The 144179-nt window shown below is 35.1% G+C and overlaps 3 protein-coding genes across 4 annotated transcripts in view; 2 read left to right on the top strand and 1 right to left on the bottom strand.

Annotated features, from left to right (window-relative positions):
- Positions 1 to 4078, top strand: part of LOC145665421 (uncharacterized) — a 13380-nt gene extending 9302 nt beyond the window's left edge. The window contains exon 3 of the mRNA XM_081732727.1: positions 4046 to 4078. Within this exon, the coding sequence (XP_081588853.1) occupies positions 4046 to 4078 (33 nt within the window). The remainder of the gene's footprint in view (positions 1 to 4045) is intronic.
- Positions 4079 to 7558: 3480 nt separating this feature from the next.
- Positions 7559 to 33579, top strand: LOC145664672 (transient receptor potential channel pyrexia-like). Of its 2 annotated transcripts, none has more exons than XM_081731520.1 (3): positions 7559 to 7849; positions 8332 to 8519; positions 30691 to 33579. In XM_081731520.1, the coding sequence occupies exons 2-3, from the start codon at positions 8419 to 8421 to the stop codon at positions 32582 to 32584; spliced, it is 1995 nt and encodes a 664-aa protein (XP_081587646.1). In that variant the 5' UTR covers positions 7559 to 7849; positions 8332 to 8418; the 3' UTR covers positions 32585 to 33579. The 2 variants fall into 2 exon arrangements, with proteins under 2 accessions (XP_081587646.1, XP_081587645.1); XM_081731519.1 differs by lacking the exon at positions 30691 to 33579 and adding an exon at positions 26455 to 30128.
- A 6177-nt stretch (positions 33580 to 39756) lies between these two features.
- frj (membrane bound O-acyltransferase domain containing farjavit) lies at positions 39757 to 140314 on the bottom strand. Its single transcript, XM_081731518.1, has 8 exons — positions 140074 to 140314; positions 101540 to 101666; positions 92024 to 92186; positions 86950 to 87101; positions 80516 to 80727; positions 71942 to 72121; positions 56376 to 56514; positions 39757 to 51569 (listed from the first exon to the last, which is right to left on the bottom strand). Exons 1-8 carry the CDS (start codon positions 140283 to 140285, stop codon positions 51309 to 51311), a joined length of 1446 nt encoding a protein of 481 aa, XP_081587644.1. The 5' UTR covers positions 140286 to 140314; the 3' UTR covers positions 39757 to 51308.
- Positions 140315 to 144179: the final 3865 nt, after the last annotated feature.

The following is a 144179-nucleotide window of genomic DNA, read 5'->3' as shown; positions in this document are numbered from 1 at the left end:
TAACTTATATCTTAAGCTCGGAACAGCCGAAGCAAATAAACCCATAAGCTAGAATATTATACTTGATTAATGCAGGGTTGTATACCTGCTTTTGGGCCACCCTGTATTACTTAAAATAAATATTTCTTGTTGGACTAGGATTTAGATTTCTAGGCGTCAGGCATATACGGCCATTTAGCCCGTCACCTATGAGGGATGACGTCTCTCGGCGAGCACACAATCCTCGGAAAGGGGATGAAGAAAGAATGGGAAAGAAAGGAAGCGTCCTGGGACCTATAAGTTAGGTACCACCCCGGCATTTGCCTGGTGTGAATAAGGAAACTCAGGAAAACCTCATTTAGGATGGCTGGCCTGAAAAAGCTTTTTGTACTTTTTCGACCTTGTGCCCCCACCGGGAATCGAACCCGGGACCACTTGCATATTTCTTGTTGGAAACAGACTTCATGATGGTAGTAGTTAAATTTACTAAGCTGACCTTCTATTTGAATTATACATTCAGAAATCATGTTTAGGTCGCATTAATTCAAGGTCACGTGGAAAGTGCTAAAGCAAATGGTCAAACAAATCCCAGCGTGAATTGCTTGATTGTTGTCAAATACAAGAACTCAATTCTCGAACAGTAACGAACACTTGTTCCATTCAGTTAGTTATCACAGTTTTGATATGAAAATTAGTCTTGTATTTGTCATAAAGAAGTTTCTTATCATTGAAGGTGGAAACAAGTTCTTTTATTTTTTTTTTAAACAGGCGTACAAGGAGAATCAAAACAAAAATAAAAGAGCTAGTTACACTGGAATTGCAAATTCATATATTGGGATTGAAGCTTAGTATTGAATTACCATCTTTCCTCTGCAGGTTTGTTTGCTTTATCTTTCACTAACATAACAGATTATAATTTAAAGAAAGAAAACGGACACAACCAAATTGTACTAGTAGTTTTTAGGCCTATCTGAGTGCGAGTGCTCTTTTCTTTTCCTTCGTCGTTCAAGATAGAGTGACATACTCAAAATCTTGGCCTTTAAGATTTGTTCTTTCTAGAGAAAAGGGGCGGCAAATGATGCTGTTGCAAGGGGCCGCAAATTGCCTAGGGCCGACCCTGGTCACAACTGGCCCGCTTTGTTTGCGCATCACTGCCTTGAGTAAAAATGGGTTGTCATGTTTGAAGAACTTGTAGCTGTTATAAAAAAAAAGATCTTGAAACCCTACCATATTTCACCATGTACACAGTCTTGAAAGGGTTATAAAACATTTTTCCCATCTTGCAAGGAGTTGAACGATGCGCAACTTTCTGGGACGTCTTGCTTGCTACCTGCTATCGCCCTCCCGCTGACATAAAAGAAAAACCAGTTTCGCCGCTTCCGAAACAACGGATCCTTTTGGACAGGGAGGAGGTGCGGTGGCTCAGTGGTAGAGCATTCACCTCCGGTGCTTGCGGTTCGATCCCAGCCCCCGCCAAGTGAACTTTGTGGTGGACAAACACCGTGCTCGTGGGTTTTCTCGGAGTTCTCCCGTTTCCTCCCACTTTCTTCATTCCACCATTTCACTCATCTCTCATCATCACCGTCTCCTTTAGCCTAACAGGCATAACCGTGGGACTTAAAACTTAAAGATTTCTTTTTTTTTTTTTTGGACAGGGAGGGGGAGTGCGCCAAAATACACGTTTTTAATGAGGAGGTTCACTGTTTGTCCGCTAGGGTGCAGTGCTGCATGGGTGGTGATACCTTTCTTGCTTACAAGAAGATGTAAAATCTAAACAGTAGACAGAAAGATCGGAAATGAAATGAAATGAAATCTTTGAGTTTTACGTCCCACGGTTATGCCGGTTAGGCTAAAGGAGACGGTGATGATGAGACATGAATGAAATGGTGGAATGAAGAAAGTGGGAGGAAACGGGAGAACCCCGAGAAAACCCACGTACACGGTGTTTGTCCACCACAAAGTTCACTTGGCGGGGGCTGGGATCGAACCCGGGACCCAAAGCACCAGAGGTGAACGCTACAGAAAGATCGGGTAGCAAGGTCTTTTTTATGACAGCTACAAGATTCATGTAAAATGGAAACGTACCATTAAGATCGTTATTGAGCTGATCGAGAGAAGCTCTTATGTGAATTCAATATCCACTTCGTTTTGTATTTATAACCAAAGAAAGGCTATGCTTGCGATCACCAAATTTTGCACAGTAGCTAATTTTGCTAATCCATGGTTAGGATAATGAAATCGCTTATCAATAATGCCCTTGAGGGATGATTACCGAAAAGCAGCTCCATAAATATAACATTGCAACGGCGGCTTTTACTGTTGCACTTCCGTTTCTTTAAATACTTTAGAGTTTGTAAGGTAATGCAAACTCCATACTCATCAGTGACTGCATCATTAGATTAAAATTTGATCCGTTTGTTACACTACTATGTGTGGAAACTACGATTCCAAACATTCTACAAGGTAATCAACAAATGACGTCTTCATTTTTCACTCTCGTTTGTTGCCTGCATAGCTATCCTCACTTTTCAACCTCCTACCCTTCTTACGTTTCTGTATGGGAAATTCACCCCTTTGCTTCACAGAATGTTCTGTACCCGTGATGGGCTAACTTTTTTTTTTTTTTTTTTTTAGGATGGTATGAAAGAAAACATTAAGCATGCAATGTAATTTTATTAAAAATACCTATATCATATTTTACAAAATTCTTGTACGAGAGTAAAGATTGAAAAATGAAAGGGAATTGATGAATGAAATTGTGAAAACATTTCTAAAAGTTTCTCATAATCTAGGTCGAAGTGGAATGCGCTGATTATAAGAAGTCAAGTTAAGTTCGCGGACTCGTCAAAGGCCCGTGGACCGTAGTTTACCCATCACTGCTCTAGATCTATACAGTTGCATGCAGTAGAGTATAACTTTGAAGAAGTTAGCAAGTAAATATTCTAATTTAATTTAACCAAATATGAAATGTTGTCAATAACCTCACGTATCTACTCACATGGTAGCGTTAAATGTGACATTGACCAAGGGCCCACAAATGGGGAATATGACGCAGTGTGCGTCATTGAAATTTTAGGAGATCGAGAGAAATTTAGTTGAAATTAATTAGAAAATTTAATTAAAAATATATTATTATTATTATTATTATTATTATTATTATTATTATTATTATTATTATTATTATTATTATTATTAATACATTTTACGAATGAGCCTGTATCCAGTGTTTTTGGAGCAGGGCATTCGAGTTCAGAATCACTGAATAAGTTTAAAAGTAAGTAATACTTTTTGGAGGGAAGGGGAGGACATTTGAAGTAAATTTATTGGCGATGTGCCGTGGATGACTTGCATGACGAATATTAAGAGTTTTAATACTGCTTCAACACACTCTTCAGAGCTTTCCTTTTCCGTTTCTGACAAGGCTTTGTTTATATCCATGGGCACAATCAACAGTAAGATTAATTTAACCCTCTCGTGCGTTTTAAAACTATAACACATGTGGCGCATCTCTTGCTTTTCTCTTATTACGTGGTAATCAGAAAATAAAAATATAGTATTGCATGTAATTTCAAAGATAAAAGAGGCCCTATCCTAACGTTTACTATTATTATTATTATTATTATTATTATTATTATTATTATTATTATTATTATTATTATTATTATTATAACAGAAACATTGTTATCCGATATTCATAGAGACTACGATTACTTCCCAAATACTTATATCTGTTTTAGAGCCGACAGATTATATTTTAGTAATTACATCTAAGGCCAGGAAAAATTTAGCAATGTTAAAATGGCTTTGCCGTATTTTCGAATATCAACACTTGTAAAATTTTATATATTTGCAACGTGCGTTCTCATTTGGAGTACGGCACGGTAATTTGGAATAATGAAGTTAAGTACTTTATAAATGCCATAGAATTTGTTCAAAACAATTTTTTAGCCTGGTTACGATGGAAATGAGCTTATCCTGCATATCTAAAGAGCTCCATCTGTTACCTTTAACTGATAGGCGATGTATTTTTGATTTGATTTTTTTTTTTTTTCATAATATTCTTCAGGGTGCTGTTTTATTGATGGTTTATGGTCCATAAGAATTCCTTATCCTAATGTCAGAAATTTTGTACCTTTTGTTTCGAATGTTTCTACCTTGAAATGTTCAGTCTATAAAACTATAGATACAGCCAATAAGTATTACAATGTTCTAGATATCTTCCAAAGTGACTTTGCTAAAGTCCGTTCACAATGAATTAAAATACTAAAAGATTTATAATGTTTTTCTAATTAACTTGTAAGGTGCCATTTGAAAGATTTTTTAAATGTTTTTTAGGTTGCTTTTTTTCTCTTTCAGCTTTTATTTTCCTCTCTTCTATCCTTTTTTTCTTCAGATACCACACTTTTTTTAACTTGGTCTAAGTTTTTATTAATATGCCATATGCAATTCTTTTACTTTTTTATATGCTCATTTTATTTTTATTATTATTATTAGTCTTATGAATGAGTGTATTTTACTTAATGTGTTTATTTTCAATCTCTAATAGCAAATACATAGGGTCTTTCTGAAACCTTTTTTTTTTAATATTTTGTAAACTGTTTCAACTATACCGTAAATAATGTTTCATTTTATTTATTTATTTATTTATTGAACAAATTCCCAGATACAGCATAACTTTGCCATTTTACACAGGGACATGCTAACAAAAGAAAGAAAAAAAGACAACAATAACAACAACATAGAAAAAAAAGAGTGTAAAAGTAAAACTATTCCGTCAAAGCTCGTTTAATTGCTCTTTCAAACACTGGGTAGCTCGAAAAAATGTCCACATCAGTTGTTACTTGATTATAACAGTTTGGTATTCTATAAAAAAGAGACCTCTGTATAACAGCCAACCTAGGACGGGAAAGATGGAATAGGTGGGTATTCCGGGTGATGCGGGAAGGGACACGTAAGGATAGTTCCTGAAGTAATATTTCCGATCTTAAGCTTCCATTAACTATTTTCTGTAGATATTTCAGGTCAGAGATAATTCTGCGTACTTCAGGAGTCTGAATATTAAGATGTCGCAAGAGCTCCTTCTTAGATAATATTCGAAGTGCAGGAACACGAAAACGAACTATAGAAATGAAGAAATTGAGAACAGAATCAAGTCTGGAGAGATGTGTAGGTGCTGCCATGGCCCATATGGGAGAGCAGTATTCGATCTTGGGCGCTATCAAAGTCTTATAAAAAGTTGCTAATGAAGAAACAGTGCGTAGTTCGGTTAATCGATAAAGAAGTCCCAACATGCGCATTGAATTCTTTAGTATTGAGGAGATGTGGTCAGAGAAGGTGAGTTTTGAATCAAAGATGACACCAAGGTCGTTATGACTAGCAGAATGTGTGATAGGGGAGTCGTTGATATGGTATGTGGAGGGAACAGGAGACTTTTTCAAAGTAATAGTAATACTGTCACATTTCTTACTGTTGAGTTTCAAGTGCCACATTTCACACCAGCCTGTAAGGTAATTTATGTCTTCCTGTAGAGCAATTGTGTCATGGAGACACGATATTTCTCTGTATAACTTACAATCGTCAGCAAAGAGAAGAAGGCCACTAGGTTGAACTGATAAGTGCGTGTAGAGATCATCCATATACAGGACAAACAGCAGAGGCCCAAGTACACTCCCCTGAGGCACCCCTGAGATCACGGGTTGGGGGTTAGAAGTCGCCCCTGAAAGAACAACTCTCTGTTTACGGTCCTTCAAGTAGCTTGTGATTAGAGAGAGAAATTTGCCATGTACATTAAATCTATTGGAGAGTTTATGAAGAAGATGAATGTGACTGACAGAATCAAAGGCCTTCGAGAGATCAAAGTAGATAACATCTAATTGAGTATTGTTATTCATACATTTGACTGCACGGGAAAGAAGAGTACTTAAGTTTGAGAGACTTGAGCTTTTCGGTAGAAAGCCGTGCTGAGAACTATGGATGTAAGGTGAGGTGAATTTAAGTAGCCTGTCTTTGATTATTTTTTCGCAGATAATTGATATTACAGAAAGAAGAGATATTGGCCTATAGGAGGATACATGATCTTTAGGTCCTGATTTATATATTGGGGTCACGTGAGCTAGTTTCCAACTGGTGGGATAATACCCTTCCTTGAAGCATCTATTGAATAAGATAGATAGAGGAACCGCAATAACTGAAGCAGTTTTGTTGAGAAAGAGAGGACTAATTTTATCAGGTCCAAGTGATCTATGTGGAGATAACGATAGCAAGAGAGCCAGAACTTCGCCCGGGGTGGTAGAGAGAATGGATAAGGTGTCCGAACAGATGGGTTGGAGAGGGGGGAGATGGGTCGTAGAGGGAAGGGAAGTAAATGTTTTGCAGAAGTAGTTATTGAAGAGGTCTGGTCTTTGATCATCACTCGCTTCAGTATTTTCATCTTGAACTGTTGCCGGTATGCCCGGAGATTTTGTTCTAGATTTAATTACAGACCAAAAGACTTTAGGGTTACTAACAGTAAAATCACCAATTGATTCCATATATTCAAAATATTTACGCCGCTGTACCTTCTTGGCGAGACTTCTAATTCTAGCAAAGTTTTTGTAAGTGTAGTCACTCGGATGTGATTTCCATAGAGTCCAGGCAAGCTTTTTGTTTTTAAGAAGTTCACGAAGTTCATTGTCGTACCAGACCGGAAACCTGTTCGATTTTGATGCTTTCACCGGCACAAAGTCCTTTATGGCTGAGTGGACAACAGATGTAAATAAGTCCACAGCGTCGTCAACAGTTCCTACCTCTAACAAACACCAAGGAAACAGTTCAATAGCCCGGCAGATGTCACCCCAGGGGGCTTTCTTCCAAACAAGTTGTGACCTACTTTTGAGGGACTGGTTTGTAGTAGTGGAGGGGAGGAAATCGAAAGAAACATCCAAGGAATCATGATCCGAGGGAAAAAGATTTCTGCATGGGACAACACAACGAGGTTCTAAGTTAGAGAGAATATAGTCAAGATTGCTATTATTGCGGGTATTATGCATATTATGTTGACCTAGACCAAGTCCATGAATAAAATTGTCCATGAAATAACTGTCGTTTCCATCTTTAGCGACGCCATGCTTGCTGTCCTGCCACGTGATGGAAAGGTTGAAATCACCCAATAGGATGACGTCACCGTGTGACAACGCATGTAACAGTGAGTCATGGCAAGCTTCTAAGATGTGCTTGGGGGTGTTCTTGTGCGGCCTATAGAAGCATCCAATAAACACAGAACGACGCTTTGGAATAAATACTTCCACCCAAATAAGTTCACAATCCCGTTCGAGATCCAGTCTTCTCTTGCTCTTCCACTTATTATTTACACAAATCATCACTCCACCTCCACGAGTTATGCGGTCTTTACGATAAATGGTGAAATTATTAGAAAAGCTAATTTCACTGTCGTTCACTGATTCATTCAGCCACGATTCGGTCACTGCGAAACAATCCAGTTCCCTTATCTCACCTAGGTTCAATGAGCACTCAAGTAATTTGTTTTTAATGCTACGAACATGGTGTAATATGGACAGGGTGGGCCAGGGTTTACGTGAATATCACCACAAAGGAGGAGAAAACAAACGAGAATGAGGCACTGTTTTTTTGCTTTCGACTCATACCTTGGCACAAAATCACTTGTAGTTCCTCCGTCACTGTTAGCAGTACCAGAGAGAGCACATGGCGGTCCTCTTGGTATGAAGGCAGCAGCAATAAAATGAAATGATCTTCCACTACACTTCAGACCATGTTTCATTGGCAATGCTTCACTTGGGAAAGTCACAGCACCAACACTACATGAAGACAGTAGAGCACGCACATAAACACTACACACAACCACGAAAAACAGGTAAACAATAAGAGCACCACTTTGCATCGACTTCGAGCCTGACGCCATATTAGCTATGCGAAACGCGATACTTATTCTAAATGCATGATAATTATGCTTATATATATATATATATATATATATATATATATATATATATATATATATATATATATATATATATATATATATATATATATATATATATATTACTACTGCTTTCTTCGTATTTTTCATTTTGTAATAGGCATTGCAAGTTTTTTTTATTTATTTAATTTTTTGAACCAATATTTTATTTCATTTTATCTATTTTTGTATGATCAGTTGTATGTTATGTCTATCTGCATGCGCCCTATGCTTGTATAAACCCTTTTTTCTTTTCGTTTTTGGGGCACTTGTGGCTGTAATGCTGTTTGTTCCATATAAACATTTCAAACATTATTATTATTATTATTATTATTATTATTATTATTATTATTATTATTATTATTATTATTATGTAGATTCTTCCGCTTCCGGATTGTTGGGGTCGAACTCCGTTACATCAGGCTGTAAAAGGAGGGCACCTAGAATGTGTGAAATTACTTTTGATGGCAGGGGCAAATGCTGATGTGGAGGATGAACGATATCTCACCCCTTTGCTTCTTGCCGGGGCTGGAGTAAACCCTGAGGATAAGATCGCTGTTCAGAGGTAAGAATCATTCAACATGAATTTAAAAGTGTTAGAGAAGAACACAGGAATCTCTGCTGCAACACATACATTCATTGACCTACTCTATCTCTTCGTAGTGGGTACCTTATGCACTTACGTTTCTACGCTTGAGGTCCTGTATTCGATTCCCAGTAAAAGAATTTGCCACGGGTACTAACCCGAGTAGTAGTATGGTAACACGGATTTCACATTAAACAGTTAATCCTGTCTTATATAGCCCCAGAGCCGAATTGTGATAAACTCCAATTAGCCAACCAAACTCTCTCTCTCTCACATTCACTGAAATGCACTTGTTGGCAACATTGAAAGACGTAGTATTTTTTCTTCTTTCAATTAGCGTTGTTTCATTTAGTATTTACTACGAAGTGTTGACAACGGTAGCCAGAAATACTGTGTTGAGCACCGATAGGAAAAAAGAAATACGCTTGTGTGTGCTTCAGAACAAACAATTCGGACAACATGAACCGAAAGACAAATTCTTCAGTCTTCAGAAGGACTCTACTTTTGTTTTCTGAATAATGATTCTTTTATATGTCCCGTTGACAACACTTTCTGCCTTCCCCTTGCAGCAGAGATTGTGTGTTTAGACTCTATAGTATCATTTTCAATGAGCTCAAAGATAACAGAAAAGGTGTATTTTAAAGATCGATAACTTTTCAACCTCACCGAGCAAAATCTTGACAAACTGAGTAAAATATTACATTATGCATCTTTAATGCGAATTATTAACACTTTAACCCCGTTTATTCGCTCGTTTTAAAAACATGAAAAAAATGGAGGAGGGAAAAGGAAAGAAAAAGTGTCATAGCACTATGCTGCCTTGAGGACTTTAATTGATCTAATGTTTGTGATTAAGTGTTATAAAAAGATGTGCATATCTAAATATTTCCTGCTATTATATTATATTCACAATTACAGTAGAGCCAGTTTATATCCAACATGGACTACATGAATCCTAGTATGGGTTGCATATGCATAAAATGAGCAATTATGAGTCGACACTTCAGAAAGGACATCTTGCAAGAAGTGTTTTGTTGGATATGTTTAGTCTTCTGTTTTCGAATAGAAAAATGAAATCTTTGAGTTTTACGTCCCACGATTATGCCAGTTAGGCTAAAGGAGACGGTGACGATGAGTAATGAATAAAATGGTGGAATGAAGAAAGTGGGAGGAAACGGGAAATCCCCGAGGAAACCCATGCACACGGTGTTTGTCCACCACAAAGTTCACTTGGCAGGGGCTGGGATCGAACCCGGGACCCCATACACCAGAGGTGAACGCTCTACCACTGTTTTCGAATAGATGTTAAGGTTAAAATTTTACTTATATTCACACTATATTGTAAATTGATTTACAGGTAGGGTTGCCATATGTCCGTATTTTGTACGGGTTGCTTGTATTTTTGGGTCTATGTCCGTGTCCGTATCGTACAAAGCATGAAATAGGAAAATGTCCGTATTTGACAGTTTTTGGAGTTGCCCGAAAAGTTCCGAGTCAGGAATCGTTAAAATCTCGGGTGAAAAGAATCGTGTTTTTCATTTCAGAATTCTTTTGGTAAGATTTAAGGTACGTAATTTAATGGCATGATTTATTATAGTTGTGTTAATGAAAAATATAAAACATGTTAGTTTCCAATAGTGTTTTAAGTATTACAGTAAACAATTGTGTGATAACCTTTAAAGGTTATTTTTAGGCAAGAAATTTCAAAACAGTTGTTTTGTGTTTTGGCACCGTAACTTTGATCGGTGGTCATTTTAAGGCTTGTCCGTATTTTGGATCAAAAAATTATAGCAACTCTATTTACAGGTACCTCTTTGTTTTAATGAAATAGCAATGAAAACAATTTTAGACTATGTTGGAAAGGTTGTTCATTTAATATGTACAGAATATTAAAAAACAAAACTCGAGATAATTATAATCAATGGTTAACATTTCACTTCAATTAGGTCATTCCTATAAGTGAGCGTAATGTTAACGTTTAAAATTCAAACATATCAACAAAAGTTAACTCACACTTTATATATATATATATACTAGCAGCGTTCACCCCGCTTCGCTGCGGTCACCCCGGAACGCAATAAACTTTGTTACTTAGATAATTTTTACTTTTTCGCTTTCAAGTGATATGATAAAAACCATAGAAGATTGCAGTAAATCTTAACATTATATCGCCTGTCATTTATGTTAACCCGCCCCGCTTCGCTGCGGTCATCCCGGTGCTGGCATATTGTAAAAGTGTCTGTAAAAATAAGCAAATCAATTAAAAAATTTTAAACAGAAGATTCAAGCTATTTTCCGCTCTATATCGCCTGTCATTTATGTTAACCCGCCGAGTGACACGGTCATGCGGGTTGCATATAAATACGTTTATTTTTACCTATGATGAACTAATAACAAAGGATTTGTACGTTATGGACACTTGAATGGTCAATTATCTCAAGACACTGGTAATTAAAAATTAAAGTGATATGATAAAAACCATCTAGGGTCCAAATCCTAATAACCCCCCAAAAATGAAAGAAATTGGTTCAGCCGTATTAGCGTGATGAGCGGACAAAGGATTTTGTACGTTCTCTTTATATATATATATATATATATATATATATATATATATATATATATATATATATATATATATATATATATATATATTGTATATGCAGGTGTTAATGAACTATACCGACACACTTTAAGAGGTGATTCCTCATATCAAAATGAGAAAAAAAGTTCACACGGACCTATGGCGAAAAGTGCATAGTTTCAGAGTTAGAGCTGTCCAAAATCGCAAAAAAACCAAATGTCAAGAGACCCTATTTCGAATTCGAGAGACTGTAATGATGGTTCTTATCAGCGTAAAGGAAGTCACGCATACCCAATCCAAAAATGGATATTTCATTAATGTTCAATGGGTGTACAGATTATTCCCTGCAAGGTGAAATTCCCAGACATGCCATCAACCGAATTTTGAGATATGCTCTGACTTTATGATTGGTCCAAAGCAATGAAACGGTAAGTCTTGATAGCAGTGAACACGGAATCCTTTGGCGCGATGTCGGAAGTGTTAAGGGTCGTCAGCAGCACGGTCTCTCGTACTCGGAAGAACGCATGCTGAAATGTTTTCTTTCACGCTTATAAGTGAAGAAAAAATGAAATATACCGTGACGAAATACATATCAACACACGTGATTCCGAACACAAAGAAACATGGAGTTGCCTGTTCCTAACACTTCCGGCTTCCCTCCGAAGAATCGGATATCCATTGTTGTTAAGCTTTACCTCCTGCCTTCTTTGGACCCTTCTTCAAATCAGGGGATATCTGAAAATTCTATTGAGAGCACATCTGAGAATTACACCCTGTAGGGAATAGCCTCTACACCTATTAACAATTGATGAAATATGCAATTTTGGATAGTGTATGCGTGGCTTCCTTTACACTGATAAGAACCACCATCCAAAGTTTCTGGAATTGGAAATAGGGCCTATTGAAATTTAGTTTTTTCGCGATTTTGGATAGTCCTAGCTCTGAAACTATGCATTTTTTGCCAGAGATCCATATGAACTTCTTCTCTTATTTTGAGGTGAGGAATCATCTCTTACAGTTTGTCGGTATAGTTCATTAACACCCTATATACTAAAAGACCTACAGCTCACAAATGAATTATGTGCTAGGAGTGAGTGCGCTTCTACAAAAATTTTCGAAACGTTTCATTTCTGATTCGTAAAGTTTTCTTTGAATTGTTTCAGCATTAAAAGTTTACATGAATTCAAGTACTAGGTAATTTCACGAAGATTATTATTATTATTATTATTATTATTATTATTATTATTATTATTATTATTATTATTATTATTATTATTATTATTATTATTATTAGTGGAATTATTCAATATTGCGAAAAGAGTATGCAAACCAACAAATACTATGCAAATAAAATTCAGTCGACAGATGATAAACAATTTTAAATATCACAAACTCTTGTAATTCGAACTTTAATCAATGAGTAGTCCTTCTCGTTAACCTAGTGGCTATAGCACTCGTGTCTTCGGTGCATGAAATCTAGGTTAGAATTCGGCCCACATCTAGGGAATAGACCCTTCAGCGTCTAGCTTCATCCCTGACACTCTCAATCTTTTGTTTGGATGAACGTGGCAGTGTCACACTGTTCACGTGAAGGAATTTCATTTAGTGTTTGGAAAACCAAACTCCTTACCAAACTAAAATTTACCAAGCATAGTAAAACGCTTGGTAAATGAAGTACAGTTTAAGATGGATAAATATTTGAAAATAGAAAATATTCATTTCTTTGGATTACTCGAATAGAAAGTCATTTAGTTTCATTTTATAAAGGTAACTAAGAAAATTCTATCGCTTTTTGTAGAGGTCTGTGTTCAATTGGCCCTCACACCGTGAGTTGAATATGAATGGAGATAAGGCGAAGGTCAGTTGTTGGTGTGAGTATATCCAACATACTACCTGCTTGTGGCAGTTCAGTTACACCGGTGATTTAACAAGTTCAAGGACGGTAACGAAACACTCGAAGACAGGCCACTTGCCGGAAGACGAACACATGTACAAAATGAAGATCTTCAGTCAGCAATTGGGGCGAACAGTGGCCACACATGTGAGGAACTGGGACTACAATTCAGTGTGAGTGAAGAAACCATTCGGCAGCACCTCCAAAGCTCTACAAGTTGGGTCGATGGGTCCCACATGACTTGACTCCGGACCAGAAGGCAACGCAAGCAGATACCTGTGTTTCTTTACTGTCTCGTCTGAGGAAGGAGCCATTTCTGGACAGGGTGTTGACGTGATGAGAAGTGGTGCCTGTACCAAACTCCACGGCGCTGTCATCATTGGTTAGCATCCCATGAACCGGTTCCAAAACAACTGAAACCAGCACTGCACCAGAAGAAGGTCCTCGTGTGTGTTTGGTGGACTGTTCGCAGCATCGTGCATCGGGAACTGCTACCAGCTTGTCAGAGTATCAATGCAACTGTGTACTGTCAGCAGTTGAGCCATGTTCAAGAAAAAACTCAAAACTCTGAAGCCAATACTTCTAAATCACAAAGGGCTCTCCTGTTACAGGACAACGCTAAGCCCCCACGTGGCTTGGATGACCAAGGATACCATTCTACGCCTTCGATGGGAAACACTATTGCATCCGCCATACTCCCCGGACATTGCACCGTCCGATTATCACCCGTTCCATTCCTTGGATAATCACCTTAGAAAATGCCAGTTGAAATACCTAGTAGAGGGCAAAATGCACTTGATACTTTCTTCGCTTCACGGCCCATCAAGTTCTACCGCGATGAAATCCATGGCCTTCCAGCACGTTGGAAGAAGTTCGTCGATGCTAATGGGAACTATTTTTGATCTTCCAGGTATATCTTAGGTGACATATCGATGTTCGAAAGTGGTGGGTAAAAAAGCGACAGAACTTTCTTGGTTACCTTTATAGCATTCTGTTCCACGAACAGATTAGTATTTTGTATCATGAGCATTATACTAACCCGCTAATATCAACAGTACTGCGAGTAGTGTGTCATGCAACGATGATGTCCATAATTACTCCCATAGTAATGTGTGAGAGACCGATTTTTGATTGTACTGGATGGACCATTTCTATCAAGGGACTCGATCCCTAAATTTTGATCTACATCCTGGCCAAAATTCATAGTGATCCATCAAGAAGTTCTTGACATTTTTGTCTCACGGACAGACAGAGTAAATATGTAAAGGAATAAACCAAAATCCTTAAAAATAAACAGTCAAGAAATTCTTAAGAAACTTTTTTCGCTGCTAGGAAAAAATCTAATTTGGTTGTGGGACTGAATAGAGGGTCCAATTGAAAATTTTAGTATTTCCGTTTTCCTTTGTTTCTTTCTTTAACTTGACCGCTCTGGTATGTTTGTGGTTTCTGCCCTTATTGACTTGAAAACAATTCTTTGCACCGCTAAAACAGGGTTGGATTTAGTAATTTTTTTGTTTCAGAAATTCAAGTGTTTTGTTGGAGGTAACATTTATTTATTGTGTTAATCTAGTTGCACAGGTATTTTTGGATCAAAAGATCCAATGTATTTCAATCAAAAAATTTCTTGTAGGCCTCGTATCTGGAGAACTAAATATAGTGTAGCCAAACCCATGTCTTTATTCCGTAAAAAATACGAAAACTTGATTTAAGGAGCGTTCAAAAATTTTATGGTCCCTGATCCAAATCCCGAAGATCGCAATCTTTCGATGCATTTTTTGAGGGGTGATTCCTAAAATTCTTGGTCAAGATCTTTTGATCCTTTTTGGGGGGTGGGGGGGGCACTCCTAAATTTCTTGTCTTCTTTTCTTTTCATGCAAGTTCCAGATAGTTTTGTCTTTTACAGGCAGGCATTCTTTATGTTCGTTTATTAGAATACGTACCTATTATTTTGTAATCAATTCGATTTTCAGATGTTGAGATAACATTGAACTATGTTAGGCCTAATTGTTTCACACATTTCAAATGCTTTTGTTTCTGTGTACAGCTCATTCAAGAAAACCGTATTTCATAACAATAGCATGTGCTAGAAGAAACTATGAATGTACGGTGAATTCAAGTTATCTCAGCCCCCTTTCTGAATGTTCTGACTGCGAACTTGGTACGAATCCCGAATGGAGAGCATCGAATGCGTTACCTTGGTTCAAATACTAACTTACACCATAGATCTTGTCCTATACAGTTTTGTTGTTGACAAAGGGCGTAAATGCTACCAATCAATCAATAAACAACAAATTAATTGAAACTGAATCTTTTAAAAAAAGTAAGAAAAGAAGAAAAACAGACTGGGTTTGATTCAAATATTTTTCGATTAGTCTTATATCTTAGCAGAAGAAAAATGTTCACTTCTGTTAGTATAATAATATATAAAATGATTATCCTTTCTCACCGGATGACAACAAAACATGTGAAATACCAAAAGGAAAAACAAACTGTACACAGTACGTAGGCCTACTTCCTTCCTCATGTTTGCAACCGCTTCCGTTTGTTTATTCTTTTATATTCGTTATCTCCTCAAAATTCATTTTAAATGTGCTTACATTATACGAAGCCTTACTCAGCTTTTATTTTTGTGATACACAGAATTTCTTACAAAATGTCCCTAGAAAGGGAATTTAATTTGAGTTGAGGATTTTTTTCTTTTTTATGTTGAATGATTTCTAATAGTTAATTGAGCATTCATAAAGCGCTTTTCCGTACTTTTCTCGAGGTCTTTAGCTTCTAAGCGGTTAGCATACGCGCCTTTGGCATGGGAGACCTAGGTTCGATTCCCGGTGAAAGCTCATGTGGTCTTGATCCGACATTAAGCTGTAGGTCCATGTCTCATATAGCCTCGCTGCTGAAAGGAACGTTAAACTCAAAATTAAATCAAACCAAACTCCTCTCCATAGCCACACTTGGTAGGCCCCAGATAACCTCATAGTCAGCATGATTGGAAACTGATAATTCAAAGGTGCACCTTCCAAAACCGCCATATGTAGTTTTTGCTCAATTTTTATTTATATCTGAGCATTTTGGTAAAGAACATATTCCTACCAGGACCCTTATGAGATATCGTTACTATAAGGGATAATTATGTCATAAAAAATTGACGTGTGATACTGTAGCCAAATTCCTCCGATCATCTTCTGCTAAGTGTTCTCAAAGACACTGATTTTGTAGAAAATTGTAACAATAATGCGCCAAAATTAGAAGTTCTGTCGCTGAAATCTTTCCTTGATTTTTTTTTTTTTCATTTAAAACATTTTCTAAATAACTGGTCCGTCCCTCTTTGATCCTGTCTTCATTTGTAAGCACCGATTCTTGATCATCTTTCATTTGTCTAATAGGAATGATATCCTTTGTTACCTTGTCTCTAGTTTTTGTTAACCTGTATAGCTTCTTTACCCCACCTGGTATCACAAGTTCGTCATACGTTTCATTCCATGCTTGGGCTCTAACCACTGCCCTTTTTGCTGCCTTATTACCCGCCTTGAAGCTACACTCACCCTCTTCTATCCAGGAGCATGCCACTTTTTCTTTGCCTTTTCTTCACGTTAGTAGCTCCTTGTACTTCCTAGTTCCACCATAACGTCTCTTTTCCGTCTGGGGGACTCTTTCCTGAAGTTCTACCAAAATCTTCTCTGAGCCCTATCAATACGTGATCCAACCGTTTACGCTCCACCATTTTTGTACATCCTCTTCTTGTAGATTTACTCTTTCCATAACATTTTCTTTGAACGATTCTCTTAATTTCCTCTTTCAATTTCCTCCATCTAATTTTTGGTTCTCTATTTCGCGGTCTCCTAGTGTATTCACTCGCGAACTTTAAGTCTACGCTTACTATTCTATGCTACGGGACCACCCTTTCACTATTGATTACCTTGCAGTTCTTAATTTCCTTGAGTTGCTGTCTTCGGCAAAAACTGTAATTGATTTGACTTTCTTTTCCAGAACTCTTATAGGTCAAAATATGCTTCTTCGAAAATTCGGCCGCCTGCGAGTTCAACCACTTCGTTACCTCTTCTTGCAGCTGTTCGTCGTCATCAAAACGCTGCATAGCCAGCCACTTCTTCATTGCTGGGAATAGGTGGAAGTCGCTCGGTGCCAGGTCGGGACTGTACGGCGGATGAGGAAACAACTCCCACTGAAAAGATTCAAGAACTTCACGCGTGACATTTGCCGTGTGGGGCCGGGCGTTGTCGTGAATCAACAAGATCTTAGAGCTCAACATTCCTCTGCGCTTGTTTTGAATTGCTCTTCTGAGGTTTTGCAGAGTTTGGCAATACCTTTGAGCGTTTATTGTAGTGCCTCTTTCCAGGAAGTCCACCAAAATCACACCTTTTCTGTCCCAAAAAACAGTCGCCATCATCTTCCTTGCCGACATTGTTTGCATGCATTTCTTGGGTTTTTGGGGAGAACCTGTGTGCCCCCACTGCATTGATTGCAATTTCGTTTCACAGTTCACGTGTTTCACCCATGTTTCGTCACCAGTAACGATGTGATCGAGTAAAGAGTCACCATCCTTATTGTAGGCGTCCAAAAAGTGCAACGCTGCAGCCATTCGCTGATTTTTGTGGTCCTCTGTCAAGATTTTTGGAATCCATCTTGCACAAAACTTGTGGTAACCAAGCTTTTCGCTGATGATTTCGTGCAACAAACTTCGCGAAATTTGTGGAAAACTCAAAGAAAGTTCCGTTATTGTGAACTTTCGATTTTCACGGACTTTAACATCGACTTTTTCGACAAGTTCGGCAGTCACTTTGCTGGGTCTCCCACTTCGATCTTCGTCGTGAACATTGGTTCGGCCATTTTTAAATCTTATGACCCACTGTCGCACTCCACCTTCAGTGATAATGTTGTCCCCATACACTTCACACAGCTGCCGATAGATTTCTATCGGTTTACAGTTTTTTGCTGTCAGAAACCTTATTACTGCACGCACCTCGCAGCTCGCGGGATTTTCAATTAACGCAGACATTTCAAACCGTCACAGTATCTTAACGGAGCACAGCACGAACCTTTCACTAGCACGGCTAGATGCCGACTGAGCTGCGCAACGCTCTGACCCCAAGATGGCCGCGCTAGCCCCGCCCCTAGCGGACACAGACGAAAACGTAATCTACTTTCTGGATAGCCCTCGTATATATATATATATATATATATATATATATATATATATATATATATATATATATATCGCCAAATCGAATGCTGTTGCAAAGTCTGTCATTCGTTTTTCCTTTCTCTCACTCCCCAGACACCGAGTATTCTCTTAATCCCTTCTCTACTTCTACCGATATACCCATTCAAGTAACCACCCACAATTACCCTTTCCTCTATGGGGATGCTGCGAAGTTTGTGGTCCAAATACACCCAGAATTCTCTCTTGTCTTCCTCCTCGCAGCCTACTTGCGGAGCATATGCGCACACTACATTGATCACATCTTGATTTCATAACTCTGTTGCTCCTTCTAATCACACTCACCTACCACCTATCTTTCAGATTACCAGAAAGAACAATCTTTCTTCTTCCTAGTTTCTTTCTTTCGACGTTTCTTCCTAGTTGATTTTCTCCACTATACAGTAACTTGTAGCCACCTTATAGCTCTCTTGCCTTATTGCCTTTCCATCTTCTTTCTTACTTTCACAAGTTCCCCAACTTCCTCCTTTCCTTCAAATCTAAATTTATCTTCGTCCTCGATTCATTGTCCCGACATTAAGTGTTCCCACTCTTACTCTCACATGACTTCTTTTTTCAACCAGGCCTGTTCTCGACTCGATAGCTCTTGCACATTTCAAACAGAAGTCGGGCAAAGTCTTTACGCGTCGCCTGCGGGATACGCCCTAGCATTTTCCAAGTCTTTATTTAGATTACTCATCATGGTTTTGTTGTAGGTTTTACGACCGGACGCCCTTTCTAACGTCAAGCCTTCTAATTTTACCAGGCTTGGAACCGTCACCCAATAAATATGAAAGCTAAAAGTCCTAATATTTATTTTGCTTCACACGTTTCTTATTTAAATAATCCTTAAGTTGGAAAACCTAATGCATTTATATACGTTTATGATAGAGTATTCTATTATTATTATTATTATTATTATTATTATTATTATTATTATTATTATTATTATTATTATTATTATTATTATTATTATTATTATTATTATTATTATTATTATTATTATTATTATTATTATTATTATTAGTTGAAAAATCCGTTTTTCACACGAGAAGGATAGGTTTATGGAAAATATTTTAATAACCCCCTCCCTTAGCACACGCATCTCAATGAAAGTGTAATTATAAAAACCCATAAGCTATTCTATTTTTAGTATAAGTTTTGAACTCCCTCCTCCCATAGGATATGCTCTTTAATCCAAGTAACATGGTAGAAATCTAGCTCATATGTTCCAAAATTCATTTTAAACGTGTTAGCCGTTTCCCGTGATTCGACCACAAATAACAGACAACGCCAATTTCAACGGAGAAAAATATTGAAATTGCCCTCTCCTTTAAAAACCTGAATTTTGAAAAACGCTAAGTCACATGTCCTCTTATTTGTGATGAAGAGTTTCTATACCGAGTTTCGTCTTTTTAATTTGAAGGACACTTGTAACATGTTTTACACCAATTTTGAATCCAGTTTTCAGCCTTTTTCCCCATGATGCAATCACAAACAACATACAACATCGCTTTCAATGTTGTAGGAAAATATAGAAAAATCTTTTCCCTTAAAACGGAAATATTCAAAATCCTGGAACACATGTCCGCTTATTTTTAATGATGAGTTTTATGTCGAGTTCCATCTCCTCAACTTTAGACATTCATGTAGTATTCTATTCTGGCTAAAACATTTCAATTCAACCCCTGTTCCGTCGTTTAGCGTATATATTTTTAAAGAAATGCTTCTTATCCACTACTTTTGTAATAAAAAGGAGTCCAAATCTCACACGTCTAGATACGTATATTTATATTTCCAGAGCGTCTATGAGTGAATCGTCATTTTTTTTTTTAATATAATAATACAGATTGGCTCACTTTCATCTTTCAGAAGCAGAATTTTCGAAAACGCTGAAATACATTTTCTTCTTTTTAATTAAGAGTTTGTGTAACGAATTTCAAACTCCCAACTTACACAAATGCTTTACATTAAGCATTTTCTGAATAAATGGCGTAAAATCTTAATATTACAGAAACAACTCCATTAGGAGAGGAATTTTCGCAAATTATTCAATTAAGAGTTTAAGCATGAAAATTTAAACTTTCAATATGACCGAATTTTTACATTAAACATGGGATGTTCAACATGTAGTGTTGAACAACTACTCAATGTTCAACATGTAGTATTGAACAACGGGATTTCAGTACTATAGAAATTGCCCCTTTCCCCCCTTTAGTAGCAGGATTTTCGTAAACGCTGAAATATGTGGTACTTAATTTTTAGTTAAAATTCTAAATACCAAATATCGCACGTATAACTTAAGCAAATCCTTTCATGGGGTATTTTGAGGATAAATAATACAAAATTTTAGTATTATAGAAATTGTTCTCCCTTTTCCCCCTTAAGAGTACAATTTTCCAAAACGGGGAAAAGGGTGAACAATTTCTATATACTAAAATTTTGTATTATTTATCCACAAAATACCCATGAAAGGATTTGTTGAAGTTATATGTGCGATATTTGATATTTAAAATTTACGTTGCCTCTTTTCCCCCTGTTTCCAAAATACTGAAACGTTTTCTCTTATTTTTAATCAAGAGTTTGTATACCGAATTCCGCAACTCCAACTTAAGCGAGTTCTCACATTAGGCCTTTCTTCAATAAAAGAAGCAAAAGTTGGATGTTATTGAAATTATCCCTTTTTCACCTTAGGAGCAAAATTTTTGAAAACGTTGAAATACATATTCACGGGGTTTTTATTTAAGAGTTTATGTGCTGAATTTCATAACTGTAATTTAAGTAAATCCCTGTTTTGGGGATTTTGTAAGCAATGAAAGGGAAATTTGGATATTATACGAAATCTTTATACTCCCCCTTAGGTGCGAAATTTTCGAAGACATTGAAATACGTATTCCATTATTTCTATTTAAGAGTTCATATACCGATTTTCACATCTCCAACTTAAGTGAATTTCCTCATTCGGTACAGGAAATATCTCTACCTACATCATGCAGAAGAAAGTAGGCAGTGTCTTAGGCAGCCAAAGTAAGTGGGGACCGACTGACTCCTGGGATAAGGAGTCAGCCTCTACCATATGCCACGAGCCTCCTCGGAGGGCGAATGAGGGGGTAGAGGTTAGCACCTTCTTGTTCTTAGGAGAGGAAATTGTCCTAAAAGATTGATGAACCACAAGGTGGACAATCGCATGAAGATATTGAAGGAAAATGCGAATACTACCACATTATTTTTTTCCCAGGAGGGACAAAAGAAGAGAATGAACAAAGATAGTTCTTCCTGAGGTAAAACATTCTGGAAGTAAAATAGTCCCTTATCCAGATCTTTGGGTGGGGACTACTCCGAGAAGAATCATCAAAGGAGAAAATAACTTTGATTTCGGCATACGAATTTGGAACGTCCGAACTTTACGACCTGCAGATAAACTTGAAAATTTAAAAGTGGAAATGGATTTATGTAAAATAAACATAGTTGGTTTGAGTGAAGTGCGATGGTCAGAAAAAAGTGGGCGGGGAATTACACAATATTCTATTCGGGTAGCGTTAAGACCGAGAATATTGTTGCGATATCAACGAACAACAAATAGCAACAAGCGTAACCAAAGTGGAATGCTGCAGCGATCGTTTGATGTTCGTAAATGTAAGTGCAAAACCAATGTATATTGTGATAATACAAGTATATATGCAAACCGACTACGATAACAATGAAGTAGAAGTAATATACGATGAGATTAGTGACATACTCTATTAGGAGGGAAGAGGTAAAGTCATCGCCATAGTAATGGAAGACTCCAACAGCATACTAGGAGAAGGAATTGCAAATATGGTGGTGGGACCATTTGGACTAGGTAGAAGAAACGCACAGGGCCAGATGCTGATCGACTTGTCGAAGATATGGTGACGAATACGTGGTTTAAGAAGAGAAAAACTATGCTGTATACGTGAAAACGTTCAATAGATAAGAAACGCTATCAAATCAATTACATTTTTATCAAACAACGTTTCAGAAATAGTCTACGGGACGTGAAGACGCTATCGGGAGCAAACATTGATTCGGTTCAAATCTCTTATTAGCAGAAGTGCAAACCTGGTTAAAGCCAATCAAGAAAACTGGGGGAAAATTTCGAAAATGAAACTTGGAGTGACTTGGAAGTATGGATAGTGATGTGAAAGAAGAGATTGAAGAAAAATACTGTGCGATTCGCGATATGGCAGGCAGCGTAGAAAATAGATGGGAAAAATTAAACAGGCTTAGAAAATAGATGGGGAAACTAGATTCACTCCACAACAGCGTTGGCAGGATGGAAAGAGCACCGAGAAAACCATGAATAACAGAAGTAATTCTTAAAAAAGATGGAGGGACACAGAAGGGTGAAAATCACGGGCATCAAAGAATACAGAAAAAACTGAATAATGAATTGAGAAGAGAGACGGAAAAAGCCAAAGAAAAGTACATGGAGCAGATATGTGAAGAAATAATGGAACTTCAACGGTGCGGCAAATACGATCTGATGTATCAAAAAGTATAACTACTTGTATTACGAAAGAAAGCTAACAAAAGTATACGTACGTTTGGAATATAAGATCAACAAGGTCATGTAGTCACTGACCATCAACAAATCCTTAGAATCTTGGAAGGAATTCATAAAGGATTTGTATGACCAGAAGAATCATTCCAAAGATACTGCGATCGAATCAGAGGAAGAGGTAGATCATGAAGAAAAAGGACCCAATATATTGAAAAGTGAAGTACTGCAAGCTATCAAAGACATGCAAAAGAGGTAAGCCACTGGAAACGACGACATAGCAGATTTGCTCAAGGAATTAGGAGACAATGCAATGAAAGAACTGACTTCCCTTGTTAACAAGATCTATCTAAGTGGAGAATGGCCAAAGGATTTTTTTACGTTACAACAGATGCATTACTTCAGAAAAATCAAACATAAAAGTGCAGTGATCACAGAACCATTAGTCTTGCTTCCCATACTGGAAAGATTATTACGCTCATACTGAGTAGGCGGTTGGAAAGTTAGAGAGAAGAAATGTTGGAAGAAGATAAATTTGGATTTCTGAAAGGAAAAGGCACCAGAGATGCTTTTGGTTGATGAGAATATCAGAACGAGTTCTTGACGTAAAGGAAGAGTTATGTTTGTGCTTCATTGACTGGCAAAAAGCTTTCGAAAGGGTCAATTGGAGCAAACTTCTGAAAATACTTAAAGAAGTCGGGGTCAGCTGAAGAGACCGACCACTCATTCGCAACCTGTACATAGAACAACAAGTGAAATTGTGCTTTAATCAAGGAGAAATCAATAGTGTGGAGATTGGAAGAAGAGGCAGACAAGAATGTAGTATGCCATTCCGATTATTCAACATTTACAAAGGAAGCATTAACAGGAATTGGGGATTTCAAGATTGAAGGAGACATAATTAAGATCAGGTATGCAGATGATACACTTATTATAACTAAAACCGAAGAAAGGCCATAGGAGATGATGGACAAAATAGTTGACAATGGAAAACAATATGGAATCGAAATCAATGTCAAAAAATCGAAATTCGTTAGAATATCCCGTAGAAACACCGAATTTCACCCCCTTAGGAGCAGAAGTTTTGTAAACTCTGAAACATATATTCACCTATTTTTATTTAAGGGTTTGTATACTGAATGTTACATTTCCAATTTAAGCTAATTCCCACATTTGACACTTTGTGAATAAATAAAGGGAAATTTCATTATTATAGAAACTGTACTCCCAAATAACCCTTAGGAGAGTAGTTTTCAAAAACCGTAAAATATACTTCCTTGTTTTCAATTAAAAATCTATATAATGAACTTAAGATCTACAGCTTAAGCATCATCACTTTCGCCATTTTCTGAATAAATAAAAAGGAAATTTGAGAATATTAGAATTGTCCCGTTATCCCTCATCCCTAGGAGCAGAAGTTTTGAAAACACTGATATACGAATTTTCTTATTTTTAATTAAAAGTTTATAGATGAATTTTAGATTTGGAACTTAATAAATTTGAGTATTTTAGAAATATCCTTAACCACTTAAAAGATTTTTTTTTTTTTTTTGAAAATGTTGTTTTGTTTTTAACGAAGAATTTATATGCCGAGTTTAATCTTCCTAACATCAAGAATTCCTAAGATCACTATTGGGGAAAATTTTGAACCCTTTTTTACCCCCTTCCCCCTTAGGATAAGTATTTCCCAAAATTTTTGCCTATCCCTCGCTTTCTCAATGAAAGGAATATTATGTCCAAATTTCACGTTTCTACCTATAGTAGTATTCCTGGGCAATGATGAGGCAGTCTCTTTTACTCTTTTATATGAAATGAAAACTTTAAGTTTTACGTCCCACGATTATGCTAAAAGAGACGATGATGAGAGATGAGTGAAATGGTGGAATAAAGAAAGTGGGAGGAAACGGGAGAAGCCCGAGAAAACACAAGAGCACCGTGTTTGTCCACCACAAAGTCCACACGGCGCGAGCTGGGATCGAACCAGGGACCCCAAGCACCGGAGGTGAACGCTCTACCACTGAGCCACCGCGCCCCTCACTATTTTATAGAATAGTATATTATTATGTGTTTTCACATAGAACCAACTTCGTAGGGCTAATAAATTTAATTGAAAATGAACTGATATAGATACTTCTTAAAACAATGCCTCTTACTCATTTGTCTTCTATCTTTAAAGATATCTAAACATCTGAAATGAAAAGTGTTTGAGAAAGGAAAACGAAAAGAAAGAAAGGTGGGATGATACTCTTTTGCATGCATTCGTAATCTAATAGAGCAAAGAGTATTCTCAAAGATATCTTCTCTAAGTGCGAAAGAACAACACAAATCTTCAAATGCAAGAATTCTTACGTCAAATGTAAGAAATAAAATAAGCATGGGTCAAAAATATCTCCATTCAGAGTTGTAAGCTGTGAGAAGACGAAAACAAAATCAGTTGTTAGAAACATGATCTGGCCCAAGTAATACTGTCAATTATATATGCACTAGTATACATTCTATCTAGCGTATGAGTATTTGCAGACCGTGTCCTACCTACGCAACTGATTTTCCAAAGCTGAAAATCCTGATTCTTTTTTTTTCTTTTTTTTTTTTTTTTATCTAAAATGAGCTGTGAGATTATTTAGATAGAATTTGTGCTGGTTCTTATATAACTGATCGAACAGCTAAATTGTTTCGAACCTTTGGTATATTTTCTCTGGGGAAAAAAATGCGTTTTGCAACTCATTTTTACATTTTTCATATTTGTAGAACATTTTTTTTCTTTTCTTTCATTTAGTGTAAGGAATTGCCTCTTAAAATTTTATTAGTATTTTGCACAATTTTTACATATATACAGCAAGTTATTTCACAGAACAGGTATCTTCTGGTGTTTATGTACAACTGTGGCATTATCCTGTAATCTAGCTATTTTGGGGGAAAATTGTGTGATATTGAAGAGCCTGTTCCATGCGAGGTAATCTTATATGAAGGTCTATCCACGTACCATCTACACTGGATTCAAAATCATCTCGCGTGGTTTGTACTAGCCCTCATCCTTCACAACTTTAGTGTTTGTGTATATATATATATATATATAAGAATATAAAGCAAAATCTATCAATTAATTTCTGAATACAAAAGTCATATATTAGAAGAGCGGGAACAAATTTTTGTACAAGAATGATGGGACGCATTCAGTGTTAGAAATTTAAGATAATATCCACATCATGTTTTTCTCAATATTTATAGGACTTGAAATATCAAATTGAAATTATTAAAAGAATGAGTTTGGAAACTGAAACTAAGGTATTCGAGTTATTTATCATTAAGCAGATCAATATAACATAAACCACGAAGACTATGTTGGATAAAACATGGCGTCTACTACTTCACAACTTCAGTACCTGACAAGAAAAATAACACGTTTTACGGTATAGCCTCCATACTGTACATAGTTTGTGTATATGTATCCTCAAACAGTCTCTTTTTCTTGCTTCTTTCTAAAATGTACATGTCCCTGAAGATAACACATGCATAGCTACGAAAATTCTGGGATGTTTAGATATCGTTAAAATATTGGAAGCAAAGTTATAGTTTGTATAGTGATATTTTCCAGTGCGAATTTGATGCTATTTATTCTATTTTGCGTAAGCTTTTTACCACACCTTAAATTCCCCTACATCTTCCTAGATGTAACACTCTTTCTTCTGTCCTTCCCAGATACGAGGAAATTGTAGCGGTTCTAATAGATGCCGGGGCTTCAGTAAATGCAACAAATATGGACACAGGGACCACCGCACTGCATCATGCTGTTGTTCTATCGTCAGTAAATGCAACCCAATATTTACTTAAAAATGGTGCTGATGTCACAGTGAAAACCAAAGATAACACAACTGTTCTTCATGAAGCAACACAAGCAGGTTGTGACCTTGTGCTAGCCGAGCTTTTGAAAACCGAACAAGGACAAACCCTAGTGAACCATCCAGATAGCGTTGGAAGAACGCCATTACATCGTGCTGCATATAATGGAGATCAGGATTGTCTGAAGATGCTTCTTAACCATGGAGGAAATCTAGCATTGGAAACGCGATCTGGAGTGTCTGTTGTAGATGCAATATTCTCTCATGTTCCAAGACCAGTAAAGTTTTTGAAAGAGACACTTGACTCTTGTATTACAAGCAATAATGTATCTGTCAACCACAGAGCTTTCAAAATAACAATGGATTTTCATGTGTTAGCTCCGAAAGATTCTGAAAATCAAATGTCTGTGATGCAGGCTCTTCTTAGTTCAGGAGAAGAGGATCAGCTTACCGAACTTCTTCAACATCCTCTTATCGAAACATTTCTACGCTTAAAATGGCAAACTCTTAGAGTCTTCTTCTTTTTTGTTGTTGCTATTTACGCATGCTTCGTACTTTCTCTGTCTACCTTTGTAACGCTAATGTTTTGGAAAGTTCAAAACGCAACAAATTCAACTAACATAAATGATACTGAAGATCGAATTCGCTCTGCACTTTACGTGTGCCGTTTAGTACTGTACGTAACATCAGCTGTGAATCTTTTGTATATAACAGGACAGGTATGCAGTCTTCCACGTTATCATCTAAGAGAATATGAAACGTGGCTGAATTTTCTTTGCTCTGCGTTATCGTTAGTAATTGCTCATACTGAAAGAGAGAATAGTCATGCAATTTTATCACATGTAGGCTCAATAGTTGTATTTCTTGCTTGGATAGAGTTAATGCTTTTAGTTGGTAGATTTCCTACTTGGGGATATTATTCTCTCATGTTTTCCACTGTTCTGCATAACGTTGTGAAAGTTTTGCTGACATTTATTTGTTTAGTTATTGGTTTTGCTCTTAGCTTTTATGTACAATTCAATACCGATAAATCATTTCAAGATCCCTGGCAATGGTTTGTTAAAACTATGGTGATGATGATGGGCGAATATGAATATGACACCATATTTGACGATACAAAAGAACGATTAATGGGAACTAGCAGAATAATCTTCCTTATTTTCGTGGTTTTGGCATCCATCTCACTTATGAATCTTTTAGTGGGCTTAGCTGTTAGTGATATTCAGGGTCTACAAATAGTTGGACATGTTCGAAGGTTAATGAAGCAGACTGATTTTATTTCACACTTGGAAAGCCTTACTAGCCATCAATACTTAACCAATATTTTGCCAAGAAAGTTCCGCTTTGTTTTTCGCAAACGTTCATCAATTCCCATCGAAATAACAATTCAACCTAGCATGATGTTGGTTTCGTCCTCTTCGTGTTTATTTCGTTTGCCTTATCCGCTAATTGACAATTGTATTAAAACAGCAATGCAACAAAAGGCTCTCAAGAACAGGCATAATTATTTACAGATGTCGTTTGGTAACGTAGAAGATAACCTCATTATGAATTTCACTGACAGAAAGAGTGCAAGAGACACAATTATTGCTTCTGACTATCTCATGCAAGTATTAAACACTGTTATGCAAGAGATTAGGGAAATAAAAAATACTTTGAACACCAATCCAAGTTTCCAGAAAACACCTGTCATGTCAGCAGTTCCAGATAGACTAAAAAGGAAAACAGAATTCCTTCAAGTTGATGAACAGAATACGCACGGGTTCGTAAGAAGACTTACCAAAGCTAAACCTCGCCAATAATATTTAAACATGGTGTCGAACTCTTTAATTGTAGAACTGATATATTTAGAACAAAACTGATATGTTTAGAACATGTTCTTGGAATAAGAACTTTGGAAAAAGGACCGATTTAAATAGAAACAAATAGCAGGCACTCAAATTGTATCCAAAAAATTAATTAATTTCGATTCATGCTGGAACCTTTTTGAGTAATATTTCTTCTAACTGCCCTTGTTAACTTACATATTCATCTTCGAAAAGGATTTTTCTGGAAGAAAACAGGATCATCCGAAAGCATTATTAAATTGGTATCAATCGTTTCTTCCTCACACTTCTCCACTTATATAATTATGTTCTTAAATATTGAAATTTGAAATTATAAGTATCACTGATAGTGTTCAGAAGACTATTTTATATATGTTTAGAAGATAGTATTTTATATATAAATAAAAAAAATATCTTTCATCCCTGCGACGTGTCGTGAATTTTATTTATCGAAATAAAAATATTTTCACTTTTTTCTCGCCTAATTCGTTAAACACTTACACTTACTTTTCCTGTAATTTTTTTTCAATTTTCAGTAAATTTAAGTTATTCATGTGGAACATTTACAAATTTACACTTTGTGTTTTCACTCTTTCTCCTGGTTAAACCTTTTAACGCCATCTCTGCGAGATAAAACAAGTGTTACTACTAATTTAATAGTGTTTTCAAATGATCCTGTGTTTTTTTAAATCATTCAGAGAAATCTTCTTCCAAGATAAATTTGTAAAGTACAAGGGTAACTGGAAGAAACGTTACTTTGAAAGGTTCTAGTAAGAATCGAAATTGTATAAACTACCCGTATAATTAATTTCTGGATACAAGGTGACTATATCCTATTTAGTTACGATATATATATATATATCCTAAACATCGCACATCGTATATGACATATATATATGAATGAAAGGGAATTTAGTTTTCTTCAAGGCAATGAAAGCAACGGTAACACTGATCAACTTATCAGGAAAAAAAAAGCAGCAACACAGGAATACAATTTGTAAAATGCTGTATCTGTAAATATTAAAGGAAGTGTGATAGGGAGAAATGCAAGGAACAAAAGAAGAAGAATTGAAATCACAGACTCAAAATTATCTTATTATTCTTTTGTTTCTCGAATTATCTAGATTATTTCATAGGTACCTGATAACTCACTTTTAGAAAAGGGATGAAAGGCTTAAATTTTATAATCCGCTTTTCAAGTCAAAATATTCTGGTCTTGGAGAAATTTGGAGGTCTATCCTATTGCTTAAAAGTATAGGAAATACTCTCAGTTTTCCTGAAATATTAGATACATAATGGAGTTTATGGAGTTCTTGACATTTATGTTGTATTTCTCTAGTCATACAAATATATGAGATAAACTGTAAATTGTATAATATCAAGTTTTAGAATAACATAGTCAGTTGCATTGTTACATGATTTACTTATTTGCTTCATTATTATTTATTCGCAATATTTTTATACTTTTTATTCAATATTATTTTTCACATTTATTGAAAGATACGCTCATTTCATACATAATGTACAAAAGGTGTAGAAAATATAATAAACGATTATTGTATTTATTAATTTAGACTGCGAAAATTGTAACAGCTGTTTCAGAAAATACTTTATTCTTAGAATTTTATTAAAATAAGTATCCTAAAATATTTAATGTATATGTATGTAGAAGAATCTAAATGGACAAACATTCTCCATCATATTTGAAATATTTATTTAACATGAAAAGTGATTTTTTGTTGTTATTATTATTATTACTATATACTAAAATGTACAAATGATAATGCTAATTCAAATAAAAATGTAGATACTTATAAACTGTTCTGATTTATTTGAAGGTTCCTGAGTAAATATGTAATTTATTCTGTATTTCCTTCTTCAAGTAAATTATTTTCGAAAAACCCATGCAAGAAACAACACAGCTGTTCGAAAATGGAAGAAAATTTTTTACACACATTATAACTTTTTCAATGTAATGTTATGTATGACACACGCATTAAAACCACCAAACTAACACGACACTTCAACCAAAAGATTTAAAATATTATCACAATATCTCGAATATCATAACCATTCAGAACTAATAATCCTAATTCACTATTGTTAGAAGAAAAATATATAAACTATTATAGATTAATATAAATTATTATAGCTCCTTCTATAAGTAACGCTTATGCTTTAATTATGCTTTCTGGAATTTATTAAGTAAAATAATTCACTAACAATTGTATTTCATTCTGATTCAATTTTATCTCTTTTTAACTTAATAGATACGAAGACATTGTAAAACTTCTTATAAATGCTGGGGCTGATGTCAACGTTTACGATGTAAGTACTGGAATCACAGCTCTCCACCATGCGGCCATCGCGATGTCCATTGAAGCCACTAGGTGCTTGTTAGACGCCGGTGCAGATGTTTCACCTGGACACAACAAAGTTACAGCTCTTCATGAAGCTGCTTCTTTAGATTCAACATCTGTTATCTATGAACTGTTAGGCAGAGGGCATTGGTTGTCTGTGATTAATAGCCCTGACGGGTTCGGAAGAACTCCACTACATAAAGCTGCCTATGGGGGACATAGAGAAGCTCTCAAATTATTGATAAACCACGGTGGAGATGTAGCTGCACAAACTCACTCTGGAATTTCTGTTGTTGATGCCATATTGTCCCATATTCCACGACCCATGAATTATTTGTACAGTATCCTAGATTCAAAAATTACACCAAATGATGAATCTGTCAATAATACAGCATTCAAGGTTAGTTTAGACTTTGAAGTATTTGCGCCTCACGGTCCCGAAAACCAAATGTCCGTAATGGGAACATTGTTAAATTGTGATGAAGAGACCTTAACCGGATTTCTGCAACATCCTCTCGTCGAGTCATTTCTCCGATTCAAATGGAACAAAATTAGATTTTTCTTCTTTTTATTAGTGTCCATTTACGTGTGTTTTGTATTATCGCTATCAAATTTCATAATTTTTGTTCATTGTGATTTTAACACTACTGTATCTGGAAATACTTCTCAGATAATTAGTGAAGAAACAATTGGAGATATTTTAGTTGTGTTAAGAATACTTTTGTATTTCTCATCATCAGTAATATTACTTTATGTTTTGGGTCAATTACTTATTGTTCCTAGGTACTATTTACGCGACTTAGAGACCTGGATGAATTTTACTTGCGGTATTATATCTATCATTGTTGCTTGCACTAGCAAAAGACATGATTTACTAAGTTGGATACCGCATGTAACAGCAATTGCTGTTCTTCTAGCTTGGGCTGAGCTTATGTTTCTTATTGGTAGATTTCCTACATGGGGATACTATGCTCTCATGTTTTCTACAGTGCTGAAGAATGTCATCAAAGTACTACTTACTTTCATTTGTTTGATTATAGGTTTTGCGTTAAGCTTTTTTATTTTGTTCATCAACAATGACTCCTTCAGTGATCCATGGCGAGCATTAGTGAAAACGATTGTAATGACAATGGGAGAATTCGAGTACGATAACACATTTGAAAATGACAATAACCGAGTTAGAGTTACAAGTAGGATTATATTTCTTCTGTTCGTAATTTTGGCATCAATCGCTCTCATGAACCTAATGGTGGGCTTAGCAGTTAGCGACATTCAAGAGCTCCAAGCAGTTGGGCACATTCAAAGACTCAAAAAACAAGCAGATTTCATATCTCACATGGAAAACATTACGTCGCATCGTTATATAAGTGCCATTCTGCCAAGAAAGATGAAAACGATGCTGGATCGGCGTGTGTGTATACCTACAAAAATAATAATTCAACCAGGCCTAGCCAAATCACCATCAGAGTATTTTGTCAAGTTACCTGCAAAGTTAGTTGAGAAAATAGTTATCATAGCAGTAAGAACGAAAGTAGATAAAACTTCAAACCACATCAAAAATGTCAACAAAGATAGATTTGACGCTATAGAAGAGATACTTTCAGAATATGCTACTTCTAACCCAAATACCGACCAACTATTAACTTTGCTCCAGCTATTTGTTCAAGATATGGAAAGAATCAAATATCTTCTTGAATCTAGAACAGAAGACACAAGTATACGCAGTTCAAAATCGGTTAGTAACTCGCACTCTTCAATTGGATCTAAAATACTGCAACTAGCTAAAAGGAAACATATTATGTAGTTTTCAAAAAGCTGTCCGTAGTAAAGACGCAAAAATAGTGGTTTCTAGCATGTTTTATATCTATTTCTTAACTCTGGAATCCGTAAAATAGGGCACACTAATTAAAAATGATCACTAACTAAACAGAGCAATCTACAAATTATGCGACAGCTGTCATGATTAAATGTATGGGACAAGTTCCAAACCATCTTTGGAAGCTCTATGTTGCTCTTTTGAAAAACGACTGTCAAATTAATTTAGAAGTTCTATTGAATCAATCTTACAAGCTTTAATTTACGTTAGATTCTTCGACTTCTCGTTGACAATTCAGCCTTAGCTTTTACCTTACCGTGGAATATACATAATTAATATATCTAGTATGTGTTGTTTTAATTTTCATTAATTATATTGCTATTAGATGAAATTCAGCACCTTTTTCTGTGTTCAAACTATCCAATACATGTATATGAGCAATGCATATAAAACCCATGGCCAACTGTTAGTGCCAGTATCAAGTGCAGGAGATTTTATGAGTGGGATACATTTAAGAGTACTTAATTTTATTTATAATTTTTCAATTTGAAACAGTGAGTGCACTGTTGAGGGTATTTCCTTGTAAATGGGGCAGTCAACTGTGTTCTAATATTTCTTATACCTCTTCTTTCACGCTAATAGTAATATTGTGAGAAATGTGAAAAGAATATACAGTGGTACTTGTATTGTTTAAGATTGTTAACTCGTACTTTTGTTTCTTACTTTCTTCATTGATGAGTAATGTACTTTTGAAAATTTTAGTTTCTTAACTGCTGATAGTATATTTTTTTTCCACGTTGTTTTGGAACTTGTTTTCTCAAAAAGAAAAAAAGTGAATATGTATGTGTATATATATTGAAATTTTGAATGTTTTTTGTTGAGGTGTGATATAGTGTAAATAAAGGAATGCATTATAAACCTGATTACGCATTGATTGTAAACTTAGAAATGAATTAACATTAAAGTATTTAAAATCTATGTCAATTTTAAGTGTGTATGCTTTTATATATATATATATTTTTTTTTTAAGGTAGAACACGATGAAAATATATAGTTATATCTCACATAAAAGATTCAGCGTACTAATTTAATAAATAAGTAATCACATAACCTGAGAACACATTTGTCAGAAATTCCTTTGGTATTAAATCGTACTCTTCGGTCGACTTCATTGGCTCTGAAGATATGGTATTGTGTACCGTAATTATCCACTATATCCCCATTGTTAAATGTTACCAACTTTAATGACGTTATGACGTCAAAAGTCCATAATATAATGAAGTAAATACTGTACACATGTTATTTATTTATTCGGCCAGTGTGGCAAAATCTCTAAATCATGGTATGTATCAGGGAAGTATTTTGACATTATTGCTCAGATAACTCCGATACAACTCGCACATGTGCCAGCATTGTTATATATCATAGTCCTGTGTTCTTTCTTCCTAATTAAGAAATATTTGAGTTGAGTTAAAGATTACATAAATGCATCTTCCACATTTTCCCCTATTTTCAGAATCCTGAAATACTTTAGTTTTCCGTATTTGTGAATCCCTTCTTCATACATAAGTGGATTCTCTTGTGACCTCATCGGCGTTCTGTCTTTCTCAAAAAAGTAAGAACAAAGGACACTTGGGATCATTCATACTCTGATCAACAGTATTCATAGTTCATTCACAAACATATCTGTTGATCAATCATTTATCGAATTATATTCGAGTCTCGCTACAACCAGCTTTCATCTTGGCCAAATCCAGCATGGTAACTATCATTATAGCCAGCTTTCATCTTGGCCAAATCCAGCATGGTAACTATCATTATAGAAGTCTATTCTTGAGTCTCTAACTTAGACTTAATCACAAAGATCTTACAAATTGACTCACAAGTCTTTTACGAGTGTCTACTAACTTCATTCTTTTAAATAATCGTCCCTCACTGCACATGCTCTACCATACATTAGAGTAAGTCTCAACCGCTCTATATCCTCAGTGTTAGGTAGGCTTTCTTAAAGAAAATTTTGTTCACAGGGCGGGAATAAAAACAAAATATAAGGGAGCTGTTCTGGGACACTATTTGTTAAAGAAGTACCCTGCACAAGATTGACATATAAATTATCTTTGCTTCGAGGGTCAGGTTATCGTATCCAGAGGGAACGAAGCCCTCCCGGAAGTATGCCTGGAAAAAACAATTGTGCTTCTCACCCTAACCTATCTTCTTTCTCCTGATAAATAATATATCATTTATAGATCTTTTCCAATTTGGCGAGAACACAGCCAACTCTGAAGATAAGAAATGTTTGACTTCATGTTTATACGCGCCTTTACCTCTGTGGCAGAAAGGAGAAAGAAAAATAAAAACTTTAATGTTCAAATACTTAATTGAGACGTTCGATTCCTTGTCGAAAGGCATTGTATTCGAATTCTGATTAGGAAATACGTGATTTAAATATTACTTTCTTTTCTCCATGCAACGGGAACTAATAATGCATTCTAATTAGGAAAAATGTTTCGTTTTGTGCCATAGAAAGTATTAATTTAGCCGAAGTCGTGTATTGCATAGCAACACTGAAACTAGATTGGAACGATTTTTCCTGGGAATCTACCAGCAAACCTCAGAGAAACAATGATTCGCGAGGACATGTTAAAAACAAGTTTGAGAACAGAGAGAAAAGAACATGAAGAAGGCACATATTATCTGCCGCTTGAAACCTCTTTCATCTGAGCCACTATTACGAGCAGGTTATACGCCAAAAGTTAAAACAAATTCTTGAACTTTTTCTGCGTGAAGAAAATTACGGATGTATTACAGAAAATCCCACACACTACCGTTTTGACGGCAGCTAACAAGATTAATGTAATGAATTATATGATTCCGCGCGTAAACTCAAAATAATAATTGACTCCCTTAAGCGTGCAATTATTTCCCTTAGTTTACTTACTACTTCTATATTCTTACAATTTTCTCATGAAATCCATGTGTTGTATGCAGTAACTTAGTGAAAGCATGTATGCATTCAGCTTTCGAAAATATTCCGTGTATAGTACGCACCCTCCCTACATTTTGTGCCTGAAACTTTGAAGTGAGAGGAAAGTGTAGATTATTTTTCCGTAAATATGATATGCTTATACGAGTACCAGACGTTACTGAAAATGTTACATATCTAGATTATATTTGAATAATTACACAAATATATTTCATTATTATAGTTATTGTAGTTTCTTAGATATCACTGATTGTAACTATAGGCCAATTTTTTGAGTTAAAGATTTTTTTCAAGGTAAGCTCTAACTTTAAAAAAAAAAAAAAAATCTACATTTGAGCTGAATTTGAGCTTTTTTTTTTTTTTTTTTTTTTTTTTAGTGGAGGAATTATTTGTTTTTCATTGATTTTTCCCTTGACATTAATGTTAATATTTCATGCTTTTTGGCTATGTTCCATCTATTTTAGGACAATTTGCTTTTGGAATATAGAATCCACAAAGTCTCTTCTCTGTTTGAGCTGAATTTCAGCCATCTACTCCAAAGTCTGTTCACATAATTTACAACGAGATACTTTGTATTTTGGGCAGAAAGTGCTTCTACGCAAGCACTATGCTTGATATAATGTTAATTTAAAAATAACAAAAGAAGAATGTTTTTAATATATGTAAGAAATATACATTATTGTATAATTGGTTGCTAAGTTTTTGTTTATGGATACCTAATTAACATATATAATTGCAAGACAGTTTATATGAATATACGTTAAAAGGAGAATCAACAAATAAATTATTTACTATCCATCATCGACTTGTAATTTTAGTATAAAAGGTGAGAATAATAGCGGATATAATTACGGAAGTTATTTTAAGGTGTGAACAATTACTGACATTAAAGATTTATTTATGTTATTAGCCGAACCAGGGTTGACGACCACCTTTGGTGAGTCGTTGTAAAATTTTGGTTTACCTCACCCGGGAACTTTGTAAATTCAAATCCTGAAGTACAAAGTAAGGAGTGAATTTACTTCAGTAGTAAGGTTCATGTCTACGAACTTAACTATACTTAGAAGTGGTAAAATAATCACAAGAAAAATTATGATCAGTGAGGCAATGGAGAAAGAAACTGGTGACAGTGGTAACGACGAACAAAATACAGCTTCTGTTGTACCTGAGGTGTTGACATTTGAAGACAAAATCTTAATGGCTTTACAGCGACAAGAACAAAAGTTAGCCCAGATGTCGGAAGAATTAAAGCATACGGTTCAGCAGAAATCCGAGGAATCCAGTAAACAGTACGAGGAATTAAGTAGACGGTTGGAGCAAATTGACCAAAATTCAGAAGATACGAAACAATCTGTGATCCAGGCGGTGAAAGACCTTACATTACAATTTGATGAAAAGTTAAAAAGAGTATCAGAAGATTGCCAGGATAATTATAACCACGTAATCCAAGAAGTCAATTGTGTAAAAAAAGGATTTGGAAGTAATAGAATCTTCTGTACGGCAACAAAAGATTCAGGTTACGAATAATTCTAACCAAATACGTGCGAATAATCAGTTGATATCTACATTACAAGAGGAAATTAGGACGTTGCAGATTAAGGACAACGCATACCACAACAACATGACTAATGATCGTCCGGAGTTCCCTTGTTCTCAAGAGATAACATCGCATTCACCCGTAACAGATCAACGTGGACATCACATTATCTCATCTTCAAGTAATCCATCCGATGAGGACATTATTTTGGAAAGGATACATCCAAGAAATAAAGATGGGCGGAAAAGAGATGGTGGAACCACAGATAATGTAGTAGGTAAAAATTGTCAATCAACACGAACACGAAATGACGAAAGGAAGGTAAAGTTAAGTTTAAAGATGAGTGAAATACGTGCTATGAGTAAATTTAGTGGTAAATGTAATGAAAACGCCACCTCTTTCTTAGAAAAATTTCAAGATGAGTGCAATATAATGTGTATAGATAAATCGCAATATATGAAACTAATTCCTCATTTATTACTCCCACCATGTTCTTTATGGTTTAAAGCAGTACGAGATCACATTAATACATATGAAGAATTCAAAGCAGCGCTGATTGCAAATTACGAAAACGACTTTTTGCTTGCAAACAGAGATGCCACGATTAGAAACTAACCTTTTAATCCTCGTTTGCACAAATCTGTTGTCGATTTTGTCGTGAATACATATAACGAATTAAAAGTCGTAAATCCGTTGCAATCGGAATCCAGAGTAATTGCATCAATTCGAAATTTGCTACCGTTCAAACTACAACAGATTCTGTTTTCTACCCAGTGTATGAGTTTCAATCACCTATTAATGCTTGTCCAATGTTATGAAACTCAATACCACGCTCAGAACCATCAAGCAGGATTAGCCAAAATTAAAAACAATTCAGATCACCTTGTACCTGTTCGGAATCTAAATATCCGTAATGCAGACAATACGGAATATAACCTAAGTCGAGCAAATTTCAACAATCAGAACGGACAAAATAGGCGAAGTTATGTTGGGAATCCACCTAACCTAATTAATCGTGACAATCCGTATGTTAGACCATATAACCAAAATAGGTTTAAAAATAGACGAAACACATGGCGAAATTCCAGGAATATAGTAAACTATATGGATACATATAATCGTAATTCAAGAGATGGCACTTCGCATCCAAATCAAGATAATGACACAATTCCTGTACAGAACAATAATACGGGACATAATCACGATTGTGCAGTACAGTGTACTTTATTAGAATCATATGCAGGTACGAATTTAAATTGACTGCAGTTGATGAAATAAGGGTTAAACCCATATCAGCTATAGATTCTTATGAACATTTATCTTCAAATTTATGTGTTAATGTCAATCAAGGATATAATAACAAACTACTTCGTTGGTCGTTAGAGTTTCAACCCTTATGACTTTTAGATACTTTATCACGTTTGTTTCAACAAACGATAATTTTCAAATGATTTTAATTCTTTCTTGTTAATGTGAAGAATTATAGTTCGATTTATAATTGATTAAAAGCAAAGGTTATTTATATTATATTGATCTGTGTTGAAACTTTGTTGTCAAAGATTATGTTAAATATAAGATTCATTCTATTAAGCTAATTATTCTACGGCTGTCTTTATGAGCTACCTTATATGTTATTCGAATAAGATCCTTTTGTATCATGATATCTTATTGATATAATGTATATTTTAAAATATCATCTAACATAATTACTATATAATGCGCCCTGGAAAGATCAAACATCTTTTTCTTAATAAGATCGTTTTTAATAATGATTGAAACTATTGATTATTGTGATTTATGTTTTAAAATTTAATTGTCTTTTACAATTTTTGACTTCGCACCCTTCAGTAATTAGTTTAATAAGCGACGACGTTTCTATAATAAAAAAAAAATATAAATATTAATGAAATAAAAGATTTATTATAAATGTATTTCCATAAAGGAAGCTTAATAAAGTTATATACGAGGGTCGATCAAAATGTAAAGGACGTAATTAATAGAACATCCTTATTATAAAACGGACCAGTGGTTCTTAAATATAAAAGCTAAGCTCACTTGTAACTTTTATATTCAGTCCCGTCGTCGGGCGACATTTTATACAACGAGATACTTTGTATTTTGGGCAGAAAGTGCTTCTACGCAAGCACTATGCTTGATATAATGTTAATTTAAAAATAACAAAAGAAGAATGTTTTTAATATATGTAAGAAATATACATTATTGTATAATTGGTTGCTAAGTTTTTGTTTATGGATACCTAATTAACATATATAATTGCAAGACAGTTTATATGAATATACGTTAAAAGGAGAATCAACAAATAAATTATTTACTATCCATCATCGACTTGTAATTTTAGTATAAAAGGTGAGAATAATAGCGGATATAATTACGGAAGTTATTTTAAGGTGTGAACAATTACTGACATTAAAGATTTATTTATGTTATTAGCCGAACCAGGGTTGACGACCACCTTTGGTGAGTCGTTGTAAATTGCAACAGGATAAACCCTTATAATTTCTAAAAGTTTGTAAGTTGCATATTACTTGACAACATTTGTGTACACTACATCTGCAAGTCGAAATGTAATGTTTTTTTTTTTTTTTCTTAAGACAAGAAGAGGAAGAAAAAAGAACGACGAATTTTGCAGAAGAATTTTATTAACAAATATTATACATACACTAATGGTACTAACATCACTGAGAAAAAAATGCACTATTATCAACAAGAGACACCACAAAGACATCCGCAGGTCAAGTTTAAAAAAATTTTAATCATTGATAAACGCAATTTTTAATTTACTTAATCTGAAGAAATCATTCAGCCTACATTGGCAGTGTTTGCATTCTTATCACAACTTCTTTTTTCATTCAATTGTATCTCCTAGTATTATATAAAATCTGTTTGACAACCAGAATTATGAATATTAAAAAAAAAAAAATCGCATTAAAAGAAAGTCAGAATCATCCCATATATATAGTTGCTTTGGAGGAATCCCGAAACAGGTATGAAAAACAAGAAACTGCTTGAAACACCACAACAAAACTTAAAAACAAACCAAAACAAAACAAAAAAAAAGTTTAAGCACTTTCGCTCACGCTAAATCAAGCTGGAGAGAAGTACGAAGAAAAGAAATATAAAGATAAGAGTAATACCTGAGAAAGTCAAAGTTAACTTACTCTGCAAGCAAATACGATGCAGTACTTTACGTTTGTCACAATTAATATTTAATTTATTCCTACTTCTAAGTCGTAGTGGCTCACTGGTAGTGTTCACCTCTGGTGCGTGGAGTCCCTGATTCGATCCTAGCTCGCACCAAGTAAGTTTTGTGGTGGACAAACAACGTGTACGTGAGTTCTCTCGGGGTTCCCCCGTTTACCCTACATTTTTTCATCCCACCATTCCATTAATTTCTCATCATCGCCGTCTCCCTTAGCCTCGCGGAACGTTAAACTAAATATTTAATTTCATTTTTTTTTTATTCCTATTCTCCCTCCTAACGGACGAAGAGTTACAGAAGTGCTTAAAGTACAAAATTTCCTTCTTATGTTTTACATTTGAGATTTAATTAATTCCTGGTAAACTGTTATATATACATGCAGAAGGAAAAATATATTCTAAGATTTAATACAAATATTCAACTACACAAAATACTTTCATATATTATCTACATTCTCTCGCTATTCCGAAAATTGTAACACCATGGAATTTAATAAGGAAGACTATTCATGATATGATTAGGAAGATATATTTGGAAGTTGATATAATGAAACTGATTCACAGATTTTAATTCTATGCATCAATTAAATATTGTTTTATTATTTTCAGGATTTATACAGGGTGTTATTGAATATCGTTGAAATAGGTGTACTATGCGCTGGAAGTACTACTTAAGATAAAATAGGAAAAGAAATATGATTTAAAAAAAAAAAAAAAGTACAAACAGAAATCCCCATGTGCACATTACTCTCTGAAGGAGCATAAAGTTTAATTTCACAGTTCAATAATTCGAATACGATTACAGTTAGCTAGCACGGTACAGTGTATCACAGTAAACGTGCTTTAACGACAAAAGGAAAAACACTAGTTTCATGATTCTCAGTAAGATTCCGCAAATGATTGAGCAAGTGATCGTTTAAGAGCTTTACCTTTAGATCCTGGCTCGAACTTCAGGCCTAAGCAGATACCGAAACTATATTTGAAAAGACAGAATTTAAAGTGCGATTTGATCGCTTGGAAAACGATCGGAGATTCCTCAAAATTAGAGTTTCCCCGTCATTTCAATTAAACATACATGAAAAACATGCGTTATAGCATTTCTGATTACTATGCAAAGTTAGTTTGAACAAAGCTACGTGAATTTTAAGATGTTAGTTTGCCTACTCCTAGAAATCTCTCTCTTTAAAACCATCTTTTACCTATGAGAACTCAAATAGGAGCCTTCATAAAAACAAGTTAACATTTCACATATCTGTATTCCATATTTCAAACTTCACTGTTGATTTTTGTCCTTGGTCGAATATTGTAGCGTTAGCAATTGAAATTGTTCGTTAAGATTTGAAATCTGGAAGACGAAAAGAAAAGTTCTCTCTATTCAGTAACGCGTGTTTAATCTTTTATCTGTAGTTTGAAGCCGAGGGACAGAGGTTTTGAAAATCATAAAAGCGAACAATAAGCACTGGAACTAGAACTACTATATGTTTTGCAGACAGAAATAACTAGAAATATTGTTATTCTACATTCCTGAAATGTAAATGTAAGTGCTATAAACGAACATAAGGTGAATTGACGAAGTCACACTACGCGGCACTTCATATTGGGTATGCTCCTCTATGCATTTAAATAACAAATATGGAAGAGTGAATAGAGTTCTGTTGGTCAGCTTCTGAGTAGACCAGGAAGGCCAGGAAGACGTACTAGAAGATATGGTGCAAGGAAAAAGGGAAAGCGGGCGAAACAGGCTGCAGTTAATGGACGGTGCTACAACAAAAAATTCCAACGTAAAGACCAAGAAGCTGAAAAGATAAAATTGAACAGAATCGTAGTAATGGAGTAAAAATATTCATTATGTTACGTCCATTCACGATAGAATCTAATCGAAGGATTTTCTTTCTACAGCCAAGAACCTCAGAGTCTCTTAAAATGATGAAGTTATGTTTTACGTACTATACTATACCTTCAAAGATATATACATGAGCAAGATTTATGAAGGGCATAACAATTCAACAATTATACAAATCTCCAATTTACAGAATTACAATTTGAATCTAATAGCGTAATTTACGATTTAAAATAGCATATACAATAGAAAAGCCTCCCTATTCGTTAAAATTTTCTTCTTATTTGGTTGAATTACGCGTCCCTGTTCAGCGCCATTGCTATGAGATATGAATGTACTGCAAAACGAGATTCACATCGTAAGATCAAACTCGAAATTTAATCTGGTCTGCTGTGCCAAAGGCGAGAACGTTATTTAGCTATTAACAAACCCTGTCATTATTGGAAATACTTAGAGAAAACAATATAGGTATTCGAATTATTTCGGCTCGAAAATTTATTTTCCCTCTACATTTTTACATTGAAAAACTATAATTTTTAGATAAAATTAGGAAGACTCAAAATAAAATCCATAATAGTAGAAATCTACAGGCAAAAAGGGAAGTGACAATATAATTTGTTAACATGGTGTTACACAAGTTAAGATTCAGTTAAAAGTGTCTTCTTGCCAGTGGTAACACAGACTAAAAGAAAATAAGTGTTTTAACTTCTCTCGTGATGGTAACAGAACTTAACAGGCCACTCTTATGTTTTAATTTTATAATAACGCACTATTGTAGTAACAGAAATATTTAAAATAAAATCCTTACAAAGTCAATTATAACACAACACAAGGAAAAAAGTTAAAATTAGCTGTTAACATTCAACATTCTTCAAATAGCACTGCCAAAAAGATACATTGAGCATCGTAACAATCAAGTCACGAGTTTACAAAATGTACAGTCTGCTCAAAAGAAAAAAAATTGGTCTCTGTTTTGAAGAATTCTGTATACAAATCCATTGGTGAAAATTGTACTTTGATGTTCTAAAATATTACAACTATAATCTAAATTTTAATATACAGTTTTAGACTAGATTCTATTATTTAAGAGTTTATAAACATTTTTAACAGACTATGAATAACATTATCATTTTCTTTTTCAAGTTTATATGTATAGGAAGTCCTCAAACTGTAAGCGAGAGCTGTGATATATATATATATAAATGTAATCGTATAAAAAAGGTGACTCTTCTTTTCAACTTTAAAATGTATTAAAACATTTGACCTCGATTAAAAGTACAATTTTTAAAGATATTCTCTTTACAATAAGCTATACATACTTAATTAACTGTAATTTGATTGATACTCAGTGTTTAATATATAGTAGATACCTTTGAGCCCAATGACGGCGAAAAAAAAAAAAAAAAGAAAAATATATTTATACTTTACTGAATATTGGATAACAGTGTATGTGAGTATAATTTGCTATTCTTCTACAGATATGTTAGGTGTCAGGATCTTTTGATCATAACTGTACATGATGTACATTAACATTTTAATGTAATATATAAATTTCAGTGTGTGTGTTTATACGTTATACGAATAAAAAGTATGAATTTATAGTATACTATTTGTGTGTATATATATGAGTTTCTATGAATTTTTGTAGTATTCTAGAGTACAAAATGTATAGTGTAATTTTTTTTACAAGTAGAGAAAAATACATACTATTTATTTCCTTTCAGTATAAAAATAATCTTTGATGTATGTATATGTCCGTTAATGGTACTAAAGTTCTCAACGTTCTTAGTTCAAACACATCTAAATGGTTAATGGAATGACTGTATGTAACAGAAATTCAAAGTAATACCTTGACAAATGAATATTACCTGTAATACTTTAATCTTTATGATATATATATATATATATATATATATATATATATATATATCATAAAGACTTATAAAGTACATACAAATGATCGTAAAACATTTTGGAACAGCAAAATTACCATAAAGCGATTTCTTACTTCCACAAAGAACCAAAAATACATTGTAAAAGATATATATATTTTTACAAAATGCTTCAGTGACGACTTGTATATTCGATACGGGTTTCAATTTATGACTTAATTATTTGTTTGCATGTTGAAGTTTAGCGTCCCTTTCAACATCGAGGCTATATGGGTCTACGGTTTAAAGTGGAACCTGAACTACTATAATGAGTTCAATGTTCCTTTGCTGGAAATCGAATTCAGGAGCATGTATGTGTACCACAAGAGCGCGCTCTAGCAACTACACCAACAGGGAGGATAACTTTTGACTTCTTGACACACGTTGCTATCTTCAATTATTTTGAATAAACTCTTATGGAAATTCATTTAATAGCATTTCTTTTTAAATTTGAAGAAAGCAAGGCATATCAATGCATTAAGAGCCTGACCTACTAAAAATAACAGAAAATATGAATCTGAAAAAATTTCAGTGTTGCCATCTACAGAAATTACAGTGTTGACAGAATAACATTTCCCCCAAAATCTAAGTTAAGGCAGCGATTAGAGGAACAAACTCAACTACATTTGATTACATATCATGTTGTTTTGATATTCTGTGAACTACTTTTTAATAACATTATTATTTAGTTTTAATAACTGTAAGTTAAAACTATTTTGTTTATTACAAACTAAATACAACTATTATTTAAAAAGTAGTTCAAAGGATTCCAAGACAACATGATACGTAATCAAATGCAGTTGAGTTCGTTCCTCTACTCGCTCCCTTAACTTAGATTTTAGGGGAAATGTTATTCTGGCAACACTGTAATTTCTATGGATGTGGCAACACTGTACATTCTTCAGGTTCATATTTTCTGTTGTAGAATGACACTTTTATGATTGTGGTAAGTTGCATTTCATTATCTCCTTTCCTTTGAAAAACAAGCAAAGGAAAAAGGAAAAACAAGCAAAGTTTTGTATCATTTTTAGTATGTCAGGCTCTTAATTGTGTTTTCTCTAGGAGATATGTAAGTATGAGGTACGCAAGTCGTTACAGAAATATTTTGTAGAAACTTCCCTTTGTTTTACTATCACAAAAAATAATAACAACAACAACAACAACAAAACAGAACCTTGTGTTGAAAATAGACTCTCTCCTCTCATAATTCTTAGCCACACACTGCTGACTCTTGAATGTATACTGCAATTTATTAAAGAGACTGCTTTCAGAAACTATTTGTTACATACTTTTCCGATTCCGACTATTATTAACATGTTACAAGAACAAATGGTGAAAGCTAGTAATTAATACTAAAGCTCTGATAATAAATAATACAGTACAACTTCTCTTGTAGGCCGAAATAAATTATTCAAGAATTGATACAAATATCCACAACGTATAACTTTTTCAAAAAGTTTATTTGCTATTTTAACAGTAAATACTCAACTTCTATTCACTGCCATAATAAATGTAATATTTGTTTCCAATGAATGTATGAAGTTCTCCAGAAAGTAAATATTTTGTAGAAGAACATGATATGTGGAAAAGGCTTATTGGATACATGCTACAAACCTCAACCTATTTACCACTTTTCTTTTACCGACGTTGCACAAGGCTGCCATGGTGCCTATATGGCAAAGCAGGTTAAGGTTCGCAGCATATGCCTAATAAATCTTTCTCACTCACCATTTGCTTTACTTGTTTTATAGTATAAAGAATTTTTACTATCTGAGTGATCCTCGTATATTACATAGCGATTTCTAATACAATATTAAGTTTTCTCAGTGCTGAACACCAGCAGTAATGAGTTGTTATTGTGTAATTCACTATTATATTGACACATGTAAATTTAAAACATACACCAAAAAAGCTGTTGCGCACACCTGTGTTCAAGATTTTAATATACATACTAACACAACATATCTAAGCATAAAATAATTCTCTCTTGCCTGCACTCTTACATGTTCATGGAGGTATTCACCTTCAAATAGGATAAAAGTATCGCGTGTTAAGGATACTTTTACTCTGAATCGCCTTATTATCGCTTCTTTTGAACCTGATAAAAATAAATTTATATTAAAAAGAAAGACATAATTAGATCTACACATAGTATCAGCAACAGAAGATAAAATCACTGCTAAAAGTGTGTACTACCTCTACACGTTATTTTATCAGTAACCCTGAACAGATCGTTTCAATCTGAGTACAATCTTTGATAACATACACATAACTTATTTTCTTTATATCGGGTATTCTAAAACTCACCCCACGCTCAAGTGCAGGATGTTACTAAAAGTACAAACAAGAATTTTAGGAATAATCCAAAAACATAGATCATAGATTGTGATCTTGGCCAATAATTATTTTTTGGATCAGGGGCCACAAATTTTGAACGGCCCCTAAACCGAGTTTTCGTATTTTCTATAAAATAAGCACATCATACTGAGTTAAGTGATAGTCTGGGTTTGGCTACACTGTATGTAGTTCTCCAGATATAAAGCGTACAAGAAAATTTTTGCTTGAAATATATTGGATCTTTTGATCCAAAAAGAAGAAAAAAAATGATATTTAACCTCCGGGGGCTTTAGTTTCAGCGGTAAGATCCGGTAAAAATAGGACAATACGGCAACATCGCACGGTATATAGAAATATACATGTCTAACAGAAAAAGGAATGTTATTACTGTTTGGGATGGAGTATGGGTAACGTATGTGACTGGAATTGGAAGATCCGTGTTCAACCCTCTTTGTTTTTCAAAACGTTGTTTCAAAGTAAACATAAACAGCAACAATAAACCAAGGTGGGAATAATCTGCAGAAGCAGAATAAACACACTGATGTATTGTAAATGTTTGAACGTGTCAAATCGGGACTCGAATCACCAGGCTCACGCACACTGAAGCTGAGCCCCTTGGCACGCGACGAATCCTCATACCATGCATATGTATGTAACTCTGTGTGTTTGTCGCCGGGCCTACGTCAAAACAAGGCTTCGGAGGTTAAATGTCATATTATGTATCCGTCTTCTGTTTACCTCTAGCAGCGCCACCCGCTGAACACAGGTGCGAGCTCTAGAACACTCGATATATCATGAGAAAACTGAACCCGAATTAGTATATTACTTTTCGCCAAATTTACTGACAAAAGAAAATGTACGAGGTAGACTGCTGGTTTTAAACAAAAACAGAATTAGCACAATATTTCGTGATACTTTGCACCATCATCACGGGAAGTTTAAATTGATTTGACAATTTTACATGTTCAAACACATCCTATAGAAAAATCAAGTTTTTAAGCTGCTTGATGAAAATTGAAGATGAAACATTGAAAAAATCACAATTAATTTTATTTGTAAGTATTGTAAATAATCAGTATTATGACCAATGCATTTCAGATTATTTTTAAAAAAAATACGTCTTATTCTATACAGCTAGCAGAATTTTCAGCGTGTTCTTATAGTGTAAAAGAGTTACGTTTAGTCGTAAAATTTGTAGTATTGAGTAAGAAGTCGTAGATCTTTAAAAAAAAACTGGAAATACACCATGGAAAATAAATTAAAGTAAATTAAAGCAAAAATTTACAGAAACGAATTTTTAGAGAAAGAGAGGGTACCGTTAAAGTTCACGACGGGAATCCTCACACCTCTAGTTAGTGACAACAACAATGTAACGAAAAACTGTTTAAAACATGCTGTAATATGTTCTATTTTCTCAGATAAAGTGAGCTGGTAAGGCAAAAAATAAAAGAACAATCTTTAATCATCCCTTATAAACACAAAATACTACTCAGCATGATTAGCATTTGGCCCTATACATTTATCTTTACAAATGGAAGTACTCTAGTACATAACCAATAACTATGAAAGGTAAACAAGTCAGTTACAAATGTGTCAAAGTGTATAAAGAAAATAAACCCGTCAAAATAATATCAATTAGAATTATATACAGAACAATACTTTTTTACAAACAAAAAAAAAAAAAAAAAAAAACAATAAACACGATACATCAGTCTAACAACACTGCGGAACAAGCACTAACAAATAAGTAATCAACTGCACATTTATTACAACAATGAAATATACACATATCCCACATAATGAAGAAATTATTTTCTATTTCTTTATATATATATATATATATATATATATACACATTGCTGAATTTTTCATTCTTCCTTTCGGCGTTTATACTGTTGTTTACACCATCACAAATACAGGATAATCTGCGAAATATTCAAGATAGTTTGAAGACAGGTTCTTCATATAGTAATACGAAAAAGTTTACTTAAATTGTTATGTTACATCAGGAAGGGAGTGAAAGCCAGTATCAACAACAGTTGTCTCTATTGGATACTGCAACATGGCACAAAGTGCTTATAAATATGATACAGACCATTATGTAGTTAAGAGAAATAGTTGTTGTTGTTGAGTTGAATTTAACGTCCCGTTCAGCAGCGAGGCTATATGAGACGTGGACCTACTGATTAACGTGGAATCCGAACCACATGAGCTCCCGCCTATGAAGATATAGTACATGAAGATATAGATTATAAAGATAGATAGATTATGAAGATATATATTGATGTGTTCAGATAAGTTTACGCGGGAGATTATGAAAAGATAATTAACGTATGTACGATTAGTAGAGATTTTTTATCCAGTAAAGAATACTTGGACAGTTCATGTGGAAGGTGTATAACATAAGAAAGTAGAGAATAAAAGTTAGCATATGTGCAAAAGTGTGTTAATGATTTAGACAAGACGATAGTAATACAGGGGAAACACTTGGTGTATTTCTTAGATTTTTAATAGTCTCCAGAATACTTCGGAGGACCTTATGAATATACTCATTTCAATGTGATTAAGTCTTGATACAGGAAGTAATAGGTACTGAGTACATTGACATAACACCCGAGATTTATTTTTCTTCTAAATGCTGTTAAATATAGAGGAATGATGAAGAAATAAGTATTAAAAGCATCTCATGGCAGGAAACGAACAGCCTAACAACTACAAAACGCATGGTCGGAAATCAAACTATGACTGCACATTGGAGATCATCCATCTATTATGAACCCCTTTCAATAAAAGCATAATGGAGATTTTTCGTACCTGCTGATTACTATAACTAAAATCTTTACCCATTTGTAAGCAGTCCACTCTAGATTCCTTGGAAATAATTAAACTATTGTCCAAAATATATGACTACCTCTATCAATATTTTATACGATGTTACATTTATTGTTTTTCAAGACGCACATCTCTTGCTGACGTCTTCGTTTGCCATGTAAACTCCGTCTCTCTCAGTAAAATGCAAACTAAACATTCGTTCTAATGCGATGAACCTGTCTACACAATTTCCTGAATATGACGCGTAATATTCTGTGCATAATAAGCTGCGAGCAACTTCTATTAATGATACTTCCACTTCTTTTACAGAAGCCATTAAACATCGCTAGTCATTAGACCTTAAAGAAAACACATTTATATAAAAACCGCCAATAACAACAACACTAACATCAACAACAACGTGACATATAAACATCATATTAAACTTACTACTTTGTTCGCTAATTATATATATAAAAAAAAAAGTAAAAATAATGCATGAATACTATATTCATTTTACATTTTGTTTCATTGTTACACAAAACATCACTCTTTTATACTAATATATAAAAAATCTCAAAAGAATTCTAGCTGCAGTTCACTATTAGCAACTGCACTATTCTGTGTAAAAATACAATCTTATAGTTTCTTTCTCTCTGAAATATAATAGTGATAATTCATCTTATTGTAATTCTGAATCGTCATTATATTCCGAAGAAATTGTTTGTACTATAAAAAAGGTTATTTTAATTTATCGATCTAAACTGTAATATTTCAAATTCATTTCTTTTTCTTTATACAAAATATATCTTATTTTAATAACCACTGTGAAAACTCTTATTAAAAAGACTTTTATATATATACATATCACATAACACACATACATATGATATATAATATTTAATTCAAGTATTTTTACTCCTTCCATAATACAGAACCACAAATTGTTCAGACTGTAGCGTATATACTTTAATTATTAGTTTGTTAATCCTTATTATAACGAAGTAAAATTTCAGAAATTTACTGAACATATACACATTTTAATTTTCCAGACTTTTAATATTGATGTCCTGAGTTTCGTTTATGTTTGCTGATATATTTCTAATAGAAAATAAGCATTAAGAAGGTACACTTAGGTAGTAATATTTCTAAAAACTTGGAAAGCTACTCAAGATACTTTAAAATACATCGTTATTTGAGCATGATATATATATTCATTTCTTGAAATCAGTAAACTTAAAATGAAATTCAATATGGAAGTCTATTTTCCTATATAATTAAAAAAAATGGTAACTATTTTATATATATTTCATTATATATGTAACAAAAGAGGGAAAAACAATAAGCTTATGAGCTTAAATTACGACTTTAAACTCTTTATAACAATTACAAAATCAAGTTATAAACTTACAAAGTCGTTTATTTGGAAGGCTAAACTATGTGTCGCCTTATTTGGAACACTAATCGCATTATGTGCCAGATACAAAATGGTATAATACTTGAGAAAATGATTTGGCATCAAGTTAAAGTGTATTCCTACAATTCGCAAACTAGTACTGTCAGTTTCCAGCATGAAGATTCACTTAAAAAAATTAGCCATGCTACACAAATCTGAACTCCGTGAATTATTCAGTTACAAAACATTCATACTTTATAGTTCAGATTTGGTTTACAACAAACTGAATACACAATCAATCTGGATGAATTGACTATCCTATGAATGAACCTTGAAGTCCTCACCTAGTGAACTAAGGACTTTTAAACTTTATATTAAATTCTCTGTAGTGTAATCCTGCTTACAAATGTTAAGACCTTGTAAGCTTATACAATGATCTTTCCTTAACAATTATACCAAGCCAAAAACTATAATAACAGACAGTCAAGAGGCCTAAACAAGGCTCCTCTTAGACATGTTCCCAGAATCTTGTAAGATGGATATAATGTCATGGTTCTTACAAGATTTACAAGACTCGGTACCTACTTTTCATTATAAAAAATTCAGAACTGCTATGGATTATTTTTATTTATATCTGAGTTATTTGCGGTTCTTTATTTTACTTTTCTTTCTTCTCTTCAACGGCCGTCTTCTCCTCCTCTTTAGCTACTTTCTCTTGCGGCTGTTGCCTTCTCTTCATAGGCTTCAGAACATATATACCGAAAAGATAAGCCACAAGCCAACTTACGTTGTATGAATAATATATCGATCCCCAGTATCGAAGAGTCGAATCAAATCTTAGCAGAAGGAATGGAACTCCCATGTAAGTAAATGCTTGCATTCTAAAAAACCAACAGATCCATTCGTATATGTATCTTCGCTGGAAAGAGAACAATCAGAATAATAAAGATATACACATACACAAGATTGTTTTAATTGAAACCAATCCAGTCCTGTACATTTTCCTAATGAAGTTATACAAGATTAGATTAAGTAATTATTTTATATTAACTCAGTTGAAATACAAGAAAACAGTTTGATAAAACAGAAAACTGGAGTACGTTGAAAAATCTTCACAATGTCTGGAATACTTGTTATCAGATCATATTTGGATCAAATTTTGATCACACTTTCAACGACGTCCTCAGTCACCGTTTTTAAGATTAAAACTTCATTAATAAGATTATTTCTCCCTTGAAAGTGAAGTAGATGGTGGTTTCAAACAGTGCTCTAGTTTAACATGTATCGTCCCTTTTCATGTTGTTGGGTGATATTTCAACTGTTTCTTAAACCCTCCTTGACTTATAGGTCCTGGGCTTATGTAGCAAATTCCAGCTCCCTATCAGTTTAATGCATTTTTAAAAGATATGTATCAGGTAGTAGTAGAAAGATAGGCATGCGAAATACAAGGTCAACAAATCTTTAAACATTCTATTTTACGATACATACAACATTTATTGGTACTGTTGGATGGGACAGCTACAATATTGTCGAGCTTGACTCGGTCTTCGTCCGTTTGCATTAATAAGCTACCCTGAGTGTTCATAAATGTTTCTTTCGTATGACATGAACGAAGTCGAAATCTGTTTTGTGTTCTGTTTCAAATGCATTTTGAGTTAGGCTGATTCCGCATATTGTTCTCAGAACTAGTGTGAGATGTTCATGTTCTTTACATTTTGTTTTGTATGAACAGAGAACTGGTCTATGCATACTTTGCTGCACAAACGCAAGTTCATATTGTAACGAACATTAAGCCAGAACGGACAGTATTATACTTTTTAAGAAAAATGATTTTAATATTAAGAAAGTCTCATTTCATCAGAAAAGGAAAATATCCGGGAAACAGTGTAATTTTAGAAGAGATAGAGTTATTCGTGGAATAAACAGAGTTCACGGATGTTCCACTAACCGAGAACTTTCTCTTGGTGAAAAGCATAAAGAGAACCTAGTAAAAATAGGATCGTATAAAAACTAAGGTTTAGAAAGTTTACTTGTTCATTCAGTTTGGACCACGACGCAACTCCTCTCCACCCATATGTCCGACGAGTTGTAGCAGCGCAAAAAATGAAATGAAATGAATTCTTTGAGTTTTACGTCCCACACTTATGCCGGCTAGGCTAAAGGAGACTGTGATGATGAGAAATGAATGAAATAGTGGAATGAAGAAACTGAGAGGAAACGGGATAACCCCGAGGAAACCCGTGTACACGGTGTTTGTCCACTACAAAGTTCACTTGGAGGGAACTGGGATTGAATCCAGGACCCCAAGCACCAAAAGTGAACGCCCTACCACTGAGCCACCGTGGCCCCTTCAAGCAGCGCAGTAGGCTAGACCTTCAAGTCTACGACGAAGTCACACTACAAGGCGACTGCCAAGAAGGACGATGAACTGTTTATGTCTGATTCCAGTCCCAGAGAAGGTCCCTAAAACGGCCACGACCAGCTGCGAACCCAGGACACTCGAATCCAGAGCCTAGCAGAGATCTGCACTTCAGCAACAACACGAATACCTCACAGCGAAGAAGTGAAATGCTCTCCCAAGGATTCGATCCCTAGCCACTCAACTAGTAACATCAAGTCAAACCAGTTAATTAGTGAATCGTAAATGTGATATCAAGTATTGGTGCCTGCCCAGTTCTCTAAGTCTGCGGTCAGCTGGTTCATCCATGTGAGTAAGTAAAACCACAGATTCTCTTAAGTTTCATACTTGAGGAAAAAGGAAGTCAAGAACTCTATTAAATTTCCGCACACATAGCCTTGCACTGGCATGCATATTTAATTTACTTCATAAAGTTCTGAAATTAGCCTTCAGCTATCATAACCTTTAACCCCATCACTCTAGTCTGACCCTTCAGGTCAACGAGCAGATTGTTAATTAGTTAAATTCATTATTAATTTTATAATTTCTCAATTTCCCAGATTCATTATTTCAATAATTCATCATCATCCCTTTTTGTAACAAAACTTGAAATATCCAACTTTTCATCTTTCATTTCAATACAAAGGCGTCATTCTGATGCGCCATATTTGAGTATTAAATAATAGTAATTTACAGATAATTTTCTCCAAGGGACAGGTGAATACTACCAAAGGTACTACTATTAGGAAGTATTTTACAACGAAATGTTATATAATCTCTTTTTTTATATATATAACAGCGTCTAGTTAGTGATTTATTATAATATGTATCAAAGATGTGCTTATGAAAACCTTACGAGTCACATTTATTGTCTTATTTTACAAAGAGGGATTATTTTATTAACAAATTAGATTTGTTAACTGTTTATGCGATAGAATGGATGGAATATAAGATGATTTCTCAGTTATTTAGTTCTAAGATTTGGTATTGTTAATTATCTATGAGTACTTTCCTCTGATATTTCGTCCTGTTTTCATAATGTTTCCTAGATGTAGGTTTTTTAGTAATTTCGAACGTACGATCAAAATATAAACATATCGCCCAACACTCTGAGTTATTTCGGCTTCACTGCTATTGTTTTAGTGCTGTTTTTGCAATGCTTCTATTATGTTACTTTTCTGCTTACTAGTTACGAGTCAAAGCTTACAGCTTATATTTCATGCACTTCTATATTAACTAGAGCTGAAATTATGTATAGATCCACTAACCAGATAATACAATATTTTCACGTAAGTTAAGTTTACCGTTTTCCTGTAAAATTAATTAATTACAAGTGTATTTACAATTGTATTTAAATTACGTAAATGCATATAGGCAATGCCAATTAATTAAGCATTACTTCAACAGATGGCAGGGTGGTTTAATACTATTTCGAGTATTATGTGGCGCCTATAACGCTACTGGTTAGGAGAACTACTGGCTTCCACAAGTGTTCTTTCGTCCATTCGAAACCAAGTATTTGCACGCTAAGGAAGTTAGAAATAGAAAATTGATTGCCATGACATTGAACTAGTAAAAGTTACGCATAATCGTAAATATATATATATATATATATATATATATATATATATATATACTTCTTTGATTTTTATTTTATGTATAATTTAGAAATCGAAGGTATATACACAATAATATTTCACGAACTTGTTTAGCAGGTCAAGGTCCAATCATGCCGAGTTTGATTCAGATCGGATGAGTTCGGTTGAATTCGTAGTACTTTTGTCATTGTTTTTCAGCGAAATATGAATAACAAAAAAAAAAAAAAAAAAAAAAAAAACCTAAATAGTAAGTAGTAACAGTTTAAAAAATCTCTTTTATAAAATACACTAAAAAGGAGAAAAACTTTCTTTCTTGGGCTTAAATGAAGAAATAGGAGAGACTAAGAGCATTGGACGAAATTTAATGTTTAAATGATGTTTCAATTATCGACCATCATCCCTAATATTCATAAAAACTTTAGGAAGTGTGTCCAGTGGTTTTAACCTTAGTCTCATTTCTTCATTTTACACGACGAAAAAACCACCTCTTTTTAGTGCACTTTATACAAGCATAAATAGAGCAGGTGACTAGTTTTCGATACCCGGGTAGTATTATTAATGATGATGTGAAATGTGAACGTAATGTAAAAGCAAGAATAGGAATGGCGAAAGAAGCCTTTAGGAGGAAGAAAATACTACTTTGTGAGATCTGGAACAAAGAGTTGAGCAAAAGACTCAGAAAATGCTTTGTGTGGAGTATTGTACTATACGGGTGAGAAACATGGACATAACGCAAAAATGATGAAAGACGACTGGAAGCTTTTGAAATGTGGATGTGAAGAAGAACGGCGAGAATTAGTATGGTTGAGCGGAAAACGAATGAGAGGGCCTTAGAAATGGTGGGGAATAGAGAACAATTTTGAATATTATTAACAAGAGGAAGAGAAACTAGTTGGGGCATTGGCTAAGAAGGAACTGTATCATGAGGGACGTGGTAGAGGGTATGGTTGCAGGAAAGAGAGGGAAACGACGAAACGACTACAATTAATGGACGAGAAGACGAAGAGGTTAGCGGAAGACCGTGGAGCATGGAAGCTTCTCAGTTGCGGCAAGTGACCTGCCAATAATGGCTGAATACCTACGACGATGATGCTTAAACGAAGATATGTGGGAGGCTCGGGCAAACATAACGGTAAGAACCACTTCTGGTAAAACTGAATTATTAGATAGAATGGGTTGTGATCGAACCATAGGAGAGTATGTAAGTAGTTTAATTTCGGAAATACACCTGCAGTTGGCAGAGAAAGATTGTTTGGTATGTGTCATTGTATTGAATTGGATGGGAGTAGTTAACTTTCTTTCCCAGTTCACTTGAAAAGTTAGAAAATGTGACATACCATTATGTTCGCCCGAGCCGCTCATATTATCTTAAAGGTTATTTCTAATGTTGCACATGAAAATAAGCAATAATTACAGATAAATGTGAGCAGCTCATGGTTTCACCATCTGTCTTCCATAGATAAATTATACTGTTGATACATGATACATCAAAACCATAAACAAAATGATACATCATAACCGAATCCATATTAGGGTAATTACAGTATGCCTTGAAACAGGACATAATGGCTGTATTTAAAACCTATTTTCAAAACGACTGAACTGTCATGAAGACTTACAATTTCATTCACCATGGCAATACAAAGACTTTTTTGAATGACGAGAATACGAGACTGGTCGATTCTTCTAACATAAAAACGTGATCAACCAAAGAGTAAATGAACCTTACCTGTCCCGTAGCATCCTTTACATACAGCTTGTAATACAGATCTTCAACTGGTAAATAGAATGGTACTGAGCACAGACAAAGATAGTAACCAGCATATACACCGTGCCAAACTGAAGACGTAAACATCACAAATGCGGTCCTGAAAATAAAATAATATACAATTATTATACAAGTATTTACACATTGTAAATTATTCATTGCAGCTTTGGAAAATTCAAGATTGCTAGTGAAACTCCAATTGACCAAAGCAGTGTATATAATCTTAAAATATATACACTACTTACAGACACATACATACACAAAAATTCATTAATTAATATATATATATATGAGATTATGAGATTCGACTTCCATGTCACTGTCAAGATAATATTTATTTATTTGTTCATTATCAGGTCACAAGTTAATTTCTTGAGAAAAAATATGATCCTCTGAAATTATATTTACAGAGCAAATAGTACTTGAAGACAACTTTTACAAACAAGTAGAAGGTTTAGCAATGGGCAGCACGTTGTCGCCGTTAGTAGCTAATATAGTCATAAGCCACTTTGTGAGATGAAAATTTTAATGAAAGAAGACTCCATCATTATAGTAAACCACAGTCAATCCACTGATGGATGAAGGTCTCTCCAACTCTTCTCTATAACCATCTAGCATATCTTCGGTAATTCTTTTTCATGTTACTCCGCAATGCTTCTTAATTTTGGCACACCACCTTATATGAGAACGTTTCCTAGGTCGTTTCTTCTCTCTTGGTATTCGGTCAAGAATTGCTTCTGTCCATCTATCTCTAATTTTATAACGTTCACTCCATAGGATGGTGATCCAGATAGAGCAAGCATTATATTTGATAGTCGTAAATAGGACGTTTGCTCGAGCGTTGACGATGAAACAAGTTATCCGAAGAAAGCTCCTTTCAACGCCAGTCGCACATAAGCAAAAATTCTACGTACAACTTTTAGAGACACAAAAATTCAGCATCGTAATTTTGGAAAATTAACAAATTACACAAATAAATAAAAAGTAAATTTTGCACCATGCACTTAAATGAATCACCACGAGGCGTGAGGGGATGACATGCACAATCGCAGAAAATACTCGTCAATTGATTTGATAATTTAATAATACGTTAATAATACTTACAAATCCAATGTGGGATATCGGTTACAATACTGAATTTATATGGATTATATGTAAATAACGAAATAGGCGAAGATACTTGGAAGTTACATTTTTATACTTTATTTCTGTGCAGCGTTATGCTAGGAGCTGTCCTTTTAGTTGCTTTCGCGCGCCGAATAGTTTTTCTCCCGCTAAATCTCTTCAGCTCTCGCTGTTCGCGTGGGTTTCACGCGTTAAATGACGTAAGAGCGGACTGATCTGTGATTGGCTGAAGAAGTGTTGATCAAGGTCACAACGCCCACATGCGTTCGCTGAGTGAGAAAACACACACACATATAACATCGTCTGCTAGGATGCTAGTCCTTTTAAATTAAAAAGAGAGTTAAACTGCTTGAACTACATACAGCCAAAATAATGAATAAATGAGTTTATGACAAATGGCACACGAACAGCTGATAGGTAAAGTTCTGGTGAGATACGTTTATCCTAAGAACCCTGGCAACACTTATAGTTTGTGTCTGCGTATGACGAGGACGCACTGTAAATTTTTGAAGCACTCTTCATTTGGGTTATAGTTCACATTAATGATTGGCTAACACTGCACTCATTAAAATAAAATGTCTATTCAGTCCATAAATATGAATAAATGTATGGATACGTATTCATTGTAACCTATTAGTTCAAATGTAAATTCACTCAATACTTAAAGAAATTGAATATTTAACACATACACTAAAATATTGTAAATAATGTAAATAAAATGAGAAAACACTTCAAACAATGAATTAATTTCAACCTTTAGAAACACTTTCACCCTTGCAATTAATTGAACATAAAAAGAAAAATGAATATTAAAATAAATATAGATATATTTTCCAGTTCGAATAACAACACTTCACTGTTCATTTATAACACACTGTTTATACTTTTACTATCTGCATACGTTACACTGTCCAAATTGTCCACTATTCACAATCTACACCATGCTCCAGAACAATGTCCAGTCCATAGGCCATCCTCTTCGTTCATTCTCTTCCATTGAATGAACGCTCGACGATTAAATCTTCTGCTCCTATCCTCTTCCCATTGGATAGGGCTAGGTCCATCGGTGGAAGTTCTAGAAGGTCTCTGCATGCTATAGTCCTTTAATAGGGCTGGACTGTTTCGAAATTCGGCGCCAATATGAAGATGCATGGAATAATGTAACTCATTGCGTATCAACTTATTAACGTATAAATTGCATCTTTTTTTTTCTTTTTTTTTTTTTTTCAAATTTAAAATATGCTGCATTTGCTACTGCTGCATTCGTATTAAGGGGAGGTGAATAGAATGTGTATTCTTCTTATTGTTTGGACCTACGTGTGTTCTTCCTTGTGTTGTATTCTTCGTGTATGGATATCAAGTGTATGTTTTTACGTGTTACATGTAATTACTATAATAAGGTTAAAATAACATAATTATGGTTAAAAGGAAGTTGACTTGGGATGGGTTAACAAAAGAAATGTAAGTATTTCTTCTTTCATTCATTCTTTTTTTTTTTTTCAAATCACTTCACGAGTACAAACTACGACAAGCACGCCCCAATCCTCAACGCCTTCGTGCAACTTCATCAAATGAGTACATGGTACATGATAAATTAATACTGAAATATACCTATATAGGACACGATGCTGAATAAAATAAATATATATATATATAGATAATATAATAAGCCTATAGATATATAACCTTAATGATGACTATTACATGAATACTATAATGAAGAGAGAAATAAACCAATATAAGCTCGAATGATGGAGAATTATATTGAGGCAATGTCAGATGTCTACAGATGCCAACCTGTATCCATCTTAGGGATGGTCTGACGACTAAATGAAGAAGAGCCAACCACAAAAACCATATAAACCTACCCACTGTAAGTACGACCACGAAGACACACAGAGATGTGGTTAACAAAAATAAGTTATACTAAGGAAACCCCATAGAGTTTATAGAAGACAAAAAGAAAACGATGCACATGAAATTCATGGCGAAATGTGGTCGTAGGTCTAAAGGTAAAACTTCAATGTTGTTCCAATAACAACAAAAGGAATACTGTAATAAACGTGTATATTACTCTAATATCTCCTAACATATCTCTAAATTCAAACTGACTTCTTCGAAGTACTAATGGTAATATTTCTCTAATAAATTCAACAACTTTCGCTCATCTAAATAACCATGTCGTATATACCACAAAACATTTTCGTCAACGAAACTAGAATGTACTCTCACTTCTTGATCTTCATTATTGATGTTACACAATTGATCTTCTTTACTTTCCTCTTCTTCTTCGTTCATGTAATATCCGTTGGCTTCTTTTTCGGCTCTCTCTAAGATGTCACTGAACTGTTCTTCATCCACATGCTTCTTCAGAATTTCTAGCCATTTTTTTCTAGTAGCTGGTGTTGGTCTCCACAGCTTCATTCTAGAAACATTCTGAAATCCGATATATTTGCCACTTTGCGGATCCAATACTTCAAACACATTTTCACCAACTTGTTTCCACAACAAATAAGGTCCACGGTACACTTCACACAGTTTGGCTATACGTTTGTCTACCAAGCTACTAATATTATACTGACGTAAGAAAACTAAGTCACCTTCACACAAAGTTCTTCGAGCTCTCTGATGAACGTTCAACTTTTCGTTACGTTGCTGAATGATTTTCTTTCGCCGTAAATCAGCCATTATTAATTTTCCATTCCAATCTATACCCTCTTGCTCATCAACTGCTTCGTTGTTTTTCACAATTCCAAAATGTGACAACGTAAATTCTTCTGGCTTGATGTTAAGATGCAACTCTGCGGGCGCTATTCCCAAACTAGCACTAATAGTATAATTCAACAACAAACAAGCTTGCACAATATACTCTGGCCATGAGGAATGAGAATCGCGACACAACACACGCAAAATTCTCTCTAAATCAGCATGGAATCTTTCGATGACATTTCCTTGTGCGTGATAAGGCGTAGTATAATGTATTTTGATGTTATATGCTTCCATGGCTTGTACGAATTCCTTTCCAATAAACTGTGGTCCATTATCTACTAAGATGTTCATAAAAATACCAAGATGAAGCATGTATGACTCAGTAAGACATTTTACGACACTTGCACTTGTTGCACGACGAAGTGGATATGCTACTAAATAACGTGAGTATACATCACACACTGTTAACAGGTAAGTTTCACCATGTTTACCTCGAGGTAGAGGACCAACTAAATCTGCTGAGACCAAATAACGTATGTTTTTCGCTGGCACTGATTGCATTAAACATTTCACTGGGTGATGGTCTACCTTCGTCCTCATGCAGATCTCACAATCAAGAATGTACGATTTAATGTCACTACGCATTGTTTTCCAATAAAACATACGAGAGATGATATTAAACACTTTCATAAATACAAAGTGACCGTAATGATCATGGTAGCCAATTAAAATATTTTTCACTAAACATGGAGGTACACACAATTTTAATCTGTCTGGGAAGTGAAAATCTCTCACCATCAAAATACCATTTTCCAAAGTGTAATTTTGTTTCCAATTTCGAGCACTACTACGAAAAGAATTCTTATTTGCACTGCTTTCACTTTCACTTATATTACCTTGTAAGTAACTAATAATAGGACGGTACTCGTCACATTCCCATTGTAATTTCGCAATTGTAGACGGATCTAAATCGAACACTTCTGATTGAACAGCCTGTATAGGATTCACATTCACCATTAGGTCTTCCTGTGTTGGTAACATACGAGATAAACAATCACTTAATGTGTTAGTCTTGCCTTTGATGAATTCTATTTCATAATCGTAAGATTGAAGTTCAAGAGACCACCTCATCAGTCTTGCATTCCAATTACGCATACGTTTTAACTGCACTAAGCTTTTATGATCTGTTCGTATGTATATTTTCGCTCCTTTGAGCCAAACATGCCACTTACGAATACACCACACAAATGCAAGACACTCAAGCTCAATGATGGCATAGTTCTGTTCGTGTTTGTTAAGAGTACGGCTTGCATATTCTAATACACACTTCTCACCGTCAATAATTTGATAACACACACAAGCCAACCCGAGTTTGCTTGCATCACTTTCGAGATAAAACGGCTTATCGAACTGTGGATGGTGTAATTTCACATCTTTTACTAATTCAGCCTTTAATGATTCAAATGCCTTTTGGTGTTCTTCTTCCCACCTCCATTTCTTTTCCTTCCCTAAAAGCTCATAAAGGGGTTTAGCGATAACAGCATGACCTTTGATTGTTCGCGAATGCCACTGCACAGCACCAAGAAATGAGCGTAACATTTTTAAATTTTTAGGCACTGGTAACTTCTCGATTGCTTCAGCTGATTTCGGATCCTTTCGTATGCCTTCTGAAGATACGTAATAGCCTAAATAATTAATTTCACTTACACCAAAAATGCACTTCGATAAATTTAGCGTCATGTTCGCATCACTTAACAAACTAAGCACTTCATCTAACTGCTGTAAGAATTCCGGTACGCTTGTACAACCAAGAGCTACATCGTCCATATACCTGATTAACTTCTCTTGTAGCGGTAATGGGAACACTTTATTCAAGCACAATTGCAGTACAGACGATCCATTTTTCACACCGAACACCATGCGTGTGTACTCATATAACGTTCCTTCGAACAAGAAGGCTAAGTATGGCATAGAATCTTCTGTAATTCCACATTGTTGATACGAACTAGTAAAATCAAGAGTACCTAACACACGTTTTCCACTAAATTTAGCAAAGAGGTCGGACAACTTTTCTACACGCAGAGCTGGATTCTTAATGTGCACATTCAATGCTCTACAATCCGTTACTATTCTTAACGCTCCACTCTTTTTCAATACTACGTGCAACGGTAATAGATGACATGATGAACTAGGTCTAATTACACCCCACTTTAACAGTTTTCGGATCTCTTCACGCACTCCTTCCTTATATTTGTGCAGAATATCATAAGGACGAGCAACAATGGGTTCGTTTGTATCCACTTCTAATCGGTACTGAAATTTATTACACAGGCCAGGAAAACGGGCGAACACTCTTCTATGTTTCATTAACAACTGAAATAATTCTTCTTTCTCATTTTCACTAAACAGCGTAGCGCGTGTAACTGCATCCCTTATTTCATCTACTGTGAAATATAGATCTGGTGGGAAGTCCTCCACTAAGTCACTAGCTTCAATTTTCTCTAAAGGCTCGGCGCACCCACTGCGGAACACATTCATCGTTCTCGCATAAAAATCATTAAGGTCCTTTATCTCGGACAACACAACAATAGGGGCTACCTTGCACTTAATTTCACTTACATTAGCTACAATGACATTTTCACTATTTCTCTGTATTAAAGGCACTTCACCACTAATTCCTTGAAATTCAACACGCAAGTTACTTCGCTTAAAATCGATGACACTGTTTAATTTCTCGAGAAAGTTTGCACCGAGTATTACGTCTTCGTGCAGTTCTGGTAACACAAGAAACTCAACTGGCACTTCCACATTTTCAATTCGTACCGGTAAAATAACCCTTCCTTTCACGTTCTTTTTCTTTCTTCCTAGAAAATCGCACAAAACGATATGCTCTCCTTTTTGCAAATGCACGTTTGCTACACACTTTGTTACTTCTCGAAAAATATTGTACCGTAATAGGCATAATTCTGATCCACTATCTAACAGACAAATTTTGGATTGATCGTTTAACAAAATTTTTACTCTCATTGTATTATGACCTAATTCGCATTTAATCACTTCTTCATTATCATTACTTATATCATCTTCTGCTTGTAAATCTTCCTCGTTGCACATATGTGGAAAAGTAATCCGGTTTACACTACTGGAATCCCTCCCCTTTTCAGCTACCAAATGGGAGGGCGCTACTAGTTTAAAGGCACAGAACTCTGCGGATAAAATCCACTTTGTTGGTATGGAAATTGACGTTGCTGATTGTTACCGTTATTTACACCAGGACCTCTATTAAATGTTGGAAACCAATTATTATTTTGATTCGGACTACCCTGGGAAGTCGACGCACTACTTTGATTTTCGTTTGCCCTTGCACCTTGCGTTTCGTTCCGATTTTCATTTGCACTTGTGTTTTGTCGGCCATTGCCTTGCGACTGATTACCACCGTTCGAGTTGTTATTATTTCTATTAAAATTACCTCGCCGTCCACGTCTATGAAATTTCCTTTTCCATCCCTGTTTGAAATTCTGACGCGCACTATTATCACTGCTCACTTCACTACCGTGTTCTACTTTTACATTATTCACGCTAACGCCAGCACCACCTTGCTGTTTCTGCTTATTACGCTGATTATCATACATATTAGTAATTCCTGACAATCCTTCAATGGACTGCACACTCGCAAGGAACTGATTTATGTTATCAGGCATAGAACCCATCATAGCTAATTGGTACCGCTTGGGCAGGAGAGTGATGATGTGTGACAACGTAATGGTTGGATTTTCGTATTCTTCCAGGGCTTGAATTTGGCTAAAACGCTCTGTCACAAAATCAACAACACTACTATAACGTTTTGGGTCAAACGGAATAGATCGCAAGTTGCGCAGACGCGTAGCTTTCACTAAAGGACTTTCAAATGCATTCTGAAACTCTATCACGAATTCTTGAAAAGTTTGACAATTCTTACCGTGTAAATCGTACCACTTAAGTGCACTGTCCTTAAGAATCAATGGCATGATCGTCAAATATTCATTTTGAGGCACTCCGGCGAATGACATTTCTCTACCAAAATTTTCTAAAAATGCACTTGCACTTTCTTTCATCATATCACCTGAAAATGTAGAGAGTTGTTTAATGTCTGCTAATCGCAACGAACAACGCCTTACTTTCACTTCACTATTTCTTGCACGCTTAATACGCGGACTTTCTCTTTCGGTTTTGATTCTTGACACAGTTCTTCTTATTACGTCACTTTCCACCTCTGTATCAGACGCCGTTTGAGACTCACTGCTCGATTTCCTCTCGCGCTTCACACTGTGCACTGAACCTGTGTTTCTTTGTGACATATTACTTCCAGTATCATGGTGCTCGTTTGATAATTCTATACGCTGCACACGCTCTGATAATCGTTCCACATCTTGCTTAGTTTGTTCACTTAATTCACTGGCGCGGAGACATGTTTCAAAACACTGTTGGTTAAATTTACTCTGTTCGTGGCACACTTGAATACACTCTTGCACTGCTATACCGTATTCACTTTGTTTGGTCTCGCACTTCTGAATTCTGCTTTCACGGTACTTGTCGAGACTTTCGACCAAACGCAACCTCTTTTCATAATCATCCACTCTATTGTGACATTCATTTAATTGACGTTGTTGGTCGTTTACTTGGCGCGTATTTTCTTCAACTGTGCCTCGTATATCATGCACTGCATCGGCTAATTCACGTACGCTTCTACGTATATCTTCGCTCGTATTAAAACACTTTAATTCCACTGCTTCAATTCGTTCTATCAATTCATGTCGCACTGCACTAATACACTTATTCACATTGTTAATTTCACCTGACAAATCATCTTTACATTGGGATATGTTTTCACGACACTCGCTACGTAATTCCTTGATATCATCTTGCATTTTCTGTTGGTTTACATTTATCGCCTCAACGCTTTCGTTCACACGCTTTTGATTATCACTCAATTCGTTTTGGCTTTCTTTAATTTCGTTAATTGACGCACTCAGTTCCCTTTGCATTGCGAAGAGAACTGTTCTAAAATCACCCTCAGCCATGATGTTGCAAATATAACAAACTCGCTAACACAAATAATGGACTAATTTCTGCAAAAATCTAAGAATGCAAATAGTTAAAAAAAAAATAATATTCTAATTTGGACAGGATTTAGGCTTCAATATGCAAGGATGAATGCACTGGACAAGGATACAATCACACGAATTTCATGTACTTGGCGATCTGAGATGGCGGCAAAATTACGCAGCAAGTTTTGGAACATTAAGAATACGTAGGCCAATGTTCGTAGACACACAAAACCAAACATTTATACAAAAAGAAAGGTTCCTGCTTCGACACATATATCCCGGCACCATTTTATAACGTTCACTCCATAGGATGGTGATCCAGATAGAGCAAGCATTATATTTGATAGTCGTAAATAGGACGTTTGCTCGAGCGTTGACGATGAAACAAGTTATCCGAAGAAAGCTCCTTTCAACGCCAGTCGCACATAAGCAAAAATTCTACGTACAACTTTTAGAGACACAAAAATTCAGCATCGTAATTTTGGAAAATTAACAAATTACACAAATAAATAAAAAGTAAATTTTGCACCATGCACTTAAATGAATCACCACGAGGCGTGAGGGGATGACATGCACAATCGCAGAAAATACTCGTCAATTGATTTGATAATTTAATAATACGTTAATAATACTTACAAATCCAATGTGGGATATCGGTTACAATACTGAATTTATATGGATTATATGTAAATAACTAAATAGGCGAAGATACTTGGAAGTTACATTTTTATACTTTACTAGCAGCGTTCACCCCGCTTCGCTGCGGTCATCCCGGAACGCAATAAACTTTGTTACTTAGATAATTTTTACTTTTTCGCTTTCAAGTGATATGATAAAAACCATAGAAGATTGCAGTAAATCTTAACATTATATCGCCTGTCATTTATGTTAACCCGCCCCGCTTCGCTGCGGTCATCCCGGTGCTGGCATATTGTAAAAGTGTCTGTAAAAATAAGCAAATCAATTAAAAAATTTTAAACAGAAGATTCAAGCTATTTTCCGCTGTATATCGCCTGTCATTTATGTTAACCCGCCGAGTGACACGGTCATGCGGGTTGCATATAAATACGTTTATTTTTACCTATGATGAACTAATAACAAAGGATTTGTACGTTATGGACACCTGAATGGTCAATTATCTCAAGACACTGGTAATTAAAAATTAAAGTGATATGATAAAAACCATCTAGGGTCCAAATCCTAATAACCCCCCAAAAATGAAAGAAATTGGTTCAGCCGTATTAGCGTGATGAGCGGACAAAAAATTGTACGTTCTCTTTTATATATATAGATTTCTGTGCAGCGTTATGCTAGGAGCTGTCCTTTTAGTTGCTTTCGCGCGCCGAATAGTTTTTCTCCCGCTAAATCTCTTCAGCTCTCGCTGTTCGCGTGGGTTTCACGCGTTAAATGACGTAAGAGCGGACTGATCTGTGATTGGCTGAAGAAGTGTTGATCAAGGTCACAACGCCCACATGCGTTCGCTGAGTGAGAAAACACACACACATATAACATCGTCTGCTAGGATGCTAGTCCTTTTAAATTAAAAAGAGAGTTAAACTGCTTGAACTACATACAGCCAAAATAATGAATAAATGAGTTTATGACAATTTTAGATTTACATATATATATATATATATATATACCACTAATTTTAGGAAAGACAATAAATTCAACACATCCATTTTAGGATCAAACTTTTATATTCACAGTAAGTCAGCCCATATGTACAGAATTAAAGCTAACGTGTGAATTAACCTTTCCCTGAAAGCGTATAGATTAGTTACTATCTACCTTAAACCTACTTTAGAAAAGCGGAAAAATACAGGTTCTAAAAATATACAAACATAATAAAGACATCTGAAAAACAAAAGATAGCCTTTTTTTTTCCTTTATGAGCGACCCTTTCATACAGATTGCAGGGAGTGGCTCAGAAATATGGCTTAAAAGTAATACTAAAAGCTTCGTTGAATTTAGAAAAGAATTTCAAAAAATTTAACAGTTATTACGCCAATACTTTAAATGCATCAACTCCTTATCTGACAATTTGTCACTATCATAAAACTTCAGAACCAAAATCTTGCAGTTTCTGAGTTATGAAAATATTTAGCTTCTACTGAATACACCATCAATAAGACGCAAATGCTTCATAGGACAAACTCGCAAATTGAAAGGCTGGCTGACTTTCGAATCTCTCTCTCACATCGATCCAAAGCGCCTGAATTAAATCTCAATCAAAGTTCATTGGACAATAGCAGGAATCACATAATTGAACTTTTAACTTTACAAAAAAAAAAAAAAAAAAAAAAAAAAAACTGCTAATCATTAATAGACTAGTTGAACGCAAACCATTGTCAATAGATAAATAAAAACTTTTTGTAATTGCATTCGTAAATTATCATACATGCAGTAAACATTTACTCTAGCAATAGGTTACTATTAAGAGAAAAACTGGGAAGACCGCATTCAAAATATAAAATACAAAGAACAATGCACGCAAAACATTAATCTTCAACAGTAGGTTTAACTATCGTGTACGCAAAATTTGCGAAATCGCAATCTTAATAATTCACAAACAATTATACCGATTCATAGCTCGACAACATTTTTCCAATAACTGTGTGACACTATAGACAGTTCGTCCACATAATAAGACTATTTAATTTTATTTCAAGATTTTGATTGTATTTAGTGAACGTGAACATCCTATTACCAAGTTAGTGCGTGAATACAGCATAAATCTAAGTAAATATTGGAAAATTTCCAGATATGGAGATAAATAACATAAGATGTAGACAAAATGTAGTTCTTTGACTAAGGGAAAAGGATTTGGCAAAAGCTCCAGTAATTAAATAAGTGCTGAAATAACTGTTCCACAAAATAAGGAATATACTCAAAAAGACATGTTCTTTACATTTCTTTATAATATATAACAGTGTATTAAGCAAAAATGAAGACTTTAACATTTTATACTTATTTTCCTACCCAAGAAGCATTTCTGAAAACAAATTTTACATCAAAGAATGGGATTATAGCTACGCAGAATCAACACGGAAAATTCTGTATGAGATTACTAACTTGTAAATGAAACACGCAATTTTACGACCTTAATAGAACCGAATGTCAGACGTAGTGACGAGAGTAAGGACCTTCTATCTAGTAGTGATACAATCGTACAACATGTACACTTCTGTTCAAAACAGTTGTCGCATGTATTTAGAAATTAAATAAATAGAGATAAATCTCTTTCTCATTAGAAAAAAATTCACCCATATTCTTGGAAATGTGCAGAAGAAACATGTATTTCCAAAACATATTTCAAGAAAAAACTAAGCTAGTTAAATTAAAAAGAAATTTCTGAAACATTTATCGATATATACCAAGTCCCTTTTCGTAAACGTGAAAAAAACACTGCGAAATTCACAAAGAGAGAGGGAATATAATATTTTATTAGACATAAAACGTAAATCTGTCATAATGTTACTTATTACAAACCTGGAACAGTCCTACATGCAAAACGAAGTTATCAGGCAATTTTTGTTAGTGACTCTTATATGCGTTTACGAAAACAGGACTCCAACACAACTTCGTAGAGTAGTTGGTTAGCGTGTAACCTCCAGTTGTTTCACTTTCTTCAATGATCATCAGTTCAAGGCCCATTGTGTGCAGTAAAGTTTTTTTTTTTTTTTTTTAAGTTTGTTTCTGTCATTTTGTTAAACAACAAATTTTTGTTCCAAAAATTTCTTAATATTATTCGCTTCATTCTAGTTTATTTGGATGTTTGCAAATAATTCAAAATTATGTCTTTAAAATATATTATAATTGTTATCAAGAATTTTATAAGAAAGAAATTTTCATTTCGGTCATTGTCACAACCTGAAAAGGAAACTTTTAAAAAATTTAAATTTTAATTAACATGCTACCAAATTTTAACGAAACATTACTAAAATAAAACATTCACAACGAATAGTCTCTGAAGCTAACATGTCAAAAATGGGCAGAAATAATGAAAGTATGCTATTAATTGTTGATTAAAGATACAGTAGGAATAGGTCTGAAAGTGCAGTAGAAAACACACGGTTTGCTTCATGAAAATGAACAACATAGAAAATAGACAACAGGAAATAGAAAACATAGAAACTTAGAAATTTTCAGAATTCTCTTTTAATAGCTTATTTTTTAATATTTTCTTGAAACATTTTTTAGAAATATTTGTTCCCTTCTTCTGCACATTTTCAAGAAGATGTATGAACTTTTCCTTCATGAAAAAGAGAATTGTTTCTATTTATGTAACTTTTAAAGACAAGTGACAATTATTGAGTATAGGAATATACTATTGAACACAAAATGGGAACATGAGAATGCTTCTTAATTTTATTACTTGAATATTTAAATATGAAAAGTTATTTAAAAAAACACACAACCACAGAAAACACAAATCACATGTTTTCTTAAAATAATATTTTAATATTCAAATATTCAGGAATCAACTTACGAGCCATTTTTCAAATAACTATACTAAACGTACCTTAACCCATTGCAGTTAAGTAAAACTGAAAAATGAAATATAAGTAATTGAAATTCAGTTTAACACCCGGGACACTTGCAAATAAAATTCGAGCTATTAAGAAAAAGATGCTTATTTAAAGTAACGTTATTTATTAGGAGTGAGAACGGGTTTAGTAAGCTCTGTCTCTTTTCTCAGTTCGCGATTCTTCATGCAATGTGCTTCTCACATCTCACATGGTACGTGTACCTTGGTACGTGTAACAAGGAAATGAAAGTAATATATATATTGAAGTATTCGACAGCAGTTTAAACAAATTTTCCCAACTGAGAACGATGACTGAGCTCATGTCATACGTATCGGAAATTGCAACAGTTTTCAAAGCAGTTGCCAACTGAGAACGATAACCGTGTTCACTGAAACAATTTTGGTTCTCAATAAATAATACAACGTCACGTTAAATAAGCATCCTTTTTCTTAATTTAAAACCATGCAACAAATATATGTATGTTTCCTGATTATCATACTAGAGATAGTTACAAAGACTTGTTATGGCATTATTTAAGAAGAAAATGTCTTATTAAGGATGTACTGGAGGTAAAATGAAAACTGCAAACGATGAACAAGATTTAAGGCAATTCTTGCTTGAAAAGGATCGTAGAAAGTGGCCTGTAGTAATGATAATTCAACACCAAATGCATCATCCGCACCATCCTTACCAAGGAGATTCCACCCACCACGATCGCTCATGCTCGATGTAGTGGCCACCGGTATGGACCATTCAAAATTCGCAGTTTCAACTGCAGCAGACTTTGTTGCAGTTGGACCAGGGGTATATTGTCCCACTTCTGCTTGTAGGCCTTCCACAGGGTACTTACAATATACGACCCCGACGTCGGATCCATTTCAGAAGCCTGAAAGCTCAGTAATCAATGCGCTAAGCATCTGGACTCTTAAACCAAATATACTCAAACGGAATAGCATGGATGCCGGTTGCAATTGCGATGCAACAGATAGAAAGTCAGCGATAGTTTGGTCGTGTGGTTTGAAGCTTTGTACTGGTAGATTTCCACACGATAGTGTCGTCGACATACAATGCTGGTAATTTGTCAGTGTAAACTGGAGACAGGACATGTTCTTGGTAATAAGCAGCATTTATTTTGACATTTTTCTTTTAACCCTGTGAATATTGAGCTTCCCTCTGCAGCAAAAACCAATAACAACTATAAAAGCTTTCGACAGTCTTTCTTTGCATTGATGTACAAAGTTACATCGGTCATTTCTCATGATCATCTCTGTACATGATGATTCAAACTTTCTACTCACTTCGTCCACTGTCACAACAAATTTCCAGGTCTCATTAGCTAGGTGGCGTTCATACAGTCTTCTATCCTTGCTCTTTCGTTTAACGCATCCACGCTGGCCTCGCAGGCAGTTTGCAGCCTTAACCTGTAATGGATTGCATGACTCACGGTTGATTGGGCCATAACACGCAATCTCACAAGCCGCTATTGTCCTGATCATCTTCAGCATGGGTTTTATGAGTTTCATTCACGCCCTCTTCGCATATAACTTCATGGTTGATGAGGGTTGTGTAAGAGGATGCTGTGCATAACGTTTGATTATAACATTACAAGTAGCCCCGTCTATCACAAAGCCAATGTTCCGACACCGTTCTGCTACGCGAAAAATGCTACAAGCTTGCATGGGAAATGGCCATCATATACCCTTCTCAAAGGCTATATTTTTTCAGTGGTATTTTGCCCATTGCATCTTCACTATACTACAGAACAGCTGACAGGATTATAGACACTTGGAGTTTTGATGCTATGTAAAACCGTTTTGATAGGTATTGCCGTTGATTGGATTGCATTTCAGTTTAGTGTCTCTTTCAGCTGCCGCCATTAACGTGGAATCCGAACCACATGCGCTCCCGCCGAAAACCAACTCGGGTCTCCCACACCAAAGACGCTTACGCTATACAAATAACCACAAGGCAACTCAGGAGTTGCTTTGTACAAGTTATTCAGATGGAAACGAATCAGTCTCTCTGTACTTTTTTTTTTTTTTTTAATTAATAAAATAAAAAATGTCAGTCTTACCTCAACGACTTCATACGAGAACGTTTGTATACGTTCACAGCCAACCAATACTGTACAGTCATATTCCAACACTTCATAGCATCTCGGAATGTTGTCACAAAATCTGCACCCCAAGGATCCACATTATGAATAGTTTCAAAGTCATAAGGTTCATTCTGCAGTCTTTTCGAATCGGAATTTCTACAGAAAGGAAAGAAAATAATAAATACATATATAATTTGTATTATATTATATTTTATTTATTTATTTTATCTCGAAGTCCAATCTAAGTTACGGCCTACTGTTACAATTTCTTACCATTCCGCATCATTATCAGATAATTTATAATTGTCAGGCAATATCTACGAATGGAATTACGACTTCTGCATGTACAAGAAGTCCTGATTGAATGACTGAACGACACCCAGACCACGCAGCTTAAGCTAAAAACTTGATATTTGGACAGTACATACAACTTGTGACGTAAGGTACCACTAAGGAAGGATTTTTGGAAATATGACGTGGAAGGGGGTTAAGTGGGGACAACAACTATTATAAAATGTCCATATCTCTGAATTTCTTAAGGTTAAAATATAAAATTTGATATTTGGACATTTCATTTAAAACAATTAGAAATGTATTTCAGAGTTTATTTTATTTTATTTTTTTTAAATTTTAGCTTAAAGGTAAGTCCACGTGAAAGAAATGAAATGGAAATTGCAATTATTAAAATAAGATATCCCAGCTCGTGCCAAGTGGGCTTTGTGGTAGACAAACACCGTGTGTGTGGGTATTCTCAGAGTTCTCCCTTTTCCTCCCACTTTCTTCATTCCACCATTTTCATTCATCATCACCGTCTCTTTTAGCATAACTGGCATAACCGTGGGACGTAAAACTCAAAAGATTTCATTTCATTTTTTAAAATAAGATGTGAATATCCGAATTCTTTAAGGTTAGGTATTTGGAGTTTCCTTTTAAAATAATTTAACAAATAATTAGGTATTTGGAGTTTTACATATATATATATTTGACCTTAAGAGGAAGAAAAAAAGATGGAAGATACTTCATAAGATGCTGCTACTTTGGAATTCCTTAAGTTTAGAGAAATGGAATTTGGTATTGAGACTCTTCAGACTGACACACCTTTTCATTTAAAATGATTTAACAAGTGTTTCAGTGAAGAAAAAGAAGAGAGTGGTTCATTAAGATGACCATCCGAGATGTTCGAATTTCATGGTAGAGTTCGAATTCAGACGAATTCTGTATGATAGACACTGAAGAAGGAACACAAAATACTGCCCGCAGTGACACGTCGAAGCATTTACTAGTTACTAATAAAAATATTTCAGATCTGTATCATTACTACTGTATTAGAAGCCATCATCATTTTGTACCATCTCAATGCAGGTACCTAATCCTCATGCTGGAATACACGAATCTTCAGAATGAATAAAGTAAGAAAAAGAAAGGAGTAAATACGAAAAAATAATAAGTGGCAAAATCTAGCAAAGTCATAAGTTGCCATATTAGATAGTAATTACTATGAGTAGGGCTGGATCCAGGATTCTCTGAGGGGGGTGCACCAATAACTACCAGTACATTTGAATTAAATTTGAATTTTTTAAATGCTTTTAGGCATCTGTGATGTCAATGAAGAATTCCCATGGAAATGTTAAGTGTCTGCTCTCGATGAATTATTTTCCTACAACCTCCAGAAAATCGACTTAAACTATTGATTTTGCAAAACTCACTGCTAGCTTCTCACTTTAGGTAGTTTATATTTACAACGAAGGAGGGTGCACATGCACCTTTGCACCTCCCTAAATCCGGCCCTGAGTATGAGTACTAATTTCTCGTAATAAATTGGATGATTTTTTTATAAAAAAAAAGAACGAAAAAAAAACTCGTTCTTCCAATGTTATATGTTGTCAAGAATATGAAAAGTTAGTTTTTAAAGCATCCTCGTATGAAAACTATGGAACTAGCTGTCTCAGTTATAAGATCTACAATAATACTTTTAACACAAATACAATCTGGCTTTTCCTGATAAAGATTAACTGACATTCAACACTAACATCGTACACTGTTTCTATATTTATATTTATACGTTGTGAGTCAATATATGTAGTGATCACTAACGTTCCAATATTACTGATTTGTATTTTCTGTGAAGTTTATTATTAGTTATATATATAATTGTGAAGTGTGTAGGAGTGAAAGGCATGGCAACAATATTGGCTGCCAAAAACATAATAAGAATATAACAATCCTTTTAGAATTCGAAGGGCACATATTATATGACTATTAGTTAATGTACAATAATGGTTAAAAACGCTGAACTTAAGTTAAAAAAAAAAAAAAAAAAAAAAAAAACATTCATTGATATTTCTTATGCTCAGGAACCGTAAATGGGGCTTTCTGCGTCAACTGCTTACAGGAAATAATCTTAAAATAAGTATTAATAATTAAAAAAAAAATACAAAGACGCAGACGTTGACAAAATATATGTATAATGAAATAAACGACTTTTAAATTTACATCATTAATATTTTTACATATCTTCTTATCCTGCCTCCTTTTCACTTTCAACTTGTCATCTCAGTTCTATGGTCAAATTTGTGTATCTTCGCGCAATGTTTGAGGTATTGGTAAAATGAATACCTCAAACGTGTACAACACACTGTCTGTTTCAGTCGCCGTTCATGTCTGTGACTTAGAAACGCGAAGTAGAAAGTCTGGTTTGGGATGAAAAAGATGAGGACCTCCCTAAATACGATTCAACTGTTTCGTAGTTCTACCATATTCGAGTTCACGAAATACAACAATAATAGAGTACAAGATAGCCAATTGAAAATATACAACATATACAAATAATAGATTTTTTTAAAATTTTTTTTGAGTTTTACGTCCCACGGTTATGCCGGCTAGGCTAAAGGAGATTGTGATGATGAGAAATAAATGAAATGGTGGAATGAAGAAAGTGGAAGAAAACGGGAGAATCCCGGGGAAACCCACGCACACTGTGTTTGTCCACCACAAAGTTCACTTGGCGGGAGCAGGGTTTGAACCCAGGTCTACATGTACCAGAATGAACGCTCTACCACTGAGCCACCGCGGCCCCTACAAATAATAGAAATGAGCTGAAGAGAATTTTGGTAAGAACATACATATATTGGGTCAAAAGTTCGTAACAATTACAAATAACATAACAATGTAAGTAATTAAGATTTTAACAGTCACTTTATTTTATTTATTTTTTATACACCTTTGACGAGATCTTTAAAAAAAGAAAAAAGAACAGAGACTGTACTTCGTGGGAGTCATCTTCAACTGCTTAACATATTTCTTTGAAATTACATACGTGGTATGATTAGGAAGTTTTAAGACAGGCGCGCCCACTGCTCAAGAGAGTAGATTTACTTCCCGTTAGCATGGAAGTGGTAGCTTGGTGTGACCTTGATAAGTGCTGCTAAAATCACTTCGATATGTTTGTTCAGCACAGCATAGCAACCTTTGAGTGTGAACGTGTGTGGTGTGTATCGTGGCGGATTATTAACTGCGCAAAAAGATGAAAAACCGGAACAACGCGTTTGTGTCAGATTTTGTTTTAAAACTGGGAAACTTCGGAGACTTATGAACTCTTAAAAATAGCTTTTGGAGATAAATGTCTGAACTGGTCAAACGTGTTTATGTGGTTTAACAATGGCCGCGACTAAGTTGAAGATGAACCCCGATCCAGCCGGCCTTCCACGTCAAAACCCGCGGAAAACATTGTGAATGTTTGCGATTTAGTGCACTCGGGCCGTACACTTACAATTAGGAAAATGGCTAACGACCTGAATTTAAGTTTCTACGTGGTTCAGTCAATTTGAACTGACGATTTGAATATGCATCGAGTGTCCGCGAAATTAATTCCGAAATTGTTGTCAGACGGTTGCTTCTGTAACCCCCCTCCCTATTTCCCTGATTTGGCCTCTGCCAACTTCTATCCGTTTCCTAACTTAAAACTGTCGCTGAAAGAGAAGAGATTTGAGTCAATTGATGACATCCAGGCAAATACGGAGAGTTCTCCACACCCTTACGAAAGATGATTTTCAGAAAGCAAATGAAATGAAATGTAATCTGTAAGTTTAACGTCCCACGGTTATGCCGGTTAGGCTAAAGGAGACGGTGATAATGAGAAATGAGTGAATGGTGAAATGAAGAAAGTGGGAGGAAACGGGAGAACCCCGAGAAAACCCACGAGCACGATGTTTGTCCACCACAAAGTCCACACGGCGCGAGCTGGGATCGAACCAGGGACCCCAAGTACCGGAGGTGAACGCTCTACCACTGACCCACCGTGAATTTTCAGAAAGCTTCCAGGCGTGGAAACAGTATTGGGATCGATGTGTTCAGGCAGCAAGGGACTACTTTGAATGCAATCCATCACAATAGCCTGTAAGTATTGCCATTTTTAAATTACAAGTCCAGTCTTAAAACTTACCAATTACATCATGTTTTATCAAAATATTTCGTTGAACGCTATTTGTACGTTAAGACTAGAAGTCTTTTAGTAACTTTTTTATTTCCTTTTATTAATCCAATGTATATTTTTATATATATTTCTTTCTTTTTTTTACATCCTTCTTTTACAACATCAATTACTAACAACTGTAGCTACTTAATTATGTTTATACACAATCTCATTACAAGCAAATTAAATATTCAACCAAAATCGAAGTAGGCTGCTTTTTATTAACATTAATTAGCTTTAGCACAGTGTTGTTTTATAGAAGATACAATAGCTTCTAAAGATGTAAAAGTTAAAGTACGTTAAAAAAAACTATTTGACAGGATTTCATAACACACGATCTATATTTGGTTTTCTCGGACCTGTAGTTAGTTATTACCTAACAGAATTCACCTTCTGAAGAAATTCTTTTCTTACTAGAATTTAGAAAAATCCACATTTCAAATTACTATATTAAAAGTTCATATCGGAATGCCTAATGTGACTGCTAGAAGGACAGTTCCTTTCCACTCCTCGAGCTCTTTAGAAATTTGAGGTGTAATCTATCACTCACGTTCAAAAATTACTTTCCCAGTCCTAAAACTCTCTAGCAAGTCACAGTGCAATCCATCATTCATATTCAAAAATTACTTCTAAAAAAAGATATATCTTAGATAGACACTACTTTTCTTTCAATTTTATTGTTTGACTTATGTACTGAAGAAATCCGTTGGTTATATTTTTACTAGAAATTCTACCTTCCTGAAGAATCCAACTTAATACTGCTTTGCAACTTGAAATAACTAAATTTACGTTTAATTAACGTTGAGAATATCTTCTGGATTACTTATTTATTAAAGTCGATTTTACAACAGATGATCTTAGTTGATATCAAGAAATCGTAATTATATACATTTTTCAAACGTTTTTTTCTTTTATCTTCTACATTGGGCTTGTGCACGGAAAGTGAAGTATTTTTCGCCCATTTAAACTATCATCGTAGGTATTAACTAGTGAAACATCAATGAAATCAAAAGGGGGAGAAAACGGGAAAATCCTGAGAAAATCCCTGCACACGGTGTTTGTCCACCACGAAGCTCACTTAGTGCGAGCTGGGATCGAACCAAGGACCCCATGTACCACAGGTAAACGCTCTACCACTGAGCCACTGTGGCCCCATAAATCAAATCGTGTTTTATTTAATTTCTTTCATGTTTCAATTTTCCAGATGTCAAAGTTGTAGTGTGTACCTGTCCGTGTGGTGGTGCATTACATGCTGATACTGCACAACTATACTATTGTGTGTCTCATAAGGCTGGAAGCATTGGGAAAAACCGGGTTTCTTCCCTCACTTTATGAGATTTCCCACAGTTTGAGTAATATTTCTACGAGCTGACGAAGACATTAAAGTAATTCTTGTGGAAATCGCCAAAAAAAGTCAATCAACTGCATCCAAATCGATTCTTTGCCACTCACAATTGCGTAAAAACAATGCATCCAATCAAGAAAACGTAATCTGTTGTAGATAAACTCCACAACGGACCAACAAGAACATTAGCGATGAGCAAACAATTTGTACTATCCTAGTTGTACAAATCCTGGGTTTCACGTCAAATTTAGTACAAAAACATTTATTTTCATCATACAGGGTGAGTCAAAAAGGACTTTACAACTTTAAAAGCATATAAAAATGTATTGAAATAGCTTAGAGAATCGATATAGATGTCAATTTGTAGCAAAACACTTCAAGTTTGACTCGCGTAGTACGCAGCGTGTTTGATTCGTTTTGTTATTTCCTGTAATCATGCAATCATTTCCAACAGCTGTTCAGCGCAGATTTCGTACGGAAGAAGGTAAGGAACACCCAAGCAGACCTACAATTTACAGTTGGCACAAGAAGTTTGTTGAGACTGGTTGATGCTGCTGTTGAAGAACAGGTTAGGGAAAGTTTTGCCCGTAGTCCCAAAAAATCAATGTGGCGTGCGTCTCGCAAGACAGGCATTGAACAAAAGACAGTTTGGCGAGTGCTACCTAAACGTTTACACTTGAAACCATACTGATTGATTTTTTTAATTTCTCAGATAGACGAAGACGAACAACAGCAAGACGTGACCTATTCTACCAGCAAGACGGCGCACCGCCTCATTTCCTCAAGGAAGTTTGAGATGTCCTTGATATTTGCTTGCCACCTCGGTGGATTGGCCGTGCAGGTCCAATTGCATGGCCACCACGCTCCCCAGACGTGACACCTATGGATTTCTTCCTGTGGGATTTTGTCAAAGATTGAGTGTATGCTCCACCCCTATCAGACATCTTGCAGCCCTGAGAAATCGCATCTACGCTGCCGTTGCAAAAGTTAAGCCCTATCAGCTGGAACGAGTGTGGGAAGAAATTAAGAGTTCCTGTGGGATGTTTGTCGCATCACCAACAACAGTCACATCGAACCAAAATGACACTTTGATATTAAACTTGAAGTGTTTTGCTACAAATTGACACCTCTCTCGTTCCTGTAAGTAATCGTAATATATTTCTATATGCTTTCAAACTTGTGAAGTCCTTTTTGACTCACTCTATGCTCTTGTAACCTTCCGGTTCCTTGTCTTTGTATCAAGGGTGTCCTTTGGGGAGGACGCGGGAGGTAACTTCTCTGCGAGTTTCAGAAATACATATTTTTTTTTCAATCAAGTGTATAGTAACATCTATCTACTAAAATGCTACAGTACCAATTAAGAGCGACCGAGCTCTAACCTATAACCTTAGCTTTCAAACCTTTAATTTACGGTTATTTGTGATTTCACATTTATAACAAAGACAAATATTTTTAAAAGAGTGTACTTTAAATAAATTACTTAAAGAAATATTTTTCACCAAGTTTATCCTTTTAAATTATTGTTCAAAGGCCTTTGCCTTTAATAAGCCTTCTTCGAAATAAATGCAAATGAATTGTGCTGCCATCTTTGGAGCTCTTTTAAACTACGTTTATGTTTGTGTCCAATCCTTTCGACAATGAGATCTCGGAAACTACAGGCTCTAGAAAGATGACGTTTTCACTGATCGATTGCAAATTTCATGTAGATTGTCCAGTTCTAATTGAGTATTTAAAAAGCATGGGCACTATTTCTTTATTACATTTTTACGGGTACATTGGAAGTGTTGAAATTAAAAAAAAAAAATAATAATAAAATAAAAATAAAGCATCACATCCTAAGCATTATACATTCCAACACCACAATGTTGTATATAGGGGTTGTATATGTCTCAGGCGTTTGTTTCATGGCCAAATAATAATGGAAAAGGGAGGATAACCATTTCTCCAGTCTAAAATGAACCTTCTTTTTTTGGGGGGGGAGTGTTTTGTCCAATGAACACCATATATAACTGACATTATAATTAATTGTGTATTTGCTTATTACATACTGCATGCAAGAAGAAAGAAAACACTGGTCATACATGAATTAGAAACTCCCAACCGGAAGAAGGCTCAAATCTTGCAAACGGTGCGAGATATTGAGAAAAAATAATTGAAAAAAGTCTCCCCTTTATGATACCTCTTGGCTTTTTTTAATCAATACGTCTTTCACTTGTGTCTGTAAAGGGACATGTACAGATGTTGTAAGGAATGAGACGGAGATTTATGCTCATATGCGAATTATGCGCTGTGTAGAGAACGCAGGTTCAGCTAGTACTAATTAAAAAAAAAAAAAAAAAAAAAAAAACTTATGTTTGTGGAATCTTGCCACCTCCCAAAGCAAAGTCTGAAATGATGCTCTGCTTTGTATCTCCTTGACAATATTCAAAGCATGACAGCAAAAATTTGAGGTGAAAAAACTGATAATCAGAAGATGTGAAAGTTTAATATTGACTTGCATCAGATCTAACGATAGTTAAGAATTGAGTGTTATCTGAACAACGAGTATTAGAAGGTAAGTTTGGGTCACAGTTGAAAATACTTTCAATACCTGGCTACAGTAAATAAATAAGAATTACTGAAATGATCATTTGCAGCAGCTTCTGAAATTTCTTTTGGGTTAAAATTTCACACATGTTGTTTCTCTTTAGCCACTAACTAATTCCTACTGATAATGTACTTTAACGCAACTTACATTTCTTGAAGCACTTCATATTTGGTTGGACCCTTTCCTGATTTTGGAGTTGAAGCCACTGGATATGCCCCGAGTCCTGCCATAACACAGCTGCACTCCGAAAGTACAAATCCTGTATAGATTCTCATTCGGAAGTTGAAAAACATTGGCTGCATATACCATACACGGTACAAGAACGAAGTCTCACTGAAAAATTCTTCCGACTCTGCGTACTGGAAGAGGAAGATTAATATACATTTGTTTTCCTAATATAACGATTATAATTCGATTAAATATTTCTAACATAATTTTGCACATCTATAAAGAAGAAGAAAGAGGAGGAATGGAAAAGGTTATACAACAGGGTTCCCACAGACTTTTGTAAATTGTTTTCCTTGACTTTCACTGACAAACACCTACAAAAGTTTAAAATTTTTACATGACAAAAGCTTGTTTAATTTTGTGACTTTTTCGTAACTCCAGTAGTTTAGTTATATACCTAAACTTACGGTAGAACACTTAACTTTCTATAAAATGACTCGGCCTCGGAAACATGCGTGACCAAATATATATATATAAAAACAGGTCGAATTGACAACCTCCTGTTTTTGAAGTCGGTTAAAAAGACTTCGCTCGGAAGATTAGAAGCGCCACACACTGTCTACATTAAGGAATTCAAGATGCTAAAGCTCAATTGATTTCAGATTTAAGAACCTAACCACGAATCATGGCACAACACACCTTGATATATCTTAATGCATCTCTGAACTATTATTCTATATTGTTGTGTTGCATGATCTCTAAGCTCCAAATAATCTTACTGCTTCAAAGTTGCCTTTATCATCAAGGAAGACTAGTTTCTTTCCCCCGATATTCCATGGTTTTCCAGGTCTATGAAAACCCTGTACAACTCAGAATTTCACAGTATGTCAACATCACTAAATGGATGAATGGAAAAGGTTGTGTAACTGAACTTCCTCACGTATAAATGGGTGCATGAAGAAGAATCCCTGCAAGTTTCTCGGACCAATCATCTATAGTGGCATGGATGATCTCAATGAGTATCATCCTCGCTGCCTTGATGACATTTGCCTTAAGATGGTCCAAACTACAGTAAGGTTTACTGCAGGTCTTCCTGTCAAGAAGATTCTATAAGCAATAGTCCAGCGGCCTAAGGTACGGACTGCATATGGTTAATCCTCAGCAGTAATAAATGTAGGAATTATCCCACAGTTACTGCTGTGTCGTACGTGCCTTGTGGGAAGGAGCTAAGTTTTGTTGGAATATCCACGGCTTCCCAGCAAATACCATATTGTTCAAAGCTCTCACGACATCTCCAGGACACTCCGTTGGTAGGTCGCTGATGCTGGATGATGACCTCTCTGGACCCGTGGTGTTGACTCCTTCGCTTCTACATTTTGTCACGCTGTTTGTTAAATTTACCTCCTACAGTGAAATTTTTTTCATCTGTGAAAAGGACATTTTCATGTCCATTGTTTGCACGCCACTAAAGAAGTCGTTTTGCTCTATGATGCCTGATGGTTCCAAGCCTGTCATTCAAGCAATGGCCTGTGTTCCAACAATAGGCTCTCATATTATTAAAATCATCTCTGGTGACTCGCAACATTATTCGTGTCGAAATCCGGCAAACTTTTCTGTTTCAGGATTGGATTCCATCGTATGTGTTCTCGCACTGCTTTCACCACCTTTGGTATCCGTGCTGACCTTGGACGTACGAATTTTGACCGATCATTGATACAGGAAAGTTCACGGACTCTTGCGATGGCGTGATAATCTTAACGTTATGTTCAGTGGTTGCAGAAAGTCCGTTTTTCTTCCTTTTTTTTAAACCACCACAGTGCAATTACATCAACCCTGTTCTCCCTGCCGCCCCATTCCATCTTTATAATTGAGATTTCTTCTCCGACTGACTCATTTCATTGTCAGATGTTCTCTTATATCATGAACACACTATTACGCCACTTATACTCTCCTATGTGGTAGCTGCGGGAACATTTTCCTTCTACAACGCAATTTATGGCAGAACTAGGTATAAATGGGTGAATGGCAGGGTGGGCTAAACCAGGGTCCATCAAACTCTGGAAAATATTATGTAGCTAAGAACTTCACAGTATGTAAGAGTCACTGACTAGATGAATGGAGAAGATTGCGTAACTTAGAACTCACAGTACGTAAACGTCACTGAATATATTATGCATTATAAAATCAATTGTTTAAGATAGACGGGGCACGTTTACTTGCAAGCTCCAGGAAACAAACTTTTGAGTAAATTCAGAACAAGACAGGATAATATAAAGCAAGATCTTAAGGGAATTGAGTAGTAATTCTTACTGGATTGGATTAACAATGAAAGGATTTAATTAAAACTTTTTATTTCTGCAGTAAAGAATTTCTGCGTTTCTTAAACCCGTAGTTAGTTATGAAGAACCATAAATATAAATTAAAATTCCTGAGTCAATCCCTTAAAAAAAAACAGCCTTAAAATTTAACAATATTAAGATAGACATTGACAAAATGTATATGATCAAATAGCCAATTTCTAAATTTACATTATTGACATTTTCATGTTTTTTGACGCTGTATAATTATGCATTCGAGTATCCCATAAGGTTGGGAATAACTGGATTTCCTTCTTCCCTTACTTTAGGGGGTATCACCATAACTTAAGCAATGGTGCAAGCATTAAAGAACGAATTCAAGTGATCTTTTCTGTTGAAATTTGGCGAAGAAGTTACTCAATTGGAGCATACTTAAGTATCCCAAATATTAGCGTAATGACTTTAAGATATTCAGTACAAAGAGTGTGAAAGTAACCATGGTACGTCCAGTAACTTTAACTTTAAGGTACGTTTCCATATTGTACTAAAACACAATAACATACTGAGGATGCTATGTGATAATATGTATTTAAAAAACAATCACAACAATTTCAACACAATAACTGTGTCCCATCAGACTTCCACTCCTTATAGCTGCTTGGGAGTTGGTCATCTCTTACATACTCTCCGGAGATCAACTTTTAATTAGGCTCCGCTCTTCATTAAAAAGTAACACTTATGTTTTTCACTGTCACTTTTTAGCCATTCACGTGTCCAATTAAAAGATTACTTTTTTGTTGGATACATTCTGTCCTCTAATTATCTTTGTTATTCTCCTTATTAATTTGTTCTTTTTCTTTCTTCTTCCTTTCCATTTTTTCTTTAAGTGGAATCTTCTCCCACTCTTTATTTATCGCGCACCTTGTCTCCTGCCTTCATTGGCTTCTTTCCATTTTCTCACCAATGTTCTGTTCTCTGCTTCTATGACCTCTGCTCCTTCCACCCTATCATGTGATTTGTTTCTTTCTGATGCTTATATATTGCATTGTTGTCCCTTTTCAATCTTACGTCATCCTTGTGCTGTTTTCCTTTCTTCCATCTCCCTTTTTGTTTCTCGTATGTAAATTTTGTTACACTCCGCGCATCCTACTCTATATATTACTCCCCTTTTATCTTTGTCCGCCATTGCTTTTCTATTGGTTTTTCTGACTACTTCAATTATTCTGCTTCCTCCTTTCCTGTATGTCCTAAGTCCTGCTTTCCGAAGTATTCTCTTTATCTTCTCTGTTTCTTTCCCTAGGCTTTCTATACCAAACCATATTTTGTTCTTGTCTTCTTCCTTCCTTTTTCTTACTGTTTCTTCTTACTCTATCCTCTTCGTTCTATCCATTTCTTCTCAGTTGTATCCAGAACTTCTTTAAATATATTTTCCTCTGTTCTTCATCTGTGTTTAGGTCTCCTATTCTTTCCTCCATGCTTTTTATGAAATTCTCCATATCCACATCACTTCTTTTGTGGCAATACACTCCCGCTGCACACACTTTTTGGTACCAAGATGTAATAAACTCTCCTCCTACCGACTTCTTTATTGGGATATCTAAATAGTTTTATCTCCTTGTCTCCTTCTATTTCATTCTCTAGTCTAATCCCTTTCTTTTCAATTTCCACGTATCTTACGAATTTCTCCAGCTGCCTTTTCGTTCCCTTCCATATTCCTAAACAGTCATCTATATAACGGCAAAACAGAAGCAGTCTTTCTCCTCCTTTTTCTATTGTCTCCTTCTCCCATCCATTCATTATTATATGTGATAGTATATAAAGTGACCAAACGTGATTTCTTTTACATATTATCACATAGCCTTGCTCAGTGTGTTATGGTATTTTAATATTTTATATATATATATATATATATATATATATATATATATATATATATATCAGAGCTTTCTCCAAGTTTCTACCTTATCCTTGTATCTACTAAATATCCCATTTCAAATTTTTCAAACTAACTTTCATTGTCCTTTACCACTTAAAGAGTCGAATTTAGCTATTGAGATTATCGGGAGAAATTCCTTTCTTTTCTATGACATATAAGTATCAGATTTGGCTTTAAAATATGTATTCCGTTTATATGCTTTCATATAATGAACTCGTATGTTGTTTACATAAAATAAACTATCTCTAGGTATAACAACAGTAGTATGCTGTGAAATAATTTCACAGATGAGCATTTTCTCCACAAGCTCAACCTTACACCGTACAAGAACACTTCAATCTCGTGAAGATGCTCCCTACGGTTGTTTACGTCGACATGAATCTACGGTGATTTACAAGGTTTAAAGATAATTCTTCAACCTCTTAAGGTTCATATACTATTACATACTTTATATCAATCGCAGATAAAATGAAATGAAATCTTTGAGTTTTACGTCCCACGTTTATGCCGGTTAGGCTAAAGGAGACGGTGATGATGAGTAATGAATGAAATGGTGGAATGAAAAAAGTGGGAGGAAACGGGAGAACACCGAGGAAACCCACGCACATTGTGTTGTCCACCACAAAGTTCACTTGGCGGGGGCTGGGATCGAACCTGGGACACCAAGCACCAGAGGTGAACGCTCTACCACTGAGCCACCGCGGCCCACAATCGCAGATAAAATTTGTGACTTTGTAATGAGAATATCTGAATTCTGTGAGGTTCTTCACATCCATGACTCTTTACACAGATATCACGCAGATTCAAAAAGGCTGATGGTGTGGGAAACACGGATTCGATTCCCGACGCAAGCTCATTGGTTCGGATCCTACGTTAAAACTGTAGGTTCACGTCTCATATTGTCTCACTGCTGAACGGGATGCTAAACTCACATCAAATAAAAGAGAAAAACAAAAAAACTTATGACTGCCATATTTACCCGATCATGTACACACTTTTCAAAAAACAAAACTTTTTCCTGGTTCAAAAAAGGTTCCTACGCATAGAACGGTGTCGTTAACACGGTCGCTAAAGTAGATAACACCCTTTATAGACGTAATAGAAAAACGTTCCGAAAAATATTGCCAGAAGCAGCCACAAGGAAGTTACTGCCATTGTGTAGACAGAGTGCTGCAACATCAGTGGATTTCTCCTAATTATAGTTGATTTTAGTTTTTATGAAAAAAATGCAAATTTTACATTTTTATTGTTTGAATATAGCAGATATTTTAAGTATTCATAGCAAGACAAATATATTCTTTACATAACAAACATATCAATTTAGTAAATTCATTAGCATTTAGCAACCTTTATTAGCATACAACACGAAAATTTATTCTTATGCTTTAATTGCTTCATTAATGATTTTTATTATTATTATTTCCGGCAGAGCAGCTTATAATCGAGTAAATATAAAACGCTGATATCAATCAATCAATCAATAATACATGAGGTTGCTCACCTATGACTGCGTACGTTGATGTCGATTATTAATGCTCTCCCTGCTGGTCTTGTAGCTAGCGCCTGTGACTTTGGTGCGCGTGGTCTCGGGTTCGATTTCCCGTGAGAAGTATAAAAATTTAATTTCACATTTACTTTCATTAATTACACATCTCTCTCAACCATAGGACTAAACTTTTTTTTTTTTAATTTTGTCAATCACTGGTAATATTATCTCTTTCTTAACTTAACACGGAACTATGGTTTCCAACGTTCATATGAAGCATATCTAAAAAGATCATTCCTTAATTTCGTGAAGATGCTCCCCGATGATTGTCTTAAAAATTTAAGACGTAAACAATAGTGAAAGGGTTTGTAGCCAGAACTCGCAAATCTTTTCGTCTGTACTTGCGAATAATAACTTCACTTGCTCTCAGTTTAAGCTACCTCATGACCCTTACAACTTTAAAACACTGCTTGCCCTCTAACTTCACCTATTGACAATGAGGACAAGAAAGTTGAGGTCCGACTGTTATAAATTGTATTATGTTGATTCATCTCTAATATCTGTAACTACTAGTATATACAAACATATATGAATCTATCTATTCACCTCTCTCTCTCTCTCTCTCTCTCTCTCTCTCTCTATATATATATATATATATATATATATATATATATATATATATATATAAACTTACCTTCAACGGGTACAAATACTCCGAAAGCAAATACAAACCAGCATACATTGGAACATACTTAAGTCTCTGGATCGTAGGCGTAATACAATCAACATACTCGGCATAAGGAGTGTGAAAGTAATCATGGTACGTCCGGTACCTGTAATAAGGACCTGCAAAAATGACAGCATTATCAATATTGTTACGGATCCAATATACATAAATTTCAATTCTTATGATTTACATATAGACATTGTACGTCCTTTTAACCAGAAGAGACCTGGGTCTGTTTTTAAGTTTGCAGATGGACCGTTAATTAGGGAAGAAAAGGTGAATGAGAGTAAAGGATACGCTTAATAAATAACAATATTATATTCAACTTAGTATTCAAAAATGGTAAATTCTTCTTTATATAATTTCGATCTCTATGGTGACCTCCTTAATGTTAACTCTAGTCGCTCTTCTTTCCTTAAATATTCATTCTCAACGATAAATTTTCTGATCTATTTGAAGAACACAGACCAGTAAACTCCATAAATCTGTAGTATCACTTAAGATCCTCGCATCTCCTGACTTATAGAAACTTGTTTTTGAATACTGAACATTTTAGCTTAAGAATCCCACTGACAGAATTTAAGAAACTATTTATAAATAATTGAAAATATATTTTCTTTCTACTAACGATACTACAAACTTAAAGGATTTTCGGATGATTCTGTATTCTTCAAATCTTTTAGAAAAATCCTCTTCAAGGATGAATACATGAGATAAGAGCGACCAAAGTTAATGTTACTAAGGAAGGGCCCAATGAGGGCCAAAAATTATATAAAGAATTATTTTTTATATACAAGATGAGTATTTGTTATTCAATTATAGATATGTATCCTACAGTATCTATTAATAAGTGATCTTAAAGACACTATTGTAGTTAATAAATTTTTAGCCTTGTAATTACTAAATGGTATACTTCTGGTCACAGAAACCTTCTGCCTTTCACAGTCTGTCCCTCCTTAAAAAAAAAAATATGACCCTAAAGTTTATTCAAGGAACATTCAGTACCTCATGTAAACAAATACACGTGGTGATTGTTTGATTTTATTGGTTCGAGAGCCTTAGAACACCCATGCGGCAAAAGAAAATAGTCCTTGCTTATAAGGCTCATTACCAGAATTACCTAGAATTAGACAACAGAAACAACACTTTATCTAAGAACTAAATTGAATTACTGCAATAAAAGAGAATACGCATGCATTGAAAGTGGTTTTGACCCAACTTTAGCGCGAATCACAGTTAACAATATGGTCACATGCGGGGAATAAGTAAAACATCGACAGGGTAAAAGCACGTGCTTTTCGAAAGAAGCGCTAACCGATAGCCAATCATCCGATGACTGGCGGAGTAATACCATTCTGCAATGTTTACATCAGGATCAGAAGGTTCGTTGAATGAACTTTAGATCCTTACGAATTTCCTTAGGTCTGATTGTGTTAAAATATCTTTACTACTGTTTTTATTTATTACTTTTTTTAAAAAATCATATATGTAGTTTATCTAGCAGTAGCCCATCACTTCGAGTCTTATGATAACATTTGTCTGTTTGTTTCGGTATTTCCATACAAAATTTTGAACACAGAAGTCAATATATGTTTGACAGACAAATATATCCTAAATTTCTTTAAAAAAGAAATATTCTGGACCAGTTCCAAGTTTCTTGATCCAGTTTCCTTGTTAGGAATTACGCTGATTTTGTTAGTGATGATTTAAGTAGATGGCCCTAGAGCCTCTCCGGAACTATATCTCCCTTCATGCTCAATGGAGTTATCTGAGCTCCTTCGTGGCTAAGTGGTTAGCATACGCGTCTTTGGCGTGGAAGACCCGGGTTCGATTCCCGGCGGGAGATCATGTGGTTCGGATTCCATGTTAATCAGTAGGTCTCATCTCTTACACCTTTGCTGCTGAAAGGGACGTAAAAACTCCAAATCAACTCAATGGCGTTACCAGTTACAGTACTTTCTACCTCTCGTGCACTGAAAGTATTCCCTTCGAGAAAAAAAAATGAAATCAAAGCTGCATTTGGCAGTTCATTTAACTCCTGTTACAAGATTTCCATAAAAGCTTTGTTGGTAGGATACACTTAGTCGAGCTGGATTTTGTTCTTTGCTTTTTTTTTTTTTTTTTTTTTTTTTTTTAACATATTCATACATGGAATGCTTTCTACCATCTTCACTTAGTATTCATTCAACTTTAATCAAAGATGGAAAGAAAATTTATAATTACGTAAAATGATGATTTACAGTATATGTGTAAGATGCTTTACGCATAGGTGTACTCCCAACTTCCCCTTGTAACTATATCCAGCGACAAACATTATTCTCTTCGTAGACTTTTCTTGGCACTGTTAGTATATTTCGGTACGTTTCGTATCAGAGGTGTCACAGTATACAGTTCCCCAAGTGTTACCATTACGTGAGATAAATGTAGGCTTAATCCAATGTGACAATCAGCTTCCAATTTGACTCAGAGTATTCCGAACAGTTTGTGTAACGTTCAGCAATGTAGCGAAGGGAGAGGTTGTGAACCTGGCCCTTATGTACCGGTATGTACAGCAAACTAAGACGGCTACGGATGACGTGGCTAACAACGGACTGCGCCAGATTTATCGGTAATCTCTGGATAATGTTTTGTTGCGATGGTGAAGTCTCCTAGCTACTAGTCAACCACGTCTATAAAGCACCTCAGGGGACACTTTAGCTGATGAATGAGCCCCTTTAGTTGCTGACCGTATCTGCATGGGCCTCATTTGCCTGGGCACGATACCTCTTGTTGTGGTCCCCCAAATACGGTGGCTGGCTTTAGTCATTTTCCCGACACTGTTTCATTATTCGGTTGTACGAAAACTGTGCACGGTAAAGAGCAATTCCCAACAACAGTTCATTTTGGAGACCTATTACACTAATACCAACACGATATTCTAGCATTTTCAAGCTGAGAGACCACACTGATTACGACGGCAGTTTAATACTTCTGGCGCAATTACTCAGGTGGCAACAGTACCACCAAATAGCTTGAATATAAACAATATACGTTCTGTAATACAAACTGTAGCTATCCAGAATCCGTAGAAAAGTTATACAAGTCACAAAAAATTGAGTATTTAATAGTTTAATATACTCGTATATGATTTAATGAGCTATATTACATAGCTACGGAAAGTTTTGTTATATCCATGCATATTCTTTGCAACAAAACGCAGATTTTTTGTAAAAAGAATAAAATAATTGTTGGTAGACAGGATTCGAACTACATGGTAAAGTGAACATTTGAACACAGATTCATGTCGCTAACCGCTCCACCACGCATGACTTCGTTCTTCTTCTTTGTGTATGTTACTGACCTGATGATCCTGCGAATTCTACAGGTTTGAATTATAAATCACCCAGTGTGCCAGGTCTTTGACTTTTATCTATCATTTTTAGTCATTTTTTATGACTGTTTTCTACAGACTGATTGTATATTTAATTGGAGGCAATGTCCAGGTAGGCTATGTCTCTTGTAAGACTACACATGCTACTCTGTTGGAGAATGGAGGGAAGTAAATTATCCGAGGGATGTAAGGATGTAGTTTATATTTTATTTTATTTATTTGTTTTTTAACTTAGACCCTGGAAGGCAGTCAAGGTTATTGTCACTAGAAATGTACAACAATGCGTATATATATAGAAAATATGCGGAACAGATTAGTGGTGGCTGTAGCGCATTGACACTTATCAATTGCAAAGACAGGAGACTTATTCTTCTTTACAGTTAATTTTAGCTCCAGAATCCCAGGTGCCAGGTCGCTATGGAAACTAGAAATAAAGAGCCCTGTGCCTTGCTTTTCTCTTGACATTAGTATTCGCAATTTTTACCTGCTAGTAAGTTCTGATTTTCGTGTGCTTTGATAGATTAATAATAAGTTAAAATAAATTCGTTATAAATTTTTCAGTTTATTCTGAACCTCAAATATATTTAATTCCGACTAAGCTCTACCGCGATTTTTTTTTTTTTTTTTTTTTTTTTTTAGTTTAACGTCCCACAATTATGCTCCAAGGCTAAGAAAAACGGTGATGAAGATAATGAACGAAATGGTGGAATAAGGGAAGTAGATGGAAACGAGAGGGCTCCGAAAAAAAAAAAAAAAAAACACGTACACACTGTCAACCACAAAGCTCACTTGGCGCAAGCTGGGATCAAACCAGGAACCCCCCGCACACAGGTTTCGTTCTATTACTGAGCTATCACGGCCCCGCCATGGACTTTGGAGAAGTAAAACAAATTATTCTTTATGAATAGTATAAATTCAAACGCAAGGAGATGAAGTTAAAACGAGCTTTTCAGGAAAGCTGTGACAAACAAAAAACAGATTTCCGGTTTTCGACAAGTTGCTTCGCATTGTGTAACGTTTACACGCGTCATCTATTTCTTATGAGAGATGGTTTAGTTTAATGAACCTAAGACAGTAAAGCATAATCTGAGATCATCAATGGGGTCGGACAAGCTGAATAACAGAGTGTTTATTAGCATGAATGCTCCATCATTAGAAGATTTTGATCAATCGAGAACAGTGAACAATTGGTATTTCAGTGCTCAAACTACAACACACCTACATGGACATAAAACACACTACTGCTTTGCAAAACTTCACCAATACTACATTCAATTGCTGTTATCTTCTAGGGATGGCCTGTACACTAACGTAAACTTACACTTCTTACACCAATAACTACACGAAATATACAGTACTAAGTATAACAATGGATTTGTATTATTGCGGCGTCTGGTTTTTAAAGTCGGCTACCGGGTCAGAAGGCAATTTTCCGAGTCCCAATTATTAGTGCAGAACGCAAATTTCTACCTGAATACTCAACAATGGATTTGAAATAAACAAAAAAATTTGCACTAACCTTTACGAAAAATTGAAAACAGAAGTTGAAGCGAAATTTTAAAGAAAATATTACATAACTTTTTGCTGTAAGTTGATATTTTATTATTTTTATTTATTTTTTCGTGAAGTCGCAAATTATATCATAGATATCATATGTAAATGGAAACTTACCTGTTAAAGCACCTATGTAACAAAATGAATAATGGAAGATATCCACAAAGGTAGGATTCACTTCTTCATATTGTTTTTCCACTAAATCAACTTTGTTATCGGTCTCCTTTAATTTTCTTTTAGTTTCCGCCGTATCATGAACCTCGAAGGCTAATCCAACCAGCTGTCAATATACAAAAATATTATATCGTTACATCAATAAACAAATGTCTAATATGAACTCCTTCGGGACTATATGGTTAACGTACACGTCTTCACCGCAGAAAACTTGAGTTCGAGTCCTGGCGCAAGCTCATGTAGTTCAGATTTTACATTAAGCTGTAGGTTCACGTTTCATATAGTCTCGTGAGAGCAGCAATACGTTTTTCTGTTCCTTTCCAATCTGTATTGATTTTATAATTTCTTTGGAAAATGCAGGGAAACAATATACTATAATTGAATGCGTTCTATTTGGATTAAAAGATCTTTTTCACAATAACTAAAGGTATTACTTTAATGATATAACTGATCATACTGTGCTTATGTATATATTCAAGCGAAATGATTTCAAGATCTGCCCCTACTCTCTTAATTCTTCAAAGAACAATGGAAATTAAGTCTTAAGAACTCACATTCTGATTGTCCTTATCTAATTAGGATTAGAATTTAGATTTCTGGAATTTTGGCATCTATGGCCATGTTAGCCCGTCACGTATGAGGGATGACGTCCCTCGGCGATCACACTATCCGGGCAAAAAGAAGGAAGAAAGGATTGGGGAAGGAAGGAAGTGGCCTGGGACCTATATGGTAGGTACCACCCCGACATTTGACTGGTGTGAATGAGGAAAACCCAGGAAAACCTCATTCAGGATGGCTGGCCTGAAAAAGCTTGTTACACTTTTTCGACCGAGTGCCCTCACCGGCCTTAACTAACTACACTAAAACACAAGTCATGGTAAGAAATATAATGGGGTAACTAATACAAGGTTCTATCACTCAAACTGACCAAAACTATAAAATACATTAATCAAAAAACTGAGTAGGTCAACTGTCAACGAAGAAGTTCATAGAATGAAACTAATAGCAATACTGAACACCAACTCCCCCCTCCCCTCCCATCGATCTCATTATCTAAAATCACAGAATCATGGAAACATTCGGTTTATTAAAATATCTAGAGATTTCTATTTGCAATATTAACGAAGTCAAAATCGGGAGCAGGACGTTTGGGCGCGGCCATTTGGGCGCAGGCGCAGCCGTTTGGGCACAAAACAGTTCACGATGAGCTGCTTCGGTGTGGTGGTTCGTTCTTGACTGGTCATTGAGAACTCTTGTTATACTATCATACAGATTCCATATCCTTATTCAAAATAATGCTATTCTTCTTATGCCACCCAATCGTATCGTTCCTTTACGTTATATATATATATATATATATATCATAAAGGACAAATATTTGTTTTGGGATGTCACAGGCAGCCTACAGTAAACTTTATTTTGCCTATTCTTCCTATTTCAATGTATATCTAGTGCCTATAAGTGCCTATTTTTATGAAATCTGAAATAACTTTCTATTAGTACAATAGTATATCAACTATCCGGCTTAATGGGCGGATCATATAAAACAAAAAAACATTCAATAAATACTTACTTCCTGAACCACCCATAGCATTAAAAACACCATTTTTATTTCAAAACCAGCTCTTATTCGTTTCTTCTGACCTCTTGGTACAGGCCAGAACTTAATAAACACTTCTTATGTTTTGTACCACGCATTTTAATAATCTTATATATAAAAGAGAACGTACAAAATCCTTTGTTCCCTCATCACGCTAATACGGCTGAACCAATTTCTTTTATTTTTGGGGGGTTATTAGGATTTGGACCCTAGATGGTTTTTATCATATCACTTTAATTTTTAATTACCAGTGTCTTGAGATAATTGACCATTCAAGTGTCCATAACGTACAAATCCTTTGTTAGTTATTCATCATAGGTAAAAATAAACGTATTTATATGCAACCCGCATGACCGTGTCACTCGGCGGGTTAACATAAATGACAGGCGATATAATGTTAACATTTACTGCAATCTACTATGGTTTTTATCATATCACTTGAAAGCGAAAACTTCCGGGGTGACCGCAGCGAAGCGGGGCGGGTTAACATAAATGACAGGCGATATAATGTTAACATTTACTGCAATCTTCTATGGTTTTTATCATATCACTTGAAAGCGAAAAAGTAAAAATTATCTAAGTAACAAAGTTTATTGCGTTCCGAGGTGACCGCAGCGAAGCGGGGTGAACGCTGCTAGTTTATTATGAAAATGAAAATATGTACAGTATTGTGCACATTTTAAGATAAATTTAATGTCTGACTCAAAAAATCAAGTATACAGCGCAGTATGAATATGCAGTCACATCTTTAAAATAACTAAACATTAACGAAAAACGTACGTCTTTTTATACAAATTACATGTCTTATTTTATTAAAAGGAAATATTCTTTTAAAACTAAGCCGCATAGTACGGAGACCGGATAGTCAATAGTTTGCTACGGTTTCTTCCAATTTCTTTTCAACTGGTAGAGACAAGTTGTGCAAGATATACAGAACTTCGCTGTCTTCAAGATGTTAATTTTAGATATGCAAAATTATTTGTAGAAGTTTTACGAAATTACCAGTGCCTATTTTTATATTTTAATGCCTAAACATCCGGGCTCCAGTTATGAAATACATTATAACATAGGTAACATATTTGGATAAAAGGTTTTGCGCCCAAACGGCCGCGTCCAAATGTCATGGACCCTCAAAATCATCCGAAAAAACACATTACAAATCGAAAGGGACGTGCCTGGATCTTTTATATACGAACTAAGAAACCTAAGCTAACTCTGGACAATGGCAACATTGATAAGAATTAGGACTTAACAATAGTTTTATTCAAAAATGTAATTTACAGTAATGTTAACCTTATCTTTCAACTCACTTTGTGCACACTCTCAAAGGCGTTACATTGAAGTAATTGGTCATGGGGAATGATAAGTGGCAAAATTGATATTGGTTACATTCTGTGAAGTACTTTCTTGACAGTTGATGTTCACTATAAATATTAACTGCGCGCGTGATTTTTCTAAATCACTTAAAAACTGCACTTCGCAACATCGAATTGAGGGAAAAGCTCAACGAAACCATAGAGTATTTAATGCTCTATGACAGAACTTCCGAACACAAGTCGCAGATTGCTGCTTGAAATATTCAGTTCTTATTTTGCTACTTAAAGCAATGTTGCTTTCAGAACACAAGAATGCCTTCACATAAACAGAAAACTCAGTTGCAGTTTTAAAAGTTACTCTTTGACCATGAAATTTGAAAAGGAAAAAGGAATAGTGCAGACTGCAAGAAAGTTCGTTCGCTTTAGACACAACTGAACGGTAGCTTCACAGTCATTTTCATAACTATGCGCATTAAGTTCTTCGTTTTAACTGAGTTTTAATGCTTTTGAACTTGGTTTAAATCCCACTAGGCATTTTCTTTTTCTTTTTTTTTTTTAATTTATTCATTATTCTTTTCCAACAGTTTGTTTTATTTTTCCCACTGGACGAATAAAATGAAATAAACAGAATACTGGGAATTTGAATATTACAGAAATTGCAGCACCCCTTTCCCCCTTGAAAAGCGGAATTTTCGATACCGCTAAAACAGGTATTCGGCCGTTTTCAATAGAGACTATATACCGAATTTCACACCACCAAGCCAAGCGCGTCCTAACATTACACATCTTTTGCACAAAGAGAAATCTGAATGTTATAGATATTCTTCCCCTCCGCCCCCCTCGTATGAGCAGGATTTTCGAAAATACTCATTTTTAAGTAGGTGTCTACATGTCGAATTTCATTCCTCCAACTTAAGCGAATCCTCACATTCACCACTTCCTGAACACAGAAAAAGAAATTTGACTTTCGGTTGTAATAGAAGGATATGGCCAAAAATACATTCAGTTCTTCGGACGATGAATCCATATGAAGGGTAAGGGGAAAAAAGAAGGAATGTCACAAAATTACATTTTTGAGAAAACGGCATTTTAATATTGGAAATCACGTACAAAGAATAGGGTTATTAAATCTTTCGTCCCTTTTTACATGGATATTTCTACATCTACGCGTGCATGGCATATACAATCAAATAGTACCAAGAGTCACCAACAGATAGGACAAAGCACTCGGTAAAGCACATGCATGGACATTCCTTGTTTTTTCCCCTTACCCTTCATATGGATTCATCGTCCGAAGAACTGAATGTATTTCTGGCCATATCCTTCTATTACTTGTACGGGAATTAATACTGAAACAGACAGTTGTACTACTTTAAACTTCTTTCGATTTGAGTAGAACAGGAGCTGAGATGAAATCTATTCTTAGGATCCTGAATCAATACCAAAAAGATATTTGTCGTCTCCTATTACCATTGGTGTTGCCAAAGTACAGATTTTTTTTTACGAGACTGAAAAAATCACACAGGCAATTAAGATTTCGAGAAGTGTACATCGTGTTCCTGTTTTAGATACATGTGTTTGATGAATTTGAATGACAGGGACTTTATTTAGTTTACCAACTATATTTCATAGTATGACTTGTTATAATGTATGTTAAATACGGACAATTAGGAATAAGAGTACCAGGACTTCGATGTTATCAATGAAAAGGCGAAGGGAGAAGGAGTGGCTTTTAAAATCATTTCGCTTGAATAAATACAAAAGCACAATAAAGTCCATTCTATTATTAATAAAAAATAACATGTCAAAGGTTTTCTCCATTACTATTTTATAACTTATTAAAAATACCCTTATTTAAGTGGTATTATTTGCAATTCAATACATGGTGACTCTCAAATTCCTAAGAAAAGTACTCTCCTAGTTTTAATCAAAGGCAATCTAGAATTAACAACTAAAAATATAGTTATTCTGCAACAGTTAAATAATCCTCTATGTTCCCAGACTGTCATGCATTATATGTTCCTAATGACCGATTCCATTTCAAATCCTCCAGGCAAACCAAAATTGGTCCCCATCATAGTCTCAGATTTCATTAATGTTTTTTATATGGGATCTACATGCAATATTATTAGACCCATATTTTTTCTTTTTGCTGAAAAAAATTTTTTCTTCGATATACAGCCTTCCAAAATGGCTGCTCTCCTCTCGGATTGCTCTAAAAACTGAAAAACATGTCAAACTAAAAATGTTATTGTAGAAAAACGAGTGTACTTAGTAACATAATCGCAATAGCAGGAAGAGTATAAAGTTGTATGTTTCGGTGGAGGGCCAAAATTCGTCTATTGGTCCAATAGGAATCGCGCAATTCACTCGCAATGTTGCCAACTTTGGTGAAATTTTTGCTAACTTCAAACTTATTTTTTTCTGTCCTCACGAGCAATATCAACCATCTGCTTCTAGCATCGAAACCTACTCCATAAGGTCTCTTGAAAATGTAAATGACTTACGTTTCTGATTATTACATCCCACGTTATAGCATGATGAAAAGCTGAAAATTTCATTAAGACGCCATGTTTGGACGCCATTTTCTCAAAAACCCCACCTTTTAAAAATCTGAATTTTTTACATGTATTGGAGAAGTACGTAAGTATTTAATATCCGTTAACCGTTCATGCGGCTGAAGCCCCTAACATTCGCAATTAATTATTGAAATTTCGATTTTTGTACTTGGAATGTAAATATTTCCTATGGGCATTTAGGTCCTATACACAAGGCGATTTGAAAGGGAGTATGAAAATTTTGAGAGATGAATCCTGACATCAAATCCAGTAGAAAAGTTCCTATAAACATGAGTCGAATTCCGCTTTGTTTTCGAGTTACAGGGTTTCCAACTCCGGACCCAAAATCGGCTTGGGACAATGGAAAATAAAATATATATTTCACGTTAAATCAGAACTGTGTGTTAAAGTTATGATGAAGTTCAGAAAGTTGATTTGTATCAATATGATGATTTTTACGTGCGTTGCAATTCGGTTGGCAGTGTTGCCAACTTGGTAGAACTTTGTTTCCAAATCACACTACGTGGTTTTTATTTGATATTTGGTATTCATTAATGATCGTAAACATCGCATGAAGCACAATTTTCCCCACATCACCACAGTTTTCGAAAAATTACATGTATTTCATTAAAAGGTTTTATCTCGTGCGTTATTGATAGTTTGCAACATTAAGTGTGAAATTTACTTGATGTTTGCCATCATTAGTAAAACCAAAATATCGAATAAAAACTACGTCTGTGTAAGTTGTAATAATAATAATAATAAAAAAAAAAGAAAAAGAAAATTTTTTATTATTGCAAAACCTCTCGTAACACTACACATCAAGTTCGAACTTATTCAAGAAGTTCTGCTGCAACCACGAAACAGTTTATTGCGTCATTCGGTGTCGTGAACATCGTCCTAATGTTCTCTGGAGCCATGAAAACTGTTTTCACTGGTAACGTGACATTGTAGCGCACTAGTTACAGTGTTTGTATGAATAACAATGGAGAAGTCCTATTACAATAAGGACCGTATTAAGTGTGTTGATTATTCTAAAAGGCATAAGATAATTGTGTACAGAAAGGATTCTTGACAAAAATTTTATATTGCGGTAAAATATATGTATTGTGTAAAGCGCGTATGCCAAAACGTAGTATTAGGAGAGGAGGATTATTTCTGTAAAGGATGTTTTGAATATTTACCGTGAATAACGTGAATGTGTGAGATATTGGTAACCACGAAATGTGTAAATATGAAATTATGCACCAGCAAGATAAAGAATTTGTTCTTCTGAATGTAGTTTTGGAAACCATTAACCAGACAGTTAACATGCTAAACATGGATGTGTCGCCATTAAAATGGCCGTTATCGGTGAAACCTAGACTACGGTGAAGGATTCACCTCTCAAAATTTTTCATACTGCCTTTCAAATCGCCTTGTGTACAGGACACAAATAATCATCCTCCCCTAATAGTACGTTTGGACAGACACGATGTACGCAATCCATATATTTTACCGCAAGGTAAAATTTTTGTCTAGAATTCTTTCTGTGCACAATCCTCTTGTGGCTTTTTTTTTTTTAAAGCATAATCAACACATTTAATACGGTCCTTACTGTAATAGGACTTCCCCATTGTTATTCACACAAACACTTAACTAGTGCACTATAATGTCATGCTACCAGTGAAAACAATTTTCATGGTTCCAGAGAACACTAGGACGATGGTCACGACACCGAATCACACAAACTATCAATAACGCACAAGATAAAAACTTTTACTTGTAAGTTTTCGAAAACTGTGGCAATGGTAAATTGTGCTTCACGTGATGTTTACAATCATTAATGAATACCAAATATCAAACAAAATCCACGGAGTGTCATTTGGAAACAAAGTTGTACTAAGTTGGCAACACTGCCAACCGAATTGCAACGCACGTAAAAATCAACATATTGATACAAATCAACTTTCTGAACTTTATCAAAGCTTTAACTCACAGTTTCTGGTTTAACGCAAAATATATATTTTATTTTCCATTGTCCCAAGCCGATTTTGGGTCCGGAGTTGGAAACCCTGTAACTCGAAAACAAAGCGGAATTCGACTCATGTTTATAGGAACTTTTCTACTGGATTTGATGTCAGGATTCATCTCTCAAAATTTTCATACTCCCTTTCAAATCGCCTTATGTATAGGACCTAAATGTCCATAGGAAATATTTACATTCCAAGTACAAAAATCGAAATTTCAATAATTAATTGCGAATGTTAGGGGCTTCAGCCGCATGAACGGTTAACGGATATTAAATACTTACGTACTTTTCCAATACATGTAAAAAATTCAGATTTTTAAAAGGTGGGGTTTTTGAGAAAATGGCGTCCAAACATGGCGTCTTAATGAAATTTTCAGCTTTTCATCATGCTATAACGTGGGATGTAATAATCAGAAACGTAAGTCATTTACATTTTCAAGAGACCTTATGGAGTAGATTTCGATGCTAGAAGCAGATGGTTGATATTGCTCGTGAGGACAGAAAAAAATAAGTTTGAAGTTAGCAAAAATTTCACCAAAGTTGGCAACATTGCGAGTGAATTGCGCGATTCCTATTGGACCAATAGACGAATTTTGGCCCTCCACCGAAACATACAACTTTATACTCTTCCTGCTATTGCGATTATGTTACTAAGTACACTCGTTTTTCTAAAATAACATTTTTAGTTTGACATGTTTTTCAGTTTTTAGAGCAATCCGAGAGGAGAGCAGCCATTTTGGAAGGCTGTATATCGAAGAAAAAATTTTTTTCAGCAAAAAGAAAAAATATGGGTCTAATAATTTTGTATGTAGTTCCTTATTTTAAAAAATAAACTAAATCTGAGACAGTCGTGTGGACCACCCTGGACGATTTGAAATGGAATCACTCTAATGATTAATAAGAGCATGATGCCAACAAAATTTTACTTAAGTGGTGATATACAATTATGATTATAATTTAGCGCTTACTTCATAGTGAATGTCCCAGTTAAATCCTATATCCGGAAGTTGTACCAACTTTCTTTCAAATTAATGTGCGACAGACGTTACTTTCTTGAGTTTAATATTTCTGAAAAACTATTGATTTATTATTTATAAGTAGGGTATGTATTATAGTGTGTTCAAATGCAGCGCTACCTTAATAATGAACTACTTCTAGTACTATTTTTTTTCTAATTATAGAGCTAAATAATAATAATTGTTTCAACCTGATTAATTCAATTGTACTTATATTTTTCTTGTAATGGAGTTTTATCTTACTTAGTACTTGATTTATGACCTTAATATTTTAATCACCATCATCAATATTAAATAATTGATTTAATATGCTTCTACAAACTTCTATCCAAGCTTTTACTTCAATCTACACACATGCACACAATGTAATATTCGAAGACGCAACCTTGGTACTAGGTAGGTACGTAAATTTTTGACAGTAACTTTTTTTGTATTAAGATCAGTGATATTAAGTTTAAGAATACAGAACAACCAGATTTAAAGTTATACAAATCCTTATCTAGTACATATTAATTTTCTAACAAACTTTCGCAGTGTTAAAGTTTAAATTGGATGTGCAACACAGTTATATTTAACGTAGCCTATGTAAATTGTATGAGTGCGTTTCGCGATATTAATAGTCAATTGTGGTGCCACTTAATAGTACTCGATTGTGCAATTTTTTCTCATGGGTTATTTTGGCCTGATATGGAACCATTTAGTGGGGTGAGATAAAAAAAAAAAAAAAAAAAAACTCGCAAGTTGAAATAAAATGAAACTCGCAAAAAAATAAGGAACACACCGGACTGAGAGCTTGGTCGGCTAGTGCCTGAGCTCTATTCTTATGCAAAATAAAAATTTCGGAATCATCAACTACAAATAACAAAACCACACTTCCAAATGGAAGTTATAAGTACCAAGGTCACGCCGAACACTAAGAGCTCACACACAATAAAATAAAAACATTGTGCACACTTACCTTTAGAGTAAGCATCATCTGTGCTGCATTTGTATGTGCTGGTGGATATGGTATGCCAAAATATACTGTGGTGCGGAAGAACATAAGGTAGAGAAAGGTGAATATGAAGCTTGTAATGTGGCATGATCTAAAGCACAAAAAATAAAAAATAAAAATATTTTTTAAAAAATCAAAGAAAAACAAAATCTATAATTATAACACAAACAGAAGCCAGTACAAAACGTGAGCAATAAGAAACACAATGAACAGGATTTCGGTTTCAAAGTTGTACTATGAAGAATACACCATAAATAGGATGGTATAGATACAGTAATCTAGTTGCTTAGTTGCTAAGCAAATGACACCAAACCTGCCACTTATGCTCTTTACATTTTATGAATATTGACAATATTTTGAGATATATACCAAGTTACACTCTTACATTCTTACCACAAATACCTGTTTCCGAATTAAATATGACCAGCAACCAGGATGGAAAAAAAAAAAAAAAAAAACATGATTAAAAAAAAATCATTTTAATTGATTTTTTTGATTTAAATCAAATCTTTCTCCTCGTATAATACAAGTCGCGAACTGAAGAAAAAACATTAGGAATTAGTATTAAATGTTAATGATGCCATTCAAGTGAAGGATTGGGGTTGAATTTTGAATTAATCCCCAATCGTTAACCTATTTGAATCCCAAACCATGTTTCTTAAGCAGTAAGAAAAAAGTACAGCAACGTTTATCAACATGGCACTTTTTTTTACAAAAGTTACTGATATTTAGCAGAGGTATATTTTTAAAAATCTGAACTAGCTTGCGGCACGAAATACATATAAAATACATGAATTTCGCCTACAGTTATAAAATCTAGAAAATTTTTAAGCTTCGGAGAGGGAATCGGACCCATCTAAACACCCCCCTGTTAACTGGGAACAAACAGACGCGCACAGAAAATAATTTTCGTCTTAAATGTCCAGGTGATTTTCCTGTTGGAATAGTTAACGATTTAAAAACCCTATGTTACGAAGAGAAGAAGGCAGGATTCCCCCGTTCCCGTTCAAAACGGGATTTACCCTAATCATCCTCTGCATAACACTCGTTTCCATACTGTGCTGTACATATATTTCAGTCTCATTGTATTATGATTATTATCTTCTTTAATCGAAATAACAAAACAGAACCAGGATTTTACTTATTTTCACTTTAAATTAATTTATTTTGGAATTTGATTTAAATCAACGATTTTTACTTAAAAATCAAGTGATTTAAATCAGACTGATTTAAATCAATCTACCCTGCCAGCAACTTATCATTGATCAATTCTACGCATAGAATTCTTCAGTAATTATAACGATCTGTATGTAAACAGAAGGTATATGGTAGTCCGCACGAATGATGGCATCAACTAACAGGTAGTTCTTTATAGCACTGAGCAAAACTTAGAGAAATATATATATATATATATATATATATATATATATATATATATATTAGGGTGGTCCAAAATCAAATGCAAAAAATCAACTTGTTCAAAATAATTCTCCACAAGCCTTATTTTCTTCCTCTAGTCATAAGCTACTTCCCTGCCAAATTTCAGTCCTATTGCTCAATATTTACAGGTCGCTTCATTTTAAACGTTTTTGTTCATGTAGTATTACGAATGATTTAATGCTAGAATTTTTGGGAGGTATACGCTGTACCTTTTTAAAAAATATAGCGTATGCCCACCTCCATATATACTCGTTCATTCGTAAATTTAAGGTAAATATATGCTGCACTATGAAAATATTAGGTAGGTAATGGGTAAACTCCCCATTATACAGTATTCCTGTATACTACATTATAGGTGTCAATACTACAATGTAATTTAACACAATCACTATGCTAACAGCTGATAGATATAGCTTTCAATATGATCACTAGATGGCGACAGGAGTAGTAATAAATAGTTCATGAAGCTCCAGTTGCCAACTGAGCCTCTCTCAATAGCATTAACTTTTTGTCAGTTACCCAGACGAATCTATTTCCAGTAATGCATATGAATCATTTGCAAGACATCTCTGCTTTTGTCTGAACATTTAGCAGGATTAGCACTTTCTGATGACAAGAGTATCAGAAGAAACAAAGGAAAAGATGTTCCAAAGCCTGCAGCGGCTAACGTTACCGAATATTCCACGACGATTTAAGCTGAGAAAGAAACCCAAAGAACTTAATTTGGAGGATCTAGTAACAGAGAGAACATTGTAGATATGTGATGTCCTAATAGAAAAAGGCAAATAGAAGTGTCAGTCTGTTCTCAAGCAAATTCTACAACATCGGCGAAATAATCCTATTTTCCCAAGAATTTTGCGAATTAACAAAACAAATTTCTATGGTGAATGGTATAGCTGAAAGATGTATAAGACTCATTCAAAAGTATAATGAAGCCTTGACAAAAGATGAGAAACAGAAGCACTTTATTCTCCGATTCATTGAAAATCATATAAATTTTCCCGCTCCACTGAAGAAAGCTTTTTTTTTTTTTTTTTTTTTTAACTGAAAATACAAGTAGGGACACTTTTTCTAAAAGTTCAGACAATTAAAAAAAAAAAAAAAAGACAAAATGAAGCGACCTGTAAATATGACTTAACTGTACTGAAAGTTCGTTCATTCTTTGTATACATCAGAAGGAATCAAATAAGCCTTGTGGACACCCGACCAATGTTAGTTTTGTGTTTTGGACCACCCTAAGATTATATATATATATATTCACTAATGCATACAAAGCACTATCCTTGGGTACTCCTTGAATTTCGGTGTCCATATTTGATTCTGTAGATTTCGTCTTACAGAACTGTTCAATAATGGCTTGTTGGTCTAAAATACATGGGTTATAATGATAAAAGCTTGGAAATTGATACATAAAACATGAATGGGACCTAAAACTGAAATCCTGTTCACCAAAAATTTACTTCCAAACTATTGACAACTTTTTGAAACACTTTACCAGCATTAAGTGCATCAAAAAAAAAAAAAAGTAAACTCACTTCAATCTCAATATTTACACATGCACTTTTATAGTTTTATATACAGTATTAATATACACAAGAACATGAAAAATAAAATAAATAAAAAGTTTCGTAATTCAGAAATAAGTACAAATTCCTGAAACTCTTATTTCGCTATAGTACACAAAATAGGGGAAAACACGGTACAAATGTTTTCAATCCAACGTATTAACTCTGGAATGTGAAACATGGAAATGTCTGAAAACCTACTAAATTATTCGAAACAGGTCTTATATTTGAACACAAATTGATTTAAGAAAAAAAAAATTAAAAAAAATAAACAAGGTAGTTTGATATCCTCCTACTCTTTCCGCAGAAGTACAAATTTTTCGGCCTTGTTTGAAGCTTCCTTTGTCTAATACAAAGTTTCCATACCTCGTTCCTGATGTGTTGAATGGAATTGAGATTATGCGATTACTTGGGCCACTGAAGCATATTCATTTTTTTTTGCAAGGAGAAACTCCTAGACGTCTGACACATTTTTTGTCATTATCATGTATTCCTCTCTGATACAAGCAATTTTTATATCGAGTGAAAAGAGTCGCATACTACGATAAAATTTTAAGCGACGTCGACGATAAAGTGTTATCAGACAGATCGCCTATGTCGAAATTGGTATGAACAGAAAGGACTATTGCGTGTTACACTGAAATTTACAGCTACCCTGACGATAAATTATAAGACAGGTCACTCATGCCGAAGTTGGTATATTTCTATTACATCAAATGGGAAGAATTGTGTGCTACGCTGAAATTTTTAGCTACGTCGGCGATAGACTGTCATCATATAACGGACTGTTCACACATCGTGTTTCACAGTTGTTAAATTTTACATTCCACTTCCAAGTAACATTTCCTGAAGTAATATTTACCTCAACGGGAAATACACTAAGTTGTTTAATAATTATTTTTACATAATTAAAATAAGTAAATTCCGTGTAATATTGTAAAATTTATGATAAATCCAGTTTATTAGTAATTTGTATCAGATTTAATGTAATTTCCAGTTAAATATTTAACAAATTAGGATTTTAACCAAACAAATACACGTATTAAAAAAATGTAATGTGCTAAATGGTAAACTTATTATGATTACAAGGAAAAGAAAGCACTTTGTGCTTCACATTTTAGTGATCTATGCTGGAAAGTTAATTATATAAAATCGGTTATTTTCCAAGTAGTACATACAGTACTTCATTATTGCAGATTTCAAATGATAAGCGGCATGGCCTTGAGTTGGCTTCACGCGGCGTCCAATTAGCTTTGAGCGGTGTTGACAATTAGCGACAAGCAGTCCTGCACGCTGACTTCTCGCGCTACCATGAATCTTGACAATACCAGAGGCGCTTATTAGAAATATTGTATCAGCACATCAACTGATCACTTTACGAAGTAGAGAAAAGAATTACGAACACATACGTGAAAACTACATCTTTTTATGTCAACTGGTTGTTAAGATACACGCTTTTAAAGATTTCCATGTAAAACAATTAGTAAAACGAGCGATGAGTCCCGCGTCAAATTTCCAGTGGATTTTTCTTCAATTTGGAAATAGAACTCAACTTTTATTACAGAATAATCATAGGTGTAACCAGCAGGTTGTTGTAGGGAAACATTACTTTCAGGGGGAGGAAAGCTTTTCACACATTTAAAAGAGAACAAATGATCTCTTTCAGAATATGAAAGCATTTTAACTCGCCATACATACTATACTCATGTTATATTTTCACGATGCTACCTTATCAAAAGACGGATCTTGACAGTACTGAGTTGAAAACTGGATTGTAGATGAATCAATAAGCTATTCATAAGAAAACAAATGCTGTTTATAGCAGTCTGTTTATCTGACTTTGCATTTATATGGGTTAAATAATAAAGAAAAAAAAAAAAAACTCGAAAAAATATCAACTCAGATATTATTATGCAATAATCTAATAGAGTTCATACGGTGTGCTCCCAGTTAGGGAAATGAGAATATAAAGCATATGGTTAATTTTAGTTGTTTTAATCAGGTACAGAAACCGTATTGATGATGTTTGATTTTTTTTTTTAATTTTCATATTTTATTATAAACGTCCCTCATTTGCATTAACTATTAAATAAGTTTATTGAACACATACCACGAACCTCATTTTGGAGTTGGAAATAGTTTGGAAAGACAGGGCCCCCTTTTCCCCCGTGGCTACACGCCTTTGTAATCTGATTCATTTATATATATATATATATATATATATATATATATATATATATATATATATAATATGCCTAACATCGTAAGAACAAAATATGGGAAGTTCGTAATATTGTTTTGAAATTTACTTCGGGATAAATTCTTCCTTATTCGACAGAAAAAATGCAGTATTTTTTTTTTTTTCTCCTTCACGTTTCACTACCTTACATATATGCGACCACTTATTCCCTCTTTCCTCCTCCAGCAGGGATTCAAAAGCACCAGGCGTCTGAATGGTGTCGTAAATTATCGTAACCCAAAACAAACTCGATCATATGGACTTGCTTAGGATTCAGACGGATTGTTTTTTGTGTGACCTAGACCAAGCCCAAGAATGTTATTTGTTATGAAAACTGAGAAAGAAACAAAGGTGCTAGTTGTGTTGAAACGTAACTTCTCTTCTAGCATAAACAGAATTCATAAGTGTCTGGGTTACTTTCTTTCGTGGTAGTTCGTTTCTTCTCCAAAATTATAGTTGACAATGTCTTTAAGCAAACCGAGTACAAGTCCGAAGCTTTCTTTAAAAAAAATAAAAATAAAAAATAAAGTGGTACGAAATCAGGCTCGAAGAATTATTTTTTGTGTTTACTTTTTTTTAGCACATGATAATAAACTTACAAGACTCAGATTCAGACAATGACGAAATATTAACTGACATAGACGATAGTGAAAGTAGTGTTGAAGAGGAGTGTTTAGCATATCCACTGGAAAAGTTAATAGGTAAGTAATTTAATTGCTATATATACTTCTAGGATGCACAGTCAAAATTCTTGAGTTGCTGGAGTAGTATATTTACATTGCGAATAATGTTGCCAATGTATGTGTCATAATCTCAACTGGAGGAAGAGCGAGAAGGGAAAGGGGATTCCATGATCCGGCAACACCGCGCGGAATATCGCGCACAATTGGCTATTGCCCGTGATGCTTTACATCTGAAACACACAGTAGGGATAATTTGCACACAGAATCATCGTATGTTAATTTTTTGTCTTCATGTGTGAAGTTATATTTGATCCTCTTGTGTGTTGTATACGCAAATATGCACCAACTTATACATTTAGATCCCTAATCCATCTTTCTAAAATAACGTCGTTAGCTATACATTTGTCTTCTTAAGGTAACTGGAAGTAAATTATATTTTATTAGTCTATACTGTCGTTTCTTGTAAAACAGTTGTCAATATTAATACACAGGATGGTTACGGATACTTTTGATTAATGTTCTGTACTTGGGACAAATTTGTCCTTGGCTGTTGTACTATATCGCAATTGTAGCAATGTGGCTTGAACAATGGTGATTTGCATGCAGAAGTAAACGCGATTGATGTATTGTATTCGCAGGATATTTTTACGCTGGAAAGATTGATTTCATGTCAATAACTTCCTGCTATGCTATACCTGTCTCCAGATGCCTGATCTGTGTATGCAAGAACGACGACGCATGTGATGTTTTGCTGTGAAGCAAAGCATCCACTTTCCGCACTGTATTTTACGACATCTGTCAACTTCCCAACGTTTTTTCATTTTATACAATAACTTTTTACAGATCACAACAATTCACATTGGATATTAGCGAAAATTGTAAATTTTAATTTTAATCGGTACTTTCTTCTGACATTAATTATCAAGTTAATAAATTATTGCTATCATAGTCTTATTGATTTTAATCCCTTATTTTTTGTTCATTAATTTTTTCAACTCTATTTATATGGAGTAAATTTCTGTACGCGATGTAAATAAATATTACATGAATAACAGAAAATGAAATGTAAATTTATGTGATACAAAACAATAGGCAGTATCCATTGCAATGGATGCTCAAAAATGAACATTCTTCCGTTAACTATTTCTGTACCTTTTGGAAAAAGATGTATACTGGCTGACATGAAAATTAGTGATGTACTGATATATCGGTATCGGTATCGGTGATATCGGCCACTTTTGGGAGTATTTGTATCAGCAAATGGACACCGATATTTACCGATACATTTTCCGAATTATTTTCAATTTGTTTAATATCAACAGTTATATTTCATCGATTTCTTTATGCATGTGTACGCCTTGATTTGCACTACTCGTACTCAATTGATAAATTTAGTCCCTCCATAAAAAATACTGGTGAAGAAAAGCCAAAGGTCCTCAGTCAGGATCATGGGCACCCGAAGAAAATTTTCTAGGGAGGGCCCATTCCATAGTTGCTATATTACGTCTGGTATTTAATATACGTGGTTTGCTATATTATGTATACATTTTCGTGACCCAGGGGAAGGGGGGACTCACCCTGCCCTCTCCCTTCGGGCGCCTATGATCAGGATAGCAGACCCGTCAATCGAGTCCCAAACGAGACAGAGGTTTCGATTCAGAAGAAAATGCTATGAAAGAAACTTACAAGACGCTCATTTTCTCTTTATTTTCTCCTACTTACTGGTTAAAGGTAATAAATAGTTTTATCATTTTCGACTTCGCTTAAAGAACCCTCTTACTTTTATGGTATACATAACAACACCTGGTTCACCACGCATAATTTTTATACAATAAAAATTTGCAATGGTAGTATCCGTTTGCATTATAGGTATGCAGAAGCGGCGATTAGGGGCAGGAGGGGGGGGGCAATTGCCCTCACGTTTTTGAAGTACCGTAATTGCGGGCTACTTGGACCCTTAAGGGGCTACTTGGACCCAAAGCAAAAATTCGTTTAAAGTCCCATATGCAATGCAATAATGAGTGAGTTCAGAGTTAGATCCGTTACATGGGATCACAATGCAGGCGTACACACATTGAAACTAGTTCTGTGGTAGGCTACGATTGAGCAGCATCGGTGAGAAAGGTCGTTGACGAAAAGAGTGTATTTATTGACCGCCAAACTTTTATGTGTGGACACTATTTGCAAGGAAGTGGAACCAATGCTAAGTAAACACATAAGTAGTTACATATAGGTTAATGAAACTGACATGGTAAACTTTCTCATATACAGTAAGATGTGTGCGTAATTGCATTATTTATGAAGTGTGTACATATGACCTGGAAAACATGGATATTTTGTCCCACCGCATCTTTTGTTATCTTTATCCCACCCCATCCTTTGTTATCCTTATTAATGAGAAATAAAGGTCTGTTGTCACGTGTCACACAAGTAAGGACTCCATTATCTCCTTAAGGATACCGGTACAAAATGGTACATCAAAATAAAAGATTGCCTGCAGGTCGAAAATATGCTGATTTTTCATAACAGCTTGAAAAATGTTTACCAGCAATTCAGTCGGGGAAAATGTCGCAAAAAGAAACAGAAGCTCACTTCAAGATAAGTCGTTCCACCATAGAAAGAAGATTAAAGAACAGGTCAAGGCAGAATCCGGGCCATCTGAAAGTGTTCACTGAAGAAGAAGAAGAAGAAGAATTAACCTTCGCTAGTCATCTTGATAAAGTTTGTGATTTCGGATTCCTCGTTAATTAACTTGATTTCAGATTTATTGTGAAGTCCTATTTAGCCATGCATGGGAGAACTGTCATTGCTTTCTAAAACAATCTTCCCAGTCGAGATTGGGTGCAGTTATTTTAGAAACTGCACCTCCAGTCAACGACTAGATTCGCTGCTAATATAGATAGGGCTCGTGCAGCTGTAGAAGAAAACGTAATCAGGTATTACAGTCATTATATTTGATAGTACCTCTTAACATGTTCTCTTTGTGGTTTGCAGTAAATAAAAAGTGTTGTTCTTGGAACACCTACGTCCTACTTAGTCTCAGAGCAGATTTCAATGGTTTTCTGTAGGAAAATATGGGAGTGGGTTCAAGTAGCCCGAACGCGAGTCTTACTAGGACCCATTCTTTACAATAATCGCCTGTGTTTTGTTTTCAATATATGTAACTAAAACTGTCCTCGATATGTACAACAAAGCCTGTAGTTCCACTTAATATGGGTTATAACAATAACTTTCGAGTTTTCGTGGATGAAAACAGGCCGAAAAAACGAATTTATTGCAAAATTGGGTCCAAGTAGCCCGCATCTACGGTAACCTCTTAATGTATATAGTTTAATTTGGAAATGTAAAGTGTTTGTACGTATTACTGGTTCATACAAAAAATGGTGCTATATAATATTTGTCGTGGCGTGAGTACGAATTGTTATTTGTCTTCCCGTGGAGTTAAGAAAGCTATATGAATTACGTTTTAATCACTACGGAAAATGCCCCAAATTTAACCTTTTGGAGCGCAATAATTCCAGCGTACTTTCATTTCTTCTTACAAGATCTTGATATTAGTCAGCCACTTTGAAACTAATTGAGAGAACATTTTGCAAAACAAGAAAAGTTTTTTACAAGTTATTAATTCCACAAAAAATCGACAGTTCCTAAAATGTCATTTCTTCTTTCTAATAGTAAGGAATATTGATTAAAAAGAGAGTAATAAGAATCAACTTCTACCTTTTTCATTGTTTTGCCACAGCATTTATGATATTCCACACTTACAGATTGGTGGTGAAAGAAAAAATGTTTCTTTTTTTACTAGCAGACACAACAATGCCTTTTTGCAGACGAAGCAAAGCCCTTTTTGTTGGATTTTTTCTTTGAACAGAAAATAAGAAAGAAACAGTTGAGAATGCTGGAAGAGAATTGCCAGAACGAACTAAAAAAAAAAAAAAATCGAAACTTGTATGAAATTGTATATTAATTATATCTGATTAAATTAAATAGATAATACATTTACATATTTGGAACCTACGTATTAGCGAATCTGTTGAATTATCTATATTAAGCTGTCACTTTTTATCACCGTATATATATATATATATATATATATATATATATATATATATATATATATTGAAATGAAGATATAACCAGTGGTCACCGATTACTACTTGTTAACAAAATGTTCATCATCCTCGTAGGTATTGATCAACACCAATATCATCTCTCTATGATTTAAGGTTCCCGAGATATGGCTCCTTAAATCTCCCGAAATCGGAACTTTTTTGGCCAATATCTTGGGAACGGTACGTCATAGAGAGATTATGTTGGTGTTGATCAATACCTAAGAGGATGGTGAACATTTTGGTATCAAATAATAACCGGTGGTCACTGATAAACTGGCCACTAGCCAAATCACACAATTTTCTAGACAGAATTTTAAGATGTTCATGCGCAAGCAATCAAATCTATTCTTAGATCTTCGTTATTTAAGAGTGCAAAACGCTAGTGCCTACTTGCGTTGCTCTTGTCAATTTACTTAATAAAATATGATATACGATACACGGTATTTTAACTGAAAAAATAGTATCCCATTAATTACACAACCTTTCGTAATTATTAGAAACAATCAAGAAAACTAACATTGATACACAAATGTTCAGATCATGTCTTGCTCCTCCCACTTTTTAACGTCCAATCGTCGCCACTGTATGTATGTAATAGAGATTAGTAAATGCAATGTAACTGTCAAAGTACATTAACACTCTACATATCAATCACTGACCCTTAGAATTAAGATTACACTATATAAGTATTTGCTGCATTTTAATTCATTTTATGTGAGTTCGATTAAATTTAGAGGAAATATATTTTTTGTGTGGAACGTAATACGAAATTCTGCTTTTTGTCTTTGTATGTCAAATTTTGGCCTTATATCTAATGAACCCTATTATAATGTAGATCATTTTATTATTCTGAAAATTCCTGATAATATATAAGAAATGTGTCCAAAAGTATCGGTATCGGCCTCTTAAGTATTGGTATCGGTACATCCCTAATGAAAATGAAATGAAATCTTTCAGTTTTACGTCTCACAATTATGCTGGCTAGGCTAAAGGAGACGGTGATGATGAGAAATGAATGCAATGGTGGAATGAATAAAGTGAGAACTTCGAAAAAACACACGAACACCCTGCTGTTTGTCCACCACAATGCCCACTTGGCACGAGATGGAGGTAGAACCAGGAACCCCACACACCAGAGGTGAACGTTCTACCACTGAACCACTGTGCCCCTAGCCGACATGAGACTACATCCTTTGGTACATCTGAAATTCAGAGGGCCAACAACAAATACTTATAATATCAGCTAGTTTTCATTATTAAAATGTATAGGTACTGCTGAAAGGGGGCGATACCATTTCACTGAATATAAATTAGATACAAGTTTCCTTGAAACTGTGCATCAAATGAAAGTTGTACTTTTTAATTGAGGGTGTAACCACTAAAACTTCCGTGCCCAACTCTATGTGATATTATTCTGCCGTGCTCAACTCTCGTGAGACACACTATGCACTTGGCACTCGCTTATATTTCGATTACTAGAAAGAAGGAATTATATCATTTTGTACAGTCCGCGGCATAAAATGTGTTACAAAAATTCTAAGTCCAAATTAAGAACAAACTCTTGCCCAGTTTTCTTATGCATTCCCGCAATACATGTATCAATCGATTAGTTGCTTCTAGTATTTATTCCAACTCCTTCCCGTCCTCCACCTCTCCTTGTCTAAAGCAGTGTGTGTGACGTAGTACACTCTTTCCATTCAGCTGAAAAAGAAACAGGAATCAAGTTTACAACGTTATAGCTTTAAAACAGTCTTTTCCATTCGTTTGTTCTGAAATATTTTTAAGAGCCTAAATTAAAGGAAAGTCACACAATCTTCCCAGAGCTTCATAAATATCTTTAGTTTCATTCTTTTCTTTCTTTAAAGAGTGCAAGCTAGTAAGATGCTCCTTAAGAAATCTATGGAAATTGCCAAGAGCTCTAAAATATCTACGGACAGAAACGAGTTTTATTCAATGATTCATTTAATTTCTTTTCAGTAAGTGCAAGCAAATGTTTCAGGGACGTCATTTGGGCAGGACAGGAGGGTGTAATTCCCCCTCTCTTGAGCTTCATAAATACGTATTTTTTTAATCAAATGTATAGTAATACACTAATAAAAAGTGAAAATCTTATGTCGCCGGAGAATCTCTTCCTGTCCCCCCCCCCCTTCCGAATAAAGTCTAAAAGACACTGGTTTTAACAACAAACCGATAGAGTTACGATAGCACATTGCTAAAGAGCTTACATTTGGTTTCAAGAGTCGAAGGTTTGATCTCAAGCCATACGACTTCCTGGGTGACATTGAGAGAGACAGAGAGAAAGAGAGAGAGAGAGAGAGAGAGAGAGAGAGAGAGAGATTGAAAGGGATTCAAGTATGGAGACAGAGAGGGATGATTTGTATACCCAGATTTAGAATTGGGGAAAAAATGATCGGACAGCATTCGTATTATGACGAAAATTCTGATTTTGTGAAAGATAAGAAGGGAAGTTTTCGAACTGCGAGGATCACATTAGGCAGTTGTCGAATTAATGTGGAGAACTCTTTTTAGAGCATCAGATGATTACGAAAGGGGAGAAAGATCTTCAGAACTGAGGAATTAAGATTTTAAAAAATCTGATTTCGGCGACGGGTTTCGAACCACGAACCTTGTGGTTATCGAACCATCACTTTATTCATTCTGCTACGGAGAATTCTATTACTGGTTCACATACGTTTCCCTTAGCTGCGTTGAAAGCTACCTTAAGGGGATATTCCAAAACTTGACCCGGTGGATGCGCCGTTCAGATAGGACGTAAACCTCTTGTAACTTAGTTACAATGTGCTGTAAGATACACGAATTTTCGATATGAAAATTTTCTTTTTCTTTTGGATGTCGCAGGGAAACAAGAGAGACGAAACAGAAATAACACGTCTCCCTTTTCTTTTCCCCTTGCTTTCCATCAAACCAGCTGCTATGTTAGTTCATCTCTCTCACCCTCTCCGTAAGAAGGAATCCGGGGTTGGATAGCCAACACGTTGCAACTGAACTTTCTTAGCGCAATTAAAATAAATTGCACTGCCTTAAGAAAATTCTAAGACCAACTCAATTGCATACTCGGAGACAAATATAGTGTCTAAGGAACGGAAGTAACAGTTGTGAACAATACTGTGGAATATTCAGCTTTTGGTACTGTTATAAAAATAGGTCTGCAAACACATTAAATAGAAACCTTTCCCATAAGGGAGGACTTGTAAATTAGCTTTTGTAAATCTATAACTGGTAGAAGCAGCTGTGAGTTAACGAATAACTATTCCTAATGTTTCTCAGAATAAACCTTATAGAGTGTGAAAAATGTAGAATGGTACTAGTTAACATTTATGTGTAACCCCAAGTGAAAAGATAATAACTTTAGAGTAGGAGAAGAGAGCAGCTGCTTCCTCCCAGCCCAAATGTTATGTATTTTATGTAATACCATATATGGAATTATGTATAACTAATTTCCTCTCGTAAGGGTATAGGAACACTGTGCGCAAAACTAAAAACTCAGAACGCCCTTCTGAAATCCAATCAGAAAGAGAGTAAACTTGAGCTAATATGCAAATTAGCCAACGCCCAAATTCTAAGGGTAGTTTAAAACCTTAGAGACGCTCTCCAAGAGTCAGTCGACGTCTCAACTCCATCGATGTAGTACCGCGTGTCTGCGTGTGTTCATCTTTTGAACTTAGCACAACGAAATTGTCTATACCAGTTTCTAACTTCACTCTTTTTCGGTCTCCAATTCCAAATTCTATTCATTGCTCTATCGGTATGTTCGACTCACTTCAGTTTACGAACTGAAGTTTCAATTTTATACTCTGTAAACATTAGTTCTTACATCTCATTCGTATAAGTGGACTTTTCACTATAACAACTTAGACAAAACTCTCTAACTCGTGAAGTTATTACTTATACGATCCAGAAGTATAGTGTTCTTATACTACAATTAAAACGAGAGTGGCCTTGTACTCGTTTTCAATTTAACCAATAAACTTTATATATATCTATTCTACGAAAATCGTCATTTTTCATCTAAAAACAAAAAACCGCCACCACTACTAACAATTAGAGTTGAGGAAAGCCTCGAAGTTTGCCAGTTCCCGCGATCTCTCTAACCGCTCGATCGCTCGAAGCATTACAAAATTAAATTGGTGGCAGCGGTGGGATCAAAGGCAACACTCTCATTGTTAGAAGTGTTCTTCAATAACATCATACCAGACACGTGGAACCGATAGAGCAATTTAATAAGACAATCCAAACACAAGTTCGAAGAACAGTGGCGGCAAACGCAGCAACCAGAATTCCCCGGAGTGCGACTCTTGCATTGAGAAAGTCAAGAGTGGGTCGGCAAGGAACTGAAAAGCCCCCAAAAACAGTGGATATAAGTGCAAGTACCAAATTGTGAGAGAAAGAAGTTAAGTGTGAAACAGACAACAGCGTGGTGGAGTCAACAGGCATCCAAGTGGAACTTGCAGCATCTTGGTTCGACGCCCCTAGCAGTACCATAGTAGCAGCAGGCCGAGTGTAGCAGCGCCAGGCACTGGTCAGCACCGTCATCGCAGATACAGTAGCAGCACGGCAGAGTATACACCCTGCCTTTTCAACACCCCCGTGCAGTCTAGGCAACATGATCTCAAAGGGTACCCATTAATCACCGTCAACATCAGGTGTGTAGGATCTAGTGCGCCTTATTGCAGTGGGTGAGTACAAAAGTTCATTTAAATTATCAGTATTGTGAAAGCAGTTTCCTTGAAGATATAATTGTGTTTCAAGTGTAACACGAGGAGTGCACAGATAATTACTACTAGTCCTAGGTCAAAAGTGAGTAATTAAGTCTGTGAATTTCATAACTTATCCTTCCGAGGAGGAGGTCCTGCGGGATAAATTCATTCGTGAATTATACAAGTTAGAAATTGTGGGGCAGTAGGTATTGAGCTCATCCTTCCGAGGAGGAGGTCCTGCGGGACAAATTCATGTTTTTATTATACGGGTTTTCAATATCTAAAAAGAAGGAAGGAAAGTTGGTTGTTGTGTTATCTTATTATTTTCTTGTAAATTAAAAAGTACAAGCTTCCGCCCTCAGAATGGCGACTAGTTCTAGCGAACGAAATTCAGAAAGTAGTAATTCAACTACAAATGAGGAAAGTAATAATCCCAATGATTATTGTAGCTTAGGTGAAGCATTGAAATTAATTACTGAACCATTTTCGGGTAACAAAGCTAAATTGAAACAGTTCATTGATAGCTGTGAAACTGCGATAGAACTAGTCCATCCTAGGGATAGAAATAAGTTACTTAAGTTTATTAAGTCAAAAATAATAGGCGAACCACGGAGTAAATTGTTAGTGCGTACAGCCACAAACACATGGGCAAAAGTTAAAGAAATCTTAACAGAAAACTACGAAACTCGCAGATCCATTGAATACTATGCATGTTCGTTGTTTGCAGCACGTCAAACAAAACACGAAACCATCAGCACATGGGCAAGTAAAATTGATGCATTACAATCAGATTTGAAAACAGCAGCATCTCGCGTGTGCACAGATGAAGAAATATCAGGAGCATTGGCGTTAATAGATCATTTGTCTAGAGCTTCCTTTATACAAGGATTAGCAGACGAACAAATGCAGTTAATTGTAAGGGGGAAAAGTTCAGAACTTCTGTCCTTCGGAGACATTGTTAAATTTTGTCTCGAAGAAGAGAGTCACTGGAACTCTCAGAAATTAAAACCCTTGCCCGGCAATGCGGATCTAATGCATAGTAGTAGTAATTTTAATCGCCAAAGTCGCGCGCGCAAATATAATGGCAACAATCGAGGTGGCTCGAACGAAGCACCAAAAAAATTCTCCGGAAGTGGTGAAAATCGTGCACATTTCACCCACGGAAAGTCCCGGAAAAGTGTGCGTTCCGATGCCGTTCCACGAAGGAACGAAGGGGGAAAAACTCCCCACAGCTCCTCCCACAGGTTGCAATATTTAAATGATAATGTTTGTACTTGTTGTACAAGTTGCTGTGAGGCCCCTGATGATAAGTCGGTTAACCGCAAAAATAAAAGTGAAGTTGGCCACAGCGAAGATAGCACACTATATTGTTTGGAGAACCTGACTCTTAAGTCCCATTGTTGTAAAAGTCGCTGTCCACAGGAAAACGAATAAAAAGATATTGCTCGCAACCTGCAGCATCTTACTCAGTTCATGGTTGCAAGAAAAATAAAAGGTGTACTAGATGTTCCCATAATAAAACACACATTGAAAGTAAAGAACATCAGCCAAAAGAAACACGAAAAGAGGTGATAGATAGTAAAGGTAAAATTTTGGTACAATTTAAAAAACTAAGTAAAGGGTTAAAAATGCTAATAGATACTGGTTCTGATATCAGCTATGTAAATTTAAGTAGTATAAGTAATGACATGTTGAAAAAAGTGAGACGTTGTCAATCAACAGTTATACAAGGTTTTAATAACTTTAAAACTCACACAGTAGGAACTATTGATCTTCATTTGTTCATTAGCGGTCACGAGATAAAACATATTTTTCATGTAATGCCAAACGAAGTAGTCAACACCTCTCATTCGGGAATATTAGGCAGAGATTTTCTCACGAAACATAACTGTGAAATTTATTTCGAACAAGGGTTGAAATTAAAATTACCCAGTAGTAAAAAATATAAAATACCTCCTAGATGAGAAATAATAGTAAAAATCGCAGTAAACAAAAACGGAGTAGGAGTTATTCCAAAATTACAATTAGATGAAGGTGTATTTTTGCCAGAAGCGTTGGTAAAAGCAAAAAAATCACAAATGTTTCTCGTGCCTATTAAATATAAACGAAGAAGAAAAGGAAGTTACCATCCCTACATTAAACATTGAAATTGTCACAGACTGTCAAGCAAATGGCAATATTCCAATAATCTGTTCAGTAAATGACTGTGACATTGATAGTAGCAAATTAAAACAACGTCTAAACTTGTTGCAATGTAATTTAAGATTAGCTCATTTAAACAAAGAAGAGCGATCCGCTATTCTAAAATTATGTAAAGAATATCACGATCTGTTTTATCTTGAGGGAGATAAATTAACTTACACAGACACTATCGAACATTCAATTCCAATTAAACCGGAATATAAAGGAGCCATAGTAACCCAAAAACCTTATCGCATTCCAGAAGCTCATAAGGAAGAGGTACAAAAACAAATTTCAAAATTGCTTGACAAAGGAATTATTTCTCCAAGTAAAAGTCCTTGGAACTTCCCAATTTTAGTAGTTCCCAAAAAGCTTGACGCCTCAGGAAAACCAAAATATCGTATCGTAATCGATTATAGACGTCTCAACCTAATGACGTTTAGACCCTGCTATCCACTTCCGCTTATCACGGAAATTTTAGATCAGCTAGGAAACTCAAATTACTTCAGTACGCTTGATTTAGCCAGCGGGTATATGCAATTGAAAATGAAACCTAAAGATAGGTGTAAAACAGCATTCAGTACCCCGTACGGGCACTATGAATTTAATCGTATGCCTTTTGGTTTGTGTGGAGCACCTGCTACATTTCAAAGACTAATGGACATTGTCCTCTCAGGATTAACTGGCTTGAAATGTTTCGCGTATCTAAACAATTGTTGTATTTATTCTAGAGATCTTAAACAGCACATCAGCCACTTGCAGGAAGTGTTCAACCGATTTCGAAAACATAATTTGAAACTACAACCAGACAAATGCGAATTTCTACGAAAAGAAGTAACCTATTTAGAACATAAAATAACGAGTGAAGGTTTGAAGCCGGACCCTCAATTAGTAGAGAAGGTTTTAAATTTTCCCACACCTAAATGTGCCAAAGATGTCAAAGTTTTTCTAGGCCTTGCATCTTATTATAGACGATTCATAGAAAACTTCAGCAAAATTGCTAAGCCATTGACAAAACTGCTAAAGCAGGACGTAAAATTTGTGTGGAGTAACGAGCAAATCGTTGCTTTTCAAACACTTCAGAAAAAACTAACCTCCCCTCCGTTGTTACAATATCCCGACTTTAGTAAGCCATTAATTTTGACCACAGATGCGAGTGAATTTTCCGTTGGCCGTATTCTCTCGCAAGGTAAATTAGGTTCTGATCGACCTATTGGTTTCGCCAGCAGAACGCTAAATAAAGCAAAAACGAATTATTCTACGACTGAACGTGAACTTCTTGCAATAGTGTGGGCTGCAAAATTATTTCGCCCCTATATCTTAAATAGACCAACAACCTTTGTCACAGACCACAAACCACTACTGTGGGTTTTTAATATAAAGGATCCAAGTAGTAGATTATTAAAATGGCGCATTTACTTGGAAGAGTACACGTATAAAATAGTTTACCGCGCAGGCGTAAAAAACACAAACGCCGACGCTATGAGTAAAATCCAAGAATTAAAATCTAAACCAAAAGTCAAACTATTAGATAGTGATACTCGATCTCAAATACTTACAGAGTTTCATAACTCGAAATTAGCAGGTCACCAAGGAACTAAACGTACTATAAAAAAAATCAAACAATACATGGAATTTAATGGAATCCCGCAAACAGCATGGCCTAATATGACCACAGAAGTGGAAATGCACATCAGGCATTGTAATTCGTGTCAATTAAACAAATTAAACCAACCGGCAGTCAAAATGCCAATGACTATAACGACAACTCCACAGTCTGTTTTTGAGAAAGCTGCAATCAATATAGTTGGCCCCTTCCCAAAAACAGAAGAGAAAAACAAATATATTCTGACCTTTCAGGATAAACTTTCTAAATTCTTAGTCGCTGTGCCTATGCCCCAACAAGACGCGAAAACAGTAGCAAAAGCACTAGTAGAAAAAATCATTTTGGTTTATGAAATTCCACAAATAATATTATCAGATCAAGGTAAAAATTTTACCAGTGACATTATGAAAAAGGTATGCAAATTACTTCAAATTAAGAAAATACAATCAAGCCCTTTCAGGCCACAAACAAATTACGTGGAACGTGCGCACCGCACCTTAGGCAAGTATCTTCGTCATTACATATCTGAAAAACAAACTAATTGGGATACCTGGCTGCCTTATGCAACATTTGCATTCAACACGACCCCTCACTCAATCACATCATACACCCCTCATGAGCTAATGTACGGTAGGTTAGCTAACATACCGGGAGTATTACAGAGAAAACCCAATGAGGTTAATTATGCATATAACGACTATGTCAAAGTATTGCGTGAACGTTTGCAAAGAAGTTATGATTTGGCAAGACATAAATTAATAAAAGAAAAAAAACAAGCAATACTATGACAGAACAGCAAACGCCAAAGGCGAGTTGTTCCAGCCCGGAAATAAGGTGTTATTAAAAAATAAAACAATTAGGAGAGGTAGATCAAAAAAGTTAGATTCGCAATTTATAGGGCCATTTACTGTACTAAAAGTTCAAGGAGTAAATTGCACTATTAAACGCAAAAAAAAGCCAGTAGTTATACATGCTAACCGATTGAAGCTTTATTACTAACAAACAAACAAAAAAAAACTATATCCCTCTTTTCACTGTGTATTCCTTGCAGGTATAAAAATGCTTATATTATTACTCCTGCCACTTATGCTGCTGTTGTCCCCAGCAAGGGCAGCAACAAAAGACATAATTAAAGTTCAATCACTTAACAAAATACCCGGATTATATTATAAATTCGAGGGTAAAGTTCAGTTATATAATAACAAATGGAAGCTTGTCACTTTCTTCAATCTGACAAACTTAAATCAAGCTGTAACACATGTACAGACTTACATAAGTCAAGCCACTGACCTATATAAGTCTAGAGTAGTATATGTAGACCTGGCTCGAAAAAAACCAGTTAAACACAATCCAAAGGAGGTTCAATAGAATAAAAGATTTACAATCTTTGGTAATACAAATAGTAAAACCTCAAGTACAAAATAAACGAGGTGTATTTAATTTCGTAGGTAAAATAAGTAAAATCTTATTTGGTACATTAGATGCAAAAAATGCAAAATACTATATAACTCAAATAAATAAATTGCAATCAAAGCAGTCTAATTTCCTGAAAATTACTAAGGAATCAATGTTAATTGTTAAATCAACACTTAAAACCATTAACAACACAGTTCTTTCAATAAAATCAAATAAAAAAGTGTTGCAAAAGGCTTTTAAAAATGTTAAAAACAAAATTAATGCACGAGGTTATCAAGTAACTAAAAAAATAAATACTTTAAAAGTGATGGTCGACTGGGACCACTATATGCACACAATTAATATGTTATTAATAAAATTAAAACAATCTTATAAAACAGTTGTTCAATCAATTCTGCATGCGCAAAAAGGTATTATTTCCCCTCAAATTATAACACCTAAAAAAATTATGTATCTTTTTAAGGCAAGTTCTTCCAATGTAGCTCAAAAATTATCAATTCCAGTTCCCCCAGGAAACTCAGTTGGATATGCTTTGTTTAACATAATGGACTTAAATGTGTTCATTAATAATGATAAATTAATCTATATAATTCAATTGCCACTAACCAATGGCGTGAGATACAATGTATACAAACTTATTCCATTTCCTGTACCTTTAAACGAGGATAATTACTTTTTCATTCAACCTGAAAAACCCTTTTTATTGCTAAACACATCCAAGCAGTATTATAAAAAAAATCAATAAAATAACTTTTTCTAAATGTAAATCAATCACTACTTCCATAAGTGTTTGTAAGCAAACATTTCCCATCAAACCCGCACATAATAAAAAAACTGTGAAATAAAGTTAATAAATGAAATAACCTCTATTCCTTCAAATTGCACTAAAAAAATTGTTCAATTAGGTAATGTATTATGAATTCAGTTAAATAACAGTAAATGGTTATTTGCTGCACCTCAGCCAAAAAAGCTTACAGTTGTATGCAATAAAAAAAAATAACAAAAACTGTTGTCATCAATCGCTCAGGAAAAATAAAATTAAGTCACAAATATCAAGCATATGGTACACATTCCTTAATTAAATCTCAACAAGTGTATCAAACAAATAGTTCAATTAAAAATATAATACCAAAATTAAATAATACTTTAAATTGTTGTGTGTTTTCAAAAACAAACAAACTCAAATTAAATAAATTAAAACTTGATTTACCAATTGTAAATGTAATCAAACAAGCTAATAACTTAGTCTATGCAGGTCATAAGGTAAAAAAAAAAAATAAAAAATTTAATAACAAAACAAAATTAAAAAATAAATCACAATAAATCTATGTTAGGTTATTCAATATCCACATATCTTATCTATATAATAATTGTTATTATAATAAGTGTCTATTATTATTATAAATGCAAATGCTGTAAACCAACTAAAAGGTGGTATCAAAAACATTGTCTTAAGTCAATATGTTTCAAGCCTACTATTATAACAAATATTCAAACAAACTCCTCTAAATACAATGCAACATACAGGGTATGCCAAAAAACAGTACAATTGACCGAGCTCAACACAAAACCACAAGCTAAAACACAACTAATAAACAAGAGGGTAACTCGCAGCAGCAAAATACGCTAATACTTTTTTAAATTTTCCTGCCCTCCGGTTGCAAAATTTTCTCTTAGGGGGGAGGAGTGTAAGATACACGAATTTTCGATATGAAAATTTTCTTTTTCTTTTGGATGTCGCAGGAAAACTAGAGAGACGAAACAGAAATAACACGTCTCCCTTTTCTTTTCCCCTTGCTTTCCATCAAACCAGCTGCTATGTTAGTTCATCTCTCTCACCCTCTCCGTAAAAAGGAATCCGGGGTTGGATAGCCAACACGTTGCAACTGAACTTTCTTAGCGCAATTAAAATAAATTGCACTGCCTTAAGAAAATTCTAAGACCAACTCAATTGCATACTCGGAGACAAATATAGTGTCTAAGGAACGGAAGTAACAGTTGTGAACAATACTGTGGAATATTCAGCTTTTGGTACTGTTATAAAAATAGGTCTGCAAACACATTAAATAGAAACCTTTCCCATAAGGGAGGACTTGTAAATTAGCTTTTGTAAATCTATAACTGGTAGAAGCAGCTGTGAGTTAACAAATAACTATTCCTAATGTTTCTCAAAATAAACCTTATAAAGTGTAAAAAATGTAAAATGGTAAAATAGTACTAAAATGGTAAAATTTATGTGTAACCCCAAGTGAAAAGATAATAACTTTAGAGTAGGAGAAGAGAGCAGCTGCTTCCTCCCAGCCCAAATGTTATGTATTTTATGTAATACCATATATGGAATTATGTATAACTAATTTCCTCTCGTAAGGGTATAGGAACACTGTGCGCAAAACTAAAAACTCAGAACGCCCTTCTGAAATCCAATCAGAAAGAGAGTAAACTTGAGCTAATATGCAAATTAGCCAACGCCCAAATTCTAAGGGTAGTTTAAAACCTTAGAGACGCTCTCCAAGAGTCAGTCGACGTCTCAACCCCATCGATGTAGTACCGCGTGTCTGCGTGTGTTCATCTTTTAAACTTAGCACAACAAAATTATCTATACCGTTTCTAACTTCATTCTTTTTCGGTCTCCAATTCCAAATTCTATTCATTGCTCTATCGGTATGTTCGACTCACTTCAGTTTACGAACTAAAGTTTCAATTTTATACTCTGTAAACATTAGTTCTTACATCTCATTCGTATAAGTGGACTTTTCACTATAACAACTTAAACAAAACTCTCTAACTCGTGAAATTATTACTTATACGATCCAAAAGTATAGTATTCTTATACTACAATTAAAACAAAAGTGGCCTTGTACTCGTTTTCAATTTAACCAATAAACTTTATATATATCTATTCTACAAAAATCGTCATTTTTCATCTAAACACAAAAAACCGCCACCACTACTAACAATTAAAGTTAAAAAAAGCCTCAAAGTTTGCCAGTTCCCGCGATCTCTCTAACCGCTCGATCGCTCGACGCATTACAGTGCAAAATGAACTTCCTCTTCTTCAGGACACTTTTTAAAGCTTTAAAATTTGTTACTATTGTTTTAATTATGTTACATTTGATAGAACCATCTGATAAAGTCGGGCCAAGCCCTGTGCGTCATTGTCTGTTAGGTGAATGGTTAATGTAAGTTACTCCTACGTGGATGGTCCGAGCTTCCAATCAAGACCATTCTTATTGAATATTTTATTTGAGCTACGCTCATACTGTATATTCCACAAGTTCAATTTTGAAGTAATGTAGTCACAGCTAGTTTAATTCGAAATAATTTTCCAATATTATATTTGTTACGAAATTTACATGGCACTCCTCACTGTTTGTAGCCCTGCATAAATGCAAAATTGTTTTAAAAGTATATTTTACTTTCAAGTTTTATTGTTTTTTTTTTTTAATTGTCCTTCAACTTTATTTTATTTTTTTTTTTATTTCTTAATTATAACATATTTTCTATTTAAATTGTATTCTATGTTACACATTTATTATTTATATTTTATGTCTTACCTTTGAAGAGGAGCTTTTGACAATTCAGAGCAGCAGGACCATACCCAGGATGCAGGCCTTTGCAATCAAGAGCTTTTGCCCCCACGAAATCACTACTTTTTTTTGGTAAATTATATCTAATTTTAGAGATGATGATAGCAGGGGCGGATTCAGGGGAGTGCGTTTGGACGATCACATCCCCCAGAATAGGGAACTTTTTATACTTTGTATTTTAAAAATCCTAAGTATATTTCATCTTTGTATTATAAACTTAAATTAAAGCCTAAAGTAGATAGGCCTTACTTTCTTAAGAAAGTTAATTCTGCAGAAGAGCTACTTCTCCTTTTCTATTTTTTTTTAATCCGCTCTTACCTTGATTTGACTTCGAACGACCGCCCCTCCCAAACAATCATCCTGGATCCGCCCCTGGATGATAGACATTTTAGTAAAATATACCCTCAATCGCTGAAATAAATTCCTGTCAAGCTTTCGATCGCTGAAATAAATTTCTGTCTACGGCCCTGCAAAACAGTGACGATTTTAGGGAGTGATCAGTTAGTAATGCCTCCCTGGAGCAACGACACTTCCCCAGAAGTCATATCTCCGATAATTCAGAATGTGATTTGTGCATTATCACTTTTCACTCTCAGTGTCTTGAAACGCACCAAAAAGGAACTGTTCTGAAGTATTTACTGGTTCTCCCTATGACCCCATTTCAATATGGCCAACCTTGGACATATACACATCTGAAATATCACCTTTTATGTCAGTGATCCCGAAAACTATCCATTCGACACAAATATAGGATATTTTCGATTCTTTATTCCTGTCACCCTCCCATTGTCAACTCGAAGCCAACCAAGGCTTTTTTTTGGACTTATGCAGCATCCACAGTGTCACTTTTCATCTTTGCATATGAATTCGATACTAATTTCGTTCGTATTTGACTACTTTTACATGTCACCTTCACCTCTTGGTAGGGATTTTTTCAGTATCTCGCCCCCACAACTATGGAGAAATTTCAACCAACTAAGTATGATTATAAATTATCATCTGAAACACAACAGTACGGGTGATCTTTTTCGCAGAGGAATTCGTTAACTACTGTTTCAATATCAATGTATTGGCTTTTTTTGCTGTCCATGCTGAAGATTGCCAAAGGGCTAAACTTCATCTGCACTATTGTGCAATGAATATAGGTTTTAGTGGTTTAATTTACTGAATACTCGCTTAGATGTTGCTCTCGTCACAGAAAAAGTGATATACAGTTATAAAAGAAAAATGAAATGAAATATCTAATTTTTACGTCCCACGATTATGCCGACTATGCTAATGGAGAGAGTAATGGTGAGAAATAAATGAAATTGTTTAATGAAAAAAGTGGGAGGAAACGGGAGAAACCCGAGGACACTCATGCACACGTTATTTGTCCATAATAAAGTTCATTCGGCGTGAGCTGGGATCGAACCAAAGACCCCATGCACCATAGGTAAAGTTATAAAAGAATAGGCGTCTAAACAAATACGGAACACTACTATCAATGAGAGTTATATAAGATTAGATTTTTAGTTATTTCATTCTAAGTTGAAATTTCAATCAATCTTGTTCTTCAGTACTGTTCGAAAACTTAAAGTTGTTGCTGCAAGGACGTGATAAATCTTTTCAGTAGACTTCGCAGTCTATAGCTCCTTCACAACTTCCTTTTCATCTAAGGCTAAGTAGTTACATTTTAGACATTGAGGAAAAAGTGTGAAATTACTTAAAACCCTTCAAAGTGGAGTTACGAATCTTCAATGGACCCCATTTTGCTGTTGGCCTCGCTCAACGAACTCCCGTAACTGTTCAGGGTGAACGATGAAGTTTCTCCCTTTTAGGAATACTTTCTAAAGCAGTACTACGTTTTTTTTTAACAGCTGTTTCAATTGAGTTGTATTTGTTAGAACTGTCGGTTAAAGGAAACAAAAGATCCTATACTCAAACACAAATTATCTCTCTAGAAGCTCTAATGGAAAACGAAACGAATCGTCGTAAACATGTTACGTTCTTGAAGAGGAAAACAGCAAAACATTGATTGCACAAACGTATAATGGTATCATTTGCTTGCAAATTTAAAACTTATAGAAGTTGATGGCTTGTTAGGTGAGGGGTTAGTGAACAGGATTTTTGTACTGGTGGTCCAGGGTTCGAATCTCGTCCGTTCTTCTTACGTTTTTGTTTCTTTAAGCTACACTGAGTTTGTTCATTCCAATTCTTTAAGCTTGAATTAAATCTAATACCAGTTAGTGAATTAAAAGTAGCTAACATTATTTTCAAATACGAGACGTTATTACATGCTTGTCACTAGCTCACAATACTCAACTTTGATATAAACTCTTGCAGCCTTCATTTAACTCATTTCTTGACGTGTTTTGTTACAAAACTCATGAATCATGGCGAACAAAATTGCTTTACCAGATAATGGTGACTGCTTTGAACCAAATGACAAGTATGAGAATAAAACGTATCATATCTGTAGTTTGGTGTGGAGAAGAAACCAAATAGCGAACGAAAGGTTTAAGAACAACCACGTTATTAATATAAACTATGCCAAAGATTATTGACTTATATGATTAAAAAAAAAATCGAAAGAAATTTTGAAAGAACGAAAAATACTAACTTAGAATTTTGTAACTGGAGGCAAAGAAATCTAATTTAAACATACTAAAACATACCATTTAGCGCATATAGAGCGTGGATCTGTGCTCAAGGCGCTAGCTAATAATATGGAGGTTCTCAAGTCGGAACCATGTGTGAATATTTTGTTTAAATTTAGAATTTTTGGTGATCATTAGTCGGCGATATCACACGTTTAATTGTCTTAAGGTATTTGAATATTTTGATTTTTCAATATGTGAATGATCAAATCTTCAATAATAATAATAATAATAATAATAATAATAATAATAATAATAATAATAATAATAATAATAATAATAATAATAGTTATTATTATTAGCAGAGTAATTCAATAACACGTTAATATCTTTAATTATTTCTTTCTCGATAACTACTCGAACTTTAGACGTCCTCGAATCTAAGTCGCACCTCGATTTCGCTGGGCTAAATTAAAAAAATGAAATGAAATCTTTGAGTTTTACGTCCCACGGTTATGCCGGTTAGGCTAAAGGAGACGGTGATAATGAGAGATGAGTGAAATGGTGGAATGAAGAAAGTGGGAGGAAACGGGAGTACCCCGAGAAAATCCACGAGCACGGTGTTCGTCCACCACAAAGTTCACTTGGCGGGGGCTGGGATCAAACCCGGGACCCCAAGCACCAGAGGTGAACGCTCTACCACTGAGCCACCGCGCCCCCCAGGGCTAAATTAAAGAAAAATAGTAATATGTTATGGTTTTACTATTACTAAAGCACTCTTTGATATTGGTCATTTTCGATGATTTTATGTATCCCTCTCCCCTCTCCATGTTGGGGGCACGGTATGACAAAAATTATCCCAGGCCCGAATGTCATGTACGTTGAAAATTTGATCGAAATCTGTTGGATGGTTCAAGAGTTGTTCTATTTATTTTTATATATTAATCTCCCCTTCTCTTATCCTCTTCTATGTTCAAAGTGAAAATATTACAACAAAAGTTTCTAGGCCCGAACGTCGTCTATGTTGAAAATTAGATCGAGATCGGTCAGGTGGTTCAAGAGTTGTTAAGTTTTATTCATTTTCATAGATTTCTCCCCTCCCCTCCTCCTACCCTACGTTCTACCATCAAAGGGATATGATAAAAACCACCCCAGGTCCGAACCTCATCTATGTTGATAATTTGATTAAGATCAGTTCGGTGGTTTAAGCGTGATGAAGTCACCAAGACAGCATTTTTTTTTTATTTTTTACGTAGTCCCCCTTCCCCTCCCCTACATTGTGCCGTCAAGGCAAAAAATGAAAACATCCCAAATCCGAACATTATCTATATTGAATGTTTGATTGATTGAGATCAGTCGAATTGTTCAAGAGTTATTAAGTCTTATTCATTTTCATATATTTATCCTCCCCTCCTCTTCCGCAAGTTCTAATATCAAAATGAAATAACAAAAAGCTCCCCAGGCTCGACTTTCATCTATGTTCAAAATGTGATTGAGAACGATCGGGTAGTTCAAGAGTTATTCACCACCGAACATCGTCACTTTTATTTTTATATTTATAGCTGTTATGTATCTTCCCCCTCCTCTCCATCCTCTACGTTATTCCGTCAAAGTGAAATGGTAAAATCCATCCCTCGCGTTAATCGAGACGGGGACATATAGCCTCATTGCTGACGTTCCCATTAATTCCCCTACTCATACCCTTTAGTGTGTTTTAGTTAGGTTTTTTTTTTTTTTTTTTTTTTCAGTTGCAAATTTCTAAGTTATTTTTCTTTGTTTCAAAATTCTCGCATTTCTTGTATGATAATAGAAGTTAATAATCTTTGACTTGTTTTATATTAATAATCTGAGTTGTTCTTAAACCTTTGGTTTCCAATTTTGTTTTGTCTCTACACCAAACTACAGATATGACAAATTTAATTCTCATACTTTACATTTGATTTCAAAGCGGTCGCCATGAACTGCTTAAAAGCAATTCATCCGTCACGAAACATCCAGCAGAGGGCGTAAGATATCGTCTACAGCAATGAGAGGAAACTCCGCCTTGTTACGTGACGTCACATGAAGCACGTTCCGTTCAAACACCTAAGCAAAGCTATCATTTTGCTTCCGATGTGAAAATGGCTCACTACGAAGCTTCTGTTAAAAGCAGCGTGATTGCTTCAATTGAGCATGCGGACATGAACTATAGCGAGGCAGGCGCGAGATATGGCGTTAACCGTGCTACAGCACGGAGGTGGTGGAGGAGATATGAGGAAACAGGAGATGTAAGACGTAAAAGAGGAAGTGGGCGACAAAGAGTTTCCTCTGCCGAAGAAGACCAGAGTTTAATTGCCCAATGCCGTGAGCACCCTTTCATGTCTGCCCGACAGTTACGAGAGGACACCAATTTCCCAGGCGATGTTACGACTGTCCGTCGTAGACTCAAATCCTTTGGTTTGAGATCATACAGGGCAGCTGTTAAGGAGCGACTAACAGAAGACCACATGGTTGACCGTCTGGCGTTTGCACAGTTAAATATTGCACGTGTGTGGGACGAGGTCGTTTTCACAGACGAAAAAATATTTTCCAGTGCAAACTTCGGGCCGAAGCGTGTTTACCGCCCCCCTGGAAAAATGTATGCCTCTGAATACGTTTCCCGTTCTGGTCGAATGGGACATGTAACTGTCCACTGTTGGGCATGGATATGCAAGGCTGCAAATTTCGGAGGAACCTGCAGGATTCCTGGTCGCCTAAACGCCCACAAGTATGTGGAACATCTGGACGAAACGCTTCCGGAAATAAAAGCTCATGCAGGTGACGGCATATTATATTTGCAACAGGACAATAGCTCGATACATAATTCAAATGTGGTTCAGACATGGTTGCAGAGGGAACCTAATGTCGAAATAGTTGACTGGGTTCCTCATGAAGCAGATCTGAACCCTATTGAAAATATGTGGGCCTCTGTTGCAAGAACATTGCGGGAAACCTGGTCGAACAATCCTCCACGAACATCTAATGATCTTTGGGAGCGTGTTGAAGATGCGTGGTCGGTCTGTTGCACCCAACGCTATATCTCTCGCCTGGTGGATCAATGCCACGGCGTATGGCAGCTGTAATCGAGTCCCAAGGGGACTATACACACTATTAATAAATGCTCGCCCACAACACAATCAGCCCTCTCGAGGGCTACCTACTTCGACCCACTTATTAACAAAATTTTATGAAATACATTACGCGACACCAGTGAATGTAAGTGTCTCAGTATGTCCTGCATTAATAAAGAGGCTAACGTGCGAGACTTGGTAGCCGAGTGGTATTATGCTTGCTATGTAAACCAAAACCGCCTGTAACAGTGGTTCGAATCTAGTGAAGAAGACCCCTACTTTTTATCACCAAGGATATTGGCAATACGCCTTCTGCTATGTCCGCCTTCGTACGGTCTATTATATGACACATAATGTGGACCGCCATAAGTTTTTACTTAGTAAACAATTTATAAATATATGAACAAATACCTAGGTATATTAGAGTAACAATGGAATATAGTACTTTCGTCCGACTGACGTCGCTCTGCAAATGTTCATTGTATTACACCGGAGGATGAATTAAATAAAGACTGGAAAATTTGATATAAAAATTGATACGTAATAAGTTAAAAACAAAATATGCAATTATAATCTCATATTTGAAACTAATTTCGACTACAATTCATTCTCTACCTGCTTTCATAAATAATCCAAACCAAACTTCGAGGTTTGGAATGCACAAACTAAGTGTAGCTAAGAGAAAAAAGTAACAAGAAGAGCAGAGATTCGAACCCACGACCACCAGCGTAAGAATTCCTTTTACTAACCCTCCATCTATCAAAACATGACGTGAACATGACTTTTGTAAGTTATAAATTTGTATCCAAGAAACACCATTAAGCGTATGTGCAACTACTGCTTTGCTCTTTTTCTCTTCAAAAGCGTAACATGTTTAGGACGATTCGTTTCGTTTTCCATTAGAGTTTCGAAAGAGATTATTTGTGTTTGAGTGTAGGATCTTTAGTTTCCTTTAACCGACACTTCTAGCAAATACAACTTAATTCACACAGCAGTTAAAAAAAAAAAAAAAAAAAAAAAAAAAAAAAACGTACTGCTTTAGAAAGCATTCCTAAAAGCAGAAGCTGCATCATGCATCCTCAACAGTGACGTAACTAACGGCAGTGCGTTGAGGGAGCCCAGAGTAAAACGGGGCCCATTGAAAATTCGTAATTCCACTATTTTTCCTCGATGTCTAAAATGAGACTACTTTAGCCTTACATGAAAAAGAAGCTGTGGAGGGGACTGCGAAGTCTACTGAAAAGATTTATCACGTCCTTGCAGCAACAACTTTAAGTTTTCGAACAGTACTGAAGAACAAGATTGATTGAAATTTTAACTCAGAATGAAAAAACTAAAAATCTAATCTTATATAACTCTCACTGATAGTAGTGTTCCGTATTTGTTTAGACGCCTATTCTTTTATAACTTTACCTATGGTGCATGGGGTCCTTGGTTCGATCCCAGCTCACGCCGAATGAACTTTATTATGGACAAACAACGTGTGCATGAGTGTCCTCGGGTTTCTCCCGTTTCCTCCCACTTTTTTCATTAAACAATTTCATTTATTTCTCACCATTACTCTCTCCATTAGCATAGTCGGCATAATCGTGGGACGTAAAAATTAGATATTTCATTTCATTTTTCTTTTATAACTGTATATCACTTTTTCTGTGACGAGAGCAACATCTAAGCGAGTATTCAGTAAATTAAACCACTAAAACCTATATTCATTGCACAATAGTGCAGATGAAGTTTAGCCCCTTGGCAATCTTCAGCATGGACAGCAAAAAAAAAGCCAATACATTGATATTGAAACAGTAGTTAACGAATTCCTCTGCGAAAAAGACCACCCGTACTGTTGTGTTTCAGATGATAATTTATAATTATACTTAGTTGGTTGAAATTTCTCCATAGTTGTGGGGGCGAGATACTGAAAAAATCTCTACCAAGAGGTGAAGGTGACATGTAAAAGTAGTCAAATACGAACGAAATTAGTGTCGAATTCATATGCAAAGATGAAAAGTGACACTGTGGATGCTGCGTAAGTCCAAAAAAAAGCCTTGGTTGGCTTCGAGTTGACAATGGGAGGGTGACAGGAATAAAGAATCGAAAATATCCTATATTTGTGTCGAATGGATAGTTTTCGGGATCACTGACATAAAAGGTGATATTTCAGATGTGTATATGTCCAAGGTTGGCCATATTGAAATGGGGTCATAGGGAGAACCAGTAAATACTTCAGAACAGTTCCTTTTTGGTGCGTTTCAAGACACTGAGAGTGAAAAGTGATAATGCACAAATCACATTCTGAATTATCGGAGATATGACTTCTGGGGAAGTGTCGTTGCTCCAGGGAGGCATTACTAACTGATCACTCCCTAAAATCGTCACTGTTTTGCAGGGCCGTAGACAGAAATTTATTTCAGCGATCGAAAGCTTGACAGGAATTTATTTCAGCGATTGAGGGTATATTTTACTAAAATGTCTATCATCCAGGGGCGGATCCAGGATGATTGTTTGGGAGGGGCGGTCGTTCGAAGTCAAATCAAGGTGAGAGCGGATTAAAAAAAAAAATAGAAAAGGAGAAGTAGCTCTTCTGCAGAATTAACTTTCTTAAGAAAGTAAGGCCTATCTACTTTAGGCTTTAATTTAAGTTTATAATACAAAGATGAAATATACTTAGGATTTTTAAAATACAAAGTATAAAAAGTTCCCTATTCTGGGGGATGTGATCGTCCAAACGCACTCCCCTGAATCCGCCCCTGCTATCATCATCTCTAAAATTAGATATAATTTACCAAAAAAAAAGTAGTGATTTCGTGAGGGCAAAAGCTCTTGATTGCAAAGGCCTGCATCCTGGGTATGGTCCTGCTGCTCTGAATTGTCAAAGCTCCTCTTCAAAGGTAAGACATAAAATATAAATAATAAACTCGTAACATAGAATACAATATAAATAGAAAATATGTTATAATTAAGAAATAGAAAATAATTATAAAATAAAGTTGAAGGACAATTAAAAAAAAAAACAATAAAACTTGAAAGTAAAATATACTTTTAAAACAATTTTGCATTTATGCGGGGCTACAAACAGTGAGGAGTGTCATGTAAATTTCGTAACAAATATAATATTGAAAAATTATTTCGAATTAAACTAGCTGTGACTACATTACTTCAAAATTGAACTTGTGGAATATACAGTATGAGCGTAGCTCAAATAAAATATTCAATAAGAATGGTCTTGATTGGAAGCTCGGACCATCCACGTAGGAGTAACTTACATTAACCATTCACCTAACAGACAATGACGCACAGGGCTTGGCCCGACTTTATCAGATGGTTCTATCAAATGTAACATAATTAAAACAATAGTAACAAATTTTAAAGCTTTAAAGTGTCCTGAAGAAGAGGAAGTTCATTTTGCACATTGTAACTAAGTTACAAGAGGTTTACGTCCTATCTGAACGGCGCATCCACCGAGTCAAGTTTTGGAATATCCCCTTAAGGTAGCTTTCAACGCAGCTAAGGGAAACGTATGTGAACCAGTAATAGAATTCTCCGTAGCAGAATGAATAAAGTCATGGTTCGATAACCACAAGGTTCGTGGTTCGAAACCCGTCGCCGAAATCAGATTTTTTTAAATCTTAATTCCTCAGTTCTGAAGATCTTTCTCCCCTTTCGTAATCATCTGATGCTCTAAAAAGAGTTCTCCACATTAATTTGACAACTGCCTAATGTGATCCTCGCAGTTCGAAAACTTCCCTTCTTATCTTTCACAAAATCAGAATTTTCGTCATAATACGAATGCTGTCCGATCATTTTTTCCCCCAATTCTAAATCTGGGTATACAAATCATCCGTCTCTGTCTCCATACTTGAATCCCTCTCAATCTCTCTCTCTCTCTCTCAATGTCACCCAGGAAGTCATATGGCTTGAGATCAAACCTTCGACTCTTGAAACCAAATGTAAGCTCTTTAGCAATGTGCTATCGTAACTCTATCGGTTTGTTGTTAAAACCAGTGTCTTTTAGACTTTATTCGGATGGGGGGGGGGGGGGGAACAGGAAGAGATTCTCCGGCGACATAAGATTTTCACTTTTTATTAGTGTATTACTATACATTTGATTAAAAAAATACGTATTTATGAAGCTCAAGAGAGGGGGAATTACACCCTCCTGTCCTGCCCAAATGACGTCCCTGAAACATTTGCTTGCACTTACTGAAAAGAAATTAAATGAATCATTGAATAAAACTCGTTTCTGTCCGTAGATATTTTAGAGCTCTTGGCAATTTCCATAGATTTCTTAGGGAGCATCTTACTAGCTTGCACTCTTTAAAGAAAGAAAAGAATGAAACTAAAGATATTTATGAAGCTCTGGGAAGATTGTGTGACTTTCCTTTAATTTAGGCTCTTAAAAATATTTCAGAACAAACGAATGGAAAAGACTGTTTTAAAGCTATAACGTTGTAAACTTGATTCCTGTTTCTTTTTCAGCTGATTGGAAAGAGTGTACTACGTCACACACACTGCTTTAGATAAGGAGAGGTGGAGGACGGGGAGGAGTTGGAATAAATACTAGAAGCAACTAATCGAATGATACATGTATTGCGGGAATGCATAAGAAAACTGGGCAAGAGTTTGTTCTTAATTTGGACTTAGAATTTTTGTAACAAATTTTATGCCGCGGACTGTACAATAACAAAGATGTCGTTATTTCTATATAATGTAGAAAAGGAAGGAAATCCCCAATTGCACTCAGGTTTAAAGGGCCCCTCAAGACATGCCAGGCAAATACTAGAACAGTGGCTCAAGTCAGAAGTCGGAGATGAAAGAAAGCGGTATAATAACTCTTTGGCACAAACGCTGTGTCACGCAAACATATCATCAATTATCATCCCCATACTTGCTTTTTGTCTTATGTTCAGAGAGAATAATGTTATATAACAAACTGAATTTTCCGCTCTTTGTACGATGATAATAGCTTAATGACGTCCCTTTGAGTTTGGGCTTGAAACGAAGCCACGTGGTTTGTGGTAGGTAAAAATATTTCTGTCTTTGCTTAGCAAAAGTGGGAGGAAGAGAAAGTTTATCAGTATTATTTGTTGGTACTTTAGGGCCACAGTTCCTGCGTATATATTAAGAAATGAACATTACAGCATTTTCCTTACATCCAGAAACTTTTGTATGATTTAGTTCTGAGCGAAGCAAACGAGTAAGCGCTTTTTAACGAATGGTAATTGAGTGGTATACTTTGATTGTAATGCGTGGTATATTAGAAGGATAAGAGTGTTGTTACTGGGTTCAATTCTCTAGTATTTCATTTGAATTATAAAATAGGATTGGGAAATATTTCCCTCGCAACTATTCTAGACATTGCACCAGAACTCGGTATATGCATTACGTACAAGCCATAGGATTGTTCAAGGGAAATTATATTTGGGTACCTGTAGCTGGAACCGCTCCAGGGGGCGCCAAATTAAAGAAAAATCTCCCAAATTTCTCTTCTTTCGAACATTATGAACACATAGTAGCATTTGAAAGCTTGCTTCATTCTGAAGAGAATGACGTATTAACCATGACACTCGAATAAATAGTATTTGAAAATGTGTCTGAGGATGGCTATGTTACGTAGCCCAAACTGTAACACAGATATATACTCTTAAAATATATATACTGCTTTGGTCAGCTGGAGTTTTATTAGCAATCTGGAATTTTTCAAAGCTATAATGAATAATTTACAAACAGTATTGTCTGAAAATTTTTATTTTCTATATCCTACTTTTTTCTATTTATACGTGAAATTTGATATTCTTCAAGAAAATTTTCCCTTGTAACTATTCCACCAATTAAATTAGGCACACGCAATATGTATAAACTAGTGATAGGCACAAAAACCGGTTCTTCGGTTTTTATGGAACACCGAAACCAGTTTTTGAAAATTTTTGCAAAAAAACTGTTTTTCACCGAAACCGGTTTCGGTTTTCTCCAAAACCGGTTCGGTTTTTCACCAGATTTGGTTTCGGTTTTCTTCAAAACCGGTTCCAAAATCGTTTCCATTTCTGACCAGAATAGTGTTTCGTTGTTCTCCGGAAACCGATTCCGTTTCCACAGAAATAGTTTTATGTGTTTTCCAAAAGTATTCACCGAAACTAGTTTCGGTGAAAAACCGAACCGGTTTTGGGGAAAACCGAAATGTCGGTTTTCGGATTTCACTTTTTCTAGAAACCGGTTTTTATTTTTAAAAAACTGTTGTGCACATCCCTAGTATAAACCGTACTATTTTTGAAGATAGATTGTGTTAAAGTACATGTAGTCGAGACCGCTCTAAGGAGGCACCAAATTTCAAAAAAGGATTTCTTTTTATAAATATTTCCTTATTTTACATATTTCCCTTCTCTTGTATGAGCACGATACTATTTGAATGCTTGTTTTAATCTGAAGAGAATGAGTATCAACCGTGTAACTCGGATGAATAGTAGTGAAGCAGTAGTTACTTAAATGAAAGTCACCTTTTTCCTCAGAAAACGCAAGAATCTAAAAGGCTTAACTGAATATTTGAAAAAAAAATAAATAAATAAATAAAGTTTGCTGTTGTGGAAGAACTGAAATGTTGCAAAAAATTTTTTTTAAATTTTATTTTCAGTTGGCAACTTGCTTCCTTGATATATATTTTACGATTGAAGGATTTTTGTAACATGAGAAGATCGTACTTATTCCATCAGATATGCAAGAAGAATTCAGGAGCTTTTCAATATCCTTTTTAACGCAACTATCTATATTAAATTGTTATGTGTGTGATTATCCAGGTGTAGTGCTGAAAAAATAAAGGTTAATCTTTAGTTTTTTTTTAAGTGAAGCGACTGTAGAAGAAAACGTATGATTGGTGGATCTGTTATTATCATAGATTTTGTTTCCTCTATAATGCAAGTCTGCATAGACTTTCTTCATAGAGAAAGAAATTTGTACTAATACGCTAGTGTCTACTACAAAAACTAAGGGAATGCAGTCGAATTGGTTTTTGTCAAAGATTACAGTTGAACAGAGTTACAGTGAATTAATCGAGCGCGAACTAGATTCATTATGCATGATGCTCGAACTTTTTTTTTCAAAGGTATTCTGTTTGGAAGATCTCCTGCTGATAGACAGACATATATATTTAAAGCCAATTCTGAAACTAGGCGAGTTCTGAGAAACACAATGGAAATAACCAATAATTTTATTACGATTATCATTTCAATCAGAATTTTGAAGTATATCTCTGGAGGAGGGTTTTATTACGTATGTTTTTTATTTATTTACTTTGTTCACTTCCCGCTCCCCGCCCGAAAGCAAAGTGGCGTTTTTGGGCTGGGGAAAATTCCAACAACCGTTCTTAGCATAAATTGAGGCTACCAGAAGTAACTATTCAAAAATTACAGTCCTTTCACGATTTGCGTATAAATACAACGTCCGAACGTATGCTATAAGAACTACAGAGCAAAAAGCATAAACCAGCCTGATAGGTGGCTACTAAAAAGCACAATCGCTATCTAACCGAGTCAGGGCAAAATAGATGAGTACTTGCGGTCTGGGACATGTAGTCTGCACTTCGTGTGTTTCCGTCATCCTTTGTGACGACGTTCCTGAGCATATCTAACGGCGCTTGCCTTTCTTCCCCGCCCATTTTTCAGAGCACTTTGTCTTAATTTTTTTTTTCCTTGCTTTTCCAATGTAAAGGATTAATTCATTTTCGTAAATTTCATATATAATTAAATGATTTCTAAAAGACGAAGCATCGAAAATAAATTAGACTTCTACAATAAAGATGAAAGTATTCAACACATTGTTATCGGAGATCTTACCTTACGTTTGAGATGTGAGAAATACTTATGAATTTTACAAACTGACTTGGTAAAACTACTGAAGACTGAATACAAGTTATAATGATCACACGTATTAAACAATAAACATTGTTCTGGAAGTCTAAGATGTATATACACGCAATACACACACCAAGCAAAACCTTCCAAATCCTTCAAAAATTCTGCCCACTGCTCAGCCTCCTCCTGTGTATTTCATACTTAGATATCGTATTCAAATAAATGTTTGATTTCTTAAAATGATATTTACATTTAGGACCAAAGAACTTGGATCATCTTAATTTTTTGCATGACACTTCGCTTTTTGTTGCATCTATTTGGAGAATAGGAGCAAAGTGCAGTTTCCGTCTTCCCAAATACTTAACAGAAAATCCAATCTAGTTTACATAGTTCTCTATGTGATAATAAAACAATCCAACTCTTGTTACTTTCTTAAACAATGGTTATTTGATCGGGTTAACATCCTCGGGTTGAATCAATATGACAACACTTTTAACTTAATTATCTTATATTAGAAGCCATGACGTTACAATAGATCATTTTTGTCATCCAAAAATAACTGCTGAAAAACTACAACTTTTTCACAATTTGTGCAGCCACACAGATGCCATGAAATTACAACGCAAAAACCATAATCCACCATGTGTTAGGTGGGCACTAAAAAGCAAGAATGCGAACAGAGTAAGGGTAGGGCTAAGTTGATGAGTAGGCATTGGGGTGCGTCCGAAAGGAACAGGCGCGCTAACGACGGTGAGTATGCGCATATTCATAGTAAAAATACATGAGTTTTCGCAGTAAATAGTACAAGTTTCTATAGCACCTGTAATGGTTTCACACTAGTAACGCTCCACTTCTAAATATAAATTACAACTTTTGTACTCAACGCATGAATACTCACCGGCGGAAAATAGTATCTAATACAGACATCTTTGATATGCATTCGCTAATTTCTACCGTGGTAAAGCACTTGTAATGACTTTAATCTATTAAGCCTACATTTGTAAACATTAAATGCACCTGTATTACTTACTATTTAATTCTGCCGCCTGCAGAAATTTGTTCCTTATAAACATGACTCTCTATGCAGTGTTGAATTCTATCTGTAAATTTTGCAATATCTCGTGTGCCTGAACTTGGTTACCACCACTGAGTTTTCTCATGTAATTTTGCAAAATGTGGTGCCCAAACTTGACCAGCACCCGAATTTGCATTTTTGTAATGTACTGCACCAAATGGCAATGAGTGGACGGCGTGAAAATACTGGCCAAACACATCTTGGGAAACCTTTGCGAGTAAGAACTTAAAAACCACCCTTTCACTACAGTCGCTTCATTACTACAATACCATAAAATAAGATATTGTTTGTATTATTGTCTTTAACAGTAGTAATCAACCATCCAAAAAAGCATAAATGAATAGCCTTGACTTTTCATACCAATACTTACCTTGGACTAGTATATAGTATGATATAAGCATTAACAAGTGTACATATAATAGGATGCAGAATATGAAATCCTGAGACTGTAAAAATAAGAATAACTCCAACAACAGTAGCAACCCATTTTTTGGAATTTACATCCTTAATTTGCCGTAAAATATGTCCAAACCCAATACAAAACAAGAGTAGTGAAATATAAATAACATCATCCCACTGCATTTTGCTGAGTAGTTTTCGTGACTCATTTGTTTTATTTATCTCTACTTCTTCTTCTTCTACGAAGTGTTCATAGGTTTCCATTAGAAAATTTCCCTCGACTGACATAAAAATTTCCCTTTTATCAAATTTCCCCTAGTTCGTGTACCTATGACAAGAATAATTTTTGTACGTATTGCTGGTTCATAGGAAAAAATGGTGCCATATAATATTTGCGGTTGCGAGAGTACGTATTGGTTATTTGTCTTCTCGTAAAGTTAAGAAAGCTAAAGGAATTTAGTTCTAATTGCAACGGGAAATGGCCCCAAATTAGCCTATTGGATCGCAACAACTCCAGAGCACTTTCATTTCTTCATACAAGAGTTCGATATATTAGTCAGCCGCTTTGAAACTAATTGAGAGAACATTTCGAAAAAAAATTCTTTAATTACACAAAAATTGAGTTTTAAAAATGTCTTTTCTTTTCTTCTTTCGAATAGAAAGGAATATTGATCAAAAAGAAAGTAATAAAAAACAACTTCTACCTTTTTCATTCTTTTACGTATAGCATTTATGTTATTTCGGAGTTACAAATTCGTGGTGAAAGAAAAAATGTTTATGTTTTTTACTAGCAGACACTGCTACCCCTTTTCGTTTGCTTGTCTTTCTTTGTCAGAAGACAAGAAAAAATAAACATCTTTTGATCCAAAAAGGGAACAAAAAAAACGCTCTTAATAACCACCAGGTCCACCCATTACTCAAGTTGACGTATGACTAAAACAATATTCATTTGTTATATTCAAATTGGAACTGTGCTGAAAGAGTGGAATGTTTACCATAATTGGATGAACATGCTGTTGCCATAGAAACAGTTTTTGCCTAATTTGTTATGACCACGTGCATGAACGAAAAACCAGAGGAAAGCAACTGTCAAAGTGCAAGTTGTATCAAATGAACTAACTGTGAATAGTGGCTGATATTTTCAGTTAAACCAAAATCGCGAGTGAATGTGCGCGTGTGGACGTACCTATGTGAATGCATAAATGATTCTTTGTTAATGAATGATTTTTACACTTTGTGAATTTCGCTATGAAACGCAGATTATCAGGTAATAAGTCAATTCTATTAAAAAAAAAAAAGAGAAGAAAATAAGCACTGAAATTCCTGGATCTAGTGGAACTGATGATGCGATTAATACTACACCCCAACCTTCCACTTCTAAAAGTGAGATTTTGGCGTCTGAAGAATACATCGAGAAAGGAAATGTTAGTGTGAGTGCTGTGTGTGAAAAGGACATTCATCCCACTCATGAATTGCAAGCGAACAGCTTACATGATCGTGATCCTCTTCGTGGGAAATATGCTGCTATTCCGTATTTTAAAGATGGTCCGTTTCAACCTTACCTAAAGGACTACCCTGAAACTAATGGAAGCAGTGTTGCCACAGTCCTAGCTCTGAACTGGGCTGAAAAATAGTACCGATTTGAAACAAAAAGGGCTGAATTTTATACCAGTGTAATACACGGCTCTATAACACGAAACTGAAAGAGGTAATGTTCTAAAACAACCCCCTCTTCCAAGAGCACAAATTAACGTGTCGATATAGATCTACAGAACGCAGAAATGTTCGGATATCTTTATATTCGTCAATATGGCGTCTTTAAACAACTTAGCCCTCTAAGCCGGCAATTATGTCAATGTATTTTTCGTGTTATTATCTTTTGGTGCAGAATCTTTGCAATAACATAAATTATAGACTTACTTGAGCACACCCTGGTCTTCTTCGTAATATTCAACACTTGATTCAACGTGTTAGTGTGGTTCAATTTCTTTTTAAGGTTAGAAGATAATATTTTCGCCACACCGCTTCCTTCTCGTCTCCTTCATGCGTGGCGCGCATGCTCCCATCTAGCGTCATTTGTATCCCAGTATAGTTCGAGTTACGAATTTTCTACACAAAGTTCCTGAGTGTTAAGCGGTGCAACGCCACAGGATACAAGTTTAACAGCATTTTTTAAGAGTCCAACACATAGCATAAGTAACGTGAAATGCAGGTGAAATCTTACCTACACTTTAGAAAATGTGACAAGTATTTGTGAAATGGTGCTGAATTAGATAGAATCGTACCAATTTTTTAATAAAACGGGCTGAAAATGCCAGTGTGGTACCAACGGGCTGATGAATGACAAAAAGGGCTGAGTTTGGTACAATTGTACCAAGTGTGGCAACACTGAATGGAAGAAGGTTTAGGTATGTATGGTTTGAACCAGAGATGTGCGTCTACGCGTAAAAAACGATAGTTTACGTTTACGTGTCAACTATGTGTAGACAATGTAACACGTAATTTAATATGGCATCGTGGACAATAAAGGAGCTTTATTTTGTCGTTACCTTGCGAAATTGCGTACAAAATAAAATGCCTAGACCAGCGAATAGTAACTTTCGAATACTTAGTTTCGTCTTGATGAAGGAAAATGAAAAATATTATGCATTTTGTAAAATATGCAAGAAAAGATTGGCAAATACAGCAGCTTCAAGACTGAAAGCCCACAGGTGAGAATTAGTTTTGTAAGTTTCATTATAAAAGCAGTGCTCGAAGTGGAAAATCTAAGGAAGTGGTATGTGCAGAGCAGAGTAAACATATAGATTAGATAATTCCCTCTACTTTTTATATGTTAGTCATTTCCCTAATCTTTCGCTGCACCGAAGCAAAACAACTGAATGAGGAAATATGAACAAACGAGCAACGAAATTCTTCCTTACATTTGATAGTTGTTGTCTACATAGTCTACACGGGAAAAGGTATAATGTAGATTACGTATAGATTACAGTAGACAATCGCGTAGACGTAAAATTATAGTTTACGGCACATCACTGGTTTGAACAGTATAAATGGTTAGAATACATTGTTTCTGGAAACCGTGCGTTTTGCTTCCCTTGTCATTTGTTTGCACATACGGGCTGTTATGATGAAGCTTTTGTGTCCAGAGGGTTCCGGAACTGGGAAAAAGCTTCTCAGCGTTTCCAGTAACATGAACATACTTCTGCACATCTTCGTGCAAATTTGCAGTGGCAAGAGGGGCTGAACTCAACCAGTAGCGTAGTTGAGTTGATTAGTGCCCAGCATAAAGATGAAATACAAAATAACCGTCAACATTTGAAACATCTGTGGGAAAGTTTACTGTACCTTGCAAAACAAGGACTTGCTCTTAGAGGGCATAAGGAAAATGATTCTTCTGAGAATCAGGGTAATTTTATTGAATTGTTGAAATTACGATCCATTGATAACAAATTGATAAAAACAATACTTCGCTGATCGCAACAAATATTTCAAATATGTTCATCATGACATTCAGAACGAATTGTTGGAAATTATGGGGGACCAAACTAAAATTTCTATCATTGAAAACGTAAAAAGTAGTCAGTTTTTTCACTAATTATAGATGAGGGTTGTGATATTTCAAATGCTGAGCAGGTAGCACTAATAATTAAATACGTGACGGCTGAGCTTATGATAAAAGAAAAATTTATTGGATTTTTAAAGCAATGCAAACCGATGGAGCTTATATTTACGAACTTGTAGTTTAAGTATAAACTGAACTTGGTCTCGATTCTTCATCCATAGTTGCTTTATGTTTTGATGGTGCCGCTAACATGTCTGGCAAAAACAAGGGTGTAGCTGCAAAATTCAAGGAACAGAATTCAAATAGATATACCGGTTTGTTCATGGTCATGGCGGCGGATGGACAGCAACTTATGTCGCTTAATATTACATTTATTAATTAATCATTGTGTTCAAGATATTATAAACTCAATCTTATATCGAGTGTAAAAACTAGTGCTGAAAATCATAAATAGTGGAAAAATAACAGAAGAAAAACCATCGAAACTAACTCACAGACAATTAAAACATTACGTG

Source organism: Thermobia domestica, chromosome 11 (assembly GCF_964235325.1).
Source record: "Thermobia domestica chromosome 11, izTheDome1.hap1.1, whole genome shotgun sequence".
NCBI lineage: Eukaryota > Metazoa > Arthropoda > Insecta > Zygentoma > Lepismatidae > Thermobia > Thermobia domestica.
The sequence above is the reverse complement of the archived record's forward strand: the minus strand, read 5'-3'. Positions and strand labels throughout refer to the sequence as shown.

Excerpts from the sequence above, each read along its gene's own strand:
- LOC145664672 (XM_081731519.1), top strand. The coding sequence starts at position 8,419 with ATGGCAGGGGCAAATGCTGATGTGGAGGATGAACGATATCTCACCCCT. Across the intron at positions 8,520-26,454 it reads GATAAGATCGCTGTTCAGAG|ATACGAGGAAATTGTAGCGG; the intron begins GTAAGAATCATT and ends TGTCCTTCCCAG.
- frj (XM_081731518.1), bottom strand. The coding sequence starts at position 140,285 with ATGCAGTGGGATGATGTTATTTATATTTCACTACTCTTGTTTTGTATT. Across the intron at positions 87,102-92,023 it reads TTACATAGGTGCTTTAACAG|GTCCTTATTACAGGTACCGG; the intron begins GTAAGTTTCCAT and ends TCATTTTTGCAG. Across the intron at positions 56,515-71,941 it reads TCTCGTATGAAGTCGTTGAG|GACCGCATTTGTGATGTTTA; the intron begins GTAAGACTGACA and ends TTTTATTTTCAG.